At 42.1% G+C, this 121,747-nt stretch overlaps 7 protein-coding genes across 7 annotated transcripts; all 7 read left to right on the forward strand.

Moving 5' to 3' along the window:
* Window positions 1–546: 546 nt before the first annotated feature.
* On the forward strand, window positions 547–4,257 carry LOC139660690 (ubiquitin carboxyl-terminal hydrolase 32-like; the record flags this gene model as incomplete). Its single annotated transcript, XM_071538889.1, has 4 exons — window positions 547–772; window positions 2,620–3,056; window positions 3,622–3,714; window positions 4,063–4,257. Coding segments are annotated over 4 exons (930 nt in total), but the record flags the coding sequence as incomplete, so codon positions are not given.
* A 5,719-nt stretch (window positions 4,258–9,976) lies between these two features.
* LOC139660696 (fibroblast growth factor receptor homolog 1) lies at window positions 9,977–24,512 on the forward strand. Its single transcript, XM_071538894.1, has 11 exons — window positions 9,977–10,209; window positions 10,348–10,441; window positions 11,272–11,443; window positions 12,167–12,305; window positions 14,100–14,198; window positions 15,746–15,906; window positions 17,836–17,973; window positions 20,286–20,397; window positions 21,010–21,109; window positions 22,365–22,464; window positions 22,740–24,512. Exons 1-11 carry the CDS (start codon window positions 10,170–10,172, stop codon window positions 22,839–22,841), a joined length of 1,257 nt encoding a protein of 418 aa, XP_071394995.1. The 5' UTR covers window positions 9,977–10,169; the 3' UTR covers window positions 22,842–24,512.
* A 205-nt stretch (window positions 24,513–24,717) lies between these two features.
* On the forward strand, window positions 24,718–27,871 carry tmem97 (transmembrane protein 97). Its single transcript, XM_071538893.1, has 3 exons — window positions 24,718–24,877; window positions 25,006–25,150; window positions 26,266–27,871. The coding sequence occupies exons 1-3, from the start codon at window positions 24,764–24,766 to the stop codon at window positions 26,538–26,540; spliced, it is 534 nt and encodes a 177-aa protein (XP_071394994.1). The 5' UTR covers window positions 24,718–24,763; the 3' UTR covers window positions 26,541–27,871.
* Window positions 27,872–31,490: 3,619 nt separating this feature from the next.
* Window positions 31,491–68,499, forward strand: ulk2 (unc-51 like autophagy activating kinase 2). Its single transcript, XM_071538891.1, is given in 28 exon segments — window positions 31,491–32,674; window positions 35,949–36,041; window positions 36,251–36,292; window positions 46,986–47,018; window positions 48,590–48,626; window positions 51,014–51,187; window positions 51,868–51,941; window positions 52,096–52,197; window positions 52,286–52,344; window positions 52,459–52,541; window positions 52,673–52,723; window positions 52,842–52,930; window positions 53,979–54,147; window positions 55,168–55,225; window positions 59,217–59,366; window positions 61,025–61,170; window positions 61,292–61,372; window positions 63,393–63,661; window positions 63,798–63,976; window positions 64,125–64,234; window positions 64,432–64,569; window positions 64,714–64,955; window positions 65,577–65,745; window positions 65,748–65,754; window positions 65,944–66,062; window positions 66,171–66,328; window positions 66,556–66,691; window positions 67,622–68,499. Coding segments are annotated over 28 exon segments (3,123 nt in total). The 5' UTR covers window positions 31,491–32,584; the 3' UTR covers window positions 67,687–68,499.
* Window positions 68,500–72,078: 3,579 nt separating this feature from the next.
* LOC139660689 (aldehyde dehydrogenase family 3 member A2-like) lies at window positions 72,079–81,699 on the forward strand. The gene is made up of 11 exons (XM_071538888.1): window positions 72,079–72,204; window positions 73,414–73,580; window positions 74,317–74,548; window positions 75,579–75,664; window positions 75,754–75,962; window positions 76,601–76,718; window positions 77,078–77,219; window positions 77,339–77,505; window positions 77,595–77,694; window positions 78,571–78,809; window positions 81,034–81,699. The coding sequence occupies exons 2-11, from the start codon at window positions 73,419–73,421 to the stop codon at window positions 81,046–81,048; spliced, it is 1,470 nt and encodes a 489-aa protein (XP_071394989.1). The 5' UTR covers window positions 72,079–72,204; window positions 73,414–73,418; the 3' UTR covers window positions 81,049–81,699.
* A 511-nt stretch (window positions 81,700–82,210) lies between these two features.
* Window positions 82,211–92,234, forward strand: LOC139660691 (aldehyde dehydrogenase, dimeric NADP-preferring-like). Its single transcript, XM_071538890.1, has 10 exons — window positions 82,211–82,326; window positions 84,357–84,520; window positions 85,230–85,461; window positions 86,514–86,599; window positions 87,851–88,059; window positions 89,124–89,241; window positions 89,342–89,483; window positions 90,535–90,701; window positions 90,783–90,882; window positions 91,921–92,234. The coding sequence occupies exons 2-10, from the start codon at window positions 84,365–84,367 to the stop codon at window positions 92,232–92,234; spliced, it is 1,524 nt and encodes a 507-aa protein (XP_071394991.1). The 5' UTR covers window positions 82,211–82,326; window positions 84,357–84,364.
* Window positions 92,235–100,279: 8,045 nt separating this feature from the next.
* On the forward strand, window positions 100,280–102,199 carry LOC139660693 (zona pellucida sperm-binding protein 3-like; the record flags this gene model as incomplete). The annotated part of the gene is made up of 7 exons (XM_071538892.1): window positions 100,280–100,777; window positions 100,883–101,001; window positions 101,280–101,383; window positions 101,472–101,649; window positions 101,737–101,854; window positions 101,942–102,024; window positions 102,108–102,199. Coding segments are annotated over exons 1-7 (1,192 nt in total), but the record flags the coding sequence as incomplete, so codon positions are not given.
* Between the last annotated feature and the right edge of the window lie 19,548 nt (window positions 102,200–121,747).

The following is a 121,747-nucleotide window of genomic DNA, read 5'->3' on the forward strand; positions in this document are numbered from 1 at the left end:
TGTAGCTGGGTCATTACTAGGGCTGTGCAAAAAAATCGACACAGTTGAGTATTGCAATATTTTTTTCCATGATACTGTATTGATTTTCCAGCCCCTCGTATCGATACATTAAAAAAAAATGTTTCATGTTTTAAACGGATTTAAAATGTCCTTAAATTTCCCTCAGATCCCTTAGAATTAAATAGTTCTGACTCAAGTTATCAATATAATGTGATGCACATATTAGACTACCCAGGTGGTACACAGTAAGTTGTATTTTCAGCTCTATTTTTAAATTTTCAGTAAATTATGTAGAGTATTGCAATGTATCGCAATATGTATCGTGATACAATCGTATCATGAGGTCCTTGCCAATACCCAGCCTTAGTCATTACTGGCATAATTATGATTTTTGCCCAGAAAAACCGTCGGTAAACAAAAAATCTTGAGCCATGGGATCTTTGTATAGAGCTCTGCACATTCAGTTCACAGCAGCATAAATGCATTAAAGCATTATGTTGTATAGCAGCATTCTGCCATGTTATACATATGTCTTCCGCTCTCCAGATCGTCCACCTGAAGCGCTTCCAGTTCGTGAACGGCCGCTGGATCAAGTCCCAGAAGATCGTCAAGTTCCCGCGCGAGAGCTTCGACCCCAGCGCCTTCCTGGCCCCGAGGGACCTGGAGCAGCACTGCCTCCACTCCCGCAGCGAGGGCGAGGACCTGCTGAGGGTCGGCGAGGACAACCTGTCCTCCATCTCCGCCCCCGCCGGCTTCTGCAACCTCCCCAAAGGTCAGTGCCGCAGATCGGGTTTGAAGCCCGGCGCGTAGTTAATGCAAGGTATGCATACGCCGAGGCTTTGATGGCACCTTATTTTCAGTGGTTTGGCTGTGGCGGGCGAGCATCAAGTTCAGCATGTCACCTTTAGCTGCACCACACATGATATCAATCTGATAATAGTCTTTGAAACAGCTAGGTGGAACTCTTGGACGAGATGATAAAACTGTCTGTGCTCCATTTCATCATCATCTTCAAGAGCGAGCAGAGCAATCTCTAACTTTCTCTTCTCCTTTTTTAATTCAACAACCTCATCCCCTTTGTTACTTACTAGGTCATCTTGCTAACGCTAATTAGACACCTTGTAAGTTGTCAAACTGTGTGTCGCATAGCAGCGGGGATGATGCAACGCTCCTTGTGCCCTTTTGAGCTGCTTTGCATTTGAGCAGGAGAAAGAAGCCTCCTATGTGATTACGGCCTAATGCGAGTTACCAAGCTGTCTGGTTAGATAGTGCAGGCACTTCAGCAGGCCTCCTTGAGCCTGTCTGAGGTTATAAACCACTTATCCACAAGGGGGACGCAAAGACGCTCTGTCTGGAGCGAGTGACCCCGATCAGGGTATTTAACATGGCTACTGTAGAGGAATATGTGTCAGCATTAAAGTTTGACAACCTCCTACATCAAATTGTCCCCTGGTTACCCATGACAACAACCACTGTAATGTGGTGCATGGCTGTATGCCATAATGCCCTTCAGCCAGAGTGTCCTCAGACTGTGCCTCTGCCGTTTTCACATCGGAAACAGCCACTTGTTTGTTTGTAGCAGTAATTGCAGGGCCTCTACCTGAAACACATGAATCTGCAACATGCGTTAATGTCTCATTGCAAAATTTGGACTTAACATTTTGCTATGCAAGAACACCAGAAATGCCCCTTGTCTCACCCTTTGCATTGTTAGTATTCAACCCCCTAAATTTATATTTAGGGGGTTTATGAATCTAGATAAATATATGCTATGAATCTAGATAAATATAAGACCTTGGCTGCTGGACTCTGTGAAATAATACTACTGGACTCTGTGTAGGCTTGACTCTGTCAAGGACTATGTGGACTCTGTGCAATAATACTACTGGACTCTGTGTAGGCTTGACTCTATCAAGGACTATGTGGACTCTGTGCAATAATACTACTGGACTCTGTGTAGGCTTGACTTTGTCAAGGACTATGTGGACTCTGTGCAATAATACTACTGGACTCTGTGTAGGCTTGACTCTATCAAGGACTATGTGGACTCTGTGCAATAATCCTCAAGGACTATGTGGTACTTTTTATTGGCACCTTTTATTCATTCATTTATTTATTTATTTGACTCTTTGCTTTTAAGTAATTTTGATTTTTAACCCTGTGCATGCTGCATTACCTTCTTTTATCATGTATTGTCTCTAATCTATAGTTATATGTTAATACAGATTGTGTGAGCTACTGGACACCTGAATTTCCCCAAGGGGATGAATAAAGTATCTATCTATCTATCTATCTATCTATCTATACACAATATGAGAATATTGCATATAACATAAAAAAGAAATATATGCAGTATGAAATGGGTGGAAAAACATAAACGTATCAATATATATGTAGTATGTAACAGTGAGAGGGAAGTAGGTTCAAATACAGCAGATGTGAATTAACAGCAAATATGGGCAAATGTGTGTCTTCTCAGTAGCATCCACATTCACATTATGCGCTCATGATGCCATGTAATGCCTTAGGAGCGTGACTTCATGTAACCTTCTAAAACAGCAGAGCAGCTGCTTGCCCAGCTCAACAGGAAGTGTCTTCAACCCTGTGGTTTCCCAACAGCCTCGCCCGCCTCCAGCAGGAAGTCGGCGCCCTCCCTCAGCCGAACCGGCAGCCCCTCCGGCAGCCCCAAGCCCGGCGCCGGGGGCCGCCGGCCGGGCCGCCTACGCCTCCCCCAGCTGGGCAGCAGGCACCGCCTCTCCAACAGCAAGGAGAACCTGGAGGGGGCCGCCAACCCCGAGGCCGAGCCCCGGGACGGCGCGGCGCAGGCGGAGAGCGGGGAGGGGGGCCTCGCCGCGCCGGGAGAGGCGGCCGCTACGGAGGCGTCGTCCTGCACCGAGGCCTCAAGCAGCCACTGTGATGTGATCCTGATGAACGGAGACAGCAACGGGCTGAGCTCAGACTGCAGCACAGAGAGCAGCATGGACCCTGACAACTCACTGCTACAGCACAGAGACAACGTCTGTCTGGACGCCATGTACAACCTCTATGCAATATCAGTAAGTACCGCACATCATACATTTATATTAGGTTCCAATATAGAAGGACTCTTGAACGGTAGTGTAGCCTACTCGTACCTGTATCTCCATTTTATTGCTTTCTTGTGTTTCGGCACACACTTTTATGTAAAGTTCGATTTGTTTTTAATTGTATCTCTGTTTTGTTTGTGTGTTTTTAGTTGTACCTGTTTACCTCATATATTACCTTTTATTCCTATTTTCTATTTTCTATATTTTTCTAATTTATTTTTGTTTTTCTATCATTCATTGTGGTGGTTTCACATCACTGCTTTTGGGTTTTATTGTATGTAAAGCACTTTGTAAACATTGTTTTTAGAAAAGTTATACAAATAAAGTTATTATTATTATTATTAAGTACACACAGAAAAAATAGGATCCTTTTTATTATACTGCTGATTCGAAACATGTTATATGTCTTTGTAGATTTAGATTTAGCACAATTTCCACAGAATAAACAAGCAGATAAAGCTACAAAAATGTATAGAAATGTATCAGGATGGTCTGGGACTTGGCCACTGTTCTGAAGCCTCTTTTGTCTCCCCAGTGCCATTCAGGAATCATGGGAGGAGGCCACTATGTGACCTATGCCAAAAACCCCAATGAGAAATGGTACTGTTACAATGACAGCAGCTGCAAGGTAAGAGACCGGGGTCACATCTTCTAATTCAGGACATAAAAGGAAAGATCCACCCTAAAAATAAAAACAGCTTATGGTGGTGTACCTTGCATAGGAAATCGGTAACTGTAGACAAGCCAAATGGGTACACCAAAAAAGTAAATTACAAAATCACTCCTGGAATGCATTGAACATCACAGATTGATGAGATTTAATGGTGTAAGAGAAGCCAATGGTAGATTTTTCCTTTTTTAAGATTCCAGTTTGAGCTTGGATTTGATTTTACTCTTTCGAGACAAACATTGTAACTGCACGCTTCACGTTCTTTGACCATATCCGACAAAACACCCTTGTGGTCTTCCTCCCCAGGAAGTGCACTCCGAGGAGATCGACACCGACTCGGCCTACATCCTCTTCTACGAGCAGCAGGGAGTCAATTACTCCCAGTTCCTGCCAAAGACCGATGGCAAGAAGATGGCCGACACCAGTAGCATGGACGAAGACTTTGAATCCGACTACAAAAAATACTGTGTCCTCCAGTGATTTGCACATCGTCTTCCGTTGCCCAGCACTATACCTGGTCTCTGGTCCAGATTCCCCCCCCCCCCCCCCCCCCCCTCTCTCGCTTCTAAGCCCGAGAAAGCGCCGGGAACATTTCGATGAATAATCACAAACTCGCGAAATCACTAGAACGCCGGTTGAAACGCAATCGGGACAATGGTCTCTTTTGTTTTAGGGATGCGTCGCAGCACTTTCTACACTCGAGTGGTTGAAAAACGAGGATCTGTGCAAGGTTTTGCGAAGAGAACAATTGAGCCCCAGTGGAAGCACTAAACTGGCGCACTTTGCCGAGCCCAACGAAACAAAACTCCCCCCCCCTTCGTTCCTGTGAACAAGGCAGCCCACGCCATGAAATAAATGTAACATATACTTGCATACTAACGCATCTCTGAATGTATGTCAGTATGGCCAACACATGAACTGATGTTGCTTCCTTGTTGTGCATTTATCACCTGTTGATGTCTGAATGAATAGAAGAGTTAAAGATCCTATGTGTTGGTATCATACTTTCAGCCGTCAAAGTATGTCCACCAATCGACACGATGGTGAAATTTGGTATCTAGTATAGAGATAATATATTGGATACTGTAATGAGCTTTTAAAAATGGTTCTCCAAAGGTTTTATTTGTGCTCCTCAGTAGCGATAGTGTCACTAGGAAAGAAAAAAAAAAAATCATGTGCTACCTCATCGACATCTGCAGTCTATTGGCCAACTGTATCCCTAAAAGTCTGTGACAGTATTAATAACAATGCTTCCTATTGAGGTACATGGTACACACATTTCAAAAGACCTCCCTCTCCCTTCTAGGACGAACCAGTCCACACGAGTCCTGAGGTTACCAACATCAATTTGGCCCTTTTTTTTGCCAAAATGTGTTTCATCCCGCAACTGCCAAATATGGTGATTTGTGCAATGTTGATTTGTGTATACCCATAACTTATTGATCAAATTTGAAGTCATTTTGAAACTCAAAAGCTTGAGTATGAATCTGGGTTTTGTTCCGGACGGGTGCCATAGTGAATTGTTTTCAAAGAGACGCTTTAAGAATAATATACAGTATATGTTGAATACATAACATTTTTTCTTTTTCTTTTTTTCCATTCTGCATATGCATTATTTTATAAAGATTTATTTTTATTGTTGTGATTTTTTTTTTTTTTTCAAGGCACGCTTGGTTTATTTAAGGATGTTCCCATCACTACTGCTTCCAGATCCATAGTTTATATTGTAAGAAAATGGAACCACTCGTCAGGACTTGAGTTTGGATATTTAGCTCTCATAATGCCACGCCCAAAGGCATCAGTGCAAGCTTATCGTCGTCACAGCGCTGTCGCAAGAATGACATTTGATAACATGCCGTTAGCACAGCTACCTTTCACCTGTTGGATTTCTCAACTATTCAAGTTACTGTCAAGGTGCAGGGCAGAACAAGTGCACATGAAGTTTAAAAGAGTACACCAAGTTTTTGGGAGATTGTCTCATTGGTCAACTTCGCTGTTAAGCGATGAGAACGTAGACACCAAAATCATCCATGTATCCCCGGTAGATCTTTGGCTCCAGTACTTAATGCTAACACTATAGCATACACTATGTTGAGTGATAGTAGGCTCCATGCTAACACTTGAGCAACTATATTGAGTGACTGTAGGTAGGTGTATTTCAAAAGGCAAGTGATGTAAAATCATACATATTTGAGAGGTAAAAAAATCTATTTAATAACAAAGAGCATGTGTGTCCAGAATTGAGGGGTTACTCACTTGAACTGGTTCCAAAAATAAACCCAGCTACATCAATGATATTGCGTTAAAGAAATTTCAGTTTTTACATTTATGAATATACTGGCCATACAATGAAAACCACTAACAACTTAACTAAAAAGTCAGTCTTCTTAGTTTGGTTGACACTAGTGGTCTACTATCACTTAACATAGTGTATGCTAAAGTGTTAGCATGGACCCCACTATCACTCAACATAGTGTATGCTAAAGTGCTAGCATGGACCTACTATCACTCAACATAGTGTATGCTAAAATGTTAGCATGGACCTACTATCACTCCACATAGTGTATGCTAAAGTGTTAGCATGGAGCCTACTATCACTCAACATAGTGTATGCTAAAATGTTAGCATGGACCTACTATCACTCAACATAGTGTATGCTAAAACGTTAGCATGGACCTACTTTCACTCAACATAGTGTGCTAAAGTGTTAGCATGGAGCATCAGACCCAATTTTGGTGTCTATGCTCTCATCACTAAACAGCTAAGATGACCAACAGACCAATCTCACAAAAACTGTGTATTCCTTAAAGTATTGTGTTTTGTAACTGAAGCCAAGCCGCTGGCCAAATAGTTCAGTGTGTACACCTACATGGACGATTTTCTGCGTCCATATTGAGTTGGTAGATACCCGTGGTCAAAGCCAAAGTCCTTCACAGATTGCAGGCATCCATGTTTAGTGTGTGGAAACCTCAGTCAGTTCACCTGAAATATAGGACATATTTGTACTTATTCTTCAACATCTCATGTTTGCTTTCCAACTGACATACACTGAAGTCCCAGCCCCAGCCATACTGCTCGACTTAACAGGAGTCAGAAATATTCACTGACTCTTTGTTTTAAATTAGCTGTGAAAATATCATTTCAAAGTATCCAAATTAGCAAAATAAAGATAATGCTATTGTAATTGCAATCTTTTCATTTTGGGTTTCAAGACTGCACCCTGCTAAATAGGCCACATCTCTGTCCTGGTGTTAATGGAAGGTTCCAACACTAGATACATTCAGCTTTTTTTTGTTTTCTGGGTGCCAAGTCTAAACTTTGGTTTCATTTCAGACCTTTACATTCTTTTCGGTTCTCATCTCTCCCTTTTTATCAGGTGGTTTGGCTCATTCATTTGACTGCTTAGGTTGAACAAACCCTTGTCGAATCCTTCGACTCCAGCGTCCGGTTTGTAGTAGCATCTGTAAAAGCTCTTGAGGAGAGCTCAGTCTCATCACTGTGAACAGACATCGGTCAGACAGCAGACGGCCAGTGGCTCCCATGGATTTATTGATTTTGTCTTAATAGACGTTTTCCTCTGGAAGCTGAACTCCAGCTTTCGAAATCACGAGATAATGTTCTGTGTACTCGTTCCCCGGATCCTTTCTAACGTTTTAGCTGCTGTATTTATGTGGAGAGGGTGCTTCTCACGATGGATGTACTTGGATAAATGTCTCTCTCGTTGAATGAAACTTTATTTTCCTTTTCTCGAATACGTTTGTTGAACAAATGGAAATGTATAACTGAGTGCTATTTATGTTTTCTTGCCCATTTCCCCCCCCCCCCTCCCCTTCCACCAAACTATAGATGATGTCCCGCTGTCGATTTTGTGTCCGAGGCTGAAAAAACGCGTCACGCGGCTCAAAGGGAAAATTTTATTAAGGATTTGTCTCTTGAGAAACCAATTTATGTTTGCTTCATTTTAAGGTGCAATAGCTGTCAAACATGGTTTTTTTTTTTATTATTATTATTATTTTACAGTGAATGTGCCCTGTAACTACTTCTTGTGTGCTGCAAAGCTTACCACATCTGTGGCTCTTCTGCAATCGCAAAAACACAAACAAGTCGGGGGTTAATTTCAGCACAATTTCCTCAATTCAGGAAACCGATATTTTACGCCCAACTGAACTGAGCGGTATTGCAACGGAATTTGGGCTTCAGCTCCACTGCAAACACTGATCATTTTGAATCCTGTCACTCACAGGGCTAATTTGTTAACCCTCCTTCCCTCTCTGAAAGAATGGTTTGGAGTGTTGGCAGGCAGTGCAATCTACTACTGAACTGTCTGTCCTTGTCTGTACCCTCCTTTTTATTTAAGTTAATTTCCATTGGATCTGAACGAGACGTGTTAATTTAAAGAACTTTTTTCTTTTTGTAAAGGTGTTGTTGAAAGAAAGTGACATTGCACTGACATGAAAAAAAAAAATGTACATAAAAAGTGTTTTGTAAATAAGCCAATTAAAACTATGTATTTGAATATGAACTGTACAAAATACTGTACTTGTAGTTGTATATGGAGTGATACCGTTGATCTGTAACAAATACCCAAGCAACAAATTAAATTCTGCAGAGGAAAATGAAGTCACGACACGCTGAAATCTGTTTTCATTTGCGTCTTGTGTAAGTCCCACTGATTTTGTGTTTTAACTTGTACTTACTGTTTTTTTTTTTTAGACTGCTGTAAGTTGGCCTTGCATATAGGAGAGGAAACCACAGGTTCTCTGCAGCAACTGCCCTGAAGTAAACACTTACCGAAACAATCCTTCGCACGATAGGAAGGGGCTTTTCTACCTCACTTCCTATTCTTAACGCATCGTCTGCCGCATTATAATAATATAATAACAATAAACTTTATTTATATAGCACTTTTCTTAACAATGTTGCAAAGTGCTTTACAAAAGAAAATAAAACTAGACAAGGCAGATGAAATGAGAATAAGGCCAAAGGGCTTGAGCACTGAGGAAGTAAGGGCATTAAAATGAATAAGATCAAATAAATAGAAGCAGTAGAAACAGTGTAAAATAAAAACGTATATCAAACATTTCCCAAGGCTTTCACAAAAAGAAAAGTTTTAAGAGGAGATTTAAAAGAAGCTAGAGAGTTAGTGTGTCTGAGTTTGGTAGGCAGAGAGTCACTCCATAATGGAACTCATTATAGTCACTCCAGCACTTCTACCACAAATACAGGGATTAACCATGGCTGATTTAGTTGGCAAAGTGTTAGGGAATTGGTACCATAACTCCTTTCTGTTGGTGGATCCCTGACTGTCCATCAGGACCCTACAGCAAGCTCGACTCTTGGTCAATTGTCATTGACCAAAAGTCTAGCAAACGTCAATGAAATGATCCAACAAGTGATGTAGTGGTAAAGATAAAGGAGGGTAAAACTCTGTTATATTGTCAGAAAAACATTAATTTATGCCCTTTTCCCCTTGAGATACCTTGTCTAAAAATAACTTGCTTCAATTTGACAACACTTGCTGTGATGTATACCACTCACTTCCGGTCTGAAAGATTTGTGTCGGCCTAAAAAGGTCGGAGCTCCACTACGTCCCTAGATCCAACACTAGATGTTTTCTAACTTGGGTTTCACCGAAGACTCTTCAAATTCCAAGATGCACTGCTCGTCCCTCCCCGGATTCAGATGCAGGGTCTTTGCCACATCTTAGGGTTTAGCGAGCTGACACCCATGGGTGAGTGTCAGGCAGATTCTATTTCAGAGCGTCCTGCAGCTCAGATGAAGGTTTAGCAAACCGCCGTGTGCTCCTGTTCATTTCCTCTCCCTGTATTGTGGTCGACAAGCGATCGACGCCCCTCCTTCAGACAGTGCTGACAGGTTAGAGGTTCCCACAACACAGCCTCATTCTTTGGTATTTCTATGTAGCTGCAAAGAGACTTCATGAAGAATTATCTCTCCTCTGACATTTGGACAATCGGAACTTGCCTCAGTTGGGTTCTGCAGCTTTCCTCTCTTCAGCATTGCGGTCTTTCATGAAGGAGAAGACTTCATGAAGGCACAGGTGAGGTTTTTGTTTCATTTTCTCCATTGTTGATAGAGTCTTTAACGTGAACGGATTGTCTTACTGTACCTCGGATGTTCTTCTTGTTGTGGGTTTCAGGTTTGGGACAGGATGGAACTGATGTGACAGATGTTGCTCCGTTCTTTCATCAAACGGTCATCCCTTCTCATGGCGCCGTCGCATTTTTGAAAACGGAAGAGGTCCACAAGACGTTCCAATTTGGTTTACAATGAAATATGATGAATATTTCCCTCTGCTGAACCTGCCATGTTCCCCTTTCCTTAGATCGCTGATTATTTTGTAGGTGCTACGACATCCAGCTCCCAATTTCAAGTGTTGTTCTTGACTTGGTGACATGATGTCTGATAACTCAACCTGTCAAATTATCTCCCCAGGTGAGCTTTTACATTTTGCAGGCCAAGACTTGCATTCCTGTAGACACGTATCCATACGTCATTCATACATTGGGAGTACATTGTGAGCCTGGCAGTTTCTGTTCGTTTCCATGCATGTTGCTGTTTTCATTTCTCCAGATCTGCAGCTGGACCTGGGTCACTACATACTCATCGGCATCTTGTCTTTCACCACCCTGGCCTTCATAGTGCTGGGGACCGTGTGGCTCCGAAAGTAAGAGAGCTGAAATAAGCTTGATTCGGCAGGGTTTTACTGAATGCTCCAACCTTAGTGAAAACTCTGTTTTGGTTGAGTGAAAGCTGCACTAGGGAAGATTTTTATGTAAGAATACACCCGTCTTCACACCGTAAATTTGCAGTGTTTGTCCAAATTGAATTCTGGTGTCGGTGTGGTCACTGGTGGGAAATCCTCTCCACACAGGTCATGAATCCAAATTTAAGAGTGAAATGCAAACTGTCTCCTAAACAGCAGTGAGCAGCGCCTCATGCAGAGAAAGCTGGACTCACCAGCATTAGATCTTTTGCCTCTCTCATCCCTTTGGAATCCTTTGATACTGAGCTGAAACTTCAGGTCCCGGAAGTAAATTTCCCATTTATTTATCCCATAGGGAATGTAATTATCAGCTGTGACATTTTAAAAATGTAAGGTAGAATTACCATGAGCTACCAGATTGTGAAACGACTATATATGTTTCTGTAGAGGCCATCAGTCAATCTGACTTCCACTTTGTTGTAAATGAAACTTTGGAGCGGTTCCACCGTGGTTTTACTGTCAGACATGATGATGATGATAATGAGTATATTATATTGTTGTATTATGTTATTATATAATTTAATATCACTGTTGAAAAAGGGAATTGATGTCACTCGCAGTGCTGTATGGGATGAGTAGGCCTAGTTCATTCCCTCTTTAAAAACCTTGTAGTCTTGTAAAGTCTTGTAAATTTATCTCCCACAGAAATATCTGTGGGAGGAAATTCATTTCGTCTTTCTTTCCCTCCCTGTGTTTTACTTTGCTTTACAGTGCTTTTTCTTTTCTTCCAGGTATTGCTCTCTGGTCCGTACCATCAGGGAGCAGAAGGGGAACCGGTTTGTCTTGTCGACCTCCACCTCGCTGGAGGAGGTGCTGGCCAAGGAGGAGATCCCTGAACAGGCTCCGTTACAGCCGGGGAGCACAGCCAGGTCCTCCAGGCGGCTCTGGAGAAGCCTGCAGCAGGTACAGCTGCTACACCCACATCCAAAGTAGGCTGTGGATGTTCTCTGCTGCTTGGACTCCCCCGTGCAGATCTTTTAGATTAGGTTCCTCTCTGATTTTAAGATTTGAAATGTAAAGTGGTGATCTGCGAGATCCTCGTTTTTTAGATTTTGTCTCCATCTTTGTTGCTCAGCGTTCATTGCTGTGGTGTTTCTGCACTGCTCTTCCCAGAGATCACCTGTCAGTCAAACTTTTCTTTGTCTTTTTCCTTGGATTTGACTTTCTGTAGGTGGCGCTCTTTTTTTTGTCTGTTCAGCCAGTTCTTCTTCTGTTTATTCCAAGCAAATCGGAAATGTAAAACGCATCACTTCCTGTGAGCCAGAGGATTTTCCCCAGAAAGTATTTACAGTATATTTAAAGAAATCTAAAGTTTTGATTTATATCTAACATGATGCAGACCTGTGCAAAACATAAATCATGCTCTCAAATGTTTGAGGTAGCAGACACTTGATTTCCGCTGCCAGACGAGACACAACAGAGGAAACCTCTCTTGCAAGATAAGCTGAACTGAGCGCTTGGTATTTTTCATCTGACACACATTGCAGCCGACGGTATCTGCTGCATCTCACAGATGTGGATGTACAGTACGGAGGTTATCGCGTCTGTTGTGTCTCACCGAGATATCACTGCTGTTCAAGATAGAGCCTCGAAACAAAAATCAGGCTTTGATGTCATTTGTCCAAGGGTCCTCGCTTCACCAAGTCAGACCTGAACCTGCTGCAGCTCATCAAAGCGGGGAAGGAGGGCGTCTTCTACCAGGCCAAGATGACCAGAGGAACATGTAAAGGCCACAGCATGTTCACCTGCAAGATCAGCAAGGAGGGTAAATACTTTGCAGAGCCGCTCTGGAGGCAGAAATAATCTGATTGGTTGAGTTTAAGTGGTTCTTTGGCTCAGTGGGCAGAGCCAAAGAACCAAAGGGTTAGACTAGACTGAAGCCCAATGAAAAAGACGAGAGGTAAGAGAGCTAATATTATGAAGCCAGCACTCTTGGAACTAACTGAAAAAATACAGTCTAGCCATACTAAGGCACTGTCATTTTAACATGCGTTCACTGAAGCACATTGAGTCTACACCTGTCGTATGAAATGTGCTATATAAATAAACTTGACTTTGACTGAGACTAATTACATGCTGAAAATTAAATCATGAAAAATAATCCATTTGGGTAACACTTTACAATAAGGGTACATTAATTAAGGGTTAGTTAATGCTTATTAAGCATTCATTAACATTTAACTAATGTGTCTGGTAATCATTTACTAATGGTGTTCATGTTAACTAAGGTATTAATTTATTCATTATTTAATACTAATCTTTATAAACTATTAAATAATGTATAAATTAATACCTTAGTTAACATGAACACCATTGGTTAATTATTACCAGACACATTAGTTAACTGTTAATTAAGGGTTAGTTAGTACTTATTAAGCATTAACTAACCCTTAATTAATGTACCCTTATTGTAAAGTGTTACCTCCATTTGATTTGTCCAACTCAAACAGATTCCGCTTACTTTGCCTTCAAAATTTAAACCAATGGCTTCCCTCACAATACAGACACTCAAACACACATTAGTGCACATTAACAGTAGTGTGTAGTACAATTTAAATAGTTAAAGAGTGCAATTTGACTAGATTTGAGTAGAATTATCAACAACCATAATTAACCATTTTTCAAGATGTGTTAAGTGACATTTGTGTGCAATGATGAAAGTCTCATTTTCCAATCTGGCAGTGAGTTCACATAAGAACAGTGGTTCCCAACTCCAGTCCTTAGGACCCAAGTGCTGCTGGTTTTCATTCTAGACGTCTGATAGGGACTGATAGAGACCGAAGACCAGGACTGAGAAGCACTGCATTGGAAGAAGCTGAACTAAACTGAAATTACTTAGAAAAAAACTAGTTTGACCTACTTTGAAAAACTCATGTCATATCTAGATCATATCTATAACTCATACATTTATACTCAGTCCGGACCTAAACCCAAACCAAACTACACTGTCTGGCTTCTTCACCGAGAAAAGTGGAAGGAATGTTACTTTTCTGATGTATGGAAAGTTTATATAAATAAATAGCTGTGACTACAAATAATAAAAAAATAAAATAAAATAATGAAAAAAGACAATTCCATTCTTTTCTTTTACAGCCAAAAAATATTTGGCAGTTGCAGTAGTTAACTACGCCTCAAAATAACAAAAAAAAAAGTACTAAACTACTAAAAGCAATATCCAAATTTGAATTTAGTTTAACTTAGTATCAGGCTACAGCAAAATGTAGTTATTGTAATTACTTGTGTGACTACATGTGGTGAAACTGTTCCCCAACACTGTCAAAAGGCTAAGTAATCATTTAATTTTGTAATCTGTAATCTGATTATTTGTGTTTATGTAATTGAATACAGTTACCAGCTTTTGCATTTTCATTACTGTGATCCATGTACATGTAATTTGACACTCCCCTACACACACATACACACTCTCTCTCTCTCTGTTCGTCTTCAGAAATTCTGCTACTTTTGTCAGTTTTTCTATCATCAATTAGCCATGTAGTGTTTTTCTCACAAGAGAGCTTTATTCTATTTTTTTTTTTTTTTGGTCATTTTTTCCCTTGAGGTGTCCGTCCCAAGCATGTGGACATGGAGGTTTCCATCATGAGGAAGCTGATGCACCACAAGAATATCCTTCAGTTACTGGACTGGAATACCACCGAGGGTGAGAAACACGTTTTAACATAGACTCTGATATGATGTCCTCTTCAAGGATAATACTGGTTCCTATTGGCTGCTACAACGGAGAAAAATACCTTAATATTATAATAATAATAAACTTTATTTATATAGCACCTTTCAAAATAAATGTTACAAAGTGCTTTGCATAGAATAAAAGAAAATAAAACAGATGAGAGCAAATACAAGACATTACTGAAGAAAAAATTGTGACAAAATGAAATGAACAGTAAAATGCAAGGTTGTAAAAATGAGTTTTGGGCAGTGTCTTAAAAGCATGTCCTGATGAGAATCAAAAATAACTCCCAGATTTCTGGCTGCTGGCTTGATATTAGCTGTTAGGTCTCCAAGATTTTCATGAATTTTGTGGGTTCCATCAGGAGTTGCAGAACGTTTGGAGACATCCAACATTTAATGTCAGCTAGGCATTCCCTGAGAGTGTCAAGACTACATGAATCACTGGATTTTACAGGGAGCTATAGTTGTGTGTCATCAGCATAACTGAAATAAAATATGATGTGTATGAATCATGTGGCTGAGTGGGAGGAGCATAGAAATGGAAAATAACATAGGGCCAAGGATGGATCCTTGTGGGACTCCACAGGAACACTGAGCTGCGGAGGATGTAGAACTACCCAGGCCAACAGAGAATTTTGATCAGTGAGATAAAATAATCTGTAATCCCTATGAAATTTCTGAGACGGCTAGTTAAAGGTCCCATATCGTGGAAAACGGGATTCCCCTTGCCTCTGTGATTATAAAGGAGTTGGATGGTCTATCTAAACATGGTGAAAGTATCAAAACACCAATCCATATTAGAAAAGCGAGCCTCTAAACGAGCCGTTTGGACTTCCGTAACTTTGTGGCGTCACAAAGGTTCGCTCATTATCATTTTTGTAAGAAATAATAGACTAACTAAGTGTTTTTTTCAAAGCGGTTGAGCGGTTGTCATTGTTTATTACCAGAGAGTTTTCCCTACCTGTAGCTGCCTGCTCTGCCGGCGCTGTGGTGTCTCACGTTTCACTCTTGAAACGGTTAGCCAATCAGAACAGAGGGGTTGTTAATATTAATGAGGCTTAAAGACACAGCGACAGAAACAGCCTGTTCTTGGTAAGGCTCAGAGAGATGCTAGAAAATGAACATGTAAGAAGGGATTGAGAGTGTTTTTGGTACATGACACCACACACACAGCTTTGAATGGACCTCAAGACAGAAAATATGGGACCTTTAAGATGCTATGATCAACCATAGAACCAGAATGGAGATCACTTGTAAGGCTAAGGAGAGCAGTTTCTGTGCTGTGCTTAGACCAGAAACCATACTGGAATTTCTGAAATAAGTCATTACTTCTCATGTATATGGTTAGCTGATTATAGCCAACCTTCTCTAAAATCTTGTCAAACAAACAGTTACCTCTAATGACATTTGGAGCCGCCAACATGCAAAGTTGCCTAATGCAGCTTTAAAAAAAAAACACCTTGTGAATATCCAGATGTCTCTGTGACTGTGTTTGACTGTGTTTGGTCCCTCCAGAGCCTTATGTGCTGATCATGGAGTATGTGAGCTACGGCACCCTGAGGACCTTCCTCCAGACCAACCAAGGCCGGCTGAGCTCAGACCCCGAGCTGCCGAGCCTCCTCACCATCGCCTCCTACCACATTGCTCTGGCCATGCAGCATCTACGCTCCAAAATGGTAAGAGGCTGCATTCACTCCCGGGGAAATGAATGAATGAGGCAGAGAGACAGACAGCAGCTCAGTGGTAGAGTTAAAGCAACCAATCACACTGTAGGGTTTCAAATTCACTAAGTTGAGATGACAGTTTATTGAGTCCGGTGGGGACATTTTTGGGATTCAACAGGGAAAAGAAAATAGAATCTAAGCACACAAATAAGCAATAAAAACAGTAGAAATAATAAATGCAATAAAATGGAATACAAACAATTGTGGGTTTATATTAAACATATCGCTCACAAAAGTTTTAACTTCCATTGAAAGATTATATGGTTGTCTATGGGTTGAGCAAATTCTCAGATCTCTTGGGTTTATAAAACCCTTTCAAAACAAACTAGATTAACTGAAAAATGCATGGTGGTCAATCTGAAAACAAGTCTGTTCCTGAAAAGCAGATATGATTTGGGAGATACAAGGTTTTCATTTGACAGCGATGATAGTTAGACAGACTGTATTGGTGGGGAGTATGGAGGAAAGGTGGAAAAAAGTATTCAGAGGTACTGTGAAAATGAAAGGAGAAACGGAAGCAGCAGTGCATTTAAGCATGCTTTTGATTCCAAGAATAAAAAGATGACAGAATCTACCATAACCTCATAAGGCCAGAAACCTGTATATTGAGCTGTATCCGCGAACAGTTGCGTCAATATGCTAATCTGAGGTGCAGAACGAAAGACCAGTGGAGGAAATTTCTGTTGAACCAACACCATTGTGATTAGACTTTCCAACCACTGTGACCTCATGGAAATGAAAGCTCCACTGGTGAAAATTATGATTTTAGCTGGAATGGTCAATTTAAATATTTTTTCTGTATTTAAATATACTGCAGTTTCATAAAATGTACAAACCCACTATGAAAAATAACTATAAATACTTAATTTATATATTTTCATTTCATTTCACCAATGTCAAGTATCATCAAGCATCAAGCACAAAATTAGCTAAAAATATACTGTCTCAAAATGCCATGTTCTCTGTATGCAAAACACTTATTTTTCAAGTTAACGTGTAGATATGGCCTCCACACCTGACCTGCTGAAAAAATAACATCAGAATGAAACTGCAAAATGCACTCTGACTTTATCCACTGAGAAAACAAGTAACTAATATGCAAATTTGTATGTGCATTTTCTTTAATAAAACATTAGCTAATTTGCTAATAACAACAAAATGCCATGTTCTCTGTATGCAAAACACTTGTTTTTCAATTTAACATGTAGATATGGCCTCCACCCCTGACTTGCTGCTTCTTAATAAAGATAGCTGCTAATTTATGTTTTGTCATTTCTATTTTATGGGGCATTTTACATGAAAAAATGACAACAATCTGAGGTTTTTGCCCTAAACGTACAACTGTATTTTGTAAATAATTTAGCAAATCAATAAATAAATTCCAATCCCTCTGTAAATTACAAAAGTTATTCATCAGAATAAAACTGCAAAATGCACTCTGACTTTATCCACTGAGAAAACAAGTAACTAATACGCAATTGTGCATTTTCTTTAATAAAACATTAGCTAATTTCCTAATAACATTATTAGATGTCAATAACAAAATAAATAAAAGCCATGATACAAAAAGTGCTGGTATTTCTATAAATGTTCAACATAAAATTTCAAATCTTGTTTCCTATTGACCTGTGTGGTACCTGCTATTAAAAGAACACTGCAGAGATTTGCCACTTTTACCTCGAGGAATGCGCACATTTACAACCCCACTTGATGTGCACATTAACCTCTAATGTGCACACTTTCCATTAACCCACATTGACCATTAAACAGAAATTCATGTCGGATTCAGAAGATTCTTTCTATGCAAACACATACACACACACACACGCACACACACACACACAGAAACCAGATGCTAAGGTGTGCTGGGCTTCGTTCCAGGTCGTGCACTGTGACCTGGCTCTGAGGAACATCATGGTCAGTAAGTTCCCATGGGAGGTGAAGGTGGCGGAGTTCGGCCTGGCCAGAGACTTGACCAGCATGACGAGTCGCCGCAGCAGCCACTGGAAGAACCCTCAGGTCAGACACTGTCACCACACACACTTATTCTACACGCCCAGTAATGTTACTGTCAGGAGTTATGAATGTTGTTGAGCTCCACTAGGAGCCACAGTAGGGAACAAAGGACAGTTTGACTTTCAGTTTATCTAATTTAACTCAGTATATCACACTTTTAAAGCTGCTATGTGTAGCATTTTAACATCATTAAATCATTACAACATTCATCTTGAGACATCAGTATAATTGCCGTAAACCAGTGGTCCTTAATGTGGGGTCCGGGGACCACCAGGAGTCCTTGAGGGGGTTCCAGGGGGTCCCCAGCAAATTGATGAATTGTTAAACTTCAGCATTATTTCATTTACAAGAATTAGAGAATGTAGAGGAATGACTATTTTGATCATAGTTTGACTGTTATCTCTCTACCTTCAATACAGATAGTCATGGAATTCTGGACAAAATCATATCTAACAATAAAAATATTCTCAGATTTGGGTTCAAGAGACAAAATCTCATCAAATGGGGGTCCATGGCCCTAATGTGGATTAAATTAGGGGTCCTTGATATGAAAAAGATTGAGAATATCTGCCATAAACAGTTGAGACCATCACTGAGAAGATTGCCAGCCTCTACACTGCATTTTACATTGTGAGCCACTGGGTTGGATTTGGCGGGAAATCTGCTGTATTGGTTGACAGCACAAAAGAGGATTGCTTTATGGCACAAAAACAGGACGAGGGCGCTGTTTGCCCCCGATTGCAAGTGGAGGTAACAGTAGGAAACAGGAAAACTGCTGGATTGCTTTACAGCACAAACCAGGAAGTATTTTTACTTTGCAAGTTGGCCTATTACACAACTTTATTCAAGTTCTACTGTTGGAACTGCGTAGTTTCAACATGACGTTGGAGGAGGGACAAGTTAGCAACATCCTCTTAGCAACAGGAAGGGTTTATGGGAAATGTGGTCTTAAAGGAATAGTTCACCCAAAAATGAAAATTCAGTCATTATCTACTCATCCCCATGCCAGTAGAAAATTGGGTAAAGTTTGTTAGTCCATACAACAGTTTCAGAGATCCCTGGAAGAAGTACACTGCAGCATTCTCCAAAACAACTGTAGTTGCTGGAGACCTGTCTTCAGACTTAAAAAAATAACAGAAAATAACCATAAAATGGCTCCATGCAGCTCTTACAGCATAATCCAAGTCTCTTGAAGCCAACCGATCCCAAAGTGACTTGAAAAGACCGACATTTACACCATTATTTAGCTGAAATCACCACTCTAGCTGTTGATTTCAAAATACGTCATGTTTGCGCGCACCCCGGCCTCGATAGGTAAGACTAATTAGAATTAGCAGAAACAAGACTTCTGGTTTGGCTGTTTAGCCTTCAGAATAAAAGTGCAAGAATTGAAAATAGGTAGAAATACTGTTTTAAACCAATTACTTTGTATTTAATTGTCAAATTCAATAAGTGAGCATCCATATTAGTAGTAGTAGTATTAGTAGATAGTTTGAGTTGTTTTGGAGAAAGCTGCAATGTACTTCCTGCAATGACTGTTTGGACTGTATGGACTAACAAACTTTACCCAATTTTCTTCTACTGGCATGGGGGTGAGTACATAATAACAGAATTTTCATTTTTGGGTGAACTGTTCCTTTAATTTGGAGAAACACTAGAACTAACAATACCACTGGTGCGAGATAGAGGTGACCAATCGTCTCCACCATGGTCTCATTTGTTTAAGGCAGTGGTTCTCAACGTGGGGTCCGGGGACCACCAGGGGTCCTTGAGGGGGTTCCCGGGGGTCCCCAGCAAATTGATGAATTGTTAAACTTCACCATTATTTCATTTACAAGAAGTTAACACAATTAGAGAATGTAGAAGAAGACTGTTTTGATCATAGTTTCACTGTTATCTCTCTAACTACCATACAGATAGTCATGGAATTCTGGACAAAATCATATCTAACAAAATAAATAATTTCAGATTTGGGTTCGAGAGACAAAATCTCATCAAATGGGGGTCCGTGGCTCCAGTGTGGACTAGATTAGGGTCCTTGATATGAAAAAGGTTGAGAATCACTGGTTTAAGGTATTTATACCAAGGTATCACAATGAATTCGACAATGATATGTTTAAAATTCTAAACATAGCACCTTTAATTATGGGGGTCTGTGCTGATAGTTTCAGTTTGAATTCCCAGGTATCTGCTGCTCTGTGCTTGGTATGTGAGCGGGGATGCCCCGAACTGTACTACCGAACACATTCACATGAAATATGGAAAACAGATTATATTTGTGGAGTGTAAAATAAAAATTTCCATCATCTGCATAGCAGCGAGTGCCCCTGCGCTGGTACCCCCCGGAGTACTTCAAGAACAACTACTACAGCTTCAAGGGAGACGTGTGGGCGTTCGGCATCTTGCTGTGGGAGATGCAGACATTTGGTGAGTTGGTGGTTCAGGTAATATGAGTGTACACTAATCTGTGGCATAAAATGGCTGGAGGTGTTAGCCTGTTAGACTCAGATGTCTGGCTGATATCGTCCAAAAATCAGATAACAGTGACGGAGGTTTCTCTCTGACCACAGCTGTGTCAAACAGTCTGGAAACCCTGACGTGACCTTTGATTTTCTTTCCACATTGTATTTATTCATTTAATTGTTCCATTTTCTTTTTTGTAAATTCATTATTAATTTGAAAGGCCTAATATATCCCAGAATTTCCACTTACAAGAATACAATTCTGGGGGGGAAACACTGAGAATTTTTTGGCATAAAAATGGTCAAATTCAAAGAATCTCGGCACAAAATCGCTAAAAAAAATCTTTAGGAATAGTTCAGTTTTCAAAATGAAAAGAGTTCCACAATTTAGAAAAAAAAATGTGATGCCTATACATACAAAATAAAGCACAAAATTAAAATGTATCATGGTACTTTTTAAAGGATAGTGGGGAACTTAAGTCCTTTCGTGGCAAGATGACAACACTTTTACAGACTGGAAACCTTTGTTTTATGGATATTGCATGAAAATTATTAATCATGTTTAACTTGCTGGCAGGTACCTTACCATACCCCAACCTGGAGACATCGGAAGCGGTGGTGTACCACATTTGTGTCGGTCACAAGAACACAAACCCCGAAGGCTGCAGACCGGAGATGTGAGTGACGGCGAGAACTTCACACGTGTCTCATTTACCTTTTAATAGATTTTAGTGGTATTCTCTATGGAGATTTCTATGGAAGCCCATTTCTGCCAGTGTGATGAAAAAAAAAGATCCTGTAAGTCATTATAATGAGTTAGTATCTCAAAATAATGAGTTAGTATCTCAAAATAATGAGTTAGTATCTCAAAGATACTAAGTAATTATTTTGAGAGAGTTTCTCATTGTTTTGAGATACTAACTCATTATTTTGAGAAAGTTTCTAATTATTTTGAGATCATTATTTTGAGAAAGTTTCTAATTATTTTGAGATCATTATTTTGAAAAAGTTTCTCATTATTTTGAGATACTAAGGCATTATTTTGAGATAGGCTACTAACTCATTTTGAGAAAGTTTCTCATTATTTTGAGAGACTAAGGCATTATTTTGAGAAAGTTTCTCATTATAATGACTTACAGGACTGTTTTTTTCATCACACTGGCGGAAATGGGCTTCCATAGATTTCTATATTCTTCTATTTTTATAATGAAGCTCCCAATAGTCAGTAGTCTGTGCCAATATTCAATATCTTACAATCTTTTCATGTCCAAGAAATCCCACAAAATGACAAGGATTCCACTAAGAAACTAAACCCCTTCATTTTAATCCCTGAAATGTCCTTCATTTCTCATTACATAAACATTAATTACCCATTAAAAATAACGTAGCTTGAAAAAAGGGATTTATTCATGGGTTGGTTCACAGAGACAGTAGTAATTAAGGGGTTTTTCATGCCTTTTGTGCAGGTTTACAGGTTAGTAAGTGGAAATTAATGGAAAAGTTCCTGTCTCCCTGAATTTTTCATTAAATTGAGTCAAGATTTAAGGTGTTTAAGGAGGTTTCAATGGGATCTCCTCCATTAATAACCATAATTAAGGGGATTTTTCATGAATTAAGGGGTGAATTAATGAAAATGTAAGGTGATTTTAAGGGATTACTGGCTCATAGAATTGAGTGTTTTTACCCAGAATTGCATTGATGACAGAATGGAAACAGCATGTGTCCCATCAAATGGCACTCAAGTTCTTCATTAAAACCCATACTAATGACATTTGTTTAGAGATAAAAAATTATATTTCAGTGCAGGTTTTCCAGACTGTCTTTAGTTTTTAGTTAAAAATCCTGTTGTCTCTTGTCTCTCATTGTGTCTGGAGGCAGCATTGTTAGATACCTAAGTGGTTCCTAACATGTTGCATGTTCAAACCCCCGCAGGCTTCACATCATGCGAGACTGCTGGCAGGAGCCGTACACGCTGAGGCCCGCCTTCACCGACATCGTCCGCATCCTGGAGAACATCATGGAGAACGACGCGGTAAGCAGCAGAACTGCCCCTCCGTCTTTATCAGTCCATCATGTATCTCACTCATCTGATCCTGAGCCTGCAGAGAAGTCACGGAAACAGAAGAGATGTAGACACCGGATGTTTAGAACAGCAACTGTTTCAAAGCAAATTTCATGAACTGGATATAGGTTGCATCACTGTTGTGTTGCATCGGTTGGGCATAGAGAGCAGAACAGACATTTAGTTCTATGAAAATGTTGCTAATTATTACTTTAAATAAAAGTATTCTGTTTCCTTCTTTACAGGATTATGTGGACGTTGAAAGCCCGACACTTTTAGTGAAAGGAGAGACGGAAACCCATGAAAGGATCTGCCTAACAACATCCAATATCACTATAGAAGATTAAGCTATTGTCTAAATGCCGTCTACAAAACTCAAATTTCATTTCAAGAGGTGGTCAAAAGCAGGTTTTGAACATTTTAAAGCAACAATCACCACCTATTACTTGTTCAAGTGAAAATCCACCTTCAAACAGAATTCACATAAGTTGCTCTGATGGTCTTGGACAATTTAGATATAATTTGTAGAATTTTGAGTTTTAAGTGAGAATTTCTGATCTTAAAGTCTGAATTCTGAGTTCTGACTTTAATCTCAGACTTCTGACTTTAAACTCACAATTCTGACATTAATCTCACAATTCTGACTGTAAACTCAGAACTCAAATACATTTTTCACATGTGGCCCTAACCCTCTTCTGTAGAAATGTGTTCCAGTGACATAGCTGGTAATGCCACAATGCCACAATGTGGCAGTCCACAGCACACTTACCAGAATCTGGGTATATTTTCTGGTTCAGAATTTTAGTGCTACTATGTCATGAAGCTCATTTGCGTGTACAACCTCACACAAACATTTTATGAGCCTACAAAGTCAGTCTGCCAAATATTATTAGTAGAGCCAGTCCATAAAATGATATCACAGATTAGAGTCATTGCTCTCTGGGCAAACGCTTTAGGAGAGTTGTTCCAAAGATTTAATTAAAGAGTTTAAGATCATAGGAACTACTTGTGATTTCTGTTTTGGTGTGTTATATCACTTTAATACTGAGCTGAAACCAAATGGTTTGCATTATTCAATCACTAGGTCCTCAATATGATATTTTAAATCAGTGATTTTGACCTTTTTCATATCATGGACCCCTAATTTAGTTCACATTAGAGCCACAGACCCCCATTTGATGAGATTTTGTCTCTCGGACCCAAATCTGAGAATATTTTTATTGTTAGATATGATTTTGTCCAGAATTCCATGACTGTCGGTATTGGAGGTAGAGAGATAACAGAGAAACTATGATCAGAACAGTCATTCTTCTACATTATCTAATGGTGTTAACGTCTTGTAAGTGAAATAATGATGAAGTTTGATGACTCAACAATTTGCTGTGGACCCCCTGGAACCCCCTCAAGGACCCCTGGTGGTCCCCGGACCCCACATTGAGAACCACTGTTTTAAATCATGGATATAAAATATGGATGTAGAGGCAACCCTCTTTAACCTAGCAACTTCTACGGCAAAATGCCATCAAATATTATTATATTACAAAATACAAGGACAACAATCCTAACAGGAGCTGAAACGCAATTTATCTGGACAAGAAGCTGCAGTGTAATAAGACTACCAAGACATTGCCATGGGCGATGCTGCCTGACAGTGACGTCCAAATGACTGTTCCAACTATCAGAACCTGAAGAGTGATTACAGTCATGTTGCCTTCGGGTACTGTTGGAAATATCGCAATTACAAGATGAGTGCACATAAACGACCCAACAAAGTGCTCAGCTGGGAAGGTTTTCTATGATACCCATATGTTGCAGGGATGTGACATTAAGGGACGGACAGCATGTCAGCAACTGTTGGTAAAAATGTGCAATTTATTGTTGTACGTTCTTGTTTGGCATTCTATGTAAATAATTAACATTTTTTATGTTTCTACTTTCACTTTTTTGTTTAATTCTTTATCTATTAGATGCCATGCACTTTTGTTTGATAAATTAATTAAAACCTTTATGATAAGTGTGATGTGTATTTTCTCCTCTTTATTTTGCCACTGCGCGACAAGTCGTATTTATTTACCACTCGACGAAACAGGAGTTTACGTGGAGCCCTGAAGGCAGCATTAGTACGACGTTCGATGGTGCGTTCAGGAACGGCCCATTTTACAATGCAGCCAATGGGATCCGACCTGGCAACACGCGTTTCTACGACACAGCCGCTGGAAACTTGGTCCATGGTCCCAATCTGACATTTGGACAGAATAAGTCAGAGATAATGGCTATCCGAATATTAGAAATCATATTTTTCCTCTATTTTGCATCTCATATTCCCATCACGCTTTTTATTGACTTCCAAGCCCTGCTACCTGAACATGTGTATCCCCAGGCGGTAAGTGCCACTTCCATTAAAAACTACTATCCATTGACTTATAAGTTATCAGGAAAGTTTCTAACATCACATTATGTTCTGTGATTGCAAAGCTACTCCCACTTTAAACCTTTCTATTTTGTACCCAGCTGAAAGATCTTCTGAAATGGTACGCAGCTGAGTTCCAAGATCCAATGATGCTGGATCCTCCAGTCTGGTTCAAGTCCTTTATTTTCTGCGAGGCTTTGCTTCAAACGCCCTTCTTCCCCATTGCAGCATATGCTTTCCTAAAAGGTCAGTTAACACAAAACTTAGCCTAGCTGTTATACACAACACACCTGCGTATCTGTGGCGTTAGCCGTTCAGTCTTGCTAGCCCGACTCTGTTCAAAAATTTGTCCGTTAAATGTTTCCTTGCGTATCGGCACAGCTATATAATCAATAAAATGGCCCAATACTTTTTTCTGAATCGTTATGAACCCTTAAATTCGACATGCACATATCCAACTTGATTCAGTACAACGTCTACTTTTAGAATTGGGTTACACAGTCCGCTAGCGCCCACCAAGGTGTAGACTATGTTGGTGGAAGACGATAGTGAAAATAGCAGTCAAAGTAATTCTGAGAGTTGAAATGTTATTGAAATGAGTGCTGCTTGGTGAACCACATGCATGCCGAAGTGAAGAGTGACTATCCAGAGGAGGTACTGCATATGTATTGAGATATGTGTCTTTGCCTATAAGCAAGGGAGCATTAAACTGCCAGTTTTTTGCACGGAGTTTGGCGTGCTGCATCTCTGAATCTCGTAAAATAGCTCAATTCTGACCTCTGTTGGATTTTGCTTGCTTAACACTAGAATGGCCGTTCGATTTTGGAAGTCTAGAGCAGTGATTCTCAACCTTTTTCATGTCAAGGACCCTTAGTTTAGTACACATTAATCATATTTTTTTTATTGCAGACCCAAATCTGAGAATATTTGTATTGTTAGATATGATTTTGCCCGGAATTTCTTGACTATCTGTATTGTAGGTAGAGAGATAACAGTGAATCTATGACCAAAACAGTCATTCTTCTACTTTCTCTAATTGTGTTAACTTCTTGTAAATGAAATAATAGTGAAGTTTAACAATTCATCAATTTGCTGAGGACCCCCTGCAAGGACCCCTGGTAGTCCCCGGACCCCATGTTGAGAACCACTGGTCTAGCGAAGGCAAAAAACTTGTCTGTTGAAGGGGGTAAAGACAATTATAGCATGGTTTTATTCCATTGTTTTTAATAGAAAGTGAGTATGGGGGGACATTTTGAAAGCTGAGGCCCTGTTCACTGACAACAAACCCCCAGCAGAGCCACTGTGTTTCTGCTGTCTGGAAGCACTTCTCCTGATCATCCTGTGTGTGTTTGACTTCCCAGGTGGATGCAAGTGGATTAGGACTCCCGCCATAGTGTATTCCACACATGTGGCCACCACGCTGGTGCCCATCCTAGCCCACATCCTCTTCTATCCGTTCCCTACGGAGCCCCACCCCGGCCCGCAGACCCCGAAGCAGCGCTGGATGCTGGTCTCCATATACGCTCCGTACCTGCTGGTGCCTCTGCTGCTGCTCCTCACCATGCTGCTGTCCTCCACATACAGGCCGAGCCCCAAGGCCGCCAACGTCTCCGCTAAAGCCAAGAAGAAGAACTGAGACGGAGGAAGACTTTTTGTCTACGTTCGTGAATGTAAAATGTCCGTGTGCGCTCTGCTGTATAGAAGTATGAGAGGCTGTGTAGGACAGTGATTCTCAACCTTTTTCATATCAAGGACCCTAATTTTGCACACATTAGAGCCACGGACCCCCATTTGATGAGATTTTGTCTCTCGGACCCCAATCTGAGAATATTTTTTATTGTTAGATATGATTGTCCAGAATCCCATGACTATCTGTATTGTAGGTAGAGAGATAACAGTGAAACTATGATCAAAACAGTCATTCTTCTACATTCTCTAACTGTGTTCACTTCTTGTAAATGAAATAATGCTGAAGTTTAATAATTCATCAATTTGCTGAGGACCTCCTGGAATGCCCTCAAGGACCCCTGGTGGTCCCCGGACCCCACGTTGAGAACCACTGGTGTAGGACATAATTCAGACTTTACTACCCACACACACACACGAAACACTCGTACATACACATATATACATATACTACTAAATACTCACACATAATAAACACCAACACATACAACTAAATACACACGCACACATGAAACACTCACACATACAAATACACTAATAAATACTCAACACACATATGAAACACAAATAAATATATCCAACTAAATACTTGTACATACATGAAACACATACATATACACACACGTGACAAACACATATACTACTAAATACACGTGAAATACATGCATACTATGCTCGCACATAAAAATATGAAGCACTTTAACATATATGGTATATGTAAAAAATCTTGCATTATATATGTGTGTGTAAGTGTCTGTAGTGTTTATCAGGAAGACATCTCACTATAAATGGAAAGCAGGAAAAAACAGATTTTGGCAGAACACCGTCCATACTAGTACTAGTATTTTTACTGGCTTCTATTCAGCAAAAACCAGCTAGACAGCATCCTTTGCAAGTGCAATCTATGAACAAACGAACAATAAGTAATACATGACTGTTGTGAAAAATGACTGTCTCACAGCACAAAATGACTGTAACACATCTGCGGAGGTTGATGGAGTTGAAAAATAAAGTGATACATTTTGGCTAAATAACTGGTGATTTCAGCTATAGAATACATATGATTTAGACACATTTTTCACTATTTGTTATATGATAACTGTTGATTGAACAACAGGTGATTTCATATTTAAATAAAATAGTACTTAGACACATTTGTCACTATTTGTTGTATTTCAAAGGCTGGAACATCATTGAACCTTTAGTTATTTTTTTTAGCCACCAGAGGGCATCGGATCTAAACAGCTGATGTACAATACTAACCCATACACCATGTTATCTTTTTGCTGATGTAGGTTCTCTGTTTGCAAGACAAACTTTTTTTCCCTGATGAACAAAATATTATCAGTTCATTGAATCAAAGCCTCAGCATCTTAGTGGAAAAATACTCTGCCTTCTTTTGTGTTGGGATATTCTTTTATTTAGGCCATTACGTGTGTGTGTGTGTGTGTTTCATGTATGTTTCATGTAGAATTTCATCACACTGATAATCTATGTTGGATTGCAGCAACTTTGTTGTGTTGCATTTCCTCACAATACTGTTGCATTCTATCCTAATAATGTTGCATTTGGGCGCCCTGGTGGCTCACCGAGTAGAGTGTGTACCATAAAGCTCAGTCCTTCCTGCAACAATCCGGGTTTGAATCCGGCCCACGGTCCTTTGCTGCATGTCCTCTCCTCGCTCTCTCTCCCATACCTTCCTGTCTCGCTCTCACTATATCTGTCCAATAAAGCATAAAATGCCAAAAATAAATCTTTAAAAAAAATAATGTTGCGTTCCCCAACAATAGTGTTGTATTCCATCATAATAGTGTTGCGTTCCCTCACAAAAGTGTTGCGTTCCATCACAATAGTGTTACGTTCCATCACAATACTGTTGCGTTCCCTCACAAGAGTGTTGCATTCCATCACAGTAGTGTTGCGTTCCCTCACAATAGTGTTGCGTTCCCTCACAATAGTGTTGCGTTCCCTCACAATAGTGTTGCGTTTCCTCACAAGAGTGTTGCATTCCATCACAGTAGTGTTGCGTTCCCTCACAATAGTGTTGCGTTCCCACACAATAATGTTGCGTTCCATCACAGTAGTGTTGTGTTCCCTCACAATAGTGTTGCCTTCCATCACAGTGGTGTTGCGTTCCCTCACAATAGTGTTGCCTTCCATCACAGTGGTGTTGCGTTCCCTCACAATAGTGTTGCATTCCATCACAGTAGTGTTGCGTTCCCTCACAATAGTGTTGCGTTCCCACACAATAATGTTGCGTTCCATCACAATAGTGTTGCGTTTCCTCACAATAGTGTTGCATTCCATCACAGTAGTGTTGCGTTCCCTCACAATAGTGTTGCGTTCCCACACAATAATGTTGCGTTCCATCACAGTAGTGTTGCGTTCCCTCACAATAGTGTTGCGTTCCCACACAATAATGTTGCGTTCCATCACAGTAGTGTTGCGTTCCATCACAATAATGTTGCGTTCCCTCACAATAGTGTTGCGTTCCCACACAATAATGTTGCGTTCCCTCACAATAGTGTTGCGTTCCCACACAATAATGTTGCGTTCCATCACAATAGTGTTGCGTTTCCTCACAATAATGTTACGTTCCATCACAGTAGTGTTACGTTCCATGACAATAGTGTTGCGTTCCCACACAATAATGTTGCGTTCCATCACAGTAGTGTTGCGTTCCCACACAATAATGTTGCGTTCCCTCACAATAGTGTTGCATTCCCTCCCAATAGTGTTGCGTTCCATCACAATAGTGTTGCGTTTCCTCACAATAATGTTGCGTTCCATCACAGTAGTGTTACGTTCCATGACAATAGTGTTGCGTTCCCACACAATAATGTTGCGTTCCATCACAGTAGTGTTGCGTTCCCACACAATAATGTTGCGTTCCCACACAATACTGTTAAGTTCCATCACAATAATGTTGCGTTCCCACACAATACTGTTAAGTTCCATCACAATAATGTTGCGTTCCCTCACAATAGTGTTGCGTTCCATCACAATAGTGTTGCGTTCCCTCACAATAGTGTTGCCTTCCATCACAGTAGTGTTGCGTTCCCTCACAATAATGTTGCGTTCCCTCACTATACTGTTGCGTTCCCTCACAATAATCTCCTAGCAACCACGTCTGGCTCCATCGTGGAGGTCCATTTGAGAATTGGCGGTGCACTAATAGTGTGTAAATATATGAAAACCAGACTAGACAAAGAGAGATACCTGCAAAATAGTGTTGTGGTGTAGCAGTAGGTAAATTCAGTTACCTTACAAAAGTGAACAGTCTGATGAGGTATTTTGAAAAAAGGGAAGAAGGGCAGGACACAACATTTCTGCCAATCTATTGAAAACCTTTTCAAAATGGCCTTCCATTATTTTTCCTGCCATGAGATGCTTACTTATAGTAATAGTATGCAGTAACATTTTTGAATGTCAATTTAGTATACTACTATGTGATTGAAAAGTGTTACATTCCATCACAATAGTGTTGCATTCCCACACAGTAATGTTGCGTTCCCACACAATACTGTTACATTCCCACACAATAATGTTGCGTTCCATCACAATACTGTTGCATTCCATCATAGTGTTACGTTCCATCACGATAATGTTGCGTTCCATCATAATGATGTTACGTTCCATCATAATGATGTTGCATTTACTCACAATAGTGTTCACAACACTTGTTCAGGTTGGCCTGGTGGTTCGTGAGTGACTCACAAACAAGAGGGTTCAGGTTCCACATCCACAACAGCCCACCTTCCATCCTGTCAGTGTGTCACAGTGTCACAAACTTGGATGACCTAGGGTGTCACACTATACAATATCTTTTACACGTGCAACTGATTAATACACAAGTAAGTAATGCATGACTTTTGTGAACAGTCATGTTAAAGGGATATTAATATTAATATTCTAACCATCCCACAGCACAAAATGACCATAGGAATCAAGAATGAGCCCACCAGCAACATTCAGTATCCATTCAACATCACCACAACCAAGGAAACACTCCCTGTTAGGGTTGAAAAAGCAACAATAAAATAATAGAAATGGTGAATTGAAAACAAGATGATGAAAATGCATGTGAACTGGAACATGAGTGATAAATTGTCAAATGATTTGCTAGATGCCTATATATGACACACTTGTAGTTTTCTAGTTTAGGCCTGCTTGAACATTATGGAACCATTAGTTATCTTTTTAGCCACCAGAGGGTATAAAATCTACACAGCTGATGTACGCAGTACAATACAGGGTTGCTTAATGCCTCCCTGGTGCCCTTATACACCATGTTATCTTTTTGCTGATAAAAGTTCCCTATTTTCATGAAAAAGCCTCAGTGTGTTAGAGGAATAATACTGTGCATTATTTTTGTGTTGGCTATTCTTTTAGTTAGGCCACTATATATGTGTGTGTGTGTGTGTGTGTGTGTGTGTGTGTGTGTGTGTGTGTGTGTGTGTGTGTGTGTGTTTCATGTATGGTTGATGTATTTCATCATATTGATAATCTCTGAGATGGGAGTGCAGCAACTTGTACTTTTATGTGCAGTCAGTCAGCCAAGGTGGTGTTGTTATGGAAGCGCTGAGTTCTCGTAATGGAGAAATAAATGTAGTGAGCAATTATATTGTTTTTTATATGGCCTCACAATAGTTTCAAGTCCCGCAAAAGCCAGTCCACTATTTTTCCTCCCAACTTTGTCCCCATACGTCTCCACGGAGCTTCCGTAGTGAATTTCGTAGAGAAGGACTAACTATTGCCGCGGAAGGTGACAGTCTAACGCCTCCGCGGATGGATACTGTATAAAACGGAAACATGGCTCTAGATTTCAGTATTGTTTAACGCAACGGCGAACGAGGAGGACCTGCCGTTTGACATAATGTGATAGAGCTGTACTGTCATAAAGACTGTACAGCGTTTATCGGCAGGTTACAGTAGTTTAACCTAGAAGGAAATTCATTGGAAGCGGTGGCAGGTTCTAATGGTGTGTCAGACTTGACGACGAAGAAAACAACGAAGTGTTTTTATCTGTCACACGGATGAAATCAATGTTCATCGAGCAAACATCAGTGTTTTCAAAGAGGGGAGAAATGTGTGTTGTGGAATCGGACATCTCGGCCAAGAGGACAGAAAAGACGGAATAACGCCTTGAGACAGACCACCCAGACCCCAGTTCCATGTTGACATTGTTTTGTGTTGTTGCATCCTTCAGATTTTTTTTCGAAGCTAACGTTAACTGTTAACTAGCTAGCGAATGTCGGCTAGCTATCTAGTTCGCCACAACTTGAGCATTTCAGTTAGAGGCAGGTTAAATTATTCAGCTGACAAGTAACGTCCGACGAGGTATTTGCATATTTTTTTTATTAATGCTAGCATGTTTGCAGAGACCAACAATGGGCAGTGTGACGCTGGATGTAGCGGCGGGGTTATGTCACTGTCAGGCTAACAGATAGCTGAGGGTGTCTGCAGCTGCCTGCCTCGAGTGTTTTGCATGGTAATGTCCGGCGGGCTTGGCATCATGTAGACTGTCCTTCTGAACAGGTTAGGTCACTGAGGAAACGCGCCCGAGTTAGTGAGCCTCCTCGCAGTGTAATGCGGAGCTGAATTGCTGGCTATCCAACTGGGTCAAAGAATGACAGCTGGCACCGATACTGTGTAGCTCAGGATTGTGGCTAGCCATGCCTAAAGCCGTCTGCTCCGTTTCATAGTGGACATACAAGCATCCCGACCCACTGGCAGGGGCATCTGAAGCACCATGCCCCGTCTGCATCTCTTATACGAGCAATAAAGCATATTAGAAAACAAGAGTTGGCGGACAGCAATGCCAGTCAGCCGGTCATGAAATAAACCTGCAGTGCAACAAACGTCACCAGGGACGAGCTATTAAGTGGGACAGTTTGCACCAGGATTATTTTCCCAAGGCAAGTGAAGAGGAGAGGAAACCTTCAGAGGCCGCCCCGCTGAGCCCAGCATCAACTGGGCCGTCAGTCCTTTACAATGGAGACGGTGGGGGACTTCGAGTACAGCAGAAAGGACCTGGTGGGACACGGAGCCTTTGCTGTGGTGTTCAAAGGGAGGCACAGGAAGGTAAATAGGCCTGCAATGCTTTTCTTTCCCCCTCCCCTCATCCCCTCTTTCCTCAGAGAGAGAGAAAGGGGGGGGGGGGGGCAAGTGACAGCTTCATTTGAAAAAATCTGGGTCAATGCAGAATGCAGCGAACACTGTCCTCACAGTGGCATCATCTAGTGCTGTCACTGTTTTTGTTTTTTTTGGGGGGGGCGGAGGTAATATTAGCGGGCATGGATGCATCATTGTGTAAACATATTCAGTTTACCTGATGCAACTGTACAGGCAGCTGTGACAGTGGGATTTCAGTGTTATTTCGTCAGCCTGCCGTTATTTCTGAGGTGTGTTTTCATGTGTGTTCGTTTTCATTCATGAAACGGATGAGTCAGGCAGCAGTGAATGACTTGCTGACGTACTGAGGCGGGGGGGTGGGGGTGGGGGAGGTGGTGGGGTGCAGTGTTTTTCCTCTCCCTTTTTAAGGATAGGAGACTTCCTTATATAAGAGCTGTGCCAGGTCCATTCATACTCAATGCTTGGACTACCTATTAGATCCTTTATACGAGGAAACTGTTATTCTATCACTGTTACGTTAGGCTGGGGTGTGGTTTTCTATAAGGCACAGAATGACACGGGGATGCTGGGTTTGTTTACGTGTGTGGGTGAGAGAGAGAGAGAGAGAGAGATGCAGTAGAATGACATCATGGCCCCCCCATTGCCACCGGTGTGAGACAGATGGTCCTGAATTCCTCAATGAAAGCCACGTTAGGCCATCCCCACACCCTGTCGTAGTCTGGGGATAGCAGGCTTCTGTCTATTGAAATCAATAACTAGCTCACAGCCTGGAAAGTGAACTGGATGTAGGGCTGCGAATCATCAGCTGATCATCTGTTTGGAAGCAATGCATAATGTGAGCATCCGTCCACCGGTCACATGCCCCCACCCCATCCTGTTAAAATGAACCTGGCATGTGAGCTGTGTATTTATAACTCCTAGCATCTGCATGTCATCTAGCCTATTTATAGGATTATTTCCACCTAGGAGAAACAGGGAGGTTGCTGCCACCTACATGCAATAGAGGTGATGGATTGCTTCATCCCTTAAGCAGTGCTGGATGTTACCTGGGAGCTCCTGTTATACTCTAGACCAGTGATTCTCAACCTTTTTCATATCAAGGACCCCTAATTTAGTCCATATTGATGAGATTTTGTCTCTTGAACCCAAATCTGAGAATATTTTTTATTGTTAGATATGATTTTGTCCAGAATTCCATGACTATTTGTATTGTAGGTAGAGAAATAACAGTGAAACTATGATCAAAACAGTCATTCTTTATTATCTAATTGTGTTCACTTTTTGTAAATGAACAACAACAATTCATCAGTTTGCTGGGAACCCCTTGGATCTCACTCAAGGAGAGGGTTGGTCCCTGGACCCCACGTCGAGAACCACTGCTCTAGACCTAGTATCAGCCTATTAGGCATGTAGGCTCATCAGATATAAGGTAACATAGATTAGAATGGACTTGTAATTGCCTGGCTTTACTTGTATCTGGACTTTAAAGAAGCCTTGATCTTCAGCTATTTTAAGAATGGCCTGGCCAAAATAAACAAGGTTTCGTGTTGCCTATTAAGTCACCATGAAATGAAAAATGACTTTTTCACCTTGTTAGGTAATTTTCCACATCATTACCTACCTATATAACAACACATGCAAAAAAAAATGACTTTTTATTTACTCTGTTTTTATTTACAAAATCAGAGTTCCAGTTGAACTCCTGGACAAGCATATTTAAACATTTTAGAGTGTAATAGCGCCTTATAGTTGCATTGTAAAAACACTGTATCCTCATCTGAGGAGGCCAGATCTGATATATGTTCATACTCCTTGGGCGATGTACCCTTCCGGGCTAATAGAGCTGATCTGCCTGTCTATCACAGCAGCTTCGGCTACCATGTTGACGCAGTGTTGCTGACGCTAATCTCTTTGTTGCTCACACCACCATAATCGCCTGTGATTCATAAATGAGATCATGTGTTATTCTGGAGAAAGACAGCATCCTTCCATCTTCGCCGGATGTCTTCCAGCAGCGGATGGTGCTTACTCTGCACTACTTCGCTGTCCATTATGTGGCACGCCACCAAGCCATTAGTTGGGTTTGATAGAAAGTAACCCCCACCTCCCCCCCCACCGCTGACTCGCTCCATCATTACATGATAGGCCAGCAGGGTCACATTTTTTCTATGGGTGTGCTGTCTGCAGCTCAGCCTCAGTCACACTTGGCTGGGCAGAGTGTCAGTGAGCTAGGGATGGATGTAGCTCAGCCGCCAGTGTATCTCTCTCACACACACACACACACACACACACACAGACTCACACATGCAGTCTCACTCGTGCGCTGAACTCTATGCCAGGCCTGAGGCGCAGAACACCCGCAGAACCAGAACATCTCCTATTAACCTAGATTCATTTGGAAAGCATCGCTTTTTACTCATAGAATTCCTTTCTCCAGTTTCCCCATCTGACTGACCGCGTATACAGCGCTGGATTCAGGTGTCATTACCGAAGCTCAGCCGCTCTCCCATTGTCTCCCTGTGTTTTGCTTAAGGGCAAAGGAACAGTCTAGCCCTCTCCTGGCTCTGTTCCTGTGCCCTTAGTTGGGTGTCCGTTTAGCAGATGCACCGAGAGTCCTTCGCCTCACGTGAGCTGCAAACGTCTTTTTATACCCGCTGCAGGAGCTCATGTGGAAACACTATCTCGGGCGGGGGAGAAAATAGGTCTCTCTCTCCTCTCGCTTAGCTTTTAGTGTAAAGTAGGCTGCCTCCGGTTCTAGCTGTCATTTGAGCGCGTCGTCATTCAGCGTGTCATTCAGCGCGACAGGGTGGCCTATCTGTCAGAAACCCAAGTTACCCGGTATTATTGGACCGGCTAAGATTTCCTCCGTCCTAGCCGTCTCCCACACAATGATGCTGACAATACAATTGCGGCCAGCTGGCTTGGCTTTTTACACAATACACACAGACACATATAGACACACACACGCACTTTGCACTTGGCATTAAAGCAAAACCACCCTAACATACTGTAATGCTGTTAAAAAACAGCTATGTAAGTAAGTACACAAAATACCTCCTAGACTACATTGAACATCACAGATTGTAGATATCTGTAAGAGTGTCCAAGGGTGGATGTTTCTTTTAAGTTGTTCTTTTGAGACTGAACCATAAGACCACATGCATCTAAAGGGGTTTTAACTACTTTCTTTTCTCCCTTCGTCCTCCACTCCTCCGCTCCGTAGAAGACAGATTGGGAGGTGGCCATCAAGAGCATTAACAAGAAGAACCTGTCCAAGTCCCAGATCCTTCTTGGCAAGGAAATCAAAATCCTGAAGGTGAGCGCGACACTTAATTGCTTCTCACTTATCTCCTGAACGTACTTAAAGAATGATTTGACATCGACCTTGCGCGAGTCCGTGCCTGTGACGGAAAAGGGCCTCGGCTTTGTCGTTAGAGATGTCAATGAGAGTGATCCCATCAGCTGTAGTTAATGGCGCTGCTAATGCATCTTGTTTTTCTGCTCTGTTTTTTTTTTTTTACCCAGGAACTTCAGCATGAAAACATTGTGGCACTTTACGATGTCCAGGTAAGTTCTTATCTTTTCTGCATTGAGATAAGCTTAAAGGGGCATTAAGTAATCTATGACTTTTGACGGCCAAGGAATTGCCGCAACATCAACTGGTCTGGAGTCATGGAGTCAGTGGCCTGTACTTGAGAAATGTTGCAAAACTACGAGTGTGGCTGATCTTGAATTAATCTTACCTATTGGTTAATCAGGATTAATTGCCAAGGGGATGGCGGCCAGCATTGCTAGCTGAAAACTCCCACCCTGAGAAGCTTGATGAATATGGGTCAATATGTCTCTCCATTAACTGCTGTTCACCGTGTGCTCAGCTTAGTGCCAGACAGGCAGGAATGGCCATGGCCTTGTCACTGCTCCAGTATTTATGGGGCATCTCTTGGGAAAATCTCTCAGAAACTGGAATCTCCATCCACAAATCCGCAAAGCAGGTTCAAGTGGATCAATTTTACTGTTGGCCTTCCTTTCCCAATAGCAAACCCTTCAGTTGCATGCCGAGTTAGCCTGCCTTCCATCTGCCTTTGACACTGCTAGTTGAGTCAGGGTCATGCTATTGCAGAGGTTCAATCCCATCACTCCCATTGTCAGGGTTGCGCTGTATAGCCTCTACAAGGTCGGTTTTGAGCTCAATATTTACCACAAGCCTGCAAATGAGAATAAAATAGCCAACTTTGCATAGGTCTAATTGAGATTGTCATCTATTTTTGCAGGCATGTGCAGAATAACTCAAGTCATTCAGTGTAAACAGGAGTTGGCTTTATTTGTAGAGGGAAGTTATTCCAGATGTTGCATATAAAGCATTAACTCAGAGCACTGTAGTAGGGCTCTAGAATTAATCTGTAGAATTACATAACACACTGCTCACATGACGGCATGTGACTGGCTAACGGCCAACACCGGCCCGACTCTCATTGTTCATTCCATGTTCTGTCCATCATCATCATCACATTAGCCCCAGTGAGTTAACAGGTAGGGTGGGTGATTTCTCAAAAACAGGCACCCATTGAAAGACACCCATTGGCTTCCATGGCTTTTATGCACCTCAAGGTTGTAGAAAACTGGATGCAATATTGCCTCAGAAGTTTTACGAGAATAGTTTACAAGCCCAAACAAAGCACTTTTAATACTTTTGGCAGGGCTATGAAACTCTGTAGATTGCCAGTGGAGAAAACTCTCAAGAAATGATGAAATTAAAACGTTGGTATTTTTAGAACGTTCGTATATACTGCATAGTGCTGAAAGGCCAAACTGTCAGTGGAGTATCACATACACACTGGTTTATGTCTCAACTGTTGATGGCCTTGTTAATCTTCACATGTTAAAGGACCATGATGCAATTGGCCTCTGAAAAGCCCAGCCCAGCTTAGCACAGCTCAGATCCCCTCTGGCCTCTGGCTAGGTGCTTGGACTCCACTGGTAGCATCTAGTGGAGTCCCACATCACAGATGCATTGGAGCTTCCATGTTATGGGCTAATATACAGGACCGTATCCCCTTTACAAAACTATTGGTACTAGCAGATATTCCACTCATAATCGCTGGTAAATCTGGTAGAAAAAAATGTGTTATTGACATAAATACTCATTGTTGGTAGCAGAATGTTTGACTGTGTAGTTTCCCAAGCATTCCCTCTCCAACATTTATTACTGGTCCTGTTGTTTCTACATTTGGAATGTGTCAGTAGTTTGCTCTCCAGTATGTATAGCTCCAGGAGTAGCTATATATAAATCTCCTAGAGTTGGGTATACTCTCTCTAAAGGGAGAAACAGGGAGGGAGGCAGAGAGAAGTGATGATAAAGCACTTCCCACATGGTAACAGTACTTCCTGTGTTTGTGTGAGTCTCCCACTGGGACCCTGCTGATCAGTCCATCCACCCCTCTCTTCATCCCTCCATCAGTGCCACTGATGTAATAACCTCTTCCAGAGGCAGATGGCTGAGGAGCCCAGTCATGCCTCAGTAGACAGGACACTGTAGAATAAGTAGCTTCCATCACTGATAAGACCTTCAGCAAAGAAACATATAATACTTTGATTGTAGCTTTGAAATCTGGCCCTTGGTCTTTGATGTTCAAATTCATTGTAACCAACCAGCTACCCTCCTTGACTATGAGAGCTTTTGACCCAAAATAGAAAAATCTTGATTTTTCCAAACTATGGCTGGTAGATAAACATGTCTCTTGCTGAGTTTGATGTATATACTTTGATTATACTTTGATTGTATAATACTTTGATTGTAGCTTTGAAATCTGGCCCTTGGTCTTTGATGTTCAAATTCAATGTAACCAACCAGCTACTCTCCTTGACTATGAGAGCTTTTGACCCAAAATAGAAAAATCTGTTGATTTTTCCAAACTATGGCTTGTAGATAAAAATGTCTCTTGCTGAGTTTGATGTATGCTAGTTCCACTCAAGAGCAAGCTAGTTATCTACCCATGTGGAAGAAATCCAGATGGATTTTTGCACATTCCATACATTATAAGTAACGGTATAGGTTTATAGGTTTAGTTGGTGATTTTTTTTGTGTGGTACAATGGTGTCAAAATGAATGTAAACTCATGCTACTGTAAGGCACCTTGATTGAAGTGTCCACCAAATGGTACAGATATATTATGTTTCCTCAGTTGAGTGTAAGGCATAAAAAATATAGAGCACAAATGACTAAGAAAGTGTTTTGTAGGTCTTTATTAGGCCATGTTGTGCTGCTGCAGCTGTCTGATTTGGCCCCAGGGTGCCGGGGAAGAACACCATGGGCTTGTTTTGGCTCTAGACAAGAACTGGTATACTGGTGCTGTGTTTCTCTTGATGCGAGCTCAACCCCTCAAAGCCCACTTTGTTAATTGCGCGGTTTGAATTTCTTCACGGTCTCTCTCTCTCTCTCTCTCTGTGTTTCTCCATTTTGCTTGCTTGGTATCTCTCACCCTCTCCCTCTGTTTTTGCCTCTGACGCCGACCGGGCTGGTTTCGGCGTCGGTCGCAGCCTCTCCTTCTCTACCATCTGGCTTTTCTTTCTTCCTCCTTTCTTTTCTCCGCAGTCTTAGTCTGTCTGTCTCGGTAGCCAGTGTTATGCTGTGTATTTCCCCTCTCTGCGACCGTATAAATAGAGCCTGGTGTGTCGCAGCCCGTCAGTAATAGAGAAGGAACTGGCAGCTGCTGCTTTTCTTTGCTTCTTTTTTTTTTGTTGTTTTTCATTCCCTATTTATCTTTTCTGTGTGTTGGACCCTTTGTATCACTCGCTCTCTCTTCTCATTTTTTGTTTCCCCCTCCTGCTCTCCACCCTTCCTCCTACCTCCCCCCTGTTGGCATCTTCCCAGCCCCATCAGCTGTTGTGGTTGGTCGGAACCACGTGCCGTATGACTGAGTTTACCCAACAGAGCAGGAAATCTAACCCAGGCGGGTTTGTGCAACCGTTGGGGCTGGCTTCTCTTGTCAATTAAAAATGACACGGAATAGCCTGGGCATGTATTTATGTCCTGCTAAGCTGCTATGTTGTCCTTTTTTAAGTAAGTCAAACTTATTCGAAAGAGGATCAAAAGAAGCGAGACCCAACTCTCTTAAATTCTTTGACATTGTCCTCTGTTTTGAAAGAGATTGAATTTTTCTGGTTTATTTTCAGTTCTGTGGTCCCAGTCCACTTTACACTACTATCTTTCAGAATTTGTGCTTACTTACCGCTTTTGAATTAGAAATGCAATCGATTAATCATGGTCCGTTTTGAAACACTATCCTTTTAGCTAATATGAGAGCCATTGCAAACCCTTGTTCATCTGTAGCCCAGTGATGTTCAAAGATCACAGGGAGCTTTCCTCATCTTGACTCAAGGCTCTATTGAGCATGCCAGATATTCACAGCTGTTATACCCCGGCCGTGGCTTTTCATTTCATCAATAAACTTTGTCAATAAACTTCCTATAAGAAACAGCCTGTACACAAGGTTTGACTTTAAGGCGCAGGGTGTGTTTATAGTGTTCACATGTGTGGAAAAACCGCTGACAAATTCCTCTGAGTTCACTTGAAAGGCGAAGACAAAGTTTGGAAATGCTCTCTCTTTGGATATCGGTCTTGCCATAAGACTAGGTTGTGTTAACGTTGTGCTGCCTTTTTCACTGGCTACAGCAACATTGGGTCTAACTGTCCACTGATGAGTTACAGGACTACAAGAACATGTAATATTCTGAACCAATCTGGCCGACGGAGGTTATTTGTAGTGAGCCTGGAATAGCAGAGTGTCTGTCAACTCATTCCTGTGGATGTTTAAAGAGCCTGAGTTGCCTTGAGTCTTGATCCTTGAGTTAACAGCTTGAAATATAGGTGAAGACCCAGATTTATCTGAACATCCCCACTGCCCTCACCTGTGCCAACAGGAAGTGGGTCACCTATTTAAAGATTGATAATAGTGACCATAAACATGGCCTTTCTGTCCCGTCTTTATACCCGGCGTGGTATGGGTGGTTACTGACTGGCCTGCTGACAGTAGATGGTTGTGGGGGAACGGCAGGTCTTTGTGTCAGTAGGATCCTCATTAAGGATGATGATGCTGGGAGGGATTGACCTTTTGGAAAAGCAGGGTGCTGTGGGCTCAATCTATAGCATTCTCAACCTTTTTCATATCAAGGACCCCTAATCTAGTCCACATTAGAGCCACGGACCCCCATTTGATGAGATTTTGTCTCTCAGACCCAAATCTGAGAATATTTTTTATTGTTAGAAATGATTTTGTCTGGAATTCCATGACTATCTGTATTGTAGCTAGAGAGAAAACAGTGAAACAGTCATTCTTGTACATTCTGTAATTGTGTTCACTTCTTGTAAATGAAATAATAGGGAAGTCATTCTTCTACATTCTGTAACTTCTTGTAAATGAAATGCTGAAGTTTAGCAATTCATCAATTTGCTGGGGAGCCCCTGGAACCACCTCAAGGACCCCTGGTGCTCCCCAGACCCCACGTTGAGAACCACTGATCTATAGCCGGCTTATACACAAACACCACATAAATACAGTGAGTCACCTATGCTTTAAAGGCCACAGGTACACACACACTCACACACAAGTCAATTCCAAGACCAGGTCCAGTTGAGTCCGAGTCGAGATAGCAGCATAGCGGTTCATAGTTTCAGAACTTTCTTTAGCTACGATAATCAGTAATAAGCTTTGGTAGAATTTTGTTTTTATTGTGGTCAAATCAAATTCCAGGTAGCATTAAAAATATTTTGAAGAGTCTTAAGTTTGGCTTTCTGAGACTCGGTATATGGCATTTGTATGGCTTCTGCCAGCTTCTTTGAATGTGCTAAACCTCCGGTGGCTTTGTGTGAATCACCAGCTCGCTCATTGGGGGAAGCCAACGTCAGTTCACCTGCCTGCCTCTCGGAATAGCATGTGCATTGACGGAGACTGTAAAAAGGTGGGAAGTGGGAGTATCCGCGCCAGATGAGAAATCGCAGGTCCTTATTCCCGGCTCTGTAGCTGCGGAGGAGCTCTGCTCACGTGCCGCCTTTAATGACGGTCCCGAGCGCGAGGCCGTGGCGCTCCCGGTCCTCCTTCACAGAGCTGTTACCGTTAAGCAAGATGTAGCAGCGTGAAGCAGAGAGCCCTAATTATAAGGTGTTGAGTATCTAAGGCTCTCTCTCTCTCCCTCTCTCTCCCTCGCCCACGCTGCACTTTACAGCTCAGCCACTTTGCTTAGTTTAGAGAAGTAGAGCGATGGACTGAGTGTGTGTGTGTGTGTGCATCTTCAGAAGTTACATTGGAGGTGCGTTTGTTTTGATGTATGTTCAGAGGTCGTTGCCCGTGCACGTGCCCACAGGAGGTGTTGCAGGTCCAAAATTAAAACCTGCTAAGCACCAGATGGCACATAAATCAGTAAAGCTCACCTGCCACACTGACCAGTAACTTATTTGAATGGCTCAGTTATACAGTCTTTGGTTTTTGCCTGTTCTCAAACTACTGTACACTGTCTCTGACCGTGAGCCAATCAAATCAAAGCACAACTATGGCTCGGTTTGAAACAGGCTCCTGATTGGCTCCCTGTTATGCTAGAAAAACTCTAAATCATGACTCTTTACTGAATACTTAACTAGGGTTGCAAAGGGGTGGAAAATTTCCGGTAAATTTCCGGAAAGTTTCCGGTAAATTTCCATGGGAAGTTAAGCTGGGGAATTTTGGAAATATTCCAAATTGGAAACTTTCCATGGGAATTATGGGAATTTATGGGAATTTATGGGAATTAATGGGAATTTATGGGAATTAACTGGGAATTGAGGGTAATTTAATGGAAAGGTATCATATCCAAGCATAAATATTTGTTTTGTTATAAGCAGACATCCATCCAAAATAATACAATTAAAACAGATTTATTTGTAAGTAGAACTTTATCAAGTGTTAAATATTTTATTGAACAATCAATTCTTTCATTGAAGAACAAAAACATGAATGTTGAGTTAAATATTACTCATCCCCCCGACCCAACCCATTCAAAAATTAATAAAAATGCACAGGAATGCACAGTGCATGTAGGGGGCGTGGTCTCAATAGCCCTGCAGTAAGCAGTGTGCTATGTGTGCATGTGATTGAGGAATAGCATAGATATTCAACTGTACTTGCATGATATCTGGTTGTTTTAGTCAGGATTATGCTAAAATATATTTTCCCCAACTATATTTAAGTTCCCTATTAAGAGCATACCTTCAATTTAGTAAATTCCTGGTTTATTCCCGTTTATTCCCATAAATTCCCGTTAATTCCCATAAATTCCCGTTAATTCCCATAAATTCCCGTTAATTCCCATGGAAAGTTTCCAACTTTGAAAATTCCCGGAATTTTGCAACCCTATACTTAACAGAGCACCCGGTTCTTTACACAAAATAGCATAGAAAACAGGTAGGGTGATGTATTTCTATGAAAAATCGATATTAATTATTTTTGCCGTTAAAAATTATTCTTGGCAGGTAATTGTTTTTTTTTTTGTTTACCAGCCCTTGGCAGCTGAGCCAAACAGTTATTTTCAGATGCATGAGGTGGCGCTTCCTAGTTAGTGCACTCTAACTGAGGGCACTACGCAACCAACCACTTTCTCTCACACACACACACACACACACACACACCTCTTCACTCCCTTGCTCTGTCATCCACACACACACACACACACAAACGCCGTTTCATGAGACGTGAAGCAATCGGGAGAGGGGAGAGTTTTGACAGGGAAGACGTATGAGCAGGAAACTCGATGTCAAGGAAAACAGAATGTGACGGGAGGGAGGGAGGAGGAGGGTTTTGTTTGTGAAGCCGCGTTGTGCTTTGTGAGGCGGCTACATTAGGTCGAGCTTCCAAAACAAAACCTGAACTTCCTCCTGAGGAACACTGTGTTCTAGCCGGGAGAGGGGCCCCTAGCCTGGTCTGTCTGTGTGTGTGTGTGTGTGTGTGTGTCCCTTCTACAAGAGGTAAAAGAGGCAGGACTGACAGTATGAAGTGGGGTGAAAACAGAAAGGCGGGTGTTTCTTGTTCTTGGATACATTCAGGGGGGATTTTCAGAGCTCAGCGAGTTTTCCTAGAAAACCAGCAGCACGTGCCTCTGTCCACATTCCATCACAGGGCTTTTCTTTACAGCCGTTAAACCGGCTGGGACTTAAGCCCAGAGGAAAACCCTGCTGCTATAACGCACACACACATACGCACACACACACACACTGTTTACAGTTTATTTTCTCAGGGGTTCTATGTCATCTGGAGGGAACATGTACTGTATGTTCCATGTCTGATAAGCACACACGTTTATTTAAGGAAAGCACACACACTCGCAGTATTTCAACTTTCACATGATTTCACATGATCTCCAGAGCATGTAGGCTTCCCTCTTACGTAACACAGGGTGTCAGCAGGGGGTCTGAAAAAGTTGTAAACAATTCTAAAATCATATCTTACAGCTCAAATCCTTAGCAGATATAGTTAAAAAAATATTGTCTTAAATTTAACTTGGTGAGGATGAAGTGAGGGTGTGATTTTGATATTTTAATTTAAATTTACAGCCATTTAGTTTGCTGTACTTCACTTTGTCTTCCCCCTTGTGTAAAGCCGCAAGGATTAAGGCTGTTTACACGGCCTGATCTCTAGCAGCCACACACCTCCACGGGGCGTCTCGTGCCTTTCCACCGGTGAATGGATTAACGCACGGTGTGTTTATGTGTGTGTGTGTGTGTGTGTGTGTAACGACAAAAACCGTCCGTAAACAAGCATCGCCTTTCTTGGCTCAGTCTGGAAAAACCACCACAAGCCGTAACCTCCTGACCTGAGCCCATACTGTAATTAGTGTGTGATCTGTCATTGCGTGCTTCTGTTATATCAAAGCACAGACTCTGCTCCCAAATAACACCCGTTTACTCAGAATAGTCTGGATTACCCTTGGTAGCTTGCGTGATGGATAACATGCTGACAACCCCCCCCCCCCTTATGCACACACACATGCGCACACACACTCCTCTCCCCCTCCTCCCTCTCTCCAGTTTGGTCATCTCCCTTCCCCCCCCCCCCTTTTGTTGTTATGTAACCCTGTGCTCCTGGAGTTGGGGAGTGTGACGCAATCGGTGAACGGCTAACCAGAAAACACTGTTGTTTGGGCTCAGATCGAGCGTTGGCAGTCCTTATTGTGTGTGTGTGTGTGTGTGTGTGTGTGTGTGTGTGTGTGTCCCACTTAAAGACAAATGTCATTTTTCAGTGCTGATGTACTGTGTTGTCAGTTGTCAGATCAGGCCCTCAGGACAATAAAACCCCTTCATCTGTCCCAACAGTAGACAGATGGCTGGTTGTGAAACAGTTTATAAGCGCGAGTGTCGGTGGGTTTCCGTGACGACTTTCATGATGACAGACGGGATATTTATATCGTTGTTGTTTTGGGATCTTTTTCACCAGAAGGGAAAGAGTTTTTGGAGGCCCGGCCCTCTTCTGGCAGCCATCCACGTCCAAAGTCCACCAGTTTTTGTTTCAGATACGGCCGACGTGCGAACAGTACGTTCCCATAGACGTTTTCCCCTCACGTAAACAGTTCAAACGGTCATCACTTTTCATAGCTGCTACTTCTTCTAACCCCCCCCCCCCCCCCCGCCCAAAACAAAGGCCGCCCTGTGCTGCTGATGTCACCACCTGCCTCTTCGACATTCCTCTCACTCCCCGGCAATTAGGCGACAAACCAACGCGAGGTGACTGCAGCAGTCGGGGGGGGGGGGAAACAACAACACCGGAAAGTGCCAAAACAAACACTGAATGAAAATAGAAAGTGTTTTTCTTCTGTCCTTTGCCTAATGGGACACTCGGTCTCCGCTATTTCTCGGTAGCGCTTCCGGATGACGCTACACAGCCGAGGCCTGACTTTTTGAATTGTGTAAGAATGTTCCTCGGTGACGTTGGCTGCTGTGTGTGTGTGTGTGTGTGTGAGAGAGAGAGAGAGAGTGTGTGTGTGTGTGTGTATGGGACGGGGATTTTGCACAGCCACTGACATATCGGTTACCCTCGTCCCCCTGGCCTCATGGATAACTCTGCCCCTTCCACGGCCCCCCCCATCTCTCCCCCCCCCCCCCCCATTGCGCTGCAGAATACATCCTCATTATGTAATCCCACTCTGGCCCCAGCAGCCCCCACCCCACCCCCCCCACCCCCCCCCACACACACACACACACATACAGTCAGAACGGATAATGGCAGCCCATCCCCCAACACCACCTGCCCCATGTACAGCAAACGCTCTATAGGATTGGACAGGACAAGAGCTACTCACCAACCAATCAGGCGGGCCTGTTCGCCTCGGGTCGCAGCTCACATGACTCGCATGGTGCCACGGTGCTGTAGTTACTGGTCAGGCCATGGAAACCTCCTATATTTGATTCACTATATGTGGCAAGATGTGAAAAATACTGGATATATCAATGTGTCTATGTTGTGAAGTGCTAATAGGTAATACAGGGAATCAGGCTTCAGCTAGGGGCTGATGGGAAGCGTAGTCCTACTGATGGGCTTGTTGTTTATGACTGGAGTTGATGATGTGGGATGACCATGGTGCACACAACCCGACACCTCACACACACGCCGGGTACATGCATGTTTGTGTGGAGATGTAAACACAATACTTGCACACCTGCTAACTGACACACACATGCATCTAGTCTGTCATGCAGGCATCTAGTAGCCACCCCCCTCTCTTCACACATGCACACACACACACTAGTAACCCAGAAGCCTGCTTAGGTTACTTGGCTGTGTTCCAGCGCCTCAGCTCCTCAGTGTTGACAAGGTGTCTGTCCTAGTTGTCACGTTGCCGTGATTCCTTGAACCTCAATACTTTGAACACACACACACACACACATACCGTCTGCATGCACCTGTAACAGGTTCTATCATGCTCTCCTGCCAGCGTGCTACATGTCTACACGGTGCTTTGGGTTGATTGAGGGTGGTTTGGCCGTAGCTCCATGTGAGTCTGAGACCAGCCTGGCTCTATTTTCAATTGCTATCAAATACAGCTAGGTGTATTAGCAGTGTCATAAGCCTCCAAGATGCATTTTCCAGCCACAGTCTTCATAAATAGTTACTACTGATAATGTATGCAGTCACTTCTGTAGATTTTCCAGTGGCTGTTTTTCTCATGGCTGTCTGGTGGAGCAGACAGCTGCTGCAGGATGAATTATTGCATCTCTGACTGACTGTCTCTTCTCTTCCAGGAAACGCCCAACTTTGTTTTCCTGGTCATGGAGGTAAGTGCAGAAACGTGACTGACTGGGTATTTGATGACTCTGGGCCTCTATTTTGCACTCATCTAGCGTCGTACGCCATGTGTCATTCCCCCGTCCGGCCGTCATGGGCTTCATCTCTGTCGTCTCCCTCAACTTGTTTTCTTTCCCCGTCTGTCTTTTTAATCTCCTTCCTTCACTCTAACCCTTGGCGTCCTCCCCACCTCTCCCCGTGTCCTACTGTATTTCCAGTTTCGCAACCCTACCCAGCTGCCTTCAGGGTAGAAAACAAACCGTGACGGCACCTCAAGTTCCTCACTGGAAAATACACCGCTCTGTTTTCTAGGAACCCTGTTCTCCGAAAGCCATCGCCTAAATGGTTGTTTTTGGCCTATATTTAGACGGCCCTACTAAATATTAATATACCCCTTCTCACTTTCAACCTGTTGATAAGGTAATCCTTTGGGAACTTGGCTTGTGTGTGTTTGGATAAATTGCTATAGCACCAGGCTACCTCGACTGGAGGGTATTTTCACTTGTTTTTCATCATCTGTTGTTTTCAGAGCTGACTTAGGTGAAAGACAAGATAGGCAGTTGGTTGCTCTAGACAAACAGAATGTCTCCTATGAGCTCCATTATATTTTCATTTTTGCCCCACTATCTGATGGTTTTAGGAGTATTGCCAGGGACGTGTTGCATGCAGAGAAAAGAAAAACACAGGCTTTTCCTGCAAGTTGAATTGCCGACCTTTCTAAGACGTTGACAATGACGCTAATCATGAATCTGTTTGTCGCCGCGTCACGTTTTGCTTGGCAAGAAACGGCTCGTCTTACTCAGAGGTTAACGGAAGTATCAGATGAGTTTCTTATGAACAGACGGCCGGACCGAGCTCGGTGTGAACCCATGGAAAAGAATACCGTCCAGAGGGACACGATGCTCTTTCAGCACTGTCAGTCTGGAGTAAATACAAAAAAAAAAAAAAAAGACAATTTGTTCGTTCGAATGGGACATTTACTTTCCGGTGAGCGTTCGAGGGAAGATGTTTGTTCTGGAACATTTAGTGCTGCGTTCTGCCAACATAGCAGACATGGTTTGAAGACATGTAAGCTTAATGTGTCAGCCCTTAGCCTAGTGAGCTTTTTTTTTTTTAGCACACTGTCCACCCAAATACAAACCTCTTTTGTTTTTTGTGTGTTTTTCTCTGTTGCCAGTAAGCCATATAGCCTGGCGACATAGCATATAGAGGCAACAGTCACATAGTTCTGGCTCCTTGCGGTCTGTAATTTCACTCACTCTTGCCCGTCTTTGCTTATCCACTCAGCCTGTCGCTCTCCCTCCCACACCCCCAGCCCACCCTCATCCCTCTCTTCCTGTTGTCCTTCATGAGAACTAGCTGCACCCGAGCAGAGGTTGTCAGGCCTGACAAAGCTGCAGCCATTCATCAGATTAATTGATGAGCCTGCCATTATCCGGGCTAGGATGGGAACACACACACACAAAGTGTACTCTCAGCTTGATATTGTTTATCCTGAATTTGCTTCTGTTCACACAGTATTGCTGATGGTGATTGTTTATCTTTCCCCCCCCACACACAGTACTGTAACGGAGGCGATCTGGCCGACTATCTGCAAGGTAAGCATCTCACTAATCTCTCTACCACACACACAGATTATTATTCATCAAAACAAAGTTACTAATGCCGCAGAGGAGAGATGGACATGTGACTGGAGCTGTTATGGGTGTATGTGTGGGAATCTGTGCACGTGATTGTGCATTTATTACGTCTGTGACAGAGTGTGCATGGGGTGATGTGTGTGTAAATGAGTGTGTGGGGTATTGTGTGTCTGTACTGTATGCGGGGACGTTTATGACTGCGTGTGTGTCCATGTTCGCTATGTGAGGGATGTGTGTGTGTGTGTGTGTGTAGGAACCACTGCAGCTTTGCACAAAGGGTTCCTTCTCCAGTTCAGAGCCAGTCAGCACAGTGCTGACGCCACTGCGATTTACACCAAAGGTCACCATCTCTGATGATGTCTGATCACAGTGCAATAAGCAAGCTTAAAGCTGAAATGAAACATAATGGGAAGTGAAATTGATGTTATGGAGGTTCACTCAGTTTTGTGTGGTTCAGTACTCAAAAATACCCAAGCAATTCCAGAATGTAGTGGTGAAATGCATCAATCAACAGGTAGTTTTCAAATACTGCTAGGGTGCAGCCATCTTGAATTTTCATTGCCAGTGTCATCATGGGTATTGGATGTCTAGCTGTGGCAGCTAGGGTCTAGAATTACAAGTAGGACAAACCCAAATGGCTTTGTCAAGTTGCATATCTTAGTTTTTGCAATATGGCCAACACACCAAGTTAACAAATCAAATATAATGAAATGAAACCATTATTAAAGAATCTTAACTAAAGGTCATTGTAGGCATATTCAAATCCAGGGTAATCCAAGCAGGGGAAGACATTCCCGATCGACCCAGTAACCCAAGATGGAATAGGAAACCAGTACCTCTTCCCCAATGCCCTCTGGCCCAAAGGTGAACTGCCTGTAGGCTGTCAACCCAAATAAAATAATCCTCATAAAAACATAGCGATTAGACATGACATCAAAGACAGTAAACGAGTTCTCTTTCACCATGAATCAAAATCCCTCATTTTGACGCCAAACTGAAAAAAACGCTTGCTGAAAGCTAGGTCTGGTGCAACATCACACCCATTCCGTAATTATGATGCAGTTCAAATATGTTTACACAGACATTGACACAGACATTGAGAGTCAAAAGGCAGTCTAAAACTCGGCGACCCTTCAAAATATGTTACTTCACCTCGCTTTACATAAATATGCTGACTTAAATTCAGATTGGCTATCGGAATCTCAACTCCACCCCTCAAAATCAATGTCAATGTATGCATTGCCAATACTTTTCTTAGATAACTGTTCCACAAAGCCACTGATTGTGTTGCTGGAACGACTCACTTATCATAGCACCTTGTGTAACATGCCCGCTCCAAGCGTCCATCTGCACAGAGACCGCTGCTGACAGTGTTTGTGTAACAGTGTGGGTCACGGTCAAATGACAGGGTGGGCCAGGGGTCTCCACTTGAGTTGGGTCATACTGTATCTCTAACCTATTTGTGGTTGTGACATGAAACCATGGGGTCAAAGTGGAAGCCTAAGTCGCTAGATGAGCTACATGGTGTTGTGGTGTTATTGGTACTCTGAGGAAAGCTGTGCTCCAGTTGACAGGCTGAACACTGAACTCACAGACTGTTCTGACTGGGTTCTTATCAGGGAAAGGCTTCTGCACAGAGGTGTGTTTTCCACTTCGCTGACGCATGGAGCATTGTGTCCCGACCTACACACTTTAACCATCTACCATTATATAAGAGGATCCTGTAACAGTATTATTCCACTACTTACACAAGTTTTTCCATGTCAGAAGTTGGTCCACTGTGGTGGGCAGGGTGCAGCTAAACCACAAATCCTAGATTAATGTTGATAAGCCTACTGGTTTGATCTATGCCTACATTGTAATCACAATGGCTTGGTGTGGAGGGAGAGGAATCCTCTTAGTCTCACATCGGATTAGACTTATTTCACTACCACTAGGGACCAGGGCCTTTACTACTACGATTTGCGCTATTTACCCAAGGATTATTACTTTAATACAATAATTAGCCTTAATCAAATGAGGCCGGAGCACTGCAGTTGCATTCCCTTCTGGTTCAGAAATACACTTAAAAAGCGAGAGCAATTGTGGTAGAATATGATGAAGGGTTCTCCATCATGTGAGCACAGACCAAGGCAACAGGTCATTAATGCTATCCATTAGGGAATGAGTCCAGTAAGCAAGTGTTCTGACCGTAGTCATCTACATAGTCAGCTTGCTGGAGGCTTAATGTTGTCAGAAACAAGTCTTTCTTCCCTCCCTATAAAACATTCATGACTTCTAGGTTCTATTGCTTTGGCACTGAATCCTGGGTAATGTCGTTTTCGCTCCTCTCCCCTCTGCTTTAGCCAAGGGCACCCTGAGAGAAGACACGCTGAGGGTTTTCCTCCAGCAGATCGCCGCCGCCATGCGCATCCTCAACAGCAAAGGAATCATCCACCGGGACCTGAAGCCCCAGAACATCCTGCTGTCCTACCTGGGTCGCAAGAAGTCCAGCATCAGTGGCATCCGCATCAAAATAGGTGATGGAATCAGTTGCCAGAAGCGCTTATTTGGTTTCCTATTCATGTCTAAGTAGATTTAGAATTAGTGGAGGTGGACTTCTACTTGTGCCACAAACACACCGTTATATTAATATAGTCTGCCTACACTGCTGATAAGGTAGAGGTTGTACATTAATGTTTACTGTAATATTAACTAAATTCCATTTTTACATGATTATATAATTATTACCAAGTGCTCATCGTTAGCTTCTGCTTCTGAATTTGGAATTCCAAGAATATGACTTTTTGTTCAGAAGCAGAGGGGGAGAAAATGCACATTTGACATGTAATTGATGTTATGAATTTATTTATTTGCCAAAAGCTTGTTGTACACATCACCTCCCACTTCACATACCATCAAATACACAGCTACTCTGCTGTCTGCCCCCTAAACGTCTCATCCTGGCAACAGTTATATTATTTTTCCCACTTACCCAGTCTTATTTACTACATTGTTGGGTTGTTCATGCATGTTCAACTCGTATTTTCGCATTCACTATTCACTATTTTTTAGCTATGCTAAAGGTAGTATTTGAGCACTTTATGACTGTTTTATTGTTTCTGTCCCAGGGATTCATGAGAGTCCAACAATAGTGGTGTGTGTTGCTAGTAACAACACAGCCATACTGACTGGCTTGTTTCATGTTTCTGTCCTGCAGCTGACTTTGGCTTCGCACGGTACCTCCAGAGCAACATGATGGCAGCCACGCTATGTGGGTCGCCTATGTATATGGTTAGTGTCTTTTTATTATGTGTTATGGGTGTCTGGAGCATTGCAGCTGATGTCAGTGATTCTCAAATGACAAATGTCTGCTTTCTCAGCAGCGTGTTGCATAACCTGTCTTCTTTTTTATCTTTACTGTTGACCTTCCCCCCCCCCCCCTCAGGCCCCAGAGGTCATCATGTCCCAGAACTACGACGCCAAGGCCGACCTCTGGAGCATCGGGACGGTCATCTACCAGTGTCTGGTCGGCAAGCCACCTTTCCAGGTCGGTACTGTATTAGGAGAGAAAATTGCTAACATGTTGGTATATGTGTGTGTCAGTGTATCTCATTGCTCTGTTTATATTTTCATAGGCCAATAGTCCCCAAGACCTGAGGATGTTCTACGAGAAGAACAAGAATCTGCAGCCTATGTAAGTCACGAAACATCTTTGTTGTTAGAAAGAGGTCTTTTGCTTTGAAGCGACTTTGATTTTGAAGCGGCATAGTTCACAAGGCATTAACTCTCTCATTCCCTCACTACCCAGCATCCCAAGGGAGACATCCCCAAACCTCGGTGACCTTTTGCTAGGGCTGCTGCAGAGGAACCAGAAAGACAGGATGGACTTCGGTGAGTGGTGACATCGCTTCCTCTGCAGACAGGATTTGGGTTCAGTTATCAAAATATTCTGTTTATGTTTGCGAAAAGACTTCTACTGTTTTCTGATTCTGATTCTGTCACTCCTTCTCCTCACCCTCTAGATACGTTTTTCAGCCATCCTTTCCTGGAGCCGTCATCCGCCATTAAAAAATGTAAGCAGAAACATCACCTTCCCAAGGGCAATAACTTGCTTAATACTGTACAACACTTTTACATCTTCCAACCTAAAAACATAATTTCTTTTTTTCTCTCCCCCCCCCCCACCCCCAGCATGTCCGGTCCCGGTCCCCAGCGCCTCCAACGTTGTGACAGACAGTTCCTGTGGTAGCTCGCCATGCATCCGCTACAACTCCCCTCCTGTGAGTTTGATATTACTTCTCTAAAACCCCCATTCAGACAGGATTACATTTACACTCTAACAAAGGAAATAAAATATTATTTTGTTCAGCGCCCCAGACGTTTTTTAAGCCGAATTACAGACAGCGGCGTGTAGTTTCGTCAGGCGTTCCCGTCACTAACCCTTCACCCTTCACCTTATTGGCTGGTTAGGGTTAATTAATTAATTTAATTAGCAAAAACCGCCTTAAACACTTCCATGTTAGCCTGTCTTCACTTTCACATACAAAATGAAATAGAAACTGCACGACCGATGCCTGAATCATCTGTAAATTAGTTGAAACCCAGCAGAAATTGATAGTGGGATCGAGGGGGGGGAATCACTGACATGGTCACTCCAGATAGGGATTAAAATGAATGAATAACTCAAGTAATAATTACAATTACCCTGCAGAAACTAATCTTGTGGAATGGGGCTTTTTAAGCAACATTTTAAACACTGGGAATACTACTCCATCATCTTCTCATGTCTCACATTGTTTGCCTTGATATACATTGGGCTTTTGAATATTGTGTTTTCTGAGTTAAGTACTCACTATTTACTGCTATTACTATTACTACTAAAACTACTTCTACCATAAATACTAGTACTACCACTATCACCACCACTACTACTACAACTACTACTACTACTACTACTACTGCTACTGCTACTACTACCACCACAACAACTACTGCTACAATCCCACTACTACCACTTCTACTAATACTACTAGTACCACTGCCATCACCACTACTACTACTACTAATTATAATAATATCTCTGTGCACAGTAGCACAGCTCATCTCTGTGGTGCAGTACAGTAGCAGTGGGAAAGCAGGGGAAAATAATTTCCCAGCATGTCATGTTTCCATGCAACAATGTGATTACATTAGTTTGACAGTCTGCACAGCCCTGTCTGGAAGCCTTAATTGCATTGTCCAGCAGCCCCACTACAACTTAATCCTCTCCCTCTCCTTCCCTTTCCCTCTCCACTTTCTCTCTCTCTCTCTCCTAAAACACACACACAGTCTCTCCCGGACATGCAGACGTTAGCGGAGGACGGGCTGTCGTCCCCCCCCCTCGGCCCGCCCAACTTCCTGCAGCTGTCCAAAGAGTCGGCCGGAAGCACCAGCAGTAAGAACTCCTCCTGCGACACGGACGACTTTGTCCTGGTGCCTCACCTCTCCACCGACAGCTGTAAGCACACACACACACACACACACACCTCCATCTCCCCTATATTCACCCAGCTGTACCTCCTGACGCACACATGCAGACACACAGTCTTGCCCCTGCTAGAACATGTACAGATGGTGTACAATTTCATGGCGCTATATGGAGCGAATTAATTCTCAGTTTATTTAAATGTGATTTCAGCTCTCTGGCTCCCTAGTTGATCATCTGCCTTCATCTTTCCTATGGAGAATACAGTAACATTGGCAAACCTAGCTTATAGCATATTACGTACATACATAGAAACACTGCTGATGCAACAATGTGCTTTATTATAAAATGCCAAATTATGTGTTCAACCATCAAGAAAAGATTTATCACCACACATGACTGAATGTATGGCAGCGGTCCATGTAAACTAATAGATGAAGAGCCCAGCTTGTTCTCCCATTGTGTGACGTCCTCTAAATTCATTTGCATATGAGAAGAGGATTATGGGATGTGTGTGAGAAATCACAGCTGAGATGTGAAGATTCATTTAGTTATATGCACATAAATATGCGTTGAAAACCTGCCATAGAAGGAATGGAATACACTGTTCTCACGTACACTCGCAGTTCCACATATACACACATATACACACACACACACACGGCTACCATGCACATGTACAGCACCTGCCAGCGATACATACAACACACACACATACAAAGAATCCACGGCCAGTAAATAGGGCAGCTGCTAACCATTGCCATGCTGTAATTGAAGACAACACTCCACAAACAGTAGACACACACTTTACCCTCTTGACTGGTACAATGAGCCCTCACACTCAGCACCTGCTGCAGCACACACACACACACACACACACACACACACACACACCTGCTAGTTCTCCACTCAAAGAATGAAGAAAGTGCAGGATTTCGATGCCACAAAGTGTCAGCTGGTGTTTTCAGGGGCAGTTAAATCGTCCAATTACTGATGATTTATCTGTCGCGTTTTCCTCCCCTCCCTCCTCCCTCCTCCCTCCTCCCTCCTCAGACGACCAACCAATGGGAGCGGGCCGCCGGCCGTCCAGCGAGTTCCTCATGTGTGGAGGGTGAGTGCGATGTCATCAAACAGTGGCTAAATTTGCTAACTTGCCAATTCCTCTCAGTACCTCAGGAATGTAAGGAACACAAAAAATACAGATATAATAATCAAAGATGGCGTGTATGCTAGGGCTTGAATTATGTGGGTTTTCAAAGGCTGACATTGAGACTGATAGAACCAGAGGCTGATCCATACACTTCAAAAGCAAAACTTAAAAGTCAGGATATGACAACCTGGAGTTACCGGCAAATCAAAAGATTCCGGTTTCTCCTCTGGGCCTGACCGACCCGCCGGTCGCCCGATGGGACCGAAGGGGTCCCCCCCCCCCCCACCTGCCCGCCGTCGACTTCAATACATCAAGGACATGTCAGGGCAAACCATCCTATGAGATGATCTATTTTAGAATTATTCTCAGAAGGCAGGTGATGTTGTAGCCGTCAGATGATGATGAAGTTTGGGAGAAATACTGCTCAAGTGACTCTGAACCCACACGCTGGAATGTGGTGGAAGTGGATGTTTCCTTTCAACGGAAATTAGATTTTCTGGTTTATTATTCTTATCAAGCGTATCCGTGGGTCGTTAAAACGTCTGAGAAATCTTGACAAATGATCCAAATATCCACTCTTACAGAACAGGGTTAGTAGTACAATATGCATTAGGGCTGGGCAATAATTCAATATTATCGTTTTTCGTCTTTCAGTGGAATCATATCATGATGATATGAAGATATTTTAGTATTGTGACACACATTTCTGCTGTCTAAATTGATGATGACAGGCAAATTTTACTTAAAAACTCTCATAAAACGAGGTATGGTAGGAATATTATTTGAAAATTTCAGTTTTGTTTGACATCACACCTAACATCACCATTCGGTTCAATGAGATGAACATTAATTTGATTATTTAACGCGATTTTGCATACATGAACCATATCGTGATATATATTGATATTGAGAAAAATCCTTCTGATTATCATGACATTGATTTCAACCACATCGCCCAGCCCTAATATGCATCCTGTCTGCTTTACTGAACACACTTGGACTTTATGTCGCTTAACGGTTAATTCCCTGTCGTGGGTTTTTAAATCTGCCTTAAATTTGACTCCAACGACCATTAAAAAGGGCTTAAAAAGTCTTTTTAATTTGCCTGTGTGAAACCTGCACCCTTTTTTTTTATCTCTGGTATGTAACCCCAGCATCGCTAACCGGTCAGAAACAATCCATGGGTAAAAAAAAAAAAAAAAAAGATCGAACGTGCAATGGAAATTTGACACCGCGTTGTGTGTCAGATTCTATTTCACACACAGAGATTTGTGTGCGTGTGAGCGAGAGTGTGTCACTCAGCTGTGAATGACCCCCCCCCCTCTCGCATGAGTAAGTGCACGCCGTCTACTCTGTAAGGTCACATCTATGTATAGAGCATCTATGTAAGCTCCCCTTCCTTTTGTTTCTCCGTCATGCTATTCCTGTCCCGTCTCCTCGCCATCAAAGCGGTCTCTCTCTGATTTATGGCAACGGCGTTATCTTATCGGTCCCGTTTTGTTAACGTGCGAATTCTTCTTCCCACGGCCGAAAATCTGCACGAGAAGTGACTTTTGAGTCGGAAGTAGAGCCGAACAACAAGGCGGTGCTGTACTTTAAAAAAAACAAAAAAAGAAAAAAACCCACACCTGATCCACCGGAGCCTGTGGGATAAGAATAGCCTCACACACACACACACACACACACACGGGCGCAAAAACAAAATGTGAGGGTGTTATTATGGTAGCTCAGCTGTCTGTTAAAAGACCAAAACACGCTCGCCATCTCTGCAGCAGCATTCTCATGTCTCTCTCTCTCTCTCTCTCTCTCTCTCTCCCTCTCTCCAGCGAATCTGCAAGTCCTTAAATCTGAAAAAGTCTAATCTACATTTCTTAAATCCTGCTATTCTAGGTTTTCTTTTTTTTTCACAATTCAATGAGGTTTCTTTGTGCTACAAGTTCACTCTCAGATTAATCCAGGGCAGGGTTAGTAGTGCGATATGCTTCTTATCTGTTTTCCTACTAACACTGTAGAACTTCATGTCCCATAATTAAGTGGCTGGTGTCCTTTTTCTTATCCTGGCCATTTATAGTTTCACGACTTTGATTAGCTGTGTCAGAAATAGGCTGTTTTGGTTGTGTTATATGTCTTCAATTCAATTTCAGTCAGTCAAAAAAGGGGTTGAAAAGTCTTAAATCTCTCGTTCCCTCTCTTTCTCCCACTCCATTTCTTAACAACCTACAGCCAGACTGCTTTATACCTCCTATATCTCCGCCTTTTTCGCTCTGCCTCTCTGTAAACAGCCTCAAGCAAAACACCTCTCTCTCTCTCTCTCTCTCTCTCGGTTTCCTACTTTCCTTTTTTTCTTTGTTGCTCTGTCTCGGTCTCTCCCTCCCTCGGTAGCTTCACCTCCTGCTAACCCCTCATGCTGCTCGTGCCTTTCTCCATACCGATAATTCTTTGCTGCTTACAGAAATGAGTTCACACACAAGGCACTGTTTTTGTCTCCATCAAAGGAGTCATCCCTCGCTTCCTAAAGGCATTCAATACCACGGCTACACAAGCACACTCATAGAGTTGTTTATCCTCAGCACTGTGTCTTTAATCGATTGGAGGGAGAAGGGAGGAAGGAGGGAGAGTGGAGAGAAATAGAATAAGGGAATTAAAGGGGATGGGGGGGAAAAGATGAGGGGAAGAGATAGAGCAGAGCGTCTGGACGGGGGGATTGTCGATACAAAGAAAGCGAGAGATTGAAGGAGGACGCAGCAAGGAGCAACAATTTGAAAAGAGAGAGATGGAGGGATTCTTTTGTACAGTTCGGTTTGCTCCCATCCCCCCCCACCCCCCCCCCACCCCCTTTGGGCTGCTTGGTTAAAAAGCAGGTCAGCGCGGAGAGGCAAACTGGCTCGCAGATTCACCTCCTCTTCTCTCTCCATCTCTGCCTCCTTTTTTTTTTTAAAGAAGCAGCCCGCTCGCTTGACCTACAAAAACCGTATTCTTACGAGGGAGCCACATAAAAAAAAAAAAAAAAACGGCCTGCCTGTATTAAAGCCTCGGTAGGAATCGATAAAGCATTTAGCAGCTCGAGGGGAAAAAAAAATAAATAGAAAGCCTCCTCCTCCGCTGGGTTATTTTTCCAAATGCCGTGGAGAAGGGACAGCGTGTTCAGGTTTACTTCTCCGAATTGACACAAATCAAACAAAGAAAAGTGCCTGGTGGTTCTTTGTCTGGGCTAGTAATGTGCAGCCTCGTGCCTCACGTGTCCGCCTCGCTCTACCCCCCCCCCCCCCTTCCTCCAGACCCTCCCATGCTTCAGATCATTACATAATACTGGTTTCCAACTGGTGCCGCTCTATACGTTCCTGCCCCCTCCTCCCGCTCCTCCCCTCTGCCTCGTTCTATATGCGAGCAAACCCCCCCCCCCCACACACACCCCCAGTGGGTGACCCAGTCATGACTTTATGGTCGAGAACATTTTGTATCCGTTGGAATAACAAAAGAATGCAAATTAGCTCTTTTTTTTTTTTTTTTTTGCACTTCCCCTTCTGTGTCTGCCGAGCACAGAGGGTACCGCTTAGCACGTGCCATTGGCCCGGCCCCGCCCCCTAGCTCCGCCCCTCAGCAGGGACAGCTCAAAGCTTATTGGCTGTGCCTCTGTGTTTACATGGAAGCCTGGCCCTTTTTCCTTTTTTTTTTTTTTTGCTGAGCCAGCCCTCCCGATCCACAGGGCTAAACTTTAGCTCCTGAACCTGCCTCCACACTGAAGTAAACAAAGAACTCGGGGCTGTAGGAACTCAGTCCCGACACTTTTATTTACCTTCTTTTGGAGTACAGTGTCACTCTATTTGCCTTTTTTTTTGGAGTATCAAGTGACCATGGGTGTCGACACCCCCGAAGACATGGTGCAGATCTGGAAGCAGCAGCCCCGGGCCGACTGGCTAACGGCGCTCCTCTCGCCTTTCTTCCCCCCCAGGCAGCCGCAGCCCACCCCGGGGCAGACCCCCATGGTGTCCCCGCGGGCCGAGACCACCCCCATCCCCGTTCCCACCCAGGTCCGCAACTACCAGCGCATCAAGCAGAACCTCTCCAGCAGCCCGACCACCACGCTCTACAGCTCCCCCAGGTAAGAGGCACCTTCCGCCGGGGGGGGGGCGGGGGGGTCTAAGGGTGGTTTTAGTCCTAACTTTTTTTTTTTTTCCCAGTCCTAACATGACGAATGTTTTGCTCATCGTCCGGGAGTAAACTTTCAGGTTCGGTAAACGAAACGCTGGCTGTTATTTCATCAGCTGCGAAGTTTCACTCAAATTGCATCAGCTTGAGTGTCTTGTTATAGGTTATGAACTGCCAACCTGTTGCTGGGAGGGTTTGTCGGGGGTTTTTTTGGGGGGGGAAGACAAAGCAGATGGGAGGGCAAAGGAAGAGGGAAGGGTGCCACTTAATTTCACAGGAAGAGAAGTTCTTTTGTTCCTATTAACAGGCTGTTTTGTCTGAAAAGGAGAGCGCCACAGGCAGGGTTTTGCTCCTGTGTATTACATAGTTTAAGTGTTTGTGGTTGTGCCTCATAGCATGTCTCTGTTCCTTTTTGTTCCTAGTATATCCAGTTCAGCAGTCTTATTGTGTGTGAATGTTTTCATCTCTTGGTTTGCTCATTTTGCCCGCCTAATCCCTCCTGCCGTGACTATAGCCTTGAGGATTAGGGTTAGCTTCATGTTCCTGGAGTGGCACCTTGTCCCCCCTCCCCCCCTCCCCCCCTCCTCTCTCTCTCTCTACACCCATGGGTGCTAGAGCCCGGACAACAAGATACCGCCCCCACCCTCGCGCAGCAGGCTTCTCTCTCTCTCTCTCTCCACCTGCCCCACTTTTCCCAGCCTCCCCGGCACCGTCAGTCTGTCCAGGGAGGGATTACAGCTCTGACACCCTGTCCCTTTGACCCAGCAGAGGCCCTCGTTAATGGGTTAATGCTTGCTATCCTGTCACCGGGGAGCTAGAAGCTGGCAAACAGACACCTCAAGGGAACTCTGGCATATGTGGGTGTTAGCTCGTCTGTGTTTTTGCAAATTGCAACCTATAATAACAAGATACTAGAGCGACAGACAGTAAGAAACCAGGAGGAGAAGTTTATCTTGAGCTCTTTTTGCATGGGACCGAAATGACCCGAGGACAGCCGATGATACCGTAATACTTTAAGAGATTATTAATAAGATTTTAATCCCATGCAAATCTGCCATGTCTATAATTTGTAAGCAAATTTACCTTATACAATTGTATCTGCATTTCATTATTCTGTGTGGTTGTGTTTCACGAGTCACACATGTTGGGTCATTTTACACACTCCACATAATACTAGTCCCCTCGCAAACAGGGCTTTAGGCGCAATATTACAAAAGCATTGTTTTGATGCACTTAACACAGACAAACTAGCAATCTGCCCAAGCACACACTCCCTCATGCGTGCTTTTCACGTGACTGGAAGCTGAATGTTTGAGGCCTCGCACTTGCAGCGTGACGGGATTGTCTTAGCAGCCAAACCACAAGTGTTGACTAACTGGGGAAACAGTGCAGTGAGCCAAAAGAGAGAAGAAGAAAAAACAGGATTTCAGTTGCTCCGTTAAACTCTCTCAACCCAACTGACTGATGCCAACAGTTTTTATTGACTGCTATTTTTATAACTTAGCATGGTAAATCAGTGTCGAACATGATAATTTTTTTTTTTTTTTTAAATCACTTTTGCTTGCGGTGGAATAACCTTTTGTGACATGTGTGTGTGTGTGTGTTGTCCAGGTCTGGCACGGTGAGGCGCTCCAACACTAGTCCCATGGGGTTCCCCAAGGCAGGGTCGGGGTCCCCCAGCTCTGCGGACGTCCCGCAGACGGTGGGCCGCCGCCTCTCCACCGGCAGCTCCCGCCCCTACTCCCCCTCACCTCTCGGTAAGGCACATGCCCCGACGCGTTTCCCGAGCTCAGCAGCCTTTTCGATAACTACTTTCAGAAGTGAAGTCGACTTGTGTTGTGTGTTAGAGATCATAATCGTGTTTGTCTTCATTCACAGTGGGAACCATCCCCGAGCAGCTGGGTCAGTGCTGCTGTCACCTCCAGGGCCACGAGTCCCGCAGCCGGAGCTCTTCAGGAGGTCAGTTCACTGGCCGGATAGTTTGGACACTGGCTTATCCGTAGGCTCTGTCGCTATAGAGCAGTGGTTCTCAAAGTGGGGTCCGAGGACCACCAGGGGTCCTTGAGGGGGTTCCAGGGGGTCCCCAGCAAATTGATGGATTGTTAAACTTTACCATTATTTCATTTACAAGAAGTTGACACAATTATAGAATGTAGGAGAATGACTGTTGTGATCATAGTTTCACTGTTATCCCTCTACCTATAATATAGATCGTCATGGAATTCTGGACAAAATCATATCACACAATAAAAAATATTGTCAGATTTGGGTCAGACAGACAAAATCTCATCAAATGGGAGTCTGTGGCCCTAATGTGGACTAAATTAGGGGTTCTTGATATGAAAAAGGTTGAGAATCACTGCTCTAGAGGATGATAGGTAGGATGATCATTATGATGCCAATATGGACAGCTTGTTTATTTAGATAAGATGAAACTTAAATGATCCACCCGGGCAATTTGAGGGGTTGCAGCAGCAAAAAGTAATAGGATGCAGCAAAGAAAAATGGAGCATAAATTGGAATATAGCAAAAGCGGGGGGGGGGTATTAAAGCATGCACAACGAACAAATTCAACACTAGAGCATGTTGAATAGAATGTAGGGATGAAAAGCATGAGGAAATATGGATTACAGCATTGTGGGGTGTAGTTGACAATACTGAGACAAAGAAAAAAATGAAACGCAGAGGAAATGAAAATACACCAAAATTAGGAAATCTGCAATATGAAATAAGTGGAACATTCTAAAAACATCAATAATACATGCAATGCATAACAAATGAGAAGGATATGAAGAAAGGTTACAGCATATATAGCACAATAGAATGTGCAATGGCAGTTAGATTCCTCTAGGAATAGTAACTGTAGAAAAGGCTAGTTGTTTTGTTTCCTTCCTTCCTCTCCTTCATTCTTGGACATGAGTTTATTATTGACAACAGCCCATGAGTCAGTGTCTTTTTTTAAACGTCACCGGTGTTCTATTAACACTGCAGACATGCTCACTGCGACACACACATCTCACAACTGCTTCACTGTTTGTGTCAAGGGGTTTGTCGTCATGGTGATCATTATTTTTTATTTTTTTTGAAGCGGATGAAACTGCAGTGTACCCTCTCTAAACGACTGCCCCGGCCAGGTAGACTACAGTACTTTGTCCCCTTATTGGTGAAGCCGCACAAACAAAGATAGATTTTTATGACCTCGAGAAGGGAGCCTGTGGAAAATTTCAGGGCTTTTTTTTTTTTTTTTTTTTTTTTTCTTCTTCAGCGGATTCAGCAGAAAATCCTGTGAATGAGCAAGAAGCTCATAAAATCGTGCAGCCGGTGGCACGTCTCCCCTGCTGCTGCTATTTTTTGCTCTTTACAGGGGAGTGAGGATTTGTTTTTAGACCTAAGGACCGCCTAGTGGTGAGAGAGGATAAAGACACATCGCTCCCTCTGCTCTGACCTGCCAGAGAAAACACACAACCTATGATTACTGCACAGTGCAGCTTTAAAAAATCAGTCTGGTCCACCTCTGATATGATGGAGTTTGATTACTACACTGATTAGGGCTGCAACTAACGATTATTTTCATTGTCGATTAATCTGTCGATTATTTTCTCGATTAATCGATTAGTTGTTTGGTCTATAAAATGTCAGAAAATGGTGAAAAATGTGGATCAGTGTTTCCCAAAGCCCAAGATGACGTCCTCAAATGTCTTGTTTTGTCCACAACCCAAAGATATTCAGTTTACTGTCATAGAGGAGGAAAGAAACCAGAAAATATTCACATTTAAGAAGCTGGAATCAGAGAATTTTGACTTATTTTTCTTAAAAAATTACTCAAACCGATTCATCGATTATCAAAATAGTTGGCGATTTAATTTAATAGTTGACAACTAATCGATTAATCGTTGCAGCTCTAACACTGATTGCCTATGGGAAGCCCATAACCTGCTGCATTCTAATCCGACCCCCCCCCCCCCTCCCGTCCCGCCAGGCTCCCCCGTCCCGTCCTCCCAGCTCCTGGGGGCTCGCCTCCAGAGCGCCCCCACCCTGACGGAGGTCTACCAGACCAGGCAGAAGCTCCACAAGCAGCTGTCGGACCCCGTGCAGCCCTCCCCCTCCTCCTCCTCCAGCCACTCCCCCCAGCTGGGCCGACCGGCCAACCTGGGCTCCTCCCCCACCAAGCTGCTGGGCTCCTCGCCGCGCTCCTCCGACTGGCTGCAGAAGTCCCCGCTGCCCACCATCATCGGCTCCCCCACCAAGGTGAATGGACTTCTACTTTTCATTCAAAGAGAAAGGATAGCAGGCAAAATATTGGGAACGGCAAGTGAATCCAGGCTATAAACACTTATCGACTTCACGCTTAATTTTCTGTCTTCATATTTTTCTTGTCGTTCAGACCATTGCGGCACCGTTCAAGATCCCCAAAACGCAGGCGTCCTGTAACCTGATGGCGCTGGCGGACAGCCCCGTGCCCACCAAGACGCTGGCAGACGTGCGGGACATCTGCGCCCACCACTGCAGCCCCTATCCCAGCGGGCGCCAGGCCGCCCCCGAGGCCAGCAGGACCTTCGGCAGGTAGGACGGTCTGAAAGCTGCCGGTTCAGAGTCAAACCAACCCCTGCTCTCTTACCTTTGACCCCACTGTCTTTCCACTCATACTACGTGGCGTCAGTGTTTCTGCTGTTTTGACGTTATGCCAATGTTCTCCATGGTTTCCCTGCAGGTCTGTCAGTACGGGCCGTCTGTCCGAGCAGCCGATCAGAATCACTCTGGGTGGACAGCCCTATCAGGGCAGCACGGACAGCCTGAACACAGAGAGACCCATGGACACAGGTACGCTGCTGCAAGGCTAGTGATAGCTAACATACCACTGCAATATTAGCTGACATTCCCATCTGGTTACCACTAGTTACCTCCTCTACATAGTCATAGGACTAAATCCAAATCCTGTTTATTCATAATGTCAGAATAGAGGCTCTTCCTGTGTGACGAGAGAAATTAAATGACACCCCCTTCCTCCCCCCCCTCAGCCCCCGCAGGTCCCACCGGGCTAGTCCACGGTGGGTCGGCGAGCCCCCGTACCGTCCTGTTCACCGTGGGTTCACCGCCCAACAGCAGCACTCCTCCAACCTGCAGCCACCTGGGCACCCGGCCACGCACCACCTCAGGTGAGACCCTACGCAAGGATAATGTACAGATAAATCTACCGACTGCTACAGACCGCGGAAATATATCGAAAGTTAAGAAACGAAGAAGTCACATCCGTCTCTCCCGTTCCCCCCCCCCCCCCCCCCCCCCCTCCCCCCCCTCAGTGGGCTCCAACAGCTCGGCCGGCTCCCTGTGCTCCACCAGCGGCCGGGTTTACGTCGGCTCTCCTCCCGGCATGGCCCTGGGCACCTCCCCTCCAGGAGGCTGCGGGGGGATGCAGGGGATCCCCGTGGTGGAGGGGGCGCCCAGCAGCCTGCGCTACGTCCCCTACGGGACCTCCCCGCCCAGCCTGGACGGCTTCATCACCTTTGAAGCCCCGGAGCTGCCTGAGGAGACGCTCATGGAGGTGAGAGAGGGGGGGATGCAGTGTGTGTGTGTGTGTGTGTGTGTGTGTGCTGAACTGACTTAGAATTTCCACTACTATGATGTACAGGTTTGTGTACAGTTTGTGTGCACTATGTGTACACTATCTACTAATTGTATTCCTTTAATATTCCATTGTATTTGAACCAAGGTTATTATCGTTAACGAAATAACGAAAACTAGGTGTGAAAAAAAATTCGTTAACTGAAATAAAAATAAAAACGAGGCTTTACAAAAAAACGATAACTAACTAAAACTGTATTGTGTGTTTACAAAACTAACAGAAAATGTCTTTAGTTTTCATCTTTGTCAATTTATTTCATACATAAGCCTAGTATTTTGAATTTTTGAATCTCGCTCCTGACAAATACCCCATATTACAAAAAAAGACTAAAACTAACACTGAAACTAATAAAAACTGAACTAAAACTAAGCATTTTCAACAAATAAAAACTAAACTAAACTAGCCAACCCGCTTTAAAAACTACTTAAAACTAAACTGAAATTGAATACAAAAAGTCAAAACGAAATAAAAAATAAAAACGAATGAAAAACGCCAAACTGTAATAACCTCGATTTGAACCTTTCGTGCTTCCCGCTGCAGCGCGAGCACACCGACACCCTGATGCACCTCCGGATGATGCTCTCCTTCACCGACTGCGTCCTGGAGATGGCGGCGGTCCGGGCCGGGGGGGCGGAGCTCGGCGTGTCGGCCGCCTCCCTCTACCCCCCCCAGGACAGCGTGGTGGTGGACCAGATCAGCCAGCTCAGCAAGAGTGGGGGTAAGGAAAGATAAGGGAACCCGGGAATTTGTTAAATTCTTTCAGGGGAATGTCAGGGAATTTTACGAACGGGTTACTTTACAGAAACATAGAATTTATTTCCATCCATAGTACAGATCAGTAGGCACATATGCAGTGATAAAGCGTTTTCATGGGTCTCATCTAGTGTGGTTATTCTGCCCCCTACAGGCAGGTGGAGCAGCTGGTGTTGTACATGAAGGCGGCTCAGCTCTTGGCTTCCTCCCTCCATCTGGCCAAGGCTCAGATTAAATCAGCCAAGCTCAATCCTTCCACCGCCGTCAAACAGGGTACGGACAATTCGCTTTGGAACCGGTTCTAATTTCACACACACCAGTTGTCGTTTTACATCATAACCGAAAAACCTCTCTCCCCCCCCCCCCCCTTTCCTCTCCCAGTGGTGAAGAGTCTGAACGAGCGCTACAAGAGCTGCATCTCCCTCTGCCGGCGGCTCACCGACAAGCTCAACCACTTCTTCTCCGACAAGCAGCGCTTCGTGGACGAGATCAACAGCGTCACCGCCGAGAAGCTCATCTACAACCATGCTGTGGAGATGGTGAGTCTCCCACACACAGGGAAAACTACACCTTTTAGTCGTGTAGCGTGTGTGTTAAAGAGCATTATGTTACGATCAAGTGATAAGACCTCAAGTTCAGTTCAGTCTCAGTCGTACCAATCGAAACGACAGACTTTAAATGGCATAAACCATGCTGGTCATCCTAATGCAGTGCTCTCTGTGTGTGTGTGTGTGTGTGTGTGTGTGCGTGTGTGTGTGTGTCTCAGGTCCAGTCAGCAGCTCTGGACGAGATGTTCAAGCAGACGGAGGACATAGCGTACCGCTACAACAAGGCCGCCATGCTGCTGGACGGCCTCTCCAAGATCCTGCAGGACCCGGCCGACATCGAGAACGTGGTCAAGTGTGAGTACACACCGGACACACACACACACACACACACACACACACACACACACACACACACACACACACACTCTACCACTCTCGCCCATTCTCTCTAGCAGCTCGTCTAATAACTTCTGGGTAGCTTGGCAACACATAATATCCCTCTGAATGAATCACAGATGTGATCAAATCTGATGCTGTAAAATAGTAACACATTATTACATTAACTGACAATTATTACATTATAAGGGATGCAACTTTTTTTTTATTTTTACAAGATCAGTCTGAAGATGCAATTTATTATGTCAACATAACACATTTTTAATTCACTGAGAGGGACGTTTTATTTCATTTTGACCAATTACATGATCACATAACACACACAACAGTCACATCACATAACAGTCCATCACACTGACAACTCTCAGAGGCCCGAGTGCTGCTCTTTGTTTCCATTAGGATATGAGGTAGAAAAGCAGCTCCATTAGAAGCAGTGTACTTCATTTCACTTCTGGCGTAATGATATTGTTGACATAAACTAATGAAAAAGCCTTTAATTGTGTTGGCTAACACACAGTATCGATTTACAAAACACACAAACAAGCTCGGAAAAAAGCTTACCTACATAAATAACATGCACACCTTAATGGTTATGTTTTCTTTCTGGCATTTCAGTGCAATGTTAATATATTTTAATATACAAGGGGAAATAATCCAGTTTATTCGTATTGCGCTTGACAAGTCAAATTAAGGCTAGCAGCAGTTACATGCAGAGAAAAAGGCAGTGCCAAATATTGATAGATATTACAATGATTGGACTGTTCAACATTGCTTTGGTTTCAATTAAACTAAACTCAGAAATAATGGAATTTTCTATGTTTTTTTAGGATTTCAAATGACTTCATTACTTCTATTAATATGGCCTTTTTTTGTGTGTTATCCCCACAGACAAGGCCAGCGTCGATCGGAGGATCTCAGCCCTCTGCTACTGTACTGTCACGCTGTACGAGTAGCAGCCCCCACACACACACACACACACACACACACACACACACACACACAGCCCCGACCTTTCCCAGAGGGACCACACTCTAAGACTATTGACTACAATCCCCACAGACTCGCTGTTCCCTCCTGTAGCAGCTCAAGCACTTTTCATTTGATCGGTCTCATTTGTATTTGTTGTACATTAGGAAGCCACACATTTTACTTTTTGCATCATGGACTGAATTGCCGAGAGCAACTGATGCACAATTTTACAACCAAAGATGACAACGGATCCCGAAACAAAGGCTAAAAAAGACGGATGTGGACGGAACGTGTGCACTCTCAAGTGCAATTTTTTTTTTTTTTTTTTTAAACTAACCACGATGATGACGACAAACCACCTGATCAAAATATATAAAATATCCATCATTCAGGATATTAATTGCTTTTTTTACCAGAAGAAAAACAGCATTGACAGGACAATGAGAAGCTGTTGTAGTCTTCAAGAGACTTAAACTACCCACGAAGCAGTTTCTCTTTTTAAATCCCTGCTTACTACAATATATGGATGGTTATTTACTCTGTGTTTTGGTTGTTATTGTTCTTATTTATTGGTTCAGAAGAGAACGGATGTTTTTAGTCTCCTGCCTATCTTGAAAAAACCTCAAGTATTGAAGTGGAAGGAATCGGAAGAAATTCGCAAAAAGGCAGGCGGCCGATCGGCGTCACAGATCCCCCCCCCTCCGCTCGAGATTCTCCCATCCGAAATGTACATTTACATTTTACGCAAACTCCTGTTACACAGACGGAGACATCAGCAAACTAGCCTCAAGAGCAAAGGAACCTGTAGATTTTGTAATTACTTTTTTTTTTTGTTAAGTTGTTAGCTCAAGCACTTTATTGTCGATTTGAGGAGGGGGGGGGGGGCGTATCTGTACAAGTTTTGAAGATGGAAATGTGAAGGCTGTGAGCCGCTGCTGCCTGACTGTAACCGTGCATTCACACTGAGAGCAACAACTAGGCTTGGGCGATATATATATGTAATATCGCAATACTGTCCCACCAAAATATCGCGATATACGATTTTATCGCGATTTTTTTTTCCGGTTTTTTTTTTTTTTTGGGGTGGGTATTTTACTTTATTTCTTCCAAATTACATCAAATTTCTAGGCTATAATAATAACTATTATTATTATGAACAGCCTAGAATTTTTTATCTTACTATTCAAGCATTGGAGGAAATTTGCTCATCCCTGCCATTTCCAGAAAAACGATATCTGATATTGTGGGAAATATTGCGATATTTTCGTTAACATCGAATAACGGCCCAAGCCTAGCAGCAACATCGTCAAGTCGGCAGAAATCCTTTCATCCAATCAGATTTCTGCTGTTCATTGTTGCCCTATTGATGCGATTCTTTTTCCCCAAAAAAACAATAGTTCCACCTGGAAAGTGCAAAATGGACACAAAGTCGATTCCGGCCGTTGCTCGCAGTGAAAGCGGCTCGCTCGCTTCACATTTCCACATTTCCGCGTGGCTGTGACAAGTCGAAAGCTTTTCGGAAGACGGACGAGGAAAAACGCGAACTTGAGAAACTCATCGTGAAACATTGAAGCGGCGGGCTTTTGAACAGCTAACGGAACGAGTTGTGAAACGGAACGGTCACATTACTTGAGAAGTTACCTTAAATTTTAATTTTACTAAAATAATACTGCTTTTTTTTAATGTTCATTTTGTCAGTAACTGTAGCTAATTTTTAACAAAACTTGATGTTTGCAAACTTGTAAATATTTGTATGTGGTGCATGTTATTATTATTATTTTTTTGTTATTTTCCTTTTTTTTTTTTTGTTAGAGTGAATGTGTGTGAGATCACAGTTTGAGTCGCGGGCGTCCGCTGAGCACTGACGCCACCGGACGCCCCCCCCCCCCCCCCCGACTGTCAAAGTCAAAGAGCACAAAACTTTATATGTACATAGATGAGTTTGATACATTTTACTCATGTCTGCCAAGGGTTTGATAGGAAACCTATTCTGGCACAACAGGAGTGTGCCAAAAAAAAAGAAAAAAAAAAAAAAAACAAGGACAAAAAAAAACAACAACACATGGCAGCTCCCAAGACTTTCCACAGAACTCTTTCTTACCAGGACTGTTCATGATGTACACAGATTTCCCATACGGGGGTCGAGTCTCGCGTGTGTTCGTCCAGCCTGCTTTCACGGGATTTTTGCGAAAACGAGTCTTAAAATGCGAATAAAATTTTCAGCGAATCGACTAACAAGGTGAAAACAACCTGTCCCAATCAGCATTACTGTCACGTGAAAAACAAACGTTAATTTGTTTTTTCCAGACTCGCTGCTCGTTTCGCAAAATTCCGTGAGACCGTGTTGATTTGTCACAATCGGCACTGCCTCGCATCCATTCAATCCTCTGCTTTCCCCCCCACCAAGTCATCCACTGTGCTCCCAACAGTGTGTATGTGTGTGAGTGTGTGTGTGTGCACGTGCGTTCGCCAGGCACGCGTAAGGCCAGTAGTATACAGTCGACGATGAGGGGGGGAAAAAAGGAGGTGCCTTCTTACGAAAGCGGACATACTCCTCTGTATAGGTGTGAATAGATTTTTTTTTTTTTTTTCCTGTGTATAAATGCATTTAACGGGCCGCCGGTGGCCGCCGGGCCCGTTCTCTGATGATGTACTGTTCTTTTTCTAGACATATCTGGGTTCCCCTGTGAACGGTTTCTGCGCTCCCCCCCCCCCTTGTCCTTGTCATGCGCACTCTGCACCACACAAAGCCTTTTACTGCACACAAGAATGGAGAGGGAGGGATTTAAAAAAAAAAAAAAAAAAAAAAAAAGGAAATTTTACCAAAACCCCAACGCCGTAGATTTTAGGCCACGCTCCCTCGGTACCATTTTCGTTCATGGACAGTAGAGGAACTAAAGATGGACTGTTTTTTTTTTTTTTTTTAGATAAAGCATGGGTACCAAGTACACATTTTACTTAGTAGAACCTGTAGGATCTTGAATGTATGTACCCTGTTTTTGCGCCTCTCCAGCTTGATCTCGATGCATTTTTGAAGAATCCCCCCCCCTCCCCTCTCCTCTCCTCTCCTCTCCTCCCCCCGTCTGAACTGAAAACCCTGAAAATGCAACACTTTTCCACGCACCGATTTTTTTTTTTCTTTTTTTTCAGTGAGAAATGTTGATGTTCTACTTGTGTCTCTCACCGAGGGTATCTCTCTTCGTTCTTTATGGAACTCCAATGCAGTCTTTGTTATTAAAAAGAAAACGTGCAAGATGTTGCCCTGTTGTCTTTTTTTTTTTTTTTTATCCTTTTAAAGCTGGAGGGATTTCATTGATTCTTGAAGAACCGGGACAAAACAGATTTAGTGCCTCACAATCTTCCTTTCTGATTCATTACACATATGTTGACTTTTGATCAAATACTCTTAAAACACCTTATCCAACTTTATCATCAGTATTAAAGGTAGAAGATGATCATTAACTATTGGCTGATAATATATACGCACATTTATTTAAAACAGTGATTCTCAACCTTTTTCATATCAAGGACCCTAATTTAGTTAGGGCCACGGACCCCCCCATTTGATGAGATGTTGTCTCTTGGACCCAAATCTGAGAATATTTTTTATTGTTAGAGATGATTTTGTCCAGAATTCAATGACTCTTTGTGTTGTAGGTAGAGAGATAACAGTGAAACATGATCAAAATAGTCATTCTTCTACATTTTCTAATTGTGTGAAGTTCTTGTAAATGAAATAATGGTGAAGTTTAACAATTCATCGATTTGCTGGGGACCTCCTGGAATCCCCTCAAGGACCCCTGGTGGTCCCCGGACCCTACGTTGAGAACCACTGATTTAAAATTTAAATCACCGTCTGTCTGACGGTGGTGTCAATGGGCTTTTACTAGGTAACTTCATTATTTTACCACTCAATTGATTCTATACTGGAGTTAATAACATTTTGTGACAGCAATGATATAAAAGCCATAACCCCCTAGAGGGCGCTCTGTACTGCGATAATGTAGGCCTACCTCGACACATTACCATGGTAACCATAATCCTAGTAAAGACCGCTTTATGAGTCTTCGACCAATTAGATTGATTATTGCCATGGATAATTATAGCTTGAAGCAGCCAGACACAAAGACATTCTTTCTCTCTCTCTTCTTTGTTAATGAGTCAGGACACAACTGAAAACCGATTCCAGGCTGCAGGGAATACAATTCAGCACTTGCGTGACAATGGTCAGATCTGAAGATATTGAGTATCTGCACAAATGATCAACTTCCATAGGCCGACTGTTGTTGTTGCTCACAGCGGAATGTGAGCTCTGTAGCTGATTGGTGTTTTACTAGATTGACACATCAACAGACCAATCACCTTGTTGCTTCCGTAATGGGGCGGGGGGATGTAACAAGAGCCATACGTATTGAATAGTGAAGTAACTGTTAACGTTATTACATCGTTACAACTTCGCATGACGGCTAAAATTGATTAAAGCGGGCGGCTGACTCTATAAGGTAATCATAAACAACTTAAATTACATTATCGGTTTATTATATATTAAGTTACATACTTTACGTCAGTATATTAGGTTAGACAGTTTGCAAAGCTTTGCAATGCCATCACTGCCGTTAGCAACCAAGCTAAGCTAAGATGGACTTTCATCAATGTTTTTTTAATAAGAGTGGCTCGGCTATTAGTCGCTTATTTGGCAATGAACAACAGCTCAGGTTGCTGTTTGTATCACAAAGCGTTACGTTTCTCTGTTTCCTTGGATGTAAAAGGCTGGTCCATGGCGGTGCAGGCTGTGTTCTCAGCCACAGTAACCTTCCTAACGTTAGCCCTGATAGGTCCCCTTTAACTCCTGAATGGCCAAACTCACGCCATTAAAACTAAAACACTACACGGCCATTTACAAGTCCTTGGAGTCACTCTTCAATTCGGCATGTATCTAGTACACCAAGCAGCACTTATTTTGATACATTTTCGATTTTCGAATTGATTCGCCACAATAATCTTCCACCAAGACCAAAACACCGTGGAGGGCGGTGGCGTACAGTGTGACACAATTCTAAAACATTTACATAACTTGTTGCTTTGTGTTTATCTATAAGCCGGATTTACCGAAAGACTGTAGCAGTTCTTAAACGGTCTTAACTTTTGTGCCACCAAGTATGCTACTTTTGTCGATAAGCAATGCGACAGATTTATGAATGGAGCTTGGCGTAACGTTCTCTCAAAATCAAGAGAGAATACCACATATCAGTAACACCTACCTAATACCAGGCAGTACGTATGAGTCCCGCCAGACTGACAATGACTGCACAGTGTTAAACTCTTTATGTATTTATGTTATTGACATTTATTTTCTTTCTCTTTAAGATGATGTAGAAAGACAATTTGATCATAGGTTTCCCTCTGTCCACTGTTATTTCCCCTTCTACAGGGTAGACGAAGGTGACTGTATGTACTTCTGCACTAAGTTTTAAACAACAAGTAAACAACAAAACTTCATCAAATGGCTGTCCTTGGCTGAGTGTGTCTCTATTTTGACATGAAATAGTTGTGGAGGCCCCTCCCTTCCTCAGAGTCTGATTTGCACTCAACTTTAACATGACCTCAGGCTCTGTAATTTACTTGAAATCCCAAACCAGCTAGAAAGTTACAGCTAATGAGCGACACTAGGCCTTCATAGAGTAGGCCCTCACTTCTTCCTATCTCTCTAGCCAAGATGTCTCGGGAGCAGTTGGTGGTGCAGCGGGCGAGGAAGTCCTTCCAGACGGGAAAAACCAAACCCCTGGAATACAGGATCCACCAGCTGAAGAGCCTGCACCGCTTTGTCTCAGAGAGACGCAAGGACATCGCGGATGCCGTCAAAAAGGACCTGCACAAGGTGGGCTACAGTCAGAAGACACACAGCTGTACAGAATTCCCGCTGGTTCTGGAATTTATGGAATATCATGGAATTTAGAGAGGCTGTGTTCCAGACAAGGAAAGTCAGGTTGAATCACTATTGCGTTATATCAACCGACGATAGTGGCAAAACAGACATTTATTTAGATGAAAATGTTATGGATTATTACTTTAAAAGTGAATTTGAAGTGCAGGTGGAAAAATAGATTTTCTCACTGGATTTAAACTCCTAGTACTTTCAACCAATAGGACTTCATCAGTCCTACTCTTTCTCTTCCTCTGTGTGTATCATTTTAACATGAATAAATCAATGCCACATTAATGTTGAGGTATTAGTATGATTACCATAAATACACAAGATCACTCAGACGATTGGCAGCCTCTACTGGCCTCTGCACTACATTTGACATTATTTGTCACTGGGTCGGATCTGGAGGGGAAATCTGCTGGATTGCTTCAGGGCACAAAACAGGAAACGTTTTTGCAATTTTATTCCAGTTCCACTATTATAACTGCATAGTTTCAACGTTAGCTTACCTGCTCAGAAAGCATATTAGCTGTTATTACAGGCTGTTATTTGCTGTTGTCCTTCTTGCTCTTCAAAACAAACAGGGAGGCGGGCAGGTAGCAACAAGCAAGAGTTTTTATGGGAAACATAGTCATCCTCAAACCAGCTTTACCTGGTGTCAGGTCTTGTCATGCCTTGTGTTTTTCAGAGTGAACACGGGACGGAGCTGTTTGAGACTCTGGGCTTGGAGAATGAGATCAACCTGGCGGTGGAGAAGCTGGCAGAGTGGGCGGCCCCCCGGCCGGTGGAGAAGAACCTCCTCACCATATCGGACGAGGTGTACGTCCAGCCGGAGCCCCTGGGAGTGGTGCTCATCATAGGGGCCTGGAACTACCCCTGGGCCGTCACCCTGCAGCCCCTGGTTGGGGCTATTGCTGCTGGTACCTAATAGTCCAGTATATTGGTAGATAGGTGTACCGGTGTTATTGGGTTGTGGTTCAAAATGACAAAAATTACGACATATTACACATGGACTACTGCAGTGTAATGACTCTGTAATGGGTTCCTTTTGGAGGTTCCAGAGGGTTCCCAGCAAATGAATGAATTGTTAAACTTCACCATTATTTCATTTACAAGAAGTTAACACAATTAGAGAATGTAGAAGAATGACTGTTTTTATTCTAGTTTTCTCTGTTATCTCTCTACCTGCAATACAGATAGTCATGGAATTCTGGACAAAATCATATCTAACTAATAAAAATATTCTCACATTTGGGTCAGAAAAACAAAATCTCATCAAGGGTCCGTGGCCCTAATGTGGACTAAATCAGGGGTCCTTGATATGAAAAAGGTTGAGAACCACTGCAATAGGGGACAGATAGTTGGTGTTCTCCAACAGTGGATACAAGTGTAAAATTCATAGGAGCCACTCAGAAAAAGGTAGCACATCCCACCAATGAAAATAAAATGAGAGACTACTTACTAATATATACTGTATACTTAATAACATTGCCGATATGTATTAATTATAGAGCGTGGAGAGTACCAGCTGCTGTGAATTACGCCCAGCTCACTTCATAGTTTATTCTGTGTGGATTTAATTATCGCACTTGTGTGTGTTCAGGTTACGCGGATTCTGACTTGAAGTGATTTTCTATGCTTTGATGAAGTTAGTGAAGCCAGAAGGTGTTCGCAATGTTTAATTTAGCTGTAATGTCAGTACTCTTTCGCCTTATTATCTGGGATGTGTTACCTTTTTCTTTTGAAAAATACTTAAGAAACTCCTTTGAGAAAATCCCTCTCTGCTTATTTAAAGGAAAGATCCACCCTAAACACATTTATGGGTCCATAAAGACGATGTGACGTCACATTGTGATATTTCCAGTGCATTTGCAGTGGAGTTATACAGTAATAAGCCACTGTGGAATCACTCCATGGTCTGATCTGTGGCTCTTTTCTTTCATCTTTCAGGTAATGCAGCGGTAATAAAGCCGTCTGAGGTCAGCCCTCACTCAGCCAAGGCCATGGAGGAACTTCTCCCTCTCTATCTAGACAAGGTGAGGCTTCTGCCCTAAACTCTGCGTTCACCCTCATGTATACATTCTGTGTGGAATCCAGTTCTAATAACGGCACCTACCCTCCCTAGGACCTGTACCCGGTGGTAACAGGCGGCGTGTCAGAGACCCAGGAGCTGTTGAAGCACAGGTTCGACCACGTCTTCTACACAGGGAGCAGCGCAGTGGGCAGGCTGGTGATGGAGGCTGCAGCTCGCCACCTCACCCCCGTCACCCTGGAGCTGGGAGGGAAGAGCCCCTGCTACATCGACAAGAACTGTGACCTCGCCGTCGCGTGTCGGTGAGTTTTACTATAAAACACTATACATACACTGTACATACCAGAGGCACTAGCATTGTTAGTGTTCTCCATTCAATTGAAGTGAATGGGATCAGGGGCCGGATTCACCATTGTGTTCATAAGATAGATCTTAAGAAATGACATAAGAGGAAATTTTAGGAAGTTCTTAAGAAGGCTCTAAGTGCAATTCCTCAATATTTTCTTAGTAACAGTCTCATTTCTTACGAATTTCTTTAATTTTCCAACTTAAGAACTTCTCAAAATAGGGCCTGAATTAATTCTGGTTACAGTAAAGTTAAGAAAAAAATCAAGAACAAATTTGAGAACTTTCATTTCAAGAATACCATTTATTCGTAAGTTTTTTCTTAGGAAGAAACATAAGAAGAAAGTTAAGAAAATATATAAGAACTGTTTTTGAGAATAGCATTTTTTCCTATTTTTTTAAGACTAAAGTTAAGAAAAAAATGGCACTTGAGGAGATGTTTTTTTCTTAAGAGGATTTTGTGAATCCGGCCCCTGGTCTCTAAACTTACGGTTTAAGATGCAAGGCTTTTGCCATTTTTTTCCATGCCCAAAGTTTATTAAAGTGATTCAATCGAATTATTTTGATTTTATGACCCACACTTGCTTGTCTGCAGTCGTATCACATGGGGGAAATTCGTCAACTGCGGTCAGACATGCATCGCTCCAGACTACATCCTGTGCGAACCCGGCATCCAGGGCCGAGTGGTGGAGGAGATCAGCAAAAGCATCAAGGTCAGTTTGCAATTAAATTAATGCGATTTGAACACAACATCATGCTCTCTTTATATCAATCTAAAGTGGAGTCCAAGGAATCCAAAGGTTTATTTGAGGGGATTCCAGGCAAATAAGGAGTAATTCAATTTCACTATAATTTAATTTGCTAGAGATCATCCTATTTAGAGAATGTTTAAGGATGACTATTCTAATCCTAGGTTACAGTCTCACCACTATTCCCCCCCCCATGTACAGTACAATTAAATACTACTATCAATGACAAAAATCCTCCCATATGGGGGTTCCTTGGACAAAATTTAGGGACTCCAAATTCAAGTCATCTGAATATCATATATCGTTTTTCCACGACACTGTAGGAATTTTACACAGATAATCCAAAGAGCTTCGAGGACTACGGACGAATTATCAACCAGCGCCACTTTAAGAGGGTCATGGCTCTCATGGAGGGGAGCACAGTAGTCATTGGCGGAGACAGCGATGAATCCCAGTGCTATATAGGTATGTGCTGTGTTTGAGCCATCGGTTAAGTAATCTGATGACGCGTAACCGCGGCGCACAATGTCGTGATTTTACAATACTTTGAGTGATGTACCTTCCTCTCCCCTGTCTCCTGCCAGCGCCCACCGTGCTGAAGGACGTGACGGCCGAGTCGAAGGTGATGCAGGAGGAGATCTTCGGCCCGGTGCTGCCCATCATCGCGGTGAGCGGCGTGGACGAGGCCATCCAGTTCATCAACGAGAGAGAGAAGCCGCTGGTCATCTACGTCTTCTCCCCTGACAACAAGGTAAAACCACACCTCTTATTCAGGGATCTTCTCTTTTCTCAGACCTGGAGTTGCAGTATCTAATGTACTTCTTCCTGTCCCACCACTAGCTGATCAGAAGAGTGATAGCCGAGACGTCCAGTGGAGGTCTGCTGGCTAATGACTGCCTGGTCCACTTTACCGTCAACACCCTGCCCTTTGGAGGAGTTGGTGAGTGTATAGCAGGGATTTAGTGGAGGGTAAACCTACCTACACCTTTTATTTGCAGGAAAATCAGGGTTTCCCCACTGCTCATGGAATTTCTGGAATGTCCTGGAGTTCGGAGAGGTTTATCCCATACAGGGTATGTCAGGGAATTTGACTAATTCTCAAGGGACGTCAGGGAATATCAGGGAATTTTAGGGTCACTTGACATGAATATGCCAGAATATCCAACTTGTTCCACACATTTGTTGCATTAGATGTTAGATGTTTTCAGCCAAACTTAGATGTTGGTTTTCAGCTTTAGAAAAACATTAACAAACCAGGAGGGAAGAACAATTTTAAGCCAATGGAAGCACTCTGACTTAGTTATGGAACCTAATGGAAAAGCCATGACATTTTACATGAGGTATAAACATAATAGCTCAGTGCGTTTATAACATTACAGTAGCTTCATAGTATTGTTTAAAGGAATAGTTCACCCAAAAATTGGTAGCAGCCTTCTCCAAAACAACTGAAGTCAATGGGGACCTGTTCTTTAGAGTTCCAAAACAGAAACAGCCAAACAATCACACTGTGAATAGAAAGACCTATACACCATTATTTGTTGCAAATCAATCAACTGTAGTTAAGATTTGCACTAAATGATGGTGTAAATATACTGTAGGTCTTTTTGGAACTCTGAAGAACTGGTCCCCACTGACTTCAGTTGTTTTGGAGAAGGCTGCTATGGAGTTGTGCTGGCAGCCTCCCTGTGTGTTATATGGACAAACTTCACCTGTGTTTGATGATGACAGAATTTTCATTTTTGGGTGAACTATTCCTTTAACGGTGTTTGTGTTGTGCCTCCAGCCGTGACTGACTACCCCCCTCTGTACTCTGTAGGGAACAGCGGTACGGGCTGCTACCACGGCCGCCACAGCTTCGACCGGCTCAGCCACCTGCGCAGCTGCCTGATCAAGAAGCTGAACATGGAGGGGGTCAACAGCATGCGCTACCCCCCCCACACCGCCAGCAAGCTGGGCTGGGCTCGATTCTTCATCCTCAGACGGGTCAACCTGGGCAGGCTGGGCAGCGTGGCGCTGCTGGCCGTGTTGGCCGCCTTGGCTGCATTTGTTGCGCAGGTAAAATAATCTGAGCGGCTGTGACACCTCCATCAGAAAGTCTCACCTCTCCAAGAAAAGGTGGAGTGAGTGTAGTTTTACTTGCAGAGACCTCAACACAGTCTCATAAAATTTCATGAAATGAACACAAACTCTGGAAGGCAGATTATGTGTTGTAGACACAAATAATATGAAGACTGTATTTCTTGTATGTGACAATAGCAGGAATTGGACTATTTTCACTTGTGTCACATTAAAAGGTTAGCTAACGGTTCCCAGTGAGCACCAACCGGGATTTCAACGTTGATTTCTAGTTGAAAACTGGGTGATTTTCTGTCTGAACGTCTAAGACCTCTTTTCACCCTCTTTTCAACCAGCTAACATGTGGTTACAACATCATCGTGTCACAAAACACAAATTTGTTTAATCATTTGATAATTTGTTCAGTTGTAGCTCGAAAGAGAGACGATATTGATTAGCGTGAAGGTATTTCTCCAAAGTCATATTGCACTGGTAGGTGAAATGTGGTCTACATGAAGACATAATTTCAACGCATTTAATGTTTCATTTAAAATGTCATAAATATGGAACTATACAGGCTGTGTGCTGCCAACAAGAAGCTGCCAGGACATCATAATGGGAGCACTTCTATACATTAATGTAAAATAAGAAATTGCGCTTACTGCTGTAACGCGCATGTGCAAGTACTGAGGTGGTACAGCTTCGACTACAACTGACACTGACATAGTTAAGTGGGTATATACTAAGGGTTATATACTAAAATATTTAATGCAAAATGTAGTGTGCTCTGGTAGTCTGCTGGTTAAGACACATACCTCATAACCGTAATGTCTGCGGTTCGAATCCAGCAGTGGACTTTTGTTGCATGTCGCCCCCCATCTCTCTCTCTCCCTTTATTTTTCCTGTCTTTGAATGTTGAACGTTCACATTTAGACCATATTTCACCGGTGTAATGTCCCGGTGTAAATATGGTCTAAATGTAAACGTTCAATCAACGTCTTCAAATAGTCGGTGAAAAAACTTTCACTTTCAAACCTGTTTTGAACGTCTTTTCACCGGTGACCATAGTCATTTTTTTAACGTCTTTTCAACGGAAAAATGCTCACTGGGTTAAGATTAGTCAACTAAAAACAATTTGGTTAACGTTAGGGAAAGGCTTTGGTCATGGTTAAATTGCCAAAACTTGAGCTAAAGATGAAAACTTGTTGTCAAAAAACTTCTTGTCACGAGTTGGGGAATTGAACCCGGGTCACCAGAGTTGAAGGTAAACGTAACCACAGAGCACAGTCATTTCCTATTGGTTCTCAAGGGTTAGTGCCATCAAGGTTTTCGTCCCAAGGTGAAGGTGTGCTGATCAGTGAAATGAGCTGCTGTAGTGTTTGGTTGGAATGAAAACCAATGCAGACTGTTCCTCGTGCTTCAATGAACCGTACAAGTCTCCCATTAGATGTCACTGTTGGTCCTCGAGTTACAGCAGTTTTCACCACTTTTCAGCTTTTGCAGGTGTTACAAAACAAGACATTGTTACACCTAGCGCTGATTCTTTTTTTTTGGTAGTGATTTACATACCCGGTTTCCCCATTGTCTCACACAAGGCCCATTTTGACCAAAGTATCTATTCAGCCTTAATCACTGCTTATGTGAGATGAGCGATGGCATCATATTCACCTTAAAGGAAGCATGAATGCATCACTGATCTGAGACTAGTTGTAGCTTATCTATGATTTATGTTACCATCCAAAACCCATGTATTAGCTTTGAAGAGAGACACTTGTTGTTTGTACAGTGGGATATTTGTGTGACGATTGTTTACAGCCTTTTAAATAGTGAAAAGTACATTTTTCCCCAAGATAGACAGATATGAGTGCCCCCCCCCCCCTCCACACTCCCACAATCCCCCAGGCTTGCACTCTGACACAAGAATGGCTTTGTTCCTCGCAGACAATGTGCGGTGTTGTCCGGGAAATCTAACCATATAACGCTCCCTCATCTGTCCCCCCCTTTAATTACCCAGCATGCCTCGCTCCCCTCGGCTAAATGGCCCCTTTTGTTTTGGTCAACCCCTGCACCTTTGTTGACATCCACACTGTTGTCCTCGTGCGAACAGTTAAACTATCTGTTATCTCTGCGATTCAAACAAGTTGTGTGGTGCGGGGGGGCAGAAAGCGGCCGGTCGCGGTTTCACTTTTTTGTCCTCCATTTTGTGCCTTGTTGTTTCTTTCAGCGCTTCTCGCAGTGAGGCTGAGGAGCGGAAACTGCCGGCCTTGGCGGTCCTGGGACTGCTGCCTGGGACTCAACATTATGCAATATAGCACTCCTATGGTTTAGATGTTTAGATCATGTCATGTAGCTGTGTTTTCATGGATGAAAATCATGAATGACATTGTTGAATGTTGATTTTTAATATTTCACATTTTAAAAATACGTCCCAAACATTTCAGCTGTTACACCGTATGAGAATAATGAGAATACGCTGCTAATGGATTTTTTTTTTACCAACATTTCTGGTTCATGTAAAGATTATGGAAGGATATTCTCTATGATATGTGATATTACTTAACATGGTAAATGCAGAAAATATGAAACATTTCATCACTGCACTGCTAATGAAAGTTAGTAAGTAAGTGAGTAAGCAGTGATGGCAGTGAAGGAGTTATAATGCAGCTTATGTGCCTCCTCTTTATATTACTGATTTATCTGCATTTATGTGTGGAAGACTGAAAGTGATGCGCTCTCAAAGAGATGATACAATTTTCCCTGTTGCATATAATGATTTTGTAGAGAGACATTTTTCGCAGAATCATTCTGACTCTGAATCTGTTACAGTTTTAATATTTCACAACTTGATTTGTAATAACTTGTACTTGTGGTCCAGTTATTGATTTCTCTTTGCAATTAAAAAATGAGAAAAGCAATTGATCATATTTTATTATGCTGCTCCTGACTTTTGGAAATAACTTTTCACCTGATATATTATCAACAAGGTCTCAAGGTTAGTATATTTTATGACTTGGCTCAATATGACTGATAGGGATTTACTTGTCTTATTAAGATACATTGACCTCCATGATTGGTGTCCTTGGTAAAAAATTAGCTAAAGAAAAGGCTGTAAACGAAACAACACAAGCAGTGAGCTACATTTTATGCCCAAACAACTGCTGAAATGATTAAGTGAAATGTGGCACTGGCCAATAAAAGCCTCCTATTTAGGGGTGTGGGGGGATTATATGTGTGTGTGTGTGTGTGTTGTGGGTGGGGGGCTGTGACTGAAATGTGAATGAACCTCCAGCCTGGTTACAGTGAGCTGGTTTCTCCCAGTAAACTGATCCCAGAGCTGCCTGACTGATAACAAACACTGTACCACGAGCCTCCAGTCAGTCAGTCGGTCAGTCAGCCAGTCAGTCCTGTCCTGTTGGGACCTCTGAACCGCTTTCAGATCAGTGAAGAGGGAATTAAAAGTCACATTTCACGGAGAATATTCTGGATGTGGATTTGAACTGAGCTTTCTCCAACTTCGGTAAGTTGAATTCTGTTGATATTCATTTTATAAATAACACATTATGCTGAAGTACCATTTTCTAACGCAAGTGAGGACAATGAACAGCCTATACATACACTGTTGACAAAACAATGTACTAATTTCCCATCCATTCATTCAGGACAAAATTAAAAATCCAAAGTATTTTGTCTATAGATAAAATTGGCAGTATATTAAATATCAACAGTTGTGGCTGCTTTTCCATCACTTAATTTAGATACTTTGTTTTCTAAAGCAAAGAAGCATCTATTTCAGCTCAGTAAGGATAACATGGACTGTGGACATGTGGTACTTTCATACCTTAACCTACATGAGTCCAAATTTTGATGTTTTTTTTTTTATCATTACAATGGAGAGCAAAGCAAAAATTGCCAGAGTTGCCATCTGTTTGAAGCCATATCTAAAAACAAAAACTAATTCACATCAGAGGAGAGGATGGGACATCAACAGCAAAGAATACATGAAAGGAAATAAGAGCAATAGAGCATTAAAGAACATGTCAGACACAGTGAAATCATAATAATAGAAATATATAGGCCTAATAATATCTTGTCAGTGCTCAGTCATTGCTCCACTTTGTCCCCATTAGTCAATTATTATTATTAATATTCCCAGCAGGATGGGAAGTTTGGTTGTAAATGATGCTGGGACTGATAGCATCATTCAGTGAAAAAAAAGAAAAAAAAAAAGAACTTTAAAAGCAACACTTTAGCACATGAGACAATTCTTAGTGACATGTATGAAGGAGAAAGTCTTGAATCAAAAATTTGACAGGTCTCCCACACATTTTGAATTCAATTAAAGGTGAGGTCTGTCCATTTTGTATTGAACATGTCTATTTTGGGGGGTCTAAGAGAAGGCCAACAGGCCACCAGTTGACAAGGGTAAATAGGCTTCAATATTCTAATACTGCTTATAACTACTTCTTCCTTGATTTTAAAAATCCAACAACACTGGCTTGTACAGAATGGGATTCTAGGAAAAGTTATAGAGGGCCATTTTGAAAGTGGCGATATTTCAATTCAAAAATTCAAAACAGCAGTCAGTTGATGCTGGCTTGACCTTTTTAGTCTAAAAAAGCTGCTTATAGCCCATCATCCTACCTTCATATACAAAAATTACTTTCATTCCCCAGAACTTTAAAAAGTAGGGCTTTAGCACACAACACAATTCTTACTGACACATACATGGAGGAGAAACACTTCCACACTATATGTCTATACTTGCATTTCAAGTAAAGAAGGTGAGCAGAAGTTTCATTTTATTCAAAAAGTCTTAACACTGGAAAGGCCAATTCATGCCTATTCAGACAGAAGCCATTTTGAAAACACGGCTGGGAAACTACCTTCACATTTTAATATATTTGACCGAGTCTAGCGTAGGTAGCTAGCTAGCTTACTAACTAAGCTAACTAACTACCCTGCCAAATTGGGGTCCTATGTTCCCCAGCTCTATATAACACATAATGGGAACCTGAAAAAGATGGGGTAGCTAGTTAATTTGCTAATTTGATAACTGTTTGGTCTATCTGACCTCACTTAACCTTATATGTTGAAGTAAAGTTAGTTTTATATTGCCAATCCAGGTAGTTTCCCACCCCGTTCAAAATGGCCACTGTGTGAATAAGGTCAATTGGGAGTAAATATAACTTATTTTTCGTTGATTTATAAAATCTAACAATCTAACAATACAGAAAGCGAGTCTGGGAAAAGCTATTGAAGCGCATTTTAAAAGATATGTAACTGCTAAAATTCAAAACAACTGTCAAATTGATGCCGGCTCGGCCTTAAAATGTTCCAAATGGGGTCATCCCTATGTTCCCTCAGCCCTATGTTCCCTCAGCATCAGAGGGTTAGGGTTAGGGGGCGAAAGGGGCGAAAACATTACCTCATTGGCGGAGGTACTGATCTGAGGGAACATAGGGCTGAGGGAACATAGACACGCTCCCGTTACAAATATGCTTGTACACCGCCTCCCCTTGTGTCATACATGTAGCTGTTGTCACACAGGCGTCTGTATGGAGAGGCAGGTACTGCAGCGGGCCAGGGAGGCCTTCCTCAGCGGCAGGACTCGGCCTCTGGAGTTCAGACTGCAGCAGCTCAAAGCCCTGCAGACTATGATCACAGAGAGACAGACTGAAATCGCCACCGCACTCAAACAGGACATCAACAGAGTGAGTGGAGCCACCAGAAAACTTTCCCATATGGGAGTCATTCCTATGTTCCCAGGGTCCTATGTTCCCCAGCTCTATGTAGCACATAATGGGAACCTGAAAAAGATGTTCCCCAGCTCTGTATTCGCTTAATATGGTTAGTTAGGGGTTAGGGTTAGGGTTAAACATAGGGCCCTGGGAACTTAGGACCCTGGGAGAGCACATATGTAGAACTGGGGAACACAGGACCCTGGGAACATAGGACCCTTTGTCATGTTCCCATTATGTGCCATATAAATCTGGGGAACATGGGACCCTGGGAACATAGATACTCCCACAAATATGTACACTGTATACATGACTAAATTGCTATTATACATCAATCCAATAGACATCATAAATACAGAAAATAGTCCATCAGAAAGATGCATGAATAAAATAAACCTCACTTGGATGTATTCCTCTTACACTGGATGTATCACATCAGAATGACATCAATACTGTCACTCGACAGTCATATGTATAATATTTCACATTTTCTATGATGTTTGTAATTGCTTTTTTAGAATTATGTCCATGTTGCTGACTGTTTTTGGTTCTCAGGTCTCTGTTGAAAATGAGGTTTGATCTCACTGAGACTGCTTGTTTAGAAAAAGGAGAGCAGACATTTGCCTTATGTGAATGATAAAGCAATTGACACTGTCTAAAGTGTTGCTGGGCTTTCCTACAGAGCCAGTATGACACACCGCTCTTGGAGCTGATCGGCCTGGAGAATGAGATCTCCCTGGCGGTGGAGAAACTGGGAGAGTGGGCGGCTCCTCGGTCGGTGGAGAGGAACGTCCTCACCATATCGGACGAGGTGTACATCCAGCCGGAGCCCCTGGGAGTGGTGCTCATCATAGGGGCCTGGAACTACCCCTGGGCCCTGACTCTGGGTCCCCTGGTCGGGGCTATTGCTGCTGGTAGGAAGTCTTCCTCTCCGTCTCCAATTCCTCATTACCTTCCTAACTGGTGCTTTAGTCTAAGTATACCTCCAGTTTTCACCTACAGCAGGGGTATTCAACGGTGTGCCATGGAGGGCCAAGTGTGTGCAGGGGCGCGTTCTATCACCCCAAAAGGTAGCAAACAAGTCGTCCTGTTGTGGCGTGTTTGTTACGGGTTGGTACTGGTTGAGACGGCGATTCAGTGCGTCCTTCTCGAAGAATTCTCCGAGCCAGTCGCACATCCACGGGACAGGCGCTTGTACGTACCCAATGAAAATGCAGAGTCACCCTGAACGGTTTCGGACATACCTCAAAAGCTGTTGCAAAAACGCTCTGACCTACAGTTACTACCTTTTTCTTTTGACATTTGTGGAAATGGATTTCTCAGTCAGAAGAACCTCCATAGGTCCAACGAGTGTTTTACTTGAGTTAGACTGATATGTTGGTTTGCCAGGGCCTTATTAAATATCAGATATCTGCCAGTAGGAGTCATCCACCTCTGATATGGAGTTTTCTCCATTATTCTTTATTCATTTAATTGTTTTTGTGAATTAATTTAAAGGCAGTAATGTATCCCAGTGTTTCCCCAACTATTTAATAGGTGTTTGTATCCCAGTGTTTCTCCAACTATTGAATAGGGGGGGTGTCACCCTGCTTTAAATGGAGAGTTTTAATGTCCTATGATGGTCTAAATGCTGTTTCAGAGGCCTTTTCCCTCCTGACAAGAATACAATTCCGTGTCAATCCTTGTAATATTTTGCCATGGAAGCAGTCAAATTCGGCCTTCAGATACCCATTTAGTCAAACCCTATAGTTTTTGCCTCTTACTTAGGTTTGTCTGAGAACTGACTTCTCTCCTGCAGCGCTGGCTTGAGAAAAATGATGCGAGAATTCTCCCGGGATGAACTCGGTCCAGCCGGCAAGCCTCCCCGAGCTCTGCGCTCCCAGCCTCCTGCTCGCCTTGTATTCGTCACTCGGTGATCTCATCCCGTTCACATGTACCTTCGCTCTCTCTCTCTCTCTCTCTGCAGGCAACGCAGCTGTGGTGAAGCCGTCCGAGCTCAGCGAGTACTCGTCCCTCCTCCTCCGGGCGCTGCTGCCTCGCTATCTGGACAAGGTCTGAACACCAGCTGCTATTGTTGATGAAGTATCATTATGCTGCAGCGTGGTTGTAGCATCAGCCATTGTTTTGTCCCAAGCGTGGTCTCTGAAAGCCCCTGGACCCACACAGTACATCAGTTATTTTAAAGTATCAAACTTTATGTGTTGTATTACAGTATCATAAACAAAATAATGTATTCATTTTAAAGAACAAAGAAACAAAAATGGGTAAAAATGTTTTGTTTGTAATGTAGATGACAGCCACAAATATAGGAATGTGGATTTAACAGCTACATTTGGGTTTTACTGGAAGCAGTACCTTGAAATTGCTTGTCACACCCACTTTGTCTAGGCTAATGTTTTGTGAGGCAGTAGTAGTAGCCTGACACTTTCATTGGTCCTACAGAAACAATAAGTTGGGCCAAGTCATGTCGAAGAAAGTAGGTACGAAAGTAGGTACGAAATAGTTTCAATTGCCTACAATGTCAGCATCAGTGAAAAATACCAGTGTTAGTTTCATGGCACATTCAGGTAGTCCTGGTAAACTTGGAAACTGACAGCTTTAACAATAGAAAGTAGCACCCAAACAGCACCCAACTTGGACTTGCTGAGTGACACCAAACTTTACAAATTATGACATATAGACTGACTTTTTACGGATTATGTTTGAGGAAATGACAATACAACAAAAGTGGTAGCTACTGTGATTCCCAAAATGCATTTAAAACTGTATGCATCCTTGACAAAAGCTTGGATCCTTTACCTGCTCATTTCTGTTCAGGGTCACAAGGGCCTTGAGTCTATCCCAGCATGCACTGGGGCAGAAGGCAGACAGACATCCCGGACTGGTCACCACTTTATCACAGGGCTAACACAAATAGGCACACACGCACATTCATACCTTTGGGCAATTTAGAGTCTCCAGTCCACCTGACTTGCATGTCTTTGGACTGTGGGAGGACTCTAGGGTTTGACCAGTGTAGGTTTTTAAGTCCAATGTGATCTTAGTATTTTTAGACTGAAGTCCTCGATGGGCACTATTTTGTAACGATATTCAATATCTTTAACCATTTTCATGCCAAAAATTTCAAGTATCCAATGTTTCCTCCAGAGTTTTATGCTGGTCAGGTTGGAAAAGCCTCTGAAACAGCACTGAGACCATCATGGGACACAAAAACTCTTTAAGGCCTCTACTCATGCCTGTAAATGAAGACAGTGAGACACCCTGCCACCCACAAACTATCCTTTTCATGTTATTCGTTTTCAGGACCTGTACCCGGTGGTAACAGGCGGCGTGTCAGAGACCCAGGAGCTGTTGAAGCACAGGTTCGACCACGTCTTCTACACAGGGAGCAGCACAGTGGGCAGACTGGTGATGGAGGCTGCAGCTCGCCACCTCACCCCCGTTACCCTGGAGCTGGGAGGGAAGAGCCCCTGCTACATCGACAAGAACTGTGACCTCAGAGTAGCCTGCCGGTAATACGCCACTCATAATCATATATCATGACAAGACATGGTAGCACTGTGTGTACATTGTGCATTGGCAACATAGTTTATGTTCAAAGTACTAACTGTGTAATCATTGCAGGTCCTGTCATAGAATTGCCATTTTTGAGTTGCAACAAATATATCAAAAAGTCCTTGAGAAGCTTAAGAAATACACCAAGTTTTTGGTGTTCGCTTCGCTGTTAAGTGATGAGAATACACCAAAATCATCCATGTGTCTGTGGTAAATCATTGACTCTTGGGGCTCCATGCTAACACTTTAGCGTACACTATGTTGAGTGATAGTAGCCTAAGCTCCATGCTAACACTTTAGCATACACTATGTTGAGTGATAGTAGGCTCCATGCTTACACTTTCGCATACACTATGTTGAGTGATAGTAGGCTCCATGTGAACCCATGCCAACACTTTAGCATACACTATGTAATAATAGGCTCCATGCTAACACTTTAGCATACACTATGTTGAATGATAGTAGCTCCATGCTAACACTTTAGCATACACTATGTTGAGTGATAGTAGGACAGTAAGAAGTGATAGTGATAGTAAGAAGACTGACCTTAGTATTAAAATGTTCTTTGTGATTTTTTTTATTATTTGAGCTGTACATTCATACATGTTACAATGAATTATTAACTCAATATAGCTAATGTAGCCAGGTTTATTTTTTGAACTATTTCAGGTGTGCAACTACATATTCATCCACTGCTTAGTGATTTTTAGCTGTACACAGTCACCCATCGCAAACCACCTTCGCTTCCTATGGAAATAGTGAAAGTAGTCTTTGGTAGTTTAAAACGGTAGGTTATTATTATTTTTGTATCATATTTCATGTCAATTTTACACTTTTCTCACACAAAACTGCCAGACATAGCTGCATATAATTTAATATTACTTAGCTTTAGCTTTCCTTTAGAAAACCTACATATGCATGACTTCAGCTAAACTACAGTGTTTTAGGAAGCCACATAGGCAAAGTAAATTAAAGTGATTAACTCAGACGCTGCATTTTATGACCCATACTTTGTCTGCAGTCGTATCACATGGGGAAAGTTTGTGAACTGCGGTCAGACATGCATCGCTCCAGACTACATCCTGTGTGAACCCTGCATCCAGGGCCGAGTGGTGGAGGGCATCCGACAAACCCTACTGGTACGATCCCTTAGAGTCACTGGACCTGAGTGACAGCTTACTATCTTCATTTAAACCTGTAAAGTGTAGGGCTTTATGGAAACCCTTTGATCAATTCCAGGAATTCTATGGCGCTGATCCCAAATGCTCACCGGACTACGGCCGAATCATCAACCAGCGCCACTTTAACAGAGTGATGGGTCTGATGGAGGGCTACACCGCTGTGCTGGGAGGGCAGAGTGATGCATCACAGCGCTACATTGGTAAGAATAGATGGTTTTTTGTTGCTGTTCAAGGGGTTTTTATTTGCATTTCAGACGGAGGTGGCAAGTAACTAAGTACATTTACTCGAATACCTAAGTACAATTTTGAGGTACTTGTACTTTACTTGAGTATTACCATTTTATGCTACTTTATACTTCTACTCCACTACATTTCAGAGGGAAATATTGTACTGTTTACTCCACTACCTTTATTTGATAACTTAAGTTACTAGTTACTTTGCAGATTCAGATTATTAATACAAAATATAATCAACTAATAAATTGTGATGTATTATTATAGATTACTGTAAGCTACCCAGCAGTATATAAAGTAGTGGAAATCAGCCCCACCTTTTCCAGCTGCAACATTAAAGTGATGCTTACACTATATATATATATATATATATATATATATATATATATATATATATATAATGCGTCAATAATTATAATTCAATAATATAATATATACTGTATTATTCTGAAATGGGCCATTCTGCATAATGAGTACTTTTACTTTTGTTGCTTTAAGTACATTTTGATGCTAATACTTTTGTACTTTTACTGAAGTAACATTTTGAATGCAGGACTTTTACTTGTAACAGAGTATTTTTAGATTGTGGTATTCCTACTTTTATTTAAGTAAAAAGATCTGAGTACTTCTTCCACCACCGATTTCAGATAATACACAAAAATAACTCAAACATTTTGATACACATCCCTTCCCCTCCTTCACCTTCATAGAAACCTTCAATGAACAGATCAGGAAAACATACAGACGTCATAAAAGTATCCTAAAAAAATCATAAAAGTAAATAATAAAAGGAAAACGATTAAAGACATGCACACAAAAATTCAAAGAAAGGGGATGTAACAGCGTTTATGGACTTGATCTTTTCTGCAATTGGTCAAAACAGGTTGCCAAATACTGGAAAACTAGCTTTTTTCAGCCTTTTTTTTTTTATCAATAACATCATAGCTCGGTTTGTACATCTGGTTTATGAACAGTGTTGACCTTTAACCCCCCCACCCACCCCACCCCCAACTCCAGCCCCGACGGTGCTGAAGGACGTGCCCCCCCACTCCCGGCTGATGCAGGAGGAGATCTTCGGCCCCCTGCTGCCCATCGTGACGGTGAGCGACATGGACGACGCCGTGCGCTTCGTCAACGAGCGAGAGAAACCCCTGGCGCTCTACATCTTCTGCTCCGACAAGAAGGTGAGAGGTGAAGGACAACGAAAATGTTTTCACTTTTCCGTTCGGCTCTCTCTCTCTGACTCTCCTCCTGTCTCTCGAAAGGCGGCCAAACGGATGATGGAGGAGACCACGAGCGGAGGGGTGACGGTCAACGACGTCATGATGCACTACACGCTCAGCTCCCTTCCGTTTGGTGGCGTTGGTATGACTCATTCAAAATGCGTTATTGACGTTTTTTTGGTGTGTTTTTGATGATGCATCTCACCATCATTTTCCGGTATTTTCTAAATGTCACTGACTGGCCCAAGGTGAAAACAAGGTGACATATTTGAAAAAAAAAAGGAAAAAAAGGAAATGACTGGTTGCTCTATATTGTCAAACTAGGATCAAAAATGTGTCAGGTGCTCTTGGAAAACGGGGAAAAAAAGAGTGCTATAAACAAAAGGACAATCCAGGCCCTCCAAATATAAAAATATAACCACGAGGAAGGAAATATTTAAAAAGCCTTTATTGTAGTGGCTAAATCATAAAAAAAAAGCCAACATGTTTCGACCACTGTAGGTCTTCTTCAGGGCTTTAAACACAGACAACACGGGTGTGGCCTCACCTATATAATAGCACATGACCCGGATAATAGCATGACAGGTGAGACAAATTGAAAATAATGAAAAAAATACTGTGCAAGTCTTAGGCACCATAGATTTTTTAAATAAATTTCTTATAAGTCTTAGATGTTTATTTGTTTTCTGCATTAGTGTGTCAGTAGACTGCTGTTTATTGTAAATTTTTGATATTCAGAAATGTTTCATTCGTTTTGAAAGGATCTTCGCTTTATTTCTTTGACACCAAATAACATGAGATGAGATGATGATTACACAGAAATATTGTACATCATAAAACGGGAAATAGGTACCCATATATAGGTTTTTCATAGGCTGTGAGAAAAAAGGAGAACCTATACAGAGAAAAATGTGTTTCTTTTTTTTTATTTTTTATTTTTTTATTTGTGTTCTGGCAACAATTACATATACTTCCAGTTCGGAATATGTACAAAACCACTTTTTTCCCATAGGTTTTTGAACTACCTTAACAAAACACAAAAGCAGCAGGAGTTACAACTTTACAAACATGATACATAACAGACAGAAAGTTTGTTTCTGGTTGGCCATGAGGGTTCTGGGGGATGTTTTGCTGGTGATTTCTGGGTATCGAAGTTCAAAGAGTTTTCAAACCCTCCCAGGTCAGAGCGGTACGGGCCACTACCACGGCAAGCACACCTTCGACCGGCTCAGCCACCAGAGGGCGTGCCTGGTCCGCTCGCTGGGCATGGAGAGCGTCAACCTGGCCCGGTACCCGCCGCAGGACCGCCGGCGGGCCCGCAGGGTCCGGATGGCGCTCCGCTCGCCCATGATCGACATGTCCAAGAGGACGTTCGTGTGGGCCGTCACCGCCTCCGTCATCGCCTTCGGCCTCTTCGTCGCCCTGCTGGTCATCCTCCTCATCGCCTCCGGCCTCAACTGCACCTGCTGGTACTGGCGAGGGTTTTACAACTAGGAGCGCGTCCGAAGAGGTCCAGCCCAAAGATGGTTTTCCAGTGCCGTCCTGCAGCCTAGTCTTTATTATTGGAAGTTAACAGCCATTCCTACAGTTAAGAATCAGTATGATCATAAGTTTGACCATGAACTGAGGAATCCACTGTCTACTTATCTATGTAAAGTATTACTACTGACGATATTCAGTAGATAAGACATGTACTGTATGTATCCTTGCATGCTCTTTAATCAATAAAGAGATTTGATATATTACAATCTGTCATTTTAATCAACATCAGATATCGTCCACCTCTGATACGATGGAGGTTCCTCCCTGATCACAGTTACATGAAAACCAGTCTGGAAAACCTTTTATCTTCATTGTTTGTTTATTCATTTAATTGTTCATTTTTGTAAATTAATTGTTCATGTAAAGGCCTAATTCAAATGCGAAACACCGCCTAATTTCATTCTTTCTCTGTTGAATAACACTGAAAACAATAATAGTAACGATAAACAAAATAGGATGAAACTTTAATGATCCCCTGGGGAAATTGCAGCAGCAGAAATACATGGGGTAAAACAAAGAAAAATACAAGGATGGAGCAGATTGGGGTATTAAACATGCAATTGGCAATTTCAACACTAGAATGCATTAAGTGGAAATGTATGAATATGGGAAAAAGTATGGATTAGGGATGGGACGATGTTTTTATCTCACAATACGATTCAGTACAACCACGATACGATGTAATAAATAAAAGTTCAGTATGACTGTGCAGAATTATGTTTATTTCTGAGCTTGCTACAATGTAAACAAAAATGTCTTTACAAAGTGCAAATAATATAATATCTATGGAGAGCTTGTGAAACTGATATAGCTAATATCACCATTCATTTTTCTGCCCCATGATACGCATCGTCACATTTTTGAATTGCGATATATTGAATTTTGATATATCGTCCCATCCCTATATGGATTACAACATTATGAGGGTGTATAAAATAACAGAGGTACCATTTACTGAGGCAAAGAAACTATACATACATTTTCATTTGGAAATTAGGGATCTGGGAATGTGAAATTTGAAATCAAACAACAAAAATAATCATAGGGGCCTTACTTTTAGAAGCTATTACTATGACGACCACAAGAGGACACTGTTTGTGAGGGAAGATGAACATGTGATAATATCCACATTATTCATGCCAAATGTAACAGAACTGACGCCGGTATTTATTTCCCAATCCCACTCATCTCTCTCGCCTGTCTAGTGGCTTGTGTGTTTTTATGCAAATGTCCTGAGGAGTAAAAAAACAGCCCGTCAGCGTTGTTATTGTGAATTCTCTGCATGAATGCCTTTGGTACAGAATAATGTCTTTGTGTGGCATTGTGTGTCACTCCTGTTACATGATGCATACCTGCCTGAATAAAGGCGGTACTGTTTTTACTGTTGTTACAAAGCAACACTGTGATCTATAGCAGTCATTCTCAACCTTTCTCTGTGATTCTGTAATCATGTTAACTTCTTGTAAATGAAATAATGCTGAAGTTTAACAATTCATCAATTTGCTGGGGACCCCCTGGAACCCCCTCAAGGACCCCTGGTGGTCCCCGGACCCCACGTTGAGAACCACTGATCTACAGGAATGCCCCTATGGAGGCAACGTCAACATGATCCAGAGAATAGTCTGCTCTGATCTGAGTAAATGCTGAGAAAGGATGCAAAGTTTACATGCATGGTAGAATATTAACAGAATAATGTTGATTGTGAATGAGTCCCAAGTTCTCCACACAATTACAGTATAATGGTGCCATACTGTATGCAGTCGCCAGATGGCAGCATTGAGCTACACTGAGAGTGAATGAAAGAATTAAGCTGAGAACAGATAAAGTAGTGCCTTAATGCTCCAATATGCAGCTTTTATTTCATTTTTATTTCATATTGCCCGTCAAAAGTTTAGCCACACCACATTTTTCTTTATTTTTACTATTTTCCACATTTTAGAATAACAGTAAAGACATCAAAACTGTGAAATCACACAAATGGAATTATGCAGTGATAAAAAAAAAAGTGTTAAACAAATCAAAACTCTCTTTTTATTTTAGATTCTTTAAAGCAGCTGCCCTTTGCCTTGATGGAAAGGCAAAGGCTTTGGAAAGAAATTCATACATAGGCATCAACTTCTTTATTTATATTTGTCTAAGAAATTTCAAGCATTTAAGCAGAAGCTTTTAGATCAAAATGGCTGGGTCCAATGAGGTGGGTCCAAACTTTTCGCTCTTGTTAGCATACACACAAGATAAATGTGAGGCAAAAGTGCAGATTGTCAGCCGCTGAGTCTGACTTTATTGCCTGACGTGTTGAAACATACTGCTGCACAAATAGCAGTTGGAACACGTCATAACAAATATCAGTTATTGCAGTTAGTCCCCTCAGTGTTTGGACAACTTACCTTCAAGCTGTTTTGAGTCATTGAAATTGAAGTCAGTAGGCTTGACATGTTGCTTTGTACGGAAGAGGATTAGGGTCATATGTGTAAAATGTTTTTGAGTTCTGACTTTGATCTCAGAATTCTGACTTTTATCTGAGAATTCTGACTTTTTAAACTCAGAACTCAAATAGATTTTTCACTCATGGCTCTAATCCTCTTCCTAGGCTTTGAGATGCTCTGCCAAGCTCTAAACTGATATAGCTTTTCTGGCTAGTAAACCAGCCAAAGCCTTCTTCAGGTTTAGCAGGGTCACTTCATATTTCCAGAGCAGTATACTCGCTCACAGGAGCCCTGCTGCTCAAGTGATCTTGTGTAGCTAGAAGCACGGTGGAAAGATGGCATTGGTTTCTGGTTGGTGACTCAGGGCCTGGGCATTAAATGAGTCGCAGGCTTGTCCGTGACTTCCGCAGCAAAACAAAGTGCTTTAGGACCGGGTGTGTTCCGCAGTGGAAATCCCACTGGGATGTGCTCAGATGCAAGAGGCTGAATTCAGGGCAAGACAACAGCCTTGTCTATCCATGTTGCTATTCCTACTGGTCGCTGATAGAGCTTTTGGTGTTTTCAGGGGATGCAATACAAGGCAGATAATCTCCTTTTCCATCCAATACCTTCAAATCTAAACATGCACTTTGTCCTCTTCCCACTGGAACCACATAGTTGTACTTCTAAAACCCAGCGTCAATGGAAATTGCTCATTTGTATCTGACACCTACTCTGACAAAAGAACCACTGGCATGAAAGTAAAACTCACTATTATTGAAGTTATTAGCTATATTGAGCCATTTATGTCGAAAATAGCATCAGTAGAGGATGTGATGATTTCTGTTTCTGTTTCTATTCGGTCAAATATTGAGCAATGAACATCAGGCAATTTCCCATCTGTAACTGTAATTCTGAGTATTATACTAGTAGTAGTAGTAGTACTAGTAGGAGCAGTAGCAGTAGTAGTACCAGTAGTAGTAGTAGTAGTAGTAGTAGTAGTAGTAGTAATTGCAGTAGTAGCAATGGTAATAGCAGTAGTAGTGATAACAATAGTAGTAGTAGTAGCAGTAGTAGTAGAAGTAATAGTAGCAGTAGTAGTAGTAGTAGTAGTAGTAGTAGTAATTGCAGTAGTAGCAGTGGTAATAGTAGTAGTAGTAGCAGTAGTAGTAGAAGTAATAACAGTGGTAGCAGTAGCAGTAGTTACATGATTTATGTAATGTAAAACCTCTGGTCATTTTAAATCTAACAGTATCAGATATATATCATATTAGAAAGATATAGCCCATATAGTCCATGAGCTTCTACAGTTACATACTGTATATAGTTTCTCCTACTGCAGCCACCCAGTGTTATAGGTAGAATTCACTATAGGAACCAGGAACACCTCAAATCAATACTTCACTTTATGTTCTTATCATATAACCCATGCTGTATACCATGACGATTATCTGAAAATGGAGCTGGAAATTGAATAGTTCCAAGCCAATGTGGTCTGGGGTTTGGAGAATAATAGACGAACTTGAGTGATGCCTGGCAGGGATTTCATTTAGATGTCTAGAATAGCAGGTTTGATAGGTCTCCAAGTTTCTGACCTCCTGTTGTGATATGTTCCATTTGAACATGACTCACTGCACTAGGAGGGATACTTCTGAGGCCGTATTTTCAGAAGGTTTGATGCTTGCATGTCAGCTGCCTTCTGATTAAAAGACCTGTACTGTAAAGTTTACTTGTGGAGAGATTTGCCCCCATTTGTCCTCTAGGCATAACACAGCCTCTGCCAGAGAACGCTCACCCTCCAGCTGCCTTATTGAATACTGCTGGCGGTTAAGCTTGACATACATAACTCCTCAATCATCCCACTGCTCTGGATGGAGGGGGTAAAGTAAAAAAAAAACAAAAAAAACAAAACATATTTCATACCGCGAAGCATTTGGCTTTAAGGCACTACATGTGTGGTACAGCATTTCTCATGTCTGCTGTCTCATTTCAGTCCGATCTTATTACTAAGCTCATGCATAATGCATCATTTCTCAGTGAATGCCTCCGAAGATGAAATTTTGAAATTTCTAAATTAATTCAGGAGCAAGTGGGAGGGTGCGCATTATGCTTGTATGCATAGGTGTGTGCGTGTGTGCATGTGTGTGCGTGTGTGTGTGTCAATGGGCTTGTGCATTCCACCCAACCTTCACAACAGTCTTGAAGTCCTTGGATGCCAGGCAAGTGTGTCGGGAGGGGCAGATAAAACCTACCAGGAGGAGAAAGGATTTAGAGGAAACACGAGTTCCGGTAGAGGAGAAAAGAGTTTCAAACAGTTTCAAAGGTTGCCCGAAAGTTGAGGTGTATTTTTTATTTACAAAAATATCACTCGAGGTGGAGGTTACCTTGAAATTTTGGTTTTGTAGTCTACAGAAACATCAATGTCAAACATAGGAATGGTGCTACACCAGGACATTGTCACAGGACAAGGCAAGACTACATTTCTTGGCAGAGCGCTTGGCTACAAAGCCATCGAGGAAATGAAATAACACCCCCTCTAGTCTGGAGGCCATATTGGAGGTCCTCAGCTCTTGGCCAACAGCGGCTGTGAGCAGGTGATTGTGTTTCTAGACGTACGACTTGGCTGTCTCAACAGAGCTGAGCAGACGTCTGCTCTGTTTTTGACAGACTCATTCCTATGTTCCCAGGGTCCTATTTTCCCAAGGTCCTATGTCCCCCAGCTCTATATAGCACATAATGGGAACCTGAAAAAGATGTTCCCCAGCTCTGTATTCGCTTAATATGGTTAGTTAGGGTTAGGGTTAGGGTTAGGGTTAAACATAGGACCCTGGGAACATAGGACCCTGGGAACATAAATACGCTCCCGTTTTTGGCTAGGAACTTATGATTTCATTGCACATCTGATAGATTTGATAGATTACCATAGTATCTGGTCAGCTAACGGGAGCGTATCTATGTTCCCAGGGTCCTAAGTTCCCAAGGTCCTATGTTCCCAGGGTCCTATGTTCCCCAGTTCAATATTCTGTTAACACACATTAACCCTCCTATTGTGTTCGGGTCAAATTTGGCCTGTTTCAAGTTAAAATATTTCATAAATATTATCCTTTTTTTTTTTATTGGAACAAGGCTTCAAAACAGCTATATAAACACAACAAAACCAATGGTTATCTTTTATTTGATTTTGAAGGTCTCTAACCCTAACCCTAGAACTGGAGAACATAGGACCCTAGGAACATAGGACCCTTTGTCATGTTCCCATTATGTGCCATATAAATCTGGAAACATAGGACCCTGGGAACATAGGAATGACTCCCCATATTTCAGTAGCATGCATTGCAGCTAGCAGTAGCCTAAACTTGTTTCTTTCACCAAAGAATGATAACAACATTAACAAGCTGTAATGAAGCAGTCTGACATCATTTTTTTACCCTCTTAGATTAAGATAACCTATTCATCTTTTGCCCAATCCCACCAATTTTATAAATGTTGTGGAAAGCTGTCTTAAATATGGCCTATTAAAGCTTCATCATTCATCTAAAATATGTCGTCATGCAGAAATTGTAAACTAGACCAAGGCTGCAGGTCTGTGTTCAACACAAGCAGAAAGGAAGAAATAGACCAGAAAGATCTTTTACATTTCTCTTTGCCATTTTTCTGAATTAATTTAAGAAGAAACCAACAAGTGAATTCTGCTTTGGAAAAACACACAGTTCATGCTTTTCCATTATTAATTTAGCCAAGAAACTTATTCTTAAGCCTATCCACAGTACAGCCAAATTTAAGTATAGGCCTTTCTTGAGACCGACTGAAAAAATGGACTTTTGCACATCATGACAGAATAAGCAAGAGCTCATTTCATACAGCCTTTATCAAATTGGAAATGCAAAATCACTCACAGGCGCCATTATTTATGCTGAGCAATTTGCATGATTTGCATGTGTTTATTTTCAGATGGAACCGTTTGGAGATGGACACGGCCCGATCCGGTGCCATCGCTGCCTCGAATGGCTTTTGCTTTCTCATTCCTTGTTTCCCTGGTGACCCTGATGCCTTCTGTTCATCAATATAGTGTCAGTCGGTGACATGCATGGCGAAGCCCCCGGGGCGCCGGTACAAAACGCAGGCTACATAATGCAGCGGCTGCTCAGATGTAATGGCAGAGTCACGCTGTGCTCTCTCTCCCCTCCCGCTGTGACAGTGATGGACAGGTTCAAACTGCAGTGAGTGGAAGCCGTGTCATATTGCAGGAGAGCAGATATAGCCATTGCTTTCCAGGCTGTGGCGCTTTGTTTGTGCATTTTATTCTAATAACACAGTGAGTGGAGTGTCAGCGTATGTCAAAATGTATGAAAACATGGGTCTTTCTGTTACGAGGAAGCGTTGACACTTGCCATGATATGTTTCACCTTCCAGTCAACCACAGCATCCTGCAAATCTGTGAGCATTAGGCAAGTACCATTACTTAGGTGCTGTTGCCATGGTAACCCCCCCACCCCCACCCCTCCATCTCTACCCCCCTCCCGACCTTGAGATGTAGCGTTATTTTGGTCCTCCTACACAAACCTGCCATATGCAAAGATAAATGAAGTAAACAAGTGAGCAACCTCACATACAGTATGCACTGTATTACAGTTACAAGGAATGAGAGACATAAAACAACAAACAAGCAGGGACATAAAAAGAGACATGCATCAATGGACATTGTGATAATGAGGCATAACGTTGGTTATCTAACTTTATCTGTTATTGTATCTCTGTATTCTGTCTCTCAGTCCCATCCATCTCTCTTTTGTAACCATGAGTCATGAGACATTCATAATTGCTGGTCACACAAAGCCAAAAAAATTCATTCATCAACTGCCGCCTCACTATTGGCATTGCTTGCATAGTGATTTACTGGAGTAAAGATATTGTTTTCACTCTGAAATCTGTTTGTCTTAGGTTGTGATTCAAAGCCTCAGCTAAACATGAGATTTGCACAGTATATGTTTGGAAATGGAGCAATCAGACCTATATGTTGCATTATTATTATAGAAGGAAAATATGTTTTTTGGAACTTGTTTTTTTTTTAGACAGACTCAAACTCTTCATATGTAGGCCTACCCACAATTTGAATGGTCAAACAAATTCAAGATCATATCTTTGAGCTTGATCATGAATTTGGCTGACTTTGAATCTGGAGTGTTTACATGTCAAATACATACATATTTTTCTTAACATTGTGCTTTACCTTTCTTTGATTAAACCACCATCTGTCCTTTTAGCAGCTAGGCATATGCTTGGACTATGAGGGCCAAATGTGAAACAATGTACTTCCTGGGTATGCATTCTTTCCGAAGCACCTTTGTAAACAATTGCACTGTCTGTAATGTGTGCAGCACCTGCTGGTCAGTAGAGAATTACTGACATGCACACAGCTACATATCAGTTCACTGGTCACAGTATGACCAATTAGAGAGTTGTGTGCAGCTGTGACATTTGTCTAGTCTGGAAGAGGATTCAGCTAATGAGAAAAGGGGAGGAGTCCCTTCCTTTGTCTGCTTCAGTGGTCATGCATAAGAAAGCTGTGTAGAGAATTTGCAGTTTTCAACAATGGGGCCCAGTCAGCTTGTTGCGTTTGCGTTTCTGCTTGCGTGCGCCGGGCTTAGTGAGGCTCGATCCCTCGGTTGGAAAGTGCCAACCTACTGGGGAATCGATGCACAGAAGCCTGCAGAAGTGGAAGCTAGGCCAGCGGCGGAACCTGAGAGAGTCCACTCCAGGTGGTCTGCTCAGCGGCCTGGCAGCTTCCAGTCAAAGCAGATTCAGCGAGCAGCTCGACCGTTCTCCTGGACGTTCCCGGCAGATCCGGTGCCTGAGACCAAGGTTCCTGTCAAGTTTGAACTGCGGCGGCCAGCGGCGGCCAACAGTGTTGCTTTGCGGTGTGGGGAAAGTGCCATCGAAGTGGAAGTCAATCAGGACCTACTAGGCCGCGGCCAGCTGATAAAACCTGAGGAAATCACACTTGGTGGTTGTTCAGCCACCGAGACGGACGACTTCTCTCATGTGCTGACTTTCACATCTGATTTGCACGGATGTGGCAGCACACTTGTGGTATGACTTTTGTATCATACATTTATTTTAAATTAAACTTTCAGTTCATCAATGTCTTCATCAAATTTTGTGTAGAGTATGTTAATAGGTGATTTTGGTTTTTAGATGACAGAGAATATGCTCATTTATGTCTTCACACTGGTCTACAACCCCAAAGCGCTTGGCAAAGCCAATATCATAAGGAGTAAGAGTGCTGAGATTGGAATTGAGTGCCACTATCCAAGGTGAGTTGCAGTCTGGCCTAACCTATAACCTTCAAAGACCCAGTGCTGTTTACTGTGGGGTCTTGACCCAAGACATGGTTCTGATTTTTAAAGTCTAGCAGACTTGGGTACATCTGTTTAGAAGCACTGGGCTGCTGACTAGAAGTCTTCTAGAAAGGAATCCCAAATGACAATTGAACCAAGGCGTCTCTGCACTGTTCCTTTCCAGTAAAGCTATAGTCTTTCAGGTTTAGCCCGAGTAGTGGTGCGATCAAGCTAACAGCGATTTGCCATTTCAGGCAGCACAGTGTGAGCAGCAATCCTCTAAATCCTGCCTGGATGTCCTACAAAGATACCAAGATGGCTGAGGAACAGCTCCATTTCTCTCTAAGACTCATGGCCGGTGGGTTGGAGCATATTTTGGAGGACGAGTATTTGGAAGATGTTTCTGTTCTCAAACCCTGAAATGTGAACTTAACTTTTGCCTTTAGATGACTGGAGGTTTGAGAGGCCCACCAACAAGTATGTCTTGGGAGATGTCCTCAACATAGAGGCATCAGTCATGGCATACAAACATGCACCCATCAGAGTCTTGGCGGACAGCTGTGTCGCCTCCTCGGAGCCAGATGTCACTTCTGACCCAAGATACTTTTTCATCAAGAACCATGGGTGAGATTTTATGATGCAGAAGTGCGTTAAGATGATTATACTGGGTGCTCTGGTTCTTGGGACGTCAACCATCGTTTTTCTACACAGGTGTCTGGTTGATGCACAGCGCATAGGTTCCAAGTCCCGGTTCATGCCCCAGTCTCAGCCTGACAAACTCCAGTTTCAGGTAGAAACCCTGAGGTTCCGTCAGCAGAAGACTGCCTCGGTAAGTGAAATTACATATGCTGACTTCAGATTGCCGCCTGTCTAGCTGGCTCACTGGATAAAATGAGCATATCCCCACTTCCAACAGATCTACATCACTTGCCAGTTGAAGGCCCTTCCAGCTTCCTCTCCAGTTACCATTGAGCATAAGGCGTGTTCCTTTGACAAGAGGTATGAGAACATTGTTGGATAACCTTGATTTCTTCAACGCTAGCCAAGATGGCTTCTGAGAAACTATACTCTTCCCTTAATAGGTGGAAGGCAGTTCATGGAAAGGACCAGTTTTGTGCCTGTTGTCAATCTAGTTGTGGGATGAGGATGGCTAGAGACCTGACTGCAGATACAGGTATACAGTAAATCACCTTTAAACGTATCTGTCAGCTCTGCTATCATTTTAATTTCAATTTTATTTTCAGAGGACAAATGGCAAGCTGAAGTGACCCTGGGCCCCATTGTTGTTCAAGAACAATAATTTTTTTTGTAAAAATAAAAGGTATTTTAAAAAAAATCATGGAGTCTTTTAAGTGGCGTGGTGATGGGTAAAAATGTGAAATGCTGGATCATGAAGACAACAAAAGCTTTACCTTTTTCATGCACACATTTACACCCAAGAATTATCAGTCAAGCGTAGGTGTGATGAGGATTCAACAAGAGCTGATGTGAAAAGTAATGGGGTTGCAGGAACAACTGATTCCTCAGAAAAATGATCTTGATGACCTTGTAGTCAACAGGGTTTGGTGGGGGAACAAATCTTTGTTGTGTTCACATGTCAGATTTACCATAAATACGAGCTGCCAACTGGGGAGGATAACGTTCACGTCAACCGACTAGAAGCAATGTCTGATTGAATTGTTTTGATGGTTGATTTTTAAGATTTTTTTAGATTTCTTATCGTCAACAAATCCTATGAAAATAACAAAATCAACAATGCTCTACTCCCATTACTTTCCGACTTCCCACGTACCGTTTTTAGCCTTCAAACCGCAAGTCATTGGCTCAATTGTAAGCTAAAAACCTTTAAATACAGCTCACAAAGGCATGGTTTCAATTTTAAAAATCGCTAACTGTTACCATGAAAAGTCAGCCTGTTGTAGTTATTACCAAATCAAATTCAAATGGGAACAAATTCTTCATTACGCCAGGGACTATTTTCGGTGCTACGGAACTACTTTCCTGAGATGGGAAACGTGTTTACGTGTCAGCTTATTAAGTTGTTTGAGGAAAAAGTCAGCCGGCCTGGTGCATCGTGATGATGAAATATGCTGCCCAGAGCAACGGCTCATGTTTTTTATAGTTTTTTTTTTTTTTTAATACAATGGAGTTCTATGGCTGCTGGCACATGGCTTTATTGGGCAATCGGCTACGTGGACGAGACTTGTTAGTAAAACAAACTCATTGCTGATTTTGTGATTTTTCATAGGATTTGTTGACTGTAAGAAATGCATTAAAAAACACCAGCCTTATCCTTTAAATTCATAAATTAAAGTGATTTTGGATGTGAGTGTTCCAACAAGCAAAAGACACTCCTACGTTTTCTTTTCCGATGACATGAACGCAGCATTAGTCTTCTAGATCCATACACCGACCCCAGTGTGTACATTGACTTGTGTGGTTAGACAAATGCCTCTGGGCTACTTTCATACCTGTCACACTGATGCTAATAGATTGTCCAGACATTCTAAACCAACCAGGTGTGGATGATCTACAGGGGCAGGCTTGAGCTTTTGCTTCAGACAAGAGTGTAAATCCCTTCTTCTCTGCTGAGGACAGTAAATACTTTAAGATCCAACAGGCATGAGTTAAAACAATAGTGGCTTTTGTTCTAAATGGGTCAAGCTGTGATTTATCCTGCTTTGGATAGCGAGGCTCACATTTCTCCCTGGAACTCTCCTTGGTCTCTGCCTGGCGATGTTTCACTGTGCTCGGGTTGAGAGATCAACCCTGTGTATCAAACTACTTTCAACAAATCATGTTGTGATTTCTGGAAAACCCCATTCATGCTGAAGCCCAGGTTGTTGACACGGCTTGCCGGGAAAACAAGATTTATTTTTATTGTTGCGCTGATGGCTTTGTTTTTTTGTTCACTGATGTAAATCATCAAGCAGCTGGTTTGTATCATATCGCTCTTGCCTCAATCATAATAGTGGTCAGGTTTCCAGAGCATCTGAGAGGACTGTTTTGGAGCTCCAGCATCTTCCATTGACCTCACAATTACATCACCCATCAGCATTTTCCTCCTTGTGGTTCACCATAAGAATTTACAGCTTTCCAATGAAAATTAAATCCTAACAATTGAAAGCAGCATTTGCCTATTGGCAATTTATTGATCTGCGCATGGCGCAGGATTTTCAAATGTTTCGTGAAAATTGGTGTTTTTGAGTATTTGTGAGCAACATCCCATATGTAGGCTATGTGCAGTTTGAGAGTTTGTACACATGCTATCTCTTTCATCTCACCTCTGGGGTTCTATTCCTCCATCTGGTTGTCACCTCCAGGAGTAGATGTGGAGCTGTTAGTTGGCAGCAGGAGGGGGGAAGGTTGAGCTCTAGGTCTCGTTATTCTCTTAACCCTTTCCTTCCCTCCTCCTGGCACAGATAGACGGTCACATTCATACGAACGAACCCAAACACAGGGAAAACATGCAAACTCCACATGACAAGGACCGGGAAGCGACCACACGACGTTCTAGCTGTGGCTAACTAAGCTAGCGCAAATGACTTAATTAATGGTGGAGGTGCAGAGCTTCACTCAGATTAAAATAATAAAGTAATACATGCGTCACCCTTCTTGGTTCCCATACGCAATGAAGCCGGTGAAAGCGTGGGCTTTGTTTTTACTTCAATAAGACTGTACTGAACTCACCTTAGAATTGGCCTGGTATGTACTATAAATGTATTATAAGTAAAAAATGTAAATGCACTTTTTAAAAAAAAATTGTTTTGTTTTGTGTTTTTAGTGTGTGTTAATGTGCTTATTTAATATTTTTGAGTATTTGGAGAATTGTCATACACCATTCAAATATTTTATTTATGTGTATAAGTGTGAATATGAGCGTGTGTATGTATGTGTGTATATATGTATGTATGCATGTGCATATGTGTGTACATGTGTGTGTGTGTGTGTATATATATATGTGTATATGTGTGTGGGTATTTGTATGGATAGCCATAAATGCATATATTTTTTGGAGGAAATCTTTAGAGATGGTGTATGTTTTGTACCAAAAACCCCAATAAAAAGAGTTAAAAAAAAAAAAAAAAAAAAAAAAAGCGTGGGCTTGGCTGTGTTAATGACAGTAGGCAAGTCTGTATCTCAACTCCCTGTTCCCCATCTTGTCCAGAACACTAATCCATAAATTCTGCTATCTAAAACAAACAGCCTGACGCCCACGCCACAGCGGTTGCTGATGTAAATCATGACTGCAACAACAGACTTATGTGTCATGACGCAATGGGAAATGGATATATTGATAAGGGATGGTATTATTAGACTGTTAAGTAATCAAATGACATCTGGTCTCATTTGTGCAATAATCTCATGTACAATATATGCACAGAGTTCCATTGAGGAAGTTGCTGGGGCGATGTTGAAATGGTTCACAGTAAAGGAGAATCAGTTGGATCCTACTGAATCATGAGTTTTTGCAGTGGTGGAAGAAGTACTGAGATCTTTTACTTCAGTAAAAGTAGCAATACAACAATGTAAAGATACTCCATTACAAGTAAAAGTCCTGCATTCAAAATCTTACTTAAGTAAAAGTACATAAGTATTGGCAGCAAAATGTACTTAGAGTATCAAAGTAAACGTACTCATTATGCAAACTGTCCCCATTTAGAGAGTTATATTTTTCATAAATTATTGGAATATTAATACTGATTTATTGACATACATGTACATGTAAGCAGCATTTTAAAGTTGTCAACGTGAAGCTAATCTTAACAATTTAGCTATACTTTTGGGTGCTATTGCTATTTTATAGTTATTTTATAAAGATGATCAAATGTTTTAAATATAAAATATTGATCTGAAAACTAACTAGTAGCCTAACTATAGCTGTGAAATAAATGTAATGGAGTAAAAAGTACAATATTTCCCTCTAAAATGTAGTGGAGTATAAGTACAAAGTAGCATAAAATGGAAATACTCAAGTAAAGTACAAGTACCTCAAAATTGTACTTAAGTACAGTACTTGAGTAAATGTACTTAGTTACTTTCCACCACTGAGTTTTTGAAATCTGTTATGATCCATTATGTTCCCACAGAGGGCCTGGTGACATCACTGAATGCATGGTTCAGCCTACAATTGCACATACAATTGCACATGCTTTACAAAAGAGAAGCTTGTGATGTCTGCCGGGCCCGACATCATAATGCCATTATGATAACACGAAGCACATGCGGATGATGTATCATCCTGTTGGAATATGTATTTCATTTCCATGTATTTGAGATTTGATACTGAATAGGAACATGAAACCTGAGGCTCTGCAGGAAATGTTTCTTTCATAAAACACGGCATAGCCAATATCATCCTAGGTTTACGCATTTATGGTATTTCTTGTAATGTATGAATTTAATAATACTGTGTACATGTGTGTGTGTGCATTGTAGGGCTTCAGACATACACAGCCTTGTCGAGCCCCTATTAAAATCTGCCATGTGTCTATTCTACATGCATATCAGCTGTGGAATATTGATTGCTTTGGAGGTTCACCATTGTTTACCATCTGTCAAAGCTGTAAGCCATTACATGCCTATCTAGACGGATGGTGCCTCTGTTAGTCATCTGTACTCATTAGTGCATTGATCTTGTTGGACAAACATCGTAAGCTTCCAGAATTTCCTGGGGCGGGAATTTTCCATTTATCACAATAGTCTCTCTGATGTCATATTGTGCCTCTGTAAATATGTATCATACTGTACTTGTTAGGTTAATTACTCAGAGGTCAGAAGTGCATGTGCAGCTCCGATGGATTTATTCTTAAAGGAATAGAAATTAAAATTCTGTCATCATCTCCTCACCCTCATGCCAGTTGAAACACAGGTGAAGTTTGTCCATATAACACACAGGGAGGTGGCTGGCACAACTCCATAGCAGCCTTCTCCAAGTCAGTGGGGACCAGTTCTTCAGAGTTGATGACAGAATTTTCATTTTTGGGTGAACTATTCCTTTAACTGGAAGGCGCACTAGACTGCTATGGGATAATGTGCACTGTATGCTAAGCGGTGATATGTTGATAACAACTCGGGCGCTTCGGCTAATTATCACAAAAGCGCTGATTAAAGCACCGACTGAGATCAGAGCCTCCAAGCTGGGAAATCACAGAAGCGCCTGATAGCGGAAAGTGTCTTGAAACACCAAGATTGCGTTTTGAAAGTTAAACAAGCAGCGCGCCAATGCTGTGATATGGATGACATGAAATGGATATGTTATGTAGAAATATTCAGTCGCACATTTGGTCCAAGATGACACAGCAGGGAACCAATAAAGGCACCTTTTTTTTGGTGTGTGACATAAATCATAGCGTACATTATAGTAGTGTCAGTAAGTTATGAGGATAGGGTCTTTTTGAGGAAAAAAAAAAAAAAAATCCTTTTATGAAAATATAATGATTTTTGTTTGTATTTGCAGTTGTTCACCTTATGATGACCGTCTGGAGGTCATAGTCCCCTCCTTTCTATTTACCACTACATCACTGATGAGGCAGGTATTCAGAATATTGAGTTCTACAGTTACATAATACAACTAATTTTAACCATAGGTAAAAACCACAGGTCATGGTCTTCACCTGGTTTCAGCAAACTACTAATAATAACTCATTATTCATTTTGGTGAACAAAAATGACAAAAAAAAAATAAAAAAATTCCACCATTGTTTTACCAGGTAAGATCATTTTTTTCCGTTTTTTTATACAAATGATTTTGCTGCAGTCATTGCTAGAAGTATATACTTACTTACTTATTTTCTATGTTTATATCACACTAAGGTTTCTCATAGTTGTTCAAATATAGTCTTCCAGAATATATAAATTTTTTTCACACTTCTAGAACATATGCAGCAAATCCGCAACATGAGCATTCAGATGAAGTGTCCAGACTGTAAACTGCAAGTAAATCCATACATGTAAGTAATTCATACTCTTCCACCCATACAGTCGACATAATGTGTTGAAATTGTCAGATGCCTGCTTGTTTAGAAAACTTCACAACATATTTTTTCATTGCTGTCCATTGTTTGATTGCTTATTTTATATTCTATTTTTATGGTTATATTCTATTTTTCTTTTTCCCCCCCTGCTGTATCCTGTTACTATTTGCTGCTGCAATGATCCAATTTCCAATGAAGTTTCATCTTATGTTAAAAAAAAGAAGATGCAGCTTCGAGTGCTACAGCTCATAGGCTGCATGTTAAAAGTATGATGTTTAGACTAGGTTCCCAAATATAGGAATATAGAGTTAAGTCTGAACATCAGTGGTTATACCATTAACTCATACTGAGGTATGCAGATTCAAAAGTAAATATGTTATACAAAAAGTGAAATAGCACTTTGCATAGTCTTATTCTTTATTTTAGGCTATATTATTGCTATTAAGATATATACAGTACTGTGCAAAAGTCTTAGGCACCCTAGATTTTGTATATAAATTTCTTAGGAGTCTTAGATGTTTATTTTTTTTCTGCATTAGTGTGTGAGTAGACTGCTGTTTATTATAAATTTTTGATATTCAGAAACTTTTCATTTCATTAGTTTTGAAAGCATCTTCGCTTTATGGATTTCTTTGACATATGCCTAAGACTTTTGCACAGTACTGTATATATGTATATTTTTTTTATAATATGTATGTATGTATATGTGTGTATGTATATATATGTATATTATTATTGTTACATTTTTTTCTCAAATATCTAATGCCATTGTCAAGGTACCTGCATCCCTCATATAAAAAAAACAACAAAAACCTTCAGTTTCTTCATCTTCAAGTTGTTTTTGAGTTAACTATGGACAATAAAGTGGTTTGTTTTATTTTCAGCCATTTATTAGTTTTGACTGAGGGGCATATCTTGAATGAATTGGAATAAATTCTGATTTGACTACAAGAGAATATAAGAAAGTCACCTTGATTAAAAGTAAAATGATGAGAGGTTTGCTGACTGTAAAACCCCCCAAAAAAGAGGCTTACTGGAGGGATTTTGGACAGCTTTTGATATGGTTTCTCCAAATGGAATGACAGCGAATCCTCTTGATTCATGGAACCTCTTCATCTGGCTGCACACCTTTGAACGGTTTCGAAACAGCTGCTTTCGGTCCGAGCTCGCCTCGAATTTTTACGTGGCAATATGTGGGGGATATTATTTTTGGTACCTCAAGCTGTTCGTCATCTGCTCTCACCGTTCACCCTGAGGCGGTGACTCACAGGCCGGCCCCTGGAACCGACACGGCTTTACACACTTTATTAATTTCTTTGTTTACCGTGCTCTAGACGTTTGTGCCGTCTACAGAGAGTTGGTTTTCGGAGTCCGCCTTCCCCCCCCCCCACCACCACCACCACCGGCTCTGAGTCACGGTGTTGTCGTATTTTCTTAACTCTCCGTCTGTCTCCTCGGCTCACTTGGTTCCTGTCGGGGGGGGAGCGGTTATGACGGTGAACAAATCCTCTGCGCCGACGTAATCCCTCTCTCTCTCTCTCTCTTTCCCCCTTTTTCTGTATCGGGGGAAGGGTTCAGTCGAAGTTCAGATGACCGGGGGAAGCCAAAACTTCTCTTCTCCCGCTCCTCTCTCTACCTCCGCTCTTGGATGCCGATGGATGTTGTAAAAAAAAAAACCCCATCTTTATTGGTACAGGGAAATCAGGGTGTTACAGTGGAAAGCCTTTCCAAAAATTCATGTTGGAATCTTTCCTTTCACTTTGGAAATGAATTTAGGATCCATTGTCTCTTTGTCACGCAGCCCCGATGAAGGCTTCCTGCCAAAACATGCTGGTGTTTCTGTACCAATAAAAACATCCTCCAGCCTCCAAGAACAGCAAGGTAGTGGCGTTTTTTTCCTGGAAATGTAGCTATCTTGCCAGCTTCCTGAGTCAGGAAGAAACAGGGGTTATACAGTTGTTAAAGTGGCGCTAGTGCTAAAGTTTTCTTGTTTAAAGGGATAGTTCACCCAAAAATGAAAATTCTGTCATCATCTACTCACCCTCATGCCAAATGAAACACAGGTGAAATTTGTCCATATAACACACAGGGAGGTTGCCAGCACAACTTGGTAGCAGCCTTCTCCAAAACAACTGAAGTCAATGGGGACCTGTTCTTTAGAGTTCCAACACAAAAACAGCCAAACAATCACACTGTGAATAGAAAGACCTATACACCATTATTTGCTGCCAATCAATCAGCTGTAGTTCAGATTTGCACTAAATGATGGTGTAAATATACTGTAGGTCTTTTTGGAACTTTTTGGAGAAGGCTGCTATGGAGTTGTGCTGCAGCCTCCCTGTGTGTTATATGGACAAACTTCACCTGTGTTTCAACTGGCATGAGGGGGGAGTAGATGATGACAGGATTTTCATTTTTGGGTGAACTATTCCTTTAATTTTGATACCCAGATATAGGATGTTTTTAGCAGAGAAAAACATAAAAAAAAAAGTATACTGTACTGAGACCAGTTGGCATTTACACAGCGCTGTTGCGTAATGCTTAGACATGCTGGCTCCTGCGCACCAGCCCCGCACGCCTCGCTGTAGGGCAAGGCAGTGGAAACACTCAGAGTTATTTCGCTCACGGTCTCAGCTGCTCCCAAACTTGATGTTTTCAAGCGAAGTGGAAGCGGAGCGAGCGGACGAGCCGGCATGCTCGGCCGACTTCTGCATGGGATTTGTCGTGGCCGATCGGGGGAAATAGTTGAGCTGCGTCGGCTCGTATCCAGCTGGACTGTGTGTGGGGGGGGTGGGGGGGTCGGGGCTCCGGGGGGGGGGGGACGCGATGGATAGCGAGGGGGAAGAGTCTGATACGGTGACGAGACTTGGCATCACACCACAGCCTGGGACTAGATGTGCAATTCCCCCCCCCCCCCCCATCCAAACTCTAACAGCCTTGGGTCAGCATCTATCAAAACACAAATGTTCTCTGAAAGCTGGGATGACTTGCAGCACACACTCAAACACACACACACACACACACACACACACACACACACACACATGCCCATGCCCACACACACACACACACACACATTATGTTTCTTGCCAGAGTCTGAACAGCTATGTTACAGTATGTTATCTGAAGCTATAGAGGGCATTCAGGTGACATATCACACCCGCTGGCGGCCATATTGGAGGTCCTCAGTACTTGGGAAACAGATGGTGAACAGATAGTTCATCATTTCTAGACATCCAACTCTGCCGTTATCTGTGCTGTTTTTGACTGGGAACTACATTTCACTATTGACACATCTGATTGATTTTGTGTTTAGATAATTTCTGCTTGTTAGCTAGCTAACCATAGCATCTGGTTAGTTAAACATCACTGTCTTGCTGTAACTGATTTGCGCACTGGCTAACGTTCACTACCCAGTATCTCCATCAGTAACCGCAATTTACGTTCTGGCAAATTCATTATTATGGTCATTCCTAAAGTCCGCACCTCCTTTGGCCGTCACTCATTCCAGTTTGCTGCTCCTAGTGACTGGAATGAGTTGCAGAAGATGCTAAAACTCCACATCTTCATTCCGTTACCCTCCTTTAATAACTCATTACAAGCGATAGTTTCTGATCACTGCACCTGCTTTTGAATTTGCTTCTTCTGGTCCATAGTACATAGATTTTTGTTGTTGTACATACTGTATATATTGTGATGTCTAAATGAGAATTGGTTCTCAATTGACTTATCTGGTTAAATAAAGGTAAAAAAACAAAACAAAAAAACCCCAAAACGTATCTAGTAGAAACTAACGTTAGTGGCATGGTCGCATGTTAACGTTTGTTGTGAGGCTAAATTAGCCTGCTGGCTAGCTAGTTAGCAAAGGCAAAAATGAACTGTTTGTTCAGGTTAACTGACTCAGAGTGTTCTGAAGTAAAAAGACAAGACTTAAACTGTTAAATTTTACTTAAACGTTACTCAGTTGACCTACACCCACAGCACAACAGTCTTTTTCAGGCGTCTTTCTTTTTCTTGCCACGTTGTTTAGCCAATATTTGTCCATAGCCAATTCTCCAATGGGCCTCCATGATGGCACCAGATGTGGTTAACAGGAGATTTGTGATGCAACTGCAAAGCCTCTATAGCATGTCTACAGTGCATCATCATCAACTTTACCATATATGTCCAGTTCTTAATCGTTCTGAGGTCTTTTGGTCTGGAAACACAATATCAAAGCACTACTGAGAAAGTGGTAAAATCACCACTTTTTCAGCTCTAGCTTCCATCGCCTTGGCTATCAGTTACTGCAGCGTCAAGCGAAGACATGATTAGCGGTGGCCTTGTCAAATTTAATGAGCGCGTCTGGACAACAGATTCGACTTTCTAAAGCCGTCTCCCCCACTCAGAACGTCGACTTGGAGGCAGAATCTCTGACATGGCACAATCAGCGGGTCCTTATTGGAGGAGTCTATCGTCTTGATTGAGCTCAAGTTTCGCCAATGAGGCACCAGCCGGGCCCGGGGCTCCCCGGGGCATTAGCAAAGTGGGAAGGAAATACAATAAAGTGTCAAGGCCAATTAAACAATAAATGCATTAGGGCCAATTGAGAAGACTTGCCTCTGGCTTATTTGCAGCGAAGGGATTCTAGCAAAATTGCCGACACTCATTTTGCATAATGTAGAAATGCTGGAAGAGTGCGCTGTCTGGATCAACATGTTGGACATAAATTTTCATGCAGTATAGGCTCCGCCCCGGCCATTATAGCCATTAATCCTCCTCTCAGTGGAAGGTCCATGAGATGGAAAACGGAGTGACGTTTTAATGGAGTGCAGAACTGGCACTATTCATGAAAGTGCTTCATCACCCGTAGCAGCCATTAGCCATTATTGCAACATTTTTAATCTTAACACAAAAGTAATCATATAGGCACGTCATAAGTGACAGGCGAGAAAAGTAAACATAAATATGACTTGCAACTCAAATGACAAAGGATCGGGGTTTTGCGTGTTTTAAATGCTGGCTGAGTGAGGCGATGTTCAGTGAAGCAATGATAAATGATTTAGTTGCTCTAACATAGTTTGAGGACGTGGGAGCAAACTTCCTAATCTTGTGACCTATAATCGACCTCTTACATCATCAGCTGAGCAGCTTCAATGAACATCTATATCCGTAATGAGCAACTATTCATGTCGGCGTGTGCTCTTCTGAATCCACAACAAAACTAAAAATGGCTTTAGCTTTGTGCTCGCTTTTCCAAAAAATGTTCCCGGAATTGAAGAAAGAGACGAATAAAGTGGTGAAAAGTTGATAGACGTGCTCTTTAGAATGCTGCTCACCAGAATCATTCGTACCAGTCAGACCTGGGGCTGGGATGATAACACAGTTGGGACTGTAGTGATGAATAATCCTAGTTGTCATTGATTTACCTAATCATTTTCATTTGTTCCACTGTAGGTACAGTGGTGCCGTATCTCTGCCGGTACAGCTACTGAAGTGACCCCCGCTAATGCAAATTGTATTAATGATGCTGATAGATTCTTTTCCACTGCTGCAGTGCTGCTGAAAGAGGAGTAGCTCGCCCAATTACTCATCATAAAGGACTAAATCATATGAGGACTAGATACAAGGGGAGAAAAAACTTCTTAAGCCGAGTTTCCATTGACCAATAAAAGTGAAAAAAGTGCGAAACATTTTCAAGTTACTCTATCATCGGTGTAAAAGATCCATTAAAAAGACTCAAACTCATATGTACTGTACAGACTGTCAAGAAACTGTATGTAGAGTACCTAGACTGTATGGGAGCGTATCTATGTTCCCAGGGTCCTATGTTCCCAGGGTCCTATGTTCCACAGATTTATATGGCACATAATGGGAACATGACAAAGGGTCCTATGTTCCCCAGTTATACATATGTGCTCTCCCAGGGTCCTATGTTCCCAGGGTCCTATGTTTAACCCTAACCCTAAACCCTAAATGCTAACCCTAACCCAACCCTAAACCCTAACCCTAACTATACCATATTAAGTGAATACAGAGCTGGGGAACATCTTTTTCAGGTTCCCATTATGTGCTATATAGAGCTGGGGAACATAGGACCCTGGTAAAATAGGACCTTGGGAACATAGGACCCTGGGAGAGCACATATGTAGAACTGGGGAACATAGGACCCTTTGTCATGTTCCCATTATGTGCCATATAAATCTGGGGAACATAGGACCCTGGTAACATAGGACCTTGAGAACATAGGAATGACTCCGACTGACTCTATATACCTAGGCCTATAGTTGGAAATTAACTGCTTGCCTCTAATTCTGACCATATAGCAAACACTGACCCAAGGTTTCCAAGTTTCTCTCTGCTATTTGCTTATAAACTCAATGCCGCTTTGTCAATAGGTGACAAGCTGATAAGGATTCCTGACCTTTTGATCCATCTGTTGCCATTTCTATGGATGCATGTCGACCTTTGGACCAAAATGTCATAAAGATCATACTATGCTGCAGTATCATGTCAAGTTATGTACTGTAAACTCTGTAGCTAACCTAAAAACATGCTACAGCAGGTTTGTTAAACCCTCTTTCCCAACCACAGGGTCTATGAACTGAGTGTTTGAAAAGTGAATTTTCTCTAGTGCTGTTGAGCTTCATACACACTTTCAGATTTTAATATGTAACATTTTGGAAATATTTTTCCGGTTTTCCAGCTTTCCAGTGACTGTACATTTTAGACCATTTTTGAGAGTTTTTAGAGTCCCGGGCCATAAAGGCTTATGCATTCTTGATGAATACGTCCATATCTCTGAGAGACAGAGATAGAATGACAGCAGATTTGTTAAACATGTAGACCTATTTGTGCATGATATGACAGAAGCAGGAGTATGAAGATTACTATATCATTTGCTCACACGAGTCAGGCCAATTCAGGTTTAATCAGAGAGCAAATTAAGAATCCCCATCAATCACATTACTGTCCCTGATTCCTGGAGTCCCCGCTGTTCAACCAAGGGCATCTAATCAAACCCCCATGGCTTCAAGACAAATTATCCCCACCGCAACAACACACATTAATACTGTGAATGCAATCCTTTGTATTCCCTTGGCAATGAGTAGGCATTTCTCACATTTTTTACCCTTATCCTCGCTCATACCTATCTCCACCTTGAAAACAGTACTCTGTAATTGTACACCTTTAATCATTCACTCACTAAATGAATATTAAGAGCTGAATGTAATGTATAGGGCGGGACCATGTCTGAGTTTATAAAACCTTAAATTTAGTTCATTTCTCCTCAATATGGGGTCAAGGCTCACTCTTCATATGGGTGGCTGTCTGTCAAGGAATGGACACATAACCCCAAAATGAAAACTCTGTCATCATCTACTCCCTCCATGTCAGTGGAAATTGAAGTTCGTATGACCACATATAGTTAATTCATGCTTTTTATGGAATGTGTTCTATGGCAGTGATTCTCAACCTTTTTCATATCAAGGACCCTAATTTAGTCCACATTAGAACCACAGACCCCCATTTGTTGAGATTTTGTTTCTCAAACCCAAATCTGAGAATATTTTTATTGTTAGATATGATTTTGTCCAGAACTCCATGACTATCTGTATTGTAGGTAGAGAGATAACAGAGAAACTATGATCAAAACAGTCATTCTTCTGCATTCTCTAATTGTGTTCACTTCTTGTAAATGAAATAATGCTGAAGTTTAACAATTCATCAATTTGCCAGGGACCCCCTGGAACCCCCTCAAGGACCCCTGGTGGTCCCCGGACCCCACGTTGAGAACCACTGTTCTATGGCATCAACAGCAATATGATGTGACTGTGTGTGTTTTTAGCCATTGCAGTTCCATTTCAGCCTTCTCCAAAACAATTGAAGTGAATGGGACCTGGTTGATTAGAGTTCCAAAATGGTCATAAAATGACCATCGAAACAACAGCATAATCCAAGTATTTTGTATCCAAACTGATCGCATGTCTCCAAGAGGCCTAATAGTCCAGGCATTTTACCCAAAAATGTGGGTCAACCTCTCACAAATTGCAACAAAAACAAACTCATTATTTCATTTACTGAGGCCTTTTGGACTCAGTACAATTGTTTGGCTACAAAATAATAATAATAACTTTAATAATAACTTTATTTATAAAGCACCTTTCATACAAATGTAACTCAAAGTGCTTTACAGAGTAAAGACAAACAATAAAAACAAAGAAAGTAAAAACAAGGAGAATAAAAAAGTACATAAAAAAGGAAAAAAGAATTAAAGTGTTAATTAAAAGCAAGATTAAAAAGGTATGTTTTTAAGTGTCTTTTAAAAATGTCCGCTGAGCCAGCCTCTCTGATGTACAGTGGCAGGGCGTTCCATAGCCTAGGGGCAGACACACTAAAAGCAGCATCTCCCATTTTCTTTGTGGCAACCTTTGGGACATTTAGAAGGCGTGCTGCAGATGACCTAAGGGTACGTGGGGGGGACATAAAATGAAAGACAATCTGTGATGTAGGGAGGAGCCAAACCATTTAGTGCCTTAAAAACCATGAGAAGGACTTTAAAATCGATTCTAAAAGACACAGGGAGCCAGTGTAACTCACATAAAACAGGTGTAATGTGTTCTCTCAATTTTGTCCTAGTTAGGACCCTGGCAGCAGCATTTTGTATGGTCTGTAGTCTTGCAATTGCTGCTTTTGGAAGGCCGGTATAAAGAACATTACAATAGTCCAGCCGGCTATATATAAAGGCATGGACAAGTTTCTCTGTGTCTTGTTGTGTTAAAAAAGGTCTCACCTTAGCTATGTTGCGTAAATGAAAGAAAGAAGTTTTGGTCAACAAATTAAAATGAGCTAAAAAATTAAGATCAGCATCTAAAATCAAAACACTTGGATTATGCTGCAAACAAACTGTTTATAGAGAGATTTAATGGTCATTTCTATGCTCCTTTTAAACTCTAAACAGCCTGGCCCCATTCACTTCAATAGGTTTGGAGAAACCAAATTGAACTGTGAGGGAACTCGCTGTGAGTTCGCTTGTCCTACAAACTTCAATGGAATTTTGACGGACATGGGTAATGACAGTTTTCATTTTGGAGTGAAGTGAATGTTTAGGTTTAGGTTTACAAAGCTTCTCAGGACGATAAAATACATGAATACAGTGGGAGGTCTTGAGTTACCTACAGCCTCAGTAATACAGGTGTTTACATGCCCCCCCCCAATTCATTCCCCTTGTCTTCCCTCTCCAGGTGTCTCCAATTAATCAGCTACCTGTTTGCACCTGTGGCAGCGCTTTTACAGCAGAACTGCAGGAGTGGAAGATGGAGGAGCCTCCCCACACTGACAGGGTTTCTGGCTAGTGCTTTTTCTTTGGTGGAAGGAGTCACCACTCATTAGCTCTGTTCGAAACAGTTCCCTATTACAGAAATAGTGCACTATATAGTGTGTCCGCCATTTTGTACTAGTGTCTGAATTCTCAACAGTTGATTTGATTCACTATATAGGGTATATAAAATACCCACAATGCACTGCAAATTGTAGTGAACAGACAATGTACCCTACAATTTCAGAAGAAGTGTAGCTAGCTAGTTGCTAGCTTGTGAGGGGAGCTAGCTAACATTAGCATACAAGCTTATTGCTTGCCAAACCAAAACAGCTTGCTAACATGAGGAGACAGCACCTTAGTTAACAAAACCATACTTGCACATGATTAGAATTTCAACAATTTAATTGTAATGTAATGTCGTTGCCCATAGTTCACTATATGACAAACGCTCCATAGGGAATAGTGAGTGAGTGAACGAGTCAACCATTCCGAACACAGATATTGTGTTTTCACTAGGCCTACTTGGTTTGGTTCTGTTTTCTTTTATATTTTTGGTCATTCAGGGAACCTCTGGGTCTGATGGCGCTTCCCCATCTTTTTCTTTTCTTTGTGAAAATGTCATGTTTTTTGGGGCATTTTTGCCGTTATTGGACAGAGAGTCAGGAAAGGATTAGGAGGCTGACATGCAACAAAGGTCTAGGGCTGGATTTGTATTTTGGATTATGTTACTTTTGCCTCCAAACTCTGGTCGCTGCCTTTTTATATGTTGCTGACCTCATGTCTTTGAGCCACGGTTTGACGTATTATTACAAAATACTCCAGTGAGTCATCCTTCACATTACTGTGGACATGCAGTTTCCTGAGATGTTGCATGATGAGAAAATGCAGAGTTGTAAACCGTCCAGCTTAGTGTCTCGACAAGGCTGCATGAGTGTCAGTGTGACTATCTAGATGATGAGACATTTGTTCAAACCATAGCTTCTCTCCCAAGTTTGGCAGCCCACATAGTTGTGTAGTGGCTCTTTACTAGAGCGTGCGCTGGTGTGACATTCCCTTAACTACAGCTTAGAGAGGCTTGTGGGATGTGAGGGTGTGTTCATCCGACATCTGGTGCGGACATTTCGGAAGCGTCCTCCTGTCACTCGAGCCAAAACGACTAGAAATGTGCAATTATGAGGATGAAATGTCTTAATCTTGGCACTTTTTTTAGGTGGAGCAGAGTTTGCATTCCCTTAATTGCTTTCAGACTTTAGCTTTATCGCAGCGAATGGTTCTTCTGTCATGAATATTTATTATCTTGGCATGCAATGCATTGAAAAACCTTTTTGAACAAATGATAGATTATATGAATACTTTTTTCTTTTTAATCCCTCAGCTTCACACCCCTACATATATCAACCAAAAGAAAAGGGGGGGAGGGTAGAAAAGACATGAGAAAAACAAAAATAGCAAAAATCAATAAATAAGGAAGGGAAGAACTCTTGTTTTTTCTATTTTTATTCTTTTTTTCTTGAAATAATCTTCATAAAGTACAACAATGTAATACAAAAAGGTAAGATAATGACAGACATTCGATAAAAAAATAAAATTAATTAACGTAGAGAGAAGAGAGAGAGAAACTAATTCAACATAAAGACTCATTTCCTTCAAGAACACACAAAATGCAGGCTTTTTGTTGGTAAATTTACATTTGTGGATATGGAATTTTGCTAAAATAATACTGATAATTACATTTTTCATCACCAACCAAATATCACATTTTTGAAATAAAGAGCAAAATCAGGGTATATATTGTTTACCATAAAGGTCCATACATCTTACCACAGTTTACAGGTGTAAACCAGAAGAGATGAAAGACCGTTTCAGGATATGATTCACAGAAACAGCGGTGTGTATTCATGTCTTTCTAGAACTCTTCTTTAGTCTAAGCCAGTGGGTTACAGCAGTGGTTCTCAACGTGGGGTCCGGGGACCACCAGGGGTCCTTGAGGGGGTTCCAGGGGGTCCCCAGCAAATTTATGAATTGTTAAACTTCTCCATTATTTAATTAACAAGAAGTTAACATGATTACAGAATGTAGAAGAATGACTATTTTGATCATAGTTTCACTGTTATCTCTTTATCTACAATACAGATAGTCATGGAATTGTGGACAAAATCATATCTAACAATAAAAATATTCTCAGATTTGAGTCTGAGAGACAAAATCTCATCAAATGGGGGTTTGTGGCCCTAATGTGGACTAAATTATGGGTCCTTGATATGAAAACGGTTGAAAATCAATGGGTTACAGTATATCTTTTGAAGAGAAACCTGAAAGTTTACCTCATTGCTTCATAATGAACTGACATCACATGTGTTTTGCCTCACAGTTTTGATCCCACTTTTATGATCTCTGACCAAAAGCGGCCATTGATTCTACTAGAAAGTTGTCAGACTCTATATTAATCTGCTGGGTCATTTATTAATCGCGCCCCCCCCCCCCCCCCCCAATCAATGGGTTACAGTATATCTTTTGAAGAGAAACCTGAAAGTTTACCTCATTGCTTCATAATGAACTGACATCACATGTGTTTTGCCTCACAGTTTTGATCCCACTTTTATGATCTCTGACCAAAAGCGGCCATTGATTCTACTAGAAAGTTGTCAGACTCTATATTAATCTGCTGGGTCATTTATTAATCGCGCCCCCCCCCCCCCCCCCCCCGCTTATTTCAATGTGCAGAGCCCTCGCAACACACTCGGGGTCCGGATGTCGAAAAAAAAGAAGAGCCCGTCTTCCTCGTCCTCCGTGTCCCGTCTCGCATCCGTTCGTTCATTCGTTCCACATCCTGTGATCAGCCTTCATCATCGTCTTAATTACTCCCCATCCCAAAAAAAAAATAATTGTCAGACATTTCCTTTATCTGCCTAATGACTTCCCCGTCCTGTAAGTGCGTAACACTCGTTCGGCATGTTGAAAGAATTACACGTGGTTCACAATCGTTGCATCACCTTATAGTCACTTTGATAGCCCAGGACAGTTATATAAGGGGCAAAATACAGTAATGCATTTTCAGCATTTGTGTTTCTGATGATTGCATCAACTGTCATGTTTTGCTTTGACCCATATAAGACAGTATATTATGGATTTACCAACTGGGATATTGCTGGCTTATAGGGAGAGTACGGTTCATTATCCAAGCACTGTTTCACCTTGGTCTGTGGTTCTAACAGTCCCAGACCCCCCACCCCTACAAACACACACACACACACACACACACACACACACCGCACCATCTGCCACAGGACCCTGCCCAAAACAACGGACCCCTAGCGATCAGCTTACTGTAGGATAAAACCTGGCCCGGCTCCCATCAAGCCTTACTTGCTGCAATTAAACTCACCTATTCAGAGCTTGTGTGTGTGTCTGTGTATGTGTGTGTGTGTGTGTGTGTGTGTGTACACACTAGTACCGGTCACTCGTCTCATAGAGAGAAACAATAGCTTTTCTCGCAGCACGTGGCAATTAGAGGTCATAAACTTGGCTCCGGCGGGGATTTGTATTAATTCTGTTTATGACTGTAATCATTGCTAAAGAGGATTAGCAGGTGTATGGGGTAATTGTAATGTGTACAATGTGTGTGTGTGTGTGTGTGTGGGTTTTGTCAGGGGGAAACCTTGAACAAGCAGGTATGACAAGGCTCGAGGGTGGAAGTCACTAATTACAATTACTCTCGTTTTTTTTGCAATTTTTTGAAGTATTTTTTGAAATCAGTAATTTTACTTTTACTTATATATTGTAATTTGCTACATTCTACATTCTCACATCCATTACAGAAAGTAGTTGACTGAGCGGTCAGTCAGCCGAGAAGAGAACAGTCATTTAACTTTATAAAGTTTTCACCAATTAAAAGAATCTAGTGTGAGCTCTGTCTTACATGGAGAAGATCACATCTCTAACAATGTAGCGCACTTAACTTTAGTCTGAGCACATTTTAAATGAGCTGCTTTTTACTTTTACTTAAGTCAGTTTTGACACCGCTAATTTCACTGCTGCTTAAGTAAAACTAAAAAAAAAAAGTACCAATACTTCTACTTGAGTCAGATAGTTTGGTACTTTCTCCACTCTTGTGTGCAGTCGTAATGTTTTTTTTCGACAATATCTTTATTGGTTTTGTAACATAGCAACAAAGAAGCAACAAAGTACAAAAATACAGTCAAATAAATGCCAGATCCCTAACACCACCCACCCACCCCATACCCTATACCCCCCAAAGCCCACCCCCCATAACCCACACATGACCATCCCACCCACCCACCCACCCCTTCAGGTCCAACCACTAATGTACCTATACAAAGAAAAATAAATAAATAAAAACAGTACAGGAAAGAGAAAAGAAACAGCAATCACTATAAACAAACATGTCTGACCTACACATGACAGTTGGATTTAATACTCCTTT

The sequence above is a fragment of the Centroberyx affinis genome, unplaced genomic scaffold (assembly GCF_046629955.1).
Source record: "Centroberyx affinis isolate AG114_WGS23_722 - 3 ecotype Tasmania unplaced genomic scaffold, CSIRO-AGI_Caff_v1 ptg003363l_1, whole genome shotgun sequence".
NCBI classification, from domain to species: domain Eukaryota; kingdom Metazoa; phylum Chordata; class Actinopteri; order Beryciformes; family Berycidae; genus Centroberyx; species Centroberyx affinis.

What these genes read in the sequence shown, in the direction of transcription:
- LOC139660696 (XM_071538894.1), top strand. Translation starts at nt 10,170, where the DNA reads ATGATGTCTGATAACTCAACCTGTCAAATTATCTCCCCAG. An exon ending in AGCATCTACGCTCCAAAATG is followed by an intron (nt 15,907 to 17,835) that starts GTAAGAGGCTGC and finishes GCTTCGTTCCAG; the next exon opens with GTCGTGCACTGTGACCTGGC. An exon ending in GAAGGCTGCAGACCGGAGAT is followed by an intron (nt 21,110 to 22,364) that starts GTGAGTGACGGC and finishes AAACCCCCGCAG; the next exon opens with GCTTCACATCATGCGAGACT.
- tmem97 (XM_071538893.1), top strand. Translation starts at nt 24,764, where the DNA reads ATGGCTATCCGAATATTAGAAATCATATTTTTCCTCTATTTTGCATCT. An exon ending in AACATGTGTATCCCCAGGCG is followed by an intron (nt 24,878 to 25,005) that starts GTAAGTGCCACT and finishes TTTTGTACCCAG; the next exon opens with CTGAAAGATCTTCTGAAATG. An exon ending in AGCATATGCTTTCCTAAAAG is followed by an intron (nt 25,151 to 26,265) that starts GTCAGTTAACAC and finishes TTGACTTCCCAG; the next exon opens with GTGGATGCAAGTGGATTAGG.
- LOC139660689 (XM_071538888.1), top strand. Translation starts at nt 73,419, where the DNA reads ATGTCTCGGGAGCAGTTGGTGGTGCAGCGGGCGAGGAAGTCCTTCCAG. An exon ending in TCAAAAAGGACCTGCACAAG is followed by an intron (nt 73,581 to 74,316) that starts GTGGGCTACAGT and finishes TGTGTTTTTCAG; the next exon opens with AGTGAACACGGGACGGAGCT. An exon ending in TCCCTCTCTATCTAGACAAG is followed by an intron (nt 75,665 to 75,753) that starts GTGAGGCTTCTG and finishes TACCCTCCCTAG; the next exon opens with GACCTGTACCCGGTGGTAAC.
- LOC139660691 (XM_071538890.1), top strand. Translation starts at nt 84,365, where the DNA reads ATGGAGAGGCAGGTACTGCAGCGGGCCAGGGAGGCCTTCCTCAGCGGC. An exon ending in TCAAACAGGACATCAACAGA is followed by an intron (nt 84,521 to 85,229) that starts GTGAGTGGAGCC and finishes GCTTTCCTACAG; the next exon opens with AGCCAGTATGACACACCGCT. An exon ending in TCTTCTGCTCCGACAAGAAG is followed by an intron (nt 90,702 to 90,782) that starts GTGAGAGGTGAA and finishes GTCTCTCGAAAG; the next exon opens with GCGGCCAAACGGATGATGGA.